This window comes from Sorex araneus, chromosome 10 (genome assembly GCF_027595985.1).
Source record: "Sorex araneus isolate mSorAra2 chromosome 10, mSorAra2.pri, whole genome shotgun sequence".
Taxonomy (NCBI): domain Eukaryota; kingdom Metazoa; phylum Chordata; class Mammalia; order Eulipotyphla; family Soricidae; genus Sorex; species Sorex araneus.
Window position 1 is genome coordinate 54,994,926 of NC_073311.1, and position 144,179 is coordinate 55,139,104.

Below are 144,179 nucleotides of genomic sequence, written 5' to 3' on the forward strand. Positions count from 1 at the left end.
CAGCTTAGTTGGTTTCCTCCTAAACTGCCCCTGGGACTCTGAATTACCAATTACCAACCATCCTCCACCTTATGAGGTAATTTTCCTTTCAACTGAGTGAAAAAGATTCAACTCTTCCCTGTCATAAAAGAAGTGTGTACAGAGGAGGAGGGACAGTGAGAGGGGGTGAGGCGTGACGGACCCTTGTGGGGAGTGGGTGGTGCAGTAGCATTGCTAGTGTAAAGCAATAATATGGGGGTTGTGAAAATCACAATATCTCAATACAAATAGGGAAAGAAGATTTCTACTGTTATAAATTATGTTTGAACACTAAAAAAATACTTATTCTTTTTTGTTCGTCTACACAGCTGTTGATTTTTAATGATGATTGCACGAAACTCATAAATTGTTGCAATTCAATGTTATTTTAATAAAAAACTATTTTGAAACCGCTTAAAAATAACATTGTCAACAGCATCAGAATGGAGATATAATCCTTTGTTAGATGAAAGAGATAAGACTTTCACGTACAATTGATTACTTCTCCTAGAGAATAAGATATTAAAGCGCAGCAAGAAGGTAAGAATAGTGACACATCTTCCAGGTAAAACACATACAGTAATCTGGAGGCTTGAGGCACAGAAAACTAGGGCACAAAATGCTTTGCATGCAGGGGGCTTGGGTTTGATCCCCACCACTGCATGTGTCCCAAGCAACAGTGAGAGTAACCCCTGAGCCCCCAAAGCAAAAAAAAAAAAAGAATCAAAGGAAAGATATCAAACATCATTTTTTTTTCAGGGAAAGGCAAATCAAAACCACAATAAGATGCCACCATATACCTGTCCTGATGGCAAGAGATTGGTCGAAGAAAGAACAGTATTACATGTAAGGCTACCAAATACTTAAAAAGCATGAAGTCAGTAAATTTTGTATTCTGCATTTTATTATAATTTTTCAAAAGTTTCATGGCTAAATCTTTCAAGACTAAACTTTGTCGAATAGTGAACTGACTAATTTGGGGGCCTCTCAAGCAATGTTCAAGGGGCTCCGGGGGCCAGTCCCAGTTAAACTCAGTCAACCAGCAGCTCAGTGCTGGGGCCAGAGTGTGCAGAGTTGCTTGGGCCCTGAGGTGTCGGGAACCATCAAGGACCACCCTGGCAGGGCTCAGGGACCTCTAGGGCCACCTCCGGTGATGCCTGGGGGCCTACAGGGCTGCACCCAGCAATGCCATGTGGTGCTGGTGGTGCTGGAGATTGAGCCCAGGCTGAACGCATATAGCTTTACCCCTTGAGTATAGCCCCAGCTCCTAAGTGTTGCCATTTTAATAGACAAAACCAAAAGTCTACTTTTTCTTACTATTTTGCTCTCTATGATTATAGGTTAACTGGTTGGATTCTTCCTGACATGTAGAGGACAATGCCAGAGGGAGTCACCCAGATTCCCTCTGGCTGTGCATTCATCTCCATGGTTATGGCACCATATAAAATTTTAATAGGTGCCTTATTCACCACTATGACATCCCGTCCACATTGCCTCACACCATTCTGTGAAAGAATGAGACTGAAGGGGCTGGAGTGATAACACAGTGGATAGCGTGTTTGCACGCAGCCGACCTGATTCCCAGCATCCCATATGGTCCCCAGAGCACGCCAGGACTAACTCCTGAGTGCATAAGCCAGGAGTGACCCCTGTGCATCGCCAGGTGTGACCAAAAATGCCAAAAAAAAAAAGAGACTGAAAGTACTTAGCCCCATAGTACTTCACGTTGTCCACTCTCCTACTCAGAAGTTTTCTGCGTAAAAGTCCAATCTTTCATTGGAAATTCAAGCATCATTTTGCAAAGCTAGAGTCCTGCAGACTGGGACATACGTTCTGAACCTGTAACTAACAACCACCCATTCTCTCTCAGAGCCAAGAATAAAATCTTAGGAAACAAGTGTCCTGAAGAGAGGCCCATTCTAATGACACTCACCTAACATCCACTTGCAGAAACTGGAACCATGGACTTTACAGTGCTCAAGTCTTAGTACCATGGAGAGATGAGACGTGGTGACAGTAGAAATTTGAAGTAGAAACAGCGATCTGGCTAATTTGGGATCCTGTGTAATCAAAGCAGGAGGCAGAAAAGGTTATGATTTTAGCAGGTTGATGGGGCTTGATTACAAAGGAGACATAAGTACAGCCAGAACCCCGGGAAACTCCTGGCGGCAGGATGTTTGGCTATTATTAGTATCAGAAGACCAGAGACATGGATAGCAGGATCACAAATGATTCATGGCCCTCAGGATTGAAGGACTGCGTGACCCACTGTGGGTGGGTGAGGAGGTGAGGGAGGAGCTTAAGCACTGCCAGAGGCAAGGGACCCTCCAGGTAAAGAGAGATGGTTAGCTACTGCCTCATTGTCGGTTGTAGAAATGAGGGCTTTCACCTTTGCCCATATGTTAAATTCACTATTATTGCTATTACTAAATATAATAAAAACTATTCATTATATTCCGTGGTCCCTTTCTCTCCTTCCTTTGTAAGAGAACATGCTTACACCAGACTGCACAAAGCAAAGACTTCTTCCCCTTATCTCTCTTGAATCTTGGTATGTCTGTGTGACCAAATTCTGACCTGTGGAATATAAACAGAAATGTTTGTGAAAGTCTAAAGGTGGGGGATCTGACTGAAACATTATGACATTCACTTGCTACATTGTTTGAGAACATTATTCCATAGAAAAGAAGACAAATGAGCTATTTAAAACTCTTAAGAAGTATTAAGACTGGTTACCAGGAAACTAGTAGTCATAGAATATTTTAGTCACAGCAAGTAGCATTTTGTACTATTGGTAAATAAGAAGCTTATAATATGTCCAATCTTTCATTGGAAATTCAAACTTACATATTTATTAATTGTGAAAGGTAGGCAAAATTAGTAAAATATGTTAAATATGGATTTTTAAACAAAAGCAAACTCAACATCAAAAAATGAGGAAAGATATGTCAGATATTTCCTCAAAAAAGACATACAGATGGTCATTAGGAATATGGAAAAGTGCTCTTAATTCTTTTACCTGGGAAATGAAACTAAAATCATAATGAAATATCACCTCACACTAAAGAGAATGATGTGCATGAGAGATATGAAACAACTAAAGTTGGTGAGGATTTGGGGAAAATGGAATTCTCATGTACTGTTGATAGAAATGTCATCTGGTTCATCCTCTGTGAAAAACAGTATGTAGACTTCTCTGAAAATTAGGAATAGAGCTCTCATCTGACCCAGAAATTCTTGGCGTCTACCCCAAATGCACAAAAACATTAGTTTGAAATGATATTTGATCCCCTTTGTATATTCCAGCGCTATTCACAATAGCCCAGATCTGGAAACAGCCCAAGTGCCTAAGGACTGATGAGTAGTTAAAGAAATTATAGTATATATACACAACAAATACTACTCAGCTACAAGAAACGACAAAACCCTGTATTTGCTGCAACTTGGATGAAACTGGAGTGGGAACTCTAACTGATCTTAGGAAACAAGTAGTGTCCTGAAGAGGGGCCCGCTCTGCTGACAGTCACCTCACATCTGAACTGCCTCTGGCACCATGTATCTCATTAATTGAGATAAATCACAAATAAATCTCAAAAGAGATCAACAAGCTGCAAACTCCAAATGATAGTTCTCCTGTGTGGAATAGAGAGAAACACACGAGGGGATAAACAATGGCCGATGGCAGCAGAAGCTGAGAGTTGGCACACAGAACTGAGTTCGCTCTGTGTGTGCAGGAGACTGAGAAGGGAACTAGAAATGGCGGTGGAGGGATACTGGGATTCTGGTTGTGGGTGTGGTATAGCAACTTTGCATTTCTGAAATATTAATATTCACCTGGTGTCTTTATTTTTGTTTGGGGGCCACACCTGCTGGTGCTCAGGGCGTACTCCTAATTCTGTCCTCAGAGATCACTCCTGGTGGTGCTCAATGGACCAAACAGGATGCTGGGGTTGAACTTGGGCAGTCTACATTCAAGGCAAGTGCCCTACCCAGTGTACTATCTCTCCAGCCCCTCTCAAGTAAAATGTGTCTTGGAGTTTTCCTAACTGGTCGATTTTCACTGGAACCCTTCGGGCCTCTAGATCTTGGTGTAATCCTCAATTCTGGAAAGTTCTTATCAATGATTTCTTTTTTTAAAATTTAATTTTATTTTTATAAGGTTCACAATGATCTATTACATTCAATATTCCAAGACCAATCCCACCACCGTTACATCTTACCTACCACCATTATTTAGAATTTTCCCAACCACCACCCAAGCCTGCCCCAATAGCAAGCCCTAAATAATTTAATAATAATAATATTTAAAGAATATTTAATTAAAAGAATATTTTGTATTGCTTATTATGACTAATTCTCTAAAAATGATCCAAAAAGATTTCTTTAGAAAAAAGTGTGTGAAGATTGTTGTATCTCATCCTGGGGCCATTGAGCCCTTTGTATGAGATTACAAACGTGTTGTTACAGGTTACGTAACATGTTGTTACACTCAGGTGTAACCATGAGTGCTAATATTTTTTTTAATTGAGATTGCTTGCCTTCTACCTTATGTTTCACCCAATTTGTGTACTCCTCATATATAACTGATATAGAGTATGAGATGTTGCTCCAGGAATTCTAAAATTTTACATAAGATGATACAACCGGAGTTAAATGTTTAACTGGATGGTGACTTTGGGGTCTGAGGCATCTCTGCAGCTTGTTGATCTCCTCCGAGATTTATTTGTGACTTATATTAGTTACTGAGTTATACGGTGTCAGAGGCAGTTTGTGGGTGTGACTGCCAGGCTCCTGGAAGAACAGGTGATGGGGAGAGGTCGCTAATCTCGATTCTCTGAGAGCCTGGAGATTTCTATCCCCTGCATACCTGAGGTTTTCAGCAGACCCACTCATGAATGAGGCTCATCTGAGCCTGTGGAGATCGGCTGTGAGCATGGCGGAGATTGAGTTCTGGTAGTTTTCAACTGCCAGGATTCTGTTAGGGCAAGTGGAGGGACTCACCCACCCTCCTCTCGGGAGCCCCAGATATGGGGTTCAGCCTGCAGTGGGGTTTGGAGGCATCTCTGCAGCTTGTTGATCTCTTTTGAGATTTATTTGAGTCTCTCAGTGGTTTCTTTAACTAAAGTTTCTTCATCACATTTGCCTTCCTGTTCTTCAGAGATTCTGAGTATTCTTATATTGTTCCTCTTGAACTCATCCCAATGAACTCATCCCGGGTATGCTGTTCATTTCTTTTTGGGCTGTTTTCTACCTTCTGCTTTTTTCTAGTGGTTTCCTGCTTCTCACATGGGAGCTCCTTAATCTTTTTGCTCAGCTTCTGTTATTCTGCTGTTCACTTTTTCTGCTTCTGTTTACTTTTTCTTTTCCATCATTACCATGTTCTTCATTTCTGTCACTTCTGACTTTAGCAGTTTTTCATTTTGACACCCATCCTTTTTGGGGCTTTGCTGAATACCTCTGTTTGTTTGAAGTCACTGAACATCCTTGTCATATTGTCACTAAAGAACTGTCTGAGGATTTACTAGAGTTTATATCTTTGGTGATATGTTTTAGCTCACTGAGCTGGGAGGGCTTCTACGTGCTTTCCCAACACATAGAACCAAAACAAACCAAAACCACTATTGTGTCCTACTGTTCTTCTGTGCTGGGGGTGAGTCTTTGTAGTTACCCACCCTCCAAGATACTGAGGGATTAAGCTGGAGGTTACTGTCTTGTCTGCTCATACTCACAGTATGATGGAGGGAATGACTGTAGCAGCGTGTGATTTGTTGAGTAGAGCTGCTACAAGTCCACTAAGCCTCGGTGCCTCAGGAGCGGTGAGGTGGGCCCTTCATACATTGCAGGGCAGGTGTGGAGGGAGGGGGGCTCTGCATCCAGTTCTCAAATAGACCCAATGATCTCAGTCTGGACTGGAGCGATAGCACAGTGGGTAGAGCGTTTGCCTTACACAAGGCCGACCTGGGTTCGATTCCTCCATCCCTCTTGGAGAGCCCGGCAAGCTACCAAGAGTATCTTGTCCGCACGGCAGAACCTGGCAAACTACCCATTGCATATTAGATATGCCAAAAACATAACAACAGGTCTCACAATGGAGACGTTACTGGTGCTCACTTGAGCTCACTTGAGCAAATCGATGATGAGCAACAGGATGACAGTGACAGTGACAGTGACCTCAGTCTGAGGCAAGTCTGGGATTCTCCAGATTCTCTTATTTCTTCTCCAGATTTCTCTTATTTCTTTCTCCAGATTTCTCTTATTTCTTCTAAAAAAGAAGATAATGAGAACCTAGGTACTACACTTCATTTCCAAATCAAGTTTGTCTTGTTTTGTTTTGGCGTGAACAAGAGAGAGGTTGGAGTACATCCATCCTTACATCCATGGGCTACTGAATCTATCGTGCATTAAGTATTCTTAGTCTCTCATGAATTATAAAAGTAGGAATGTTAATTATGTTTTAATTATCATAATCATTATCATTTTAGTACAAAGATATTAATATTAATATCTCAGCATGATCAAATTAACTTCTGGCTATTTCTGTATATTTGTATGATTAATATTGATATTTATTTATTTCGTTCAATAATTCATCACATTGATTCTATTCCTAACAAGTATGTCTTCATGATTATTATACAATTATTAGTTTAAAGATGATATTGAGTTATTAAATAAATTTTGAAAAGTTACAAATTTTATAATACGTAGGTTTTAAGTAAGTGAATAACTTGTTAAAGTTACACATAATAAATTTGAGTGATTTTTGAAAACCAATAAGAATGTTATTTACAGCTAGAAAGTCGTAGAAAGATCTGTGGGCAGTGATAGTACAGTGAGTTGGGAACTTGCCTTGCACATGGTCCACCTGGTTTGATCCTGGTATCCCATATGGTCTCCTAAGCCCCATCAGGACTAATTCCTGAGTGTTGGGTAAGCATTGCTGGGTGTGGCCCCAGAAAAACAGAAATAAAAATAAACAAACAAACAAAAAAGAGATGAAGTGACAAGTCACTTCTAGCTATGCCATCCCTAAACTGGACTTGGAAGTCTCCCTCTGCCCAGCTTCCTGCCTCTGATGTATACACAGTTTCTTTCAGTTATTCAGCAAACACTCATTTAGGAATGTTGTGAAGAGATTTCGCAGGCCTGTTTACGGTCCCTGTCAGCTGACTTTCAGATTAGGAGACTGATGCTGGTAGAGGGTTCAAACTTCACTCTAGGAATTCTCCAAATCTAGGTCCAGGGACCAGAGTCAGAAAGCCTGGAGAGAAGTTGAGGCACCGTTCCTGCCTTGAAGATGGAGGAGACCGTGTACTCAGGATCGCCAACTCTTCTCGTAGTTCCTAGCTGCCAGCCAGTGAGGAAAGAGACCAAGAAACCGAATGCTGTCGACAAGAATGAACTTGAAAGTGGGTCTCAGTTCAGCTGCACCTTGATTTTGGCCGTGTATACCTTGGGCAGACTCAATGCCGTGTCCAACTTTCTATCCCACAGAATGATGACGAGTCAATTGTATTGTTGTAAGCTGCCAAATTTGTGGTAATTTGTTACATAGCAATCAAGAAACGAAAGCAGCTACTCATTAGTGATACTTATCCTGGTCCCATTCTGGTCCCACATGTGCTCTGTCCTACAAATATAGATAATACCACAGCTGTTCAACGGGCGAATTAGGGAGCTTCGATTGAAGCCAGGCCTACTTGCCCTTGCTTTTTGCTGACACAGCAGATGAATGTGTTGGTTGCAGTTCCTTTTGTCTGCTATCTTTGCTTGAAGTCCAGTTCTGATCCCAATAATCACACCATCAAAAGCAAGTACTGAAGTGGGAAAGAGAAAGGGAATATATCTCTCCCTCCCTCCTTCCCTCTCTCCCTCCCCCTCCCTCCTCTCCCTCCCTCCCTACTTCATCCTTCCATGTCTCCCTCTGTCCCTCCCTCCTTCCTTTCCTCCCTACTTCCCTCCTTCCCTCTCTTCCTTCCTTCCTTTTTAATTTTATATATTTATTTTTGCCTTTTTGAGTACACCCAGTGATATTCAGGGGTTACTCCTGGCTCTTCACTCAGGAATTATTCCTGGCAGTGCCTGGCAGACCATAAGGGTTGCTGGGGATTGAACCTGGGTCAGCTGTGTGCAAGGCAAAAGCCCTAACCACTGTACTATCACTCTAGCCCCATTCCTTCCTTTTTTTTTTTTAATTGAATCACCATGAGAACAGTTACAAAGCTTTCAGGTTTAAGTCTCAGTCATACAATGCTCAAACACCCATCCCTTCACCAGTGCCCATGTTCCACCACCAAGAACTCCAGTATATTTCCCATCCCACCCACCCCCCGCCTGTGTGGTTGATGATTTTCACTTTACTTTCTCTTTACTTTGATTACATTTAATATTCCAACAGAAGACTCACTATTATTTGGAATTTCCCCCCAATAATCAGACCTGCCGAAAAGGCATCATTCGATAATTTGTTTTCCATTGCTGAGAATGAAGAGCATATGAGGTCATGCGGATGCAACAGTGGCCGTGCGGTTTTGGATTTCTGGTATTTTAGTAATTAAGTTTAGAGAAATTTCTGCCAGAAGTTGTGTCACTGCAAGCTCATACCTCCAGTTAGTGGGCCTTATAAGATGGCGGTCGCCACGCTGCTGCTGCCCGCAAGGAAAGGCCGAGAGAGAAAAGCCTTTTCCCTCCCGGGGCTGCATGGGGCCCGTAGCTTAGTTCACAGTCTAGAGGCATTTCTGCAAGAAGCCACTTGGTTCCAAAAGTAGTTAGTAGGCCTCCGGGATCATGGTCTTTTAGGAGCGGAGGAGCCATTTGTGTGCGGCCACTTGGGGTCTCGTCTGGGTGGACAGTGCCCATTCCTTCCTTTTTTGGGGGATTGAATTCAGGGTCTCATACATGCAAAGCATGCACTCTATCCCTGCCCCCATCACTTTGTATGTTACATTGACTGAATAAGCCACACCATTTGGTCATTGTTATTGGATTTATTCCATGACCCCTGTGATAGTTTTGCATGGCACTGTACTTACAGGCTACTGCTCAACTAAAATAATTTTCCTGGTGACCTATGTGGACACAGTGCAGCGATCTCACATCTGTGAAATGAAAGTTCAGGTGCAACAGTGGTAAAATATGGCATACACTTTAGAAGTCGTCTGGGTCCCTTACTTAATGGAGGCTGTGGCAGTCCTAGAATCCTACCTCTGATAACTCTTTTGTGTGTGAAAGAGCAAGTTTCATTACTTACCCTTCCCAATTAATGTTTTGCTGTTAATGTTTTGATGACTAGGGGTCACACACACTTGTTTGGGGTGTTCACCTGGTTGCTTGCAGTGCTTGTATACTTTAGTTGCATTGCTCACTGGAATTCATACACTTGGCTAAGGTACTTGTAGAGTTTATTTGCAGGGCTCATGGGGGCGGGGGTCACACACATCAGTTGCAGTTCTCACATACCCACTTGGTTGCGGTGTACTGGAGGATACTCATTTTGCAGTGGCACCAGGTATTAACAACCTCAGGCCCACCAGAATTACACTCAGCATGGGGTGGAGGCTAGGGGTTAGGGGTCAAACTCATGGCTTCATGCCTACAAGATAAGCGGTATATTACTGAGCTATCCTCAGGATCCAAATTTTTCTTTGTTTTTTTAGTGCTAGGGACCAAATTCAGGGCCTCAAGCATGCAAAGCACGTTCTTTATCACTGATCCACGTCACCTGCATTTAAATAATTTTAAATCAACACTAGTGTTACTGGAGACGTTACTGGTGCCCGCTCAAGCAAATTGGTGAATAAGGGAAGACAGTGCTACAGTGCTACTAGTGTTGATTTTTCTGTCACAGAATGAGTAAATCCAGATCGACTTGGTGCACTAATATTTCATGTTCCTTCCACTAGTTCCAATAATTTATTTTCCAAATGCTGCCGTAGGTCCATCAAAGTAACCTGAGTGATGCCCAAACTTCAATCTCTCAGATGTTATCTTAGAGTATTGTATGTGACTCAAGAATCTGCATTTGTGATGAGCTTTCTTGGATGTTCTTATGCTACTAATAGTTGAAAATCAATGACCGGAGGGAGTATCTGTGGTGTTTACATTTTAGAATTTAATACAAAGGCCAGAGAACAGCAAGGACGAGCCCGAGGGATGGCTCAGGGGCACCAGCTGCCTCCTTGTATATGTGAGGTACTGAGTGTGGTCTGAGGTGCTGCTCTCATGTGCTGAACATGGTCCTAGTAGCTCTGCTGTTGACCTCTGGCACTGTAATGCAGTGTGCTGTTTGCAGATATATGGGTTTTGGCACATAGCTAGGGATAAATCGGCACCCTCACTAAAGAGAGTGACCCCTGGCAAACACTGCAACTAAATATGCATGGAGCAGTAATGAGCACTGTGTAAGCACCATGGCAACCCCGGGTGAGCATGAAGACCAGAAGGCACATGAGTGATACAGCAGAAGGGAAGGGTGGGACACCAGGTGAACTAACTTTTCAGTTTAAATCTCACCCACTCATCGAAAAGGTACCCAGTAAAAAATAGCTAATAGGATGATAGCAGCAGATAAACGAGCGCTCCCAGCCAGGCTCTCCACCTCTCTGCTTCCCATCCCCAATACCCCACTCACACGAGCTGCAGAATTCTCTATCCTGTGCCTCCTTTCCTGGACATGTTCCTGGACAGAAGCAGGACAGAAGACAGAATGAGGGACGGCTCATAGGCCCGGACAGGTAGGGCTCGCATGCCTGGACAGGCAGCGGGATGAGGCAGGGCTTTATGCCTAGACAGCGATAAGGTACAGAGCACAGGGATGGCACCCACATGCATGCTGCCATGGCCAGAGACTAAGGAAAGCTGGGCAACAGAGAATCTCTGGGTCGCAGTCTGAGATAGGCCCAGTGACAAGATTTCAGACTAGGGAAAGGAGGCCCAGGAGAGAGAATGATGCAGGGACACCACCAGGCCATTGTACACTGGAGACAAGCAGATGGCCCAGGGACAGGGCTTAGGATGTCATATACTCAATTGGGCATCATGAAACATACATGGGGAAAAGGAGAGGCCTGGACCCACAGAGGGACCCAGACTCATGTGCTGAAACTGTATAATAAACTCTATTTAATCTTCCAATTAAGTATGAAAATCTTCTGATTTTGTGTGAAAATCCTTCACACAATTCTCAAGAATGCACAAGTGCAGGAAAACCCACTTTTGTATTAACGTGAACACCTTGACTAAAGGGATATTACCCCCATAGGCACACGCACGGAACTGAAGTCTGCAGCCCCGACGAGCACAGCAGTTGAGTGTGTGAACTAGTAGAAAACTGGTTCTAAAGAAGTGATGGGGAACTATCAAGACCTGCCTTAGAACAACTAATTTGAAATCTTTGTTTTGATGGACAATCTTTTCTAAATTTCAAACTCCAAAGTCTAAATTTCAGAGGAATTATATATCTGTTATCACTTCTACGAGAAATTTCATAGGTTGTGGTTTCATAGTAATATGGTGTTGGATAACATTGGGTTGTCCTTGCTTCTCCCACAGGGAGCTTAGGTTTATGGAGTTACTCCCACAATAGTGCCCCTGAGGCACACCCAATTCCATCAAGCACTATTAATCCTATATAGCTTTTCTCTTTCTTTTATGTCATTTGCATGGTTTATTTAACAATCTCCTTTTTGTAGACACAGGAAGACAGTTCATGCTATGCTTTGTAACATGGGAGTTAATTGATTCCAAAATAATGCATACTCCTGGGCATTCGTATTTACTTGGCTTAAACCTCAGTTGCCCTTAGTCCCTAGTACCCCAAAAGCAGGGTCCCGATGAAGGGACTGGATGGACCGAGGGCAAGCTATAAGCTACCCTGGCATCGAAAGGGGACAAGCTAAGCACCATAAGCATAATAAGTTAAGAGAACAGTCATGGAACAAACTCTGTCATGATTCAAAACAGAAATAACTGAATAAGGACCCTGCTGGGGTTAGGAAAGACGAACCTGGCCTGAGGACTATGGTCTGGAATATATAGCGAGATGTCCCCAGAAAGAGACAATCTTTAAGCTTAATATATCTCTTACTGTGTTCAGACAAAATGACATTGCTGGAAATACAAGAAGTAAATTTATTATGATTGTTTAAATGGATTGCTAGCTGAGAAAAGGAGAAAACAATACACCTGGATGGAATCCTGCCCTTGAGAGGATCTCCTAATAATCTGGAGTGCTGAACCCTCAGACGAGATTTTGTCCTTGAGTTAATCTCCTAAAGGAGTAGCTTTACCTCAGTTTGTTGTTATGATACTGTTAACCCCCACCTTTGTGTATCCCCACCCTTCATGGTTTCTATATAAGCATGCTGTAAGGGGAAAGAAGGGACTTTGGGACTTTGGGTCTTTGAGGTCTTTGAGGACTAGAAAGTCAATAACTAGGAGATCAGAACTGAGACTTTGGAAATTTGAGATCTTTGGGGACTAGAAGGAGGACTAGATGACAAAGATGATGGGAAATAGAGGGATTATGAGACTACTATTAGACGAGGAAGGAGATAACAAAGGGGGAGGGCTTTGAGGTCTATGAGGAGACTGGGATGATGGAACTATGACAGAGTCTATAACCAAAACTACAACTGTGCTTGCACTGCACCTTAAGGGGCGAGATCAAACTGCGCTGGGGAGGAGAGAGAAGTAAACTGTCTACCGACTAGCCTGAGGCCTGGTCCCAGTTTCTCCATTCCCCTGGTCATCCATCTGTCTCCTGTCGCCCATTGTCTGGCCTGGGGAGGTGGCTCTTGGCCACCAAAACGTCGCATCCCGTGTGTGCCTGCGTTTCTCTTTTGAAACTCACAGTCACTGTCACTGTGACTGGCATCCCATTCATCCATTTGCTTGAGTGGGCGCCAGTAACGTCTCCATTCGTCCTAGCACTGAAATTTTAGCAGCCTCTCTTTACTCATCCTTCCCAATGGTGCCGCATAGGAGGCTCTTTCAGGGTCAGGGAGATGAGACCCATCATTGTTACTGTTTTTGGCATATTGAATACACCACTGGGTGCTTGCCAGGCTCTGCTGTGAGAGCAGGATACTCTCGGTAGCTTTCCAGGTTCTCTGAGAGGGAGAACTAGACAATAACCGCTTTCTCCCAGGAGCTTTGCTTTATAGCCTCTGGATCTTGGCCGTTGATGGGATCACATGGCATGGGAAGGTGGGGGCAGTTTGTGAGTGTGACTGCCTAGCTACTGGAAAATGAGGGATCTGGGTGGAGAGGCCCAGTTCCGATCTGAGCAGGCCTGGAGATCTCAGCTCCAGGTCCCGCACACCTGGGTTCCTCTGCAGGTTCCTTCATGCATGAGGCTCATCCGAGCGTGTGGAGAGTGGCCGTGAGCATGGCTGTGGCTGGGATCTGGAGGTCTTCGGTTGTCGGGGCTCTGCTTGGGGCAGGGAAGGAAACTCAACCCACCCCCCTCTGAGGGCCCTGGTGAAGACAGGAAAGAATTTATACTTCAAAATGACTTAGCAATCTAAAGCAGTATACAGATTAAATGTAATCCCTATTAAAAATTCCATTGTCATTCTTTTGAGGTTTAGGATAAGTACTGTTGTATTCATATTCAAACCATTAATTCCTAAATAGCAAAGAAATTCTTTAAAAAAATGAAGAAGATGGAGGCATTGCATTCCTTGACTTTAAATTATGCTTTAAATGTATAGTAAATATAGTATGGTCCTTGAATAAAAGCAAACTTTCAGACCAAAGCAATAAAATTGAGAGCTTAGAAGTAAATTTACAGATGCAAGGACAGTTAATTAATGACAAATGTGCTATATGCATTAAGAATAGGAAGTAAAACCTCTGCAACAAATCGAGTTGAGGGCTGGGTAGGTAGATCAAAGGACTATGAATAGCATTTCATGTGATAGCCATGAGTTTGATCCCCAGCATGGGTTAATACCCTGAGCAACCAAGGTATATTCTAAAACCCAAATCAAACCAACCAAACAAGAAATGAGTTAGGAACACTGATAGTCACATCCCTACCCCCACCCCCACAAAAAAGAAAACGAGTCCACCTCTCCATCTCTTGAACTTGCTGTCCCATCTTACAGGTGAGAATAATCTCCAGCCTCCACCCTGACCTTCACCATATCTGCATATTTTCACAAGACAATGACTCATCAAATTTCACATTACTCAGTTTTACTTCCTATCACTGGATGAAGACAGGCATGAAAGAAAAAGAGCAGTTTCAAGCCTAATTCCTCAGAGTTCCAGAAGGGTTACCTACAAAGATTCACTCTCAGGGCATCAAGAGCACAGCAAACCAAATGGGGAAGACAGATAAAAGTCCATCAAGTTCCATGAGCGAAAATAATATCGTGGAAGGTTCTACTAGCACCAACTAATTCAGTAAATCCTCAGAAAATGACATTAGTAACAGTACTGTGAGGATGTTTGATGAGTTCAAGGAAACGATGGCACAGGTAGTCAGTAAAGCACAAGAAACTGTGAGAGTCAAAATAAAACAAGTCATAAATCACATAAATGAAAAATAAGGTAGGCAATATAAAAATTCATGAGAAGCTCTGAATATCAGAATAGTAACAGCTGAGAAAAAGATTTAGAAGCTGCAAGATGAGATGGAGAAATCCTCTAGAAAACAATATAAGATGGGGGGAGGGGAGAGAAGTCTAAAAAGAAATGAACAGCACATTTAGAAAACTATGTGATGAACTCAAGAGGAACAATATAAGAATCAAGAGTCACTAAGGGCCAAGAAGGAAGATTTGATGAAAAACCAATAGTTAAAGAAATAATAGTTAAGAATTTCCTGGAATGGGGAGTAGGGGTGAGGAGAAAGAGAGAGAGAGAGAGAGAGAGAGAGAGAGAGAGAGAGAGAGAGAGAGAGAGAGAGAGAGAGAGAGAGAGAGAGAGAGAGAGAGGAGAATGCAGAATGTTCAGGTATAGTACCAGGAGGGAAGGTATGAAAAAAGATTTACATTTACAATTGGTGGGAATGTTGCCTTGTAAATCCTCCATGAAAATAGCATAAAGAACTTTCCAAAAAACTAAAAATATAAATCCCATAGTATCTATTCCTTGGCATCTATCCAAAGAATACAAAACCATTAACTCGGAAAATAGTAGCATTATTTATAATACCCAAGATCTGGAAAAAGACTAAAAGTTCAATGACAAATAAGTAGATAAAGAATTTTGTGTTGGGGCCAGAGCAATGGTATAGTGGGTAGGATTATTGCTTTGCACACTGCAGACCCAGGTTTGTCCTGGGCATCCTATTCATCCCCTTATCCCACCAGGAGCGATCCGTGAGCACAAAATTGACTCAGAATAAGTTCTGAGCTCCACTGGGGGTGGCCTAAAAATTAAAAAATAATTGTGAGATATATACACCAGTAATGTCTCCATTGTGAGACTTGTTACTGTTTTTGGCATCTCATATACGCCATGGGTAGCTTGCCAGGCTCTGCCATGTGGGCAGGATACTCTCAGTGGTTTGCTGGGCTCTTCAAGAGGGACGGAGGAATTGAACCCGGGTGGGCCTCAAGCAAGGCAAACGCCCTACCTGCTGTGCTATCACTCCAGTCCTTACATATATGTCTACACACACACACACACACACACACACACACACACACAAATTTAAATTTAAATACCACTCAGCCATAAGAAAAGACGGATTCTTGCCTTTTATTATAACTTGGATGGAGCTAGATGGGGGGTCATACTAAGTGAAGTAAGACAGAGGGAGAAAGACAAATACCAATGATCTCACTCATGTGTGGTAAATAAAAAAAGGAAAGGGATAAATGGACAATATCCAATGATAGTAAACACTTTAATTTCTACTACAAAAATGATATTACCAAGCAGCGGGGGAAAGAGTTAAGAGATAGAGCAAAAGAAGATGAACTAGAAGAGACACAATTACAGTGGAAGAGGGAGTTTGGCACTGTGGTGGTGGTGAAGGCATGTAAATCTGTGTGTATTAAATATTAATTTGTACATATTAAACAATATAAAAGATTGATGCCAAACTTAGTGCAGCATCACTTAACCCAATCGGCACAGCACACTACAGCCCAGAACTCTTGGGCTGGAGTGATAGCACAGCGGTTAGGGTGGGCGTTTGCCTTGCACATGGTCAACCTGAGTTTGATTTCTCCATCCCTCTCGGAGAGCCCAGCAGGTGACCGAGAGTATCTTGCCTGCATGCCAGAGCCTGGCAAGCTACCTGTGGCATATTCTATATGTCAAAACAGTAACAACAAGTCTCACAGTGGAGACGTTACTGGTGCCCGCTTGAGCAAATTGATGAACAACAGAATGATAGTGCTACAGTGCTACCTATTAAATGGACTGGAGCCGACCCGAGTTCGATTCCTCCATCCCTCTCAGAGAGCCCAGCATATTACCTGGTAAGTGCTACATATTAAATACAAAACATAGATATCAATACTATGGTAACCTGTTATCTCAATTATAATATAAAAATTATATGTCTGTATTCTATATACATTCATTAACTTTATTAACTTAACTTGTATGGGTCATTAGGAGACATCTCACTTTTACTCCATTCTTCCAAACCTTTATTCTCTCAATATAGCTAAAGGGTTATGAAATCAACATCCTGTATTTAAACTATGAAAACCAGGTAACTATTACTGCTATTAAAGAAAACAGTGCCTGTGGTTATATTCCCCTTTTCTAAATATTTTCCCCGTTTATAGAAATTGCCCTAATTTTTTTCTTCTTATTTGACTTTTATCCCTCCTCTTATTTGGCTTTGATCCCTCTTCTTATTTGGCTTTGTCTCTCCATGCACTGCTTGAGGACCCTGTGGGGTGATGGCGATTGAAACTGGGTTGGGCATGTGCCAAGCAAGCACCCCCTGTTCTGTGCTGTATCTGTGGATATCATTAAAAAATTTTACACTGGTTAATGTCCAGAAAGTTGTGAAATTAGATGTTCCTGGTTCTAAGTACCCACTGTGAAAAATATATACACGCACAGAAGGATGTGTGTTCACAGGCTCTCCAGGAGGCTCTCTCGCTGCCCCCATTCAGTGCTCTCGAGCCATTGTGTATGGACCGGACCGGGATGGCTGTTGGTGATGGGCAGGCGGAGGAAGAACGAGGACCAAGCTGGTTGCTGATTAGTTGTTGTTTATTCAATCTCTTGTCTCTCCCACCTCACACATTTTTCTTTCCTAGGCCCTCATTCCTAGATCCCAGATCCCTGGATTCTGACTCTGACTTCCAGATTCTGATTCTGACCCTGCCTCTTCTTCTTCTTCTTCTTCTTCCCATTCTCTGCTTCTTCTTTCCTGTATCCTGACTCTGACCCCCATTGCTCTTACAGTCTTAATTTATATAGCAATCACGTAGGCTGATGATACAAAGGTGGGGTTGAACATTAATAAATCAACAAAGGGAGGTAAGGCCACTCCTCCAGGAGATTAACTCAAGGACAAAAATCTCACCTAAGGAGTTACTCCAGATTACTAGGAGATCCGTCAAGGCTGGGATCCTACCCATGGTGTGTTGCTTTCTTCTTTCCTCAGCTAGTAATCCACTTAAATAGTTATAGTAAATGTACTTTTAATATTTCTAGCAATGTCATCTGTATGAGTACAGTAAGAGATATATCAAACTTAAAGTTTGGTTCTTCCTAAGGACATCTCACTATATATTCCAGACCACAGACCTTAGGCCAGGTTAGTCTTCCTAACCCCAGCCAGGTGCTAATCTTGTCGTTACTTTTGGGTCATGACAGCATTTGTCCATGACCATGCTCTCAACTTATAGTCGAGTATTGTGGCACTTTGACCTGGCCCATTTTGATGCCAGGGTTGCTCACAGCTTACCCTGGGTCCATTCAGTCCTTTGTCGGGACTCTGCTTTTGGGGTACTAGGAACTAAGGGCAACTGAGTTGAGAAAGCAGATCCCATGAGTAAATATTATTTGAAAATAAGTTACAAAAGCATAATATTAACTGTTTTCCTGTATCCATACAGAAAGGACATTGCTTTAAGGTGTACTATGCAAAAGACCTCAGCATATATATATATATATATATATATGGTGGGGTTGAACATTAATATATATATGTGTATATATATATATATATATATACACATATGCCTCTCAGATAGCCCAGCAAGCTACCGAGAGTATCCCGCCTGCATGGAAGAGCCTGGCAAGCTCTGGGGTATCTGATATGCCAAATGCAGTAACAATAGCAGTATCATTCCCCTGACCCTGAAAAGAGCCTCCAATCATTGGGAAAAACAAGGAGAGGATACTAAAATCTCAGGGCTGGGATGAATGGAGATGTTACTGGTGCTCGCTTGAGTAAATTGGTGAACAACGGGATGACAGTGATACAGTGAGTGATTTGGCTTTTGTTTTTGTGTTGGGGCCACACTTGGCAATGCTCAGAGCCCATATCAGCTCTACTATGATATTAAATACAGTAGTGAGAGTGGGCAACCTTTTCTTGTGCCTGATCGTAGAGGAGAGTTTTTCTTAATTAAGTAGGATATTAGCTGTGGGTTTATATGGTTGATAACTTTAACTATATTGGGGGAAATTTTCTTATATCCCTATTTTACTGTTTTTGTTTTTAATCATAAATGAGTGTTGGATCTTTTTAAATGTTTTTTCTATATCTATTATATTATCATGGGTTTTAATATTTCCTTGTATTGATATTGCATTCTACTGACTGATTTTTGTATCTTAAACCATCCTTGCATTCCTGGCATAATTCCTATTTAGTTAAGATGTATGATCTTTGTGATGCATTGCTGAACTAAATTTGCTATTTTCTTTTTTAGTGATGTCGCTGCTTCTGGCATCAGGGTAATATTTGCCTCATAGAAACTGGTAGAGTTCTGATCTTTGACTTTCTGGAAGAGTGTGAAAAGAACTGGAAGTAAGTCTTCCTTAAAGGTTTGGTGAACCTTCACTAGTAAACCCATCTGGACCTGAACTTTTTATTTTGGGGAAGACTTTTTGTCTATTACCATTTAAATTTCCTTGATAGCAGTTGTTCTGTTCAGGTGTTCTAATTCCTCTTGGTTCAACCTTGGAAGACTATGAGAGTCCTCAGATTTATCCATTTCCTCTCAATTCTCCAATATTATGACAAATATGTTCACAGTAATTCTTGATGATACTTTGAATTTCTATGGTATCTGTTGTGTTGTCTCCCCTTTCATTTCTGATTTGGCTTACTAGGGTATTCTTTCTTTTTTTGTGAGTTTAGCTAATGGTTTTTAAGTCTTATTTATTCTTTCAAAGAACCAGGTCTTGGTTTAATTGACTTTTTTTTTTTTTGGTTTCCATTTCATTAATTTCTGCTCTAAGTTTGATTGTTTCCTTCCTTCTCCTTGCTTCGTTCCTTTTCTTCTCCTCTTTCTAGCATACTTAAACTTAGGTTATTTATTTGTGTCCTTTCTTGCTCCCTAATGAATGCTCACTGCTATGAACTTTCCTTTTAACACCACTTTTGCTGTGTCACTATGTCTTCACTCTTATTTATGTTTCCTGAAGTGTTGCCTGCCCCATGTGCTGTATGATGTCAGCTCCAGCTGCCTATGTCCTGGTTTGACAATCAGAATTTGACAATCAAGGTCACTATAATTCTTACAAGATGAAAAATTGCTGAGTTAAAGGAGATAGCAATCAACATATTTCAGACTCTGATGACTTGACTTCAATACATAAATCTGGCAAATTTCGATAGACAGAGAAGTGGTTCTAGAAACTGGATCATGGTGCTAGCAAGACTGATTTGTGTTGCAGACTCTCTCATTAGCTTAAAGAAGACTGCCTTCTTATTGCATTTTCAGAAGACTTTTTCTCTATGCACACACATACTCCTGGTGTCTTTATATTCTGAAGATAAAGATCATTGTATCACTGTCATCCCGCTGATCATCGATTTGCTCAAGCGGGTCCAGTAACGTCTCCATTCATCCTAGCCCTGAGATTTTAGCAGCTTCTCTTTACTCATCCTTCCCAATGGTGCCATATTAGAGGCTCTTCAGGGTCAGAGGAATGAGACCCATCATTGTTACTGCATTTGGCATACGAATATGTCACGAGGAGCTTGCCAGGCTCTCCCCTGTGCGGGCAGTAAACTCTCCGTAGCTTGCCAGGTTCTCCAAGAGGGAGAAGTAGGCTGTCAGATGCTTTCGGGAGCTTGGTTTTTATAGTCCCTGGATGTTGGCCGTTTATGGGATTACATGGCTTCGGGGTTAGTTTCTGTGTGTGACTGCCTAGCTACTGGAAAATGGGGAATCTGGGTGGAAGAGGCCCAGTCCTGATCTAAGCAGCCTTGGAGATCTCGGCCCCGGGTCCTGCACACCTGGGTGCCTCTGCTGGTTCCTTCATGTGTGAGGCTTGTTCGAACGAAGATTAAGATAACTTTCTTTTTATTTCTTTGGAGAGAGGGTGGTGTTACAGCCTGAAGTTTTGATCTTACTTAATCTTATTCCCTCCTTAAATTTTCTTATTTCCAACTATAGTCACATGAGTTTAGGACTTCAATATGAGGGCAGGAACAACACATCCCATTTATAATACTACTCTTCTTTTACACCCAATGACCAGCATACAGTAAAAACAAAGAGGAATAAAATGTGCCCAATGATTAAAAGGGAAAAATATTAGTCATTAGTATATAACTCACAATATTGTACAAATATAAAAAGTTTACAGAGAGCAATTGAATCTATATACAATAAAAATTAGAAAGACAGAATGCATTAAAACATGCACCAGAAAATTAGAAAATATTAGACCTATGTAGATATTTTAAAATTGAAAAGTATGTCTGAAACTTATAACTTGTCAGATAAGATGAACCTATAGAAGACAGGCTTAGAAATTAAATGACATCTCAACAAAAATAATCCAAACGAGGTCTGGGAAAATAGCTCATCCAATTGGAACACATACTTTGCATACAGAAAGCTGGGGTTCCATCCCTGGCTTTTCATGGTTCCTTGAGGACCAGGCATGACCTCCCAGGTGTGGCCTCCAAATCAAAAGCAAATAAATAAAAATTGAATGACAATGAGACAAAGAACCAGACGGGAATAATCGAGGCTATTAGGTTTCTCTCCTTTTTTGGGTCAGAGGAAGGAAGTTCCAGAATAGAACCTAGGGTTTCACATATACAAGTCAAGTGCTCTACCATTGAGCCACATCTGTGGCCCTGTTAGATATCTCTTTGCAAATATTCTCTGACCTTTACCCAATCACCTTTTTTTATTATTATATAGGGGCACTTTCAATGTCAATTTAATATTTATAATCTTTTATTATTATTATATAGGGGCACTTTCAATGTTAATTTAATATTTATAATCTTTTATTATTATATAGGGGCACTTTCAATGTCAATATTAATATTTATAATTTAATGACCGCTTATTTATTGGGGGGTGGGGAACCCAACAGTGTTTAGGGGTCACTCTCGCTGGGACTCAGGTGACCATATGAGGTGCTACGAATTTAATTTAGCTGGCTGCCAGCAAGGCAAATGTCTCAATTCCTGTATTATCTCTCTACCCCCATTTATTTTATTTTATAATTGAGAACCTATGTATTAGTGAATTATAATACACTATTTTGTTATAATGAGGCTCCATTTACCAAGCACCTACATTTTATTTTCTGGGCCAAATACTTTACAAGGCTTAGCAATTAAGTCTAATTGTGCTATTTCCTGGCCCTTACTGAGTTCACAATGAAGTCCGTCTTTTGGACAACAAAATGTATTAAATCACTGTTAGACAGCAGCTCTTCTACGAAGATGTTACTGGTTTTCCAAGTTTGGGTTAAGTGTTTCTTCTAACAGCCATTCTGTGTTTCAATTAAATAGAGAGTTTCCAGTTAAAAAATAAGCATTAACCACCATCTATTGTTTTCTTTTTCTTTCTTCTGCCATGCCACAAATTAAAACCAGGCCACTGGTGGTATAGCTGGTCAGATGTCTGCCTTGCTCACTGCCAACTTGAGTTTCATCCCTGGCATCAGGTAAGGTCCTCTGAGCAAGCTGGGAGTGATCCCTGAGGACAGAGACAGTAGTTAATCCTAAGCACCTCTGGGTGTGGCCCCAAAGCAAACATTTATTATTTAAATAAACAATAAAATCAATGTCTCAAATACATGCAGGGCAAATGTTTACCACTGCGCTGCTTTCTTATTTAAAACACTTCCTGTTTCCTATTTTGCCTGCTTTACTAACTATATAAGATTTCTTAAGAACAGGTACGTAAGATTTCTTGAGAATGTACAGGTACTTAATATAGTTCTGTAACAGTGATTGCTCAATATATATTGAATGAACAGACTAATTTAAGGGGCTTCTGGCAGTGCTTGGGAAGACCACGTGGTGCTGGAGATTGAACCTGGGCGCCCTGCATTCAAGTTTATGCTCCAGCCCTCTGAGTCAATTCCTCACCTCAAAAATTAAAAAAAAAAAGTAAACTAATATTCAAACCATACAATATTCTGTTTATTTTGCTAACGCGCATGTACATTTATTCTATCAAGTAATCCTCTTAATAAAGTAGCACAGGCATTATCAGCATTTCAGAGATGAGAAAGTGGATTAATGGTGCCAGGGCCATGCGCTGGGGTAAGGCGCTTAGCTTGCGAGCAGCCGCGACCCGCACTTCGATCCTAACACCGCAAATATGGCCCCATGAGCAATGCAGGATATGACTCCTGAATACAGAGCCAGTAGTGGCCCAAATGCTCCTCCCTGTCCTCAAAAGAGGGAGAAGGTAATAAAACACTTATTCCAAGGTGCAGTCAGGTACGCAGTGTCCATGCACGGGAGCGCAGATGCCCCAGTAATTAATGGAACACCTTCTCCGAGGGTCGCCACTGTTCTAGGCCTTCCTAGGGGAATGCTCCAGTGCTCAAATCGAGCAAAAGGGCTGCTACAACCTCCGGTGGAAAGGGTGCAAAGTGCGTGTCCTCACCCACAAGTGAGAAAAAAAAAAGAGATATTCTTCTCACCGCTGTATTAATACAAAGCATAATTTGCACATTTCAAAGGCTGTGCATCTCCACACACCGTAGCCTTTTTGTAGTGTCTTCCCCTAAGCGCTGCAACTCTCACCTACCTATCCCCTCCCGTCTCTCCTGGCTCTTGGAGGGCGGCGTTCACAAAGTGTTACTCACTGCTAGAGCACAGCTCCACTCAAAAAAAAACACACCTCGCATGGCAACTGAAAGTCACAGCGCCACCACCTCGGACTTCTCTTTTCCACGGCAGGAGGCGGGGCTAATCTCCCCTCATTCAAATAAAAAACCAAGAGATTTGCATGGGGCACAGCGAGGGCGTGAGCCGATTGGCGGAGGGCGCGGGGGGCGTGGCCCCCAGGACGCGCACGGAGCCCCGCCTCCGTAAATTTGCATAACGGCCCCGACGCGTGCAGGGGAGAAGCGGGTTTGTTTTTGAATCTGCGGAGGCGGCGGCGGTGGCGGCGGCGGCGCGGCGAGCGAAGCGCGTGAGGCTGAGGCGGCAGCGTTGGGGACGGCTGCGCGGAACGGCTGTGTAGGAAGGAACTTGGTTCCCCTCCCTCACCTCCCGCCCCAGAAGGTATATGTAAATCCCAGGGGCTGTTGGAACCACGTTTTCGTAAATTACTATTGTATCTCGGAAGAGTCCGGACCGCATTATGGCGGCTGCGGGCGCTGCGTGTGCGCCTGCGCGGTTGCGGCGCTGCGGGCGGCGCTGCATGGGAGCACGTGACCCTGCGGGGACGGGCTCTAGCTGCAGTGGTGCAGCTGGCGGGGCGGTGGCTGCGCAAGCGCAATATTCATGTTCAGGATCTAATGTTCTTGTTGGACGCCATTTGGGTTCTAGATTTAATTCTCTCCGTTCTCTCGAGGGCGGGCGATTGGCTGCCCGCAGGTGTCCGCCGTTTCCCGGGGAGACGCGTCCCCGGCCCCTGGGCGTCTGTACCGACCCGCAGTGGCTTTTCCGGAGATCTGGCTCCGAAAGCTGTTGGACTTTTATTGCGTGTCATCACGAGGGGCTCGTGTGGTTCTCGATTTTTTTTTTTTTTTGAAATTTTTGCTCTTTTCTTTTTTTCTTTTTTAGGGTGGTGCCGGGTTCGAGCGTGGGTTTGAGGAGATAAAAGATCAGCACCTAGTGGTGTTCGCGTGGAAAGTGCATTGACTTTTGAAGGGCAGACTTGCAGACTCGGTTTTAACCCTAGTTGGAACAGTTGTGAATGGATACAATGTTTACAAAATAGAAACAAGGTGTGAGTTTGGGAGAGGAAGCCGAAGGCTGGTGCATTGGAAGAAATTAAGGTTTAAAAAAAATTTTTTTTCTCCGATCTCCTGTAGAGAACTTCTTTTTTTTTTTTTGCAATTAAAAATTTCTACGCTCAGTGAAGTTTTAAATTTGTGGAGGATTTTTTTGGTCATTAAAAAATTCTGCGCTCAGTCAAGTTTTGAATTTGATTAGTTTGTGTACCTCTGCTCATACTTGCATTTCAAGTTGACATGTTTTTGAAGCTCGATAGTACTGATTCAAGTTGGGTATCTAATTTTTATTATTTTTAGTAAAATTAATTTTTTTTTTTTGCGTGTTAGGTTTTATATGCAACATAAAATGGTTGGTAAAGTTTTCTAATAATCTTTCAAGGAGCCCCCAAGTGCATTGAATTCTTTCTGGGAAAATCAAGTGGAATAATAATAAAGAAATATAGTTGATTAAAGAATAAACTGCCCCATATACGCGTGTTATCAGGTATAATTGTGTCTGCTTTCTTAAATTGGTTCTTGGTTTTAGTTTATTGAAATTAATCATAATACTAATTATTTTAGTCTAAGGTAGTGTCACTAGAAGTCTTACATAACAGACTTGGGAGAACTTTAGTAGGATTTTCACATTGTGCAAATTACTTTTTACAGGGTCAAAGCTTTGTCAATGACTTACGACAACCTCATCTATGTTTTATATATGTTCAGTTGGTATGTGATTGGTTAAGTGGCTCAGAATTGGTAGCTGTCACCTGTCAGGGCAAGTTGTGACTGCTTTTATAATCTGGGTTGGTTGGTTTAAGGACTTCTTTTGCCTACAGATGTAATTGAAAAGAATAATTTTGATTGGCAGATTTTTTTTTTTTTAAGAACTACATTCCATATGCTATAGGTTGGAATGGCAAGGAAATTATTTTTTTTCCTCAATAGAATCATAATTTGTCATTGCTAAAACCTTAAAGGTTTCAATAGAAAATGTATTTAAAGGGCAGTTGTTCATTGGTAGTATCAAAAACAAATGTGTTTTGAATATTTTTGTTTTGCCACAAAATTTGGACATACATGTAAGTACTAAGACTAATTTGCTTCAGGAATAAGTACTAAGTTATGAAGTAATTAAAAAAATTCTTTTAGATTTGTAAACTTTGACTATCATACATCTAGTTTAAGAAAATTTGATTAAGCAATAAGCTACGAAAACTTCGTAAAAGTGTTATTCAAGTATAGGATAAATATATTTAAATATTTCAGGATCTACTGTAGTCCACTTGGAAAATTAATTTGTAGCACTTAGGAATAAACTTTTAAAATTTTTGGTTATTTTTATGACTGACATTATTTACCAATTGGGCAATAAACAACAGTTTTTATTTCTTATCATAATTTCATTCCTATTCTTTTCACTTAGTGTTACATTATAGCTATTTCTTCTTTTGGTATTCTTTTAAAATGACTCAGTACTTTCATAATATATTGTAAGAATATCCCAAATTATCAAATATTTTTCAAATATATTTCCAAATGGTTGCATAACATTGTTACTTCTAAAAAGAATGTACTGACTTATTAAACCGTTCCTGTTGACTGTTTGCTATTGCCCATTTATTTTTGTAGCACTTTATAATATGTATCATAAAATTTATTATAAATAGCACTACAGTGAACATTTTTGTACATGAGTCATTACGATTTCTTTGAAATTAGTTTCAGTGGGCTTTTAAAAGTATTTAGCAAATTGATAAGCTTTGTCTTTTGAAAGTATTTTCTATGTCACCATCAATATGGTGGTTGAAAATACAAACTCTTATTCTTGCTAAATGGTCAACATTGTAATATATGCACAGCTCTTCAGTTTTTACAAATTAATTATCAGAGGTTTTTTTTTCCGCATTTTTTCTGTACTGAATGTCTTGTAACATTTCTATATACCAGCTCGCTGCTTTTTAGTATATTTTCAGTCTTTTTTTTTAACTTAAAAATCGATCATAGTTTTATTCAGAGTTTTGCATTTTTATATCGTTAGACCACTTTTTTTCTTATTTCTTCTAGGACTTTTGTATCTAAAAAATATCTGTGTGAAAGGAACTAAAGGCTTATCTTTCATTTTTTCCTGTATGCTTTAATAGGAATTATCTATGCCTTAGTAGATATTATTGTTGTTATTGTCGCTGTACTCCCAGCTTGGTGCTCGGGGGAGTGGGCCTGGGCTCAAGCAGGCTCTCCCCCCGCGGTGTTCCTTCCTGCCCTCGGAGCCATCTCTCTGGCCCTAATGGTATTTTGAAAGTATGATTTAATCTTTTGGCATTTAATTGGCATACTGTAGAAAGATAAGTTTCTGTTTTCCCCAAGTGTGTATAATTTCGTCATAGTTTTATGTTGGCTGATTTTTCTTTTATTAGACTTGTTTCTTCCTCTCTCCCCCCCACCCCCTCGCCCCACCCCCCCAGGCGGGGGTGTGGCTGTGGTTGGGCCATACCAGTGGTGATTAAGGACTTACCCTGTCTCTGCTGAGGGGTCATTCCTGGTGATGTTTTGGAGGACCATTTCCAGTGCTGGCGATTGAACTGGGGTTGGCTGCATGCAAGGCAGAGTGCCCTGACCCCTAGAGTTAAGGCGCTTTCTCAGGTCCTAGAACTGCAGCTTTTGGTGGTAACATAGTACCTGAGTTTGATCATAATTTAGGTACTTGATTTTAGATAGTTGATAGCTCAGATTTATTTACTAGGAATATTTGACCTAGGTCCATTGGTTTGTGGGGTTGTTTATAGATTTTTGAATAGTTCCGTGGATTCCTTGATGTACATTATTTTATGTCAGTGTGCACTATGCTTTTTTGGGGGAAGAAGCTATAGTTTCATTAGTTTCTCAAAATAGGAATGTGTAGCATAAAATGTAGAAGCAGCCTAGCAGTCACTGTGCTTGGGCCTGACTCATTTAGCAGCATTACACTGTTTTATTTACTCTAAAGTAAATTTATTGGAATTATGGAGGGAAATACTCATAATTCCTTTTCACAGTTTCCTTAGCTAGTATTCCCTGCTTTTGTAGTTAAAATTTAGACTCATGTGGATAAATGTTTTTGGAAGCCAATTTAAAGTGTTGTTTATAACGGCCTTAACCTATATTGGGGTGAGTTTATATCTTTATACTATTTTATTCATTAATGCACATATTTCATGTGGATCAGTAAGAAAATAGACTATTTTTGGAAGTCTAGGGAAATTTCTTTTCCCTAAGATATCATAGTAGTTTTCCTGTGCTGCTTTAGTAATGGGTTGGTGATAGGACTGCGTTTCTGCCTTTTAAAACTCACTGCCTCTCCCTCCCCTTCCCATGATGCTGGTGGTTTCATGGTTATAGGGGTTTGGAGACTGGCACATTTTTGGTGTTTGCTTTTGGTTTTGGGCCATACTCGGCTGTGCTCGAGGCTTTCTCCTGGCTCTGTGCTCAAGAATCACTCCTGGTGGGCTCCGGGAACCACACGGGGTGCTGGGGATAAACCCCCTGGACGGCTGCGTGCCAGGTTGCACCCCGCCCGCTATACCCATCATTTTTAAAGACTGGGGTGCTTATGTCTGCACTTGATGTGGTGCGCATGGAGCTCGTACTCCCTTAGTTGCAGTGCCTGCGCGTGTGTTGCCAGGGCACAGAGTGATGGTTGTGCTTTGAAGTTGCGCTTCTTAGACACACTGGCTGCAGAGCAGTCACAAGTTGGCTCTGGGGTTGCAGGCAGCAGGGCGGCTAGACACACACCGCCCACTGCTCGGGACTGTCATCGGCACACGTGGGGACCTGGGGGTTCGAATTCGGGATCAGATGCTTGCAAGGCAGGCTGTTCCTCCGGGCCTCCATTTCTGCATTGAGTCTACATGGAAACGTGCAGACAGTGTGAGCGTGAGTGGGGAAAGCAGGGTGGCACAGTGCTATATTAGAACAAACGCTTGCCTTTTTTTGCTTAAAAGTCTTTTTTTTTTTTTTATGGTGGAAATTTAGAAGGGCGTTTTTCTTTGATTCTGGAGTCATACCCCAACCGTGTTTAGGACACAACCTTGGCCCTGTGCTCGGAAACCCTGTGTGGTGTTGGGAATTGAACCAGAGTGGACTTCGTGCCATGCGAGCCTCTAAACCTCTTATGCTATCTCGACCATCCCTAAAAAAGTTATATTCTGGTCGACATGGAGCCTAATACTATAATAAATGAACAATTTCTTGTTGGCGTGCTCTCATTGTTAGAGGTGTGTATGTGTGTTGTGCCAGGGATCAAACCCAGGGCTTCAGAGATGCGAGTCCACCAAGAACATAGATGGAAATAATTGACTTTTAAATACTTTATTTCTGGGTGACACACAGCTGTGCTGGTGGGAAGAGGGATACTCCTGGCTGGGTACTCTGGGATTGCCCGTCACGCCCCATGTCGTGTTGGAGATTGTTCCTGGGAATACAGCATGGGAATTCTCTCTCCAGCCCTCAAACTCTCCCCAGCCTGTATTCATGGATACTGTGCTGCTCAGAACATGCAGAAACGGGGACGGATTGCTCTTTGAGTCAGTGATTCTCAAAGATAATGCCATACATTTTTTGTTGTTATTGTGTATTGTTGGGGAGAGGGTAGTTTGGCTTGAGGGTTGGGGCTCCTTGGACCATGAGGCGTGGGGGATTGAGTCCTGGACCTGCAAAGAAAATCTGACATAAAATTGTGACAACTGTATGGTGAAATGCTGCAGATCGTTATGGTTATATATTTTCCTTTGAAGGAGAATGAAAATAAATGTTAGTTTTCTTTATTTTGTTTTGGGGCTAAACCTGGTGGTACTCAGGGCTTACTCCTGGTAGGGCTCACTCCTGGCAGGGCTCACAGGGATGCCAGGGATCAAACCCGGGTCAGCTGAGTGCAAGGCAGACGCCCTTTCCGCTGTGTGATTGCTCCGGCTGGAGAATTTTGAGAGCGTCATATTCCTGCGTTGTGGCCGAGATTGCTATGAATGCTTATGTAGTATAATTATCCTTTCTGCTTGCCTGTGAAAACATTTAATGAAGGCTAGTTCGGAAAGAATTGAAAATTAAAATCTAAAACAGTTTATTCCAACATTTAATATATGTGGCAGTTGAGCGGATGACGTTTGAATATTCAGCTCTGCTTTCATGAGCTGTCTTTCTGGAAGAGAGACCTCTTGCGTTCCGGGTCTCTGCGCAGATCATGCGCTCCAAGGGCGAATTACATTTCTGACCCCTCAGTGTAGTACTTTTTTAACTTTTGATCTTAAAAGATGAAAGATTGTAGATAAACTTGAGTGGCAGTTGTTTATATTGCTTGTTTTAGTATCCAAATTGAGTTTGTGCATGATTTATCTTATCCAAATTATAATTTTTCTCCAGTTATAACTGTATGTAATACACATTTTCAACATGAAAATGTTTTGAGGATCTTATGATGTACTCAAAAGCATTTTAGAAAAGATGATAGTTTCAATTTTTTGTGCATAAGTAAAATGTACTAATAAGTAATAAAGGTAGCATTTTGTAGAAGACCAAATAATACCATAAGTAAGGCAATAAATATTTGTGAAGCCATATAAAGTGAGATGCAATAGGGGAGATCAGGGACATTTTAGAGGATTTGTATGTTAAGGAATGAATTACAGTATCTTAGTAAAGGGAATAATTGGTTATTAAAAAAGTTAAGATGTGAAGAAGAAAATAATATGGGGAATTCTCCGCCTGAATAAACAGCTTTTTCTGTGTGCAAGTTGTTACTGTCGTGGTGCTTTATGCCTACAAAAGGGTTTTGTTCTTGTCTGGAAGTTCTCGATTTCTCTTTTTTTGACCTTGTATCTCTTTCAAAGGCATTTCTTTCTGCCCTTATGTTTATGGTTGTTTTGTGTAGGACTTCATAAATTTCTGTAGTTAAGAATTGAATCTTACTTGAAAATGTCACGTGTTAAGGACAGTTTCTTCCTAATTAGATACACCAAAAACCACCATTAAAGCCATAAGATTGCTTTCCACAATGTTTGCCTTGTTATTCACTCTTTGCTTATCGAATATCTTTTTCATATGAAGATACAAAATAGGGAGTAAGACACTTAACTTTTCTTTCGTTTAAGATCATTACTTACAAATGTCAAGAGTCTTTATTTTTTTAATTGCATGTTCACTTAAGTACTCTCTGGATAAGTGTCAAAAGGTGTAACAGTGACTTTGCATATGAAAGATTAAAAATAGCAAATAACTCTTGGAAAAAATTCTTCAGTCTCATTTTTAAAGAAACAGAACTGGGTCTGGAGCGAGTACAGAAGTTAGGACACTTGCCTTGCGTGCACCCAAGCTGGGTTCGATCCCTGGCACCCTGTATGACCCCCTATCCCTGCGACACTGACAGGATTAATTCCTGAATGCAGAGCCCCGAGCAAGCCCTGAGCATCACTGGATGTGGCCTAGAGAGCAAACAAAACAAAACAGAACAAGAGCTGGGGAGAGAGTTGGGAGGGCTGGTATGAGGTCTCCAGGACCGCGTGGTTTCCTGGGTACTTCCATAGGACAGATGCCAGACACGGAGCTGGGAGTAGCCCCTGGGCACTGCTTGGTGCCACTCACAATCTACTCCTCCCTCACCAAGAAGAAACAGCTTTCGGGAACCAAGGACACGCCAGGGATGTAACCCAGAGCCTTACGAGCTTCTGTCCCTGGCACCCCATCCCTGCCAAGAGTGGCCCTGATGGCTCCTGAGCACTGCCTGAATTGGCTTTAGCCCTGGCACCAAGCACCGCTGCACGTGGCCCTGAGCACTGGCCAGAAACAAGGTCCTTGTTCACCTGTCAGGAAGGTGCTGAAGTACAGCGCCAGGGACCCGAGCGGTACTGGGCTGGCATGAGGTCCCGCGTACAGGCCGGGGCACTTACTCACCAGCGAGAGTCCTCTCGTTGTGTTTGCACACGTCTGGGTGTGTTGTGCCAGGGACTGTAGTCATCGGGCTGCCAGGCTCTTGGGGGAGCAGGCGGTGGCGCTGGGTTCCAGACCCAGGCTTCACACTTGCCAGGCGGGCGCTTTAGCCACTGAGCCTCCCCTGGCCCTTCTGCCAACTTACTTTCAGCGCTTTAAACGTTGGAAAGTACGAGCTAATAAATGATGAAAGAAAGGACAGAAGGAAAGGCAGAGGATTGTAACTAGTTAGGAGTACAGTAAAATGGAAAGGGTAATTTTGCTTTGAACTCTGGGCAATTAGAGACTCCCAACTGTATTCTCGATATTAAAACAACCGACCCCCTCTGCCCCTGTTAGGGTGATGCTAGTCAAGTGAGATTACCCCTGTAAAATGCTTAGCATTTATTCCCACCACCTTTTTCTTTTTTCCTTTTTGACTTCAATTGGTGAGTCAATTAGGCATGAATATTGACTAAGAGGCAGTTATGTACAGCTACGTGGAGCCCCGCAGTGCAAGGTGATATATAGAAAATGACAGTATTCTTGATTACTTGAGCTCGAATTTACATGCATTTAAAAAGTAATTCAGAATGGTAGGTTTGGTAATAACCACTCACTGGCAAGGAAAATAGACATTTTCAATGAAGCAGTTTTCTTGTAAAGGGTTGTGAGGGATTCCAGCTGGGGGCCGATTCATTAAATTAAGAGAAAAAGTATTTAAGGAATGGTAATCCTTCAAGATTGTTCAGTGCATTGTGTTTCCGGTAAGCCTCTTCACGATGGGAAAGCAGCCATTTTTCTCACATTCCTCATCTCAGTGTCTGTCAGATTTCTCCTCACAGTCCTCATCATTGCCTTCAGTCACCGGGGTTTGGAGAGCGGGTAGGTCCGCAGAAGATCATTCCTTTCTTCTTGGTTTAATTTTAGGGTGCACACTGTTCCCTGCCCTTTACCCTTTAGTTGTGGAGTTTACTGATCATGCTCACATAAATTGTTGAGATAAAGCAGAATCATTTTCTACTTTAATCCTTTCAGGGGTCAGGGCCCTGATTTTACAATATGTTTACTGGTTGTCTTAGGTTTGAATTCTTGTTTCTGTTTCAGGGCCAAACCCGGTGGTGCTAAGGGTTTACTCCTGGCTCTGGGCTCAGGGATCACTCCTGGTGGGTCTTGGGGTGCCAGGGATTGAACCCAGGCCAACTGAGTGCAAGGCAAATACCCTGCTTGCTGTACTATGATTCCACCCGCCTTGAGTTTTCATTAATATAGAAACATTTCCTTACTTTCTGGTTAACAAGATATTCGTTTGGTATAAAATTCAGAATTAACTTCTGTATAATATTTTATAAAATGTAATGGTATATATTCTTTTAAGCTTGATTATAGAGTCAGAAACCAAAAGTCATCGAATATCTCTCCCTGATAATCTTTTTAAATCTATAGTCTGTAGGACTGTAGATTATTTTGGTTCTCTGAGATGATTGCCAGTCTTGTTTTGGGCCTCTGGTGGTACTCAGGCGCTACTCCTGACTTGATGCTCAGGGGTTGCTCCCACTGGTGCTTCGGGGTGTAACCAGGGATTAAGCTCAGGTCTCCTGCATGCCATATGCTGAGCCTGTTGGGCTGTCTCCTTGTCCCCGAGAGTTCCAGGTCTGACAGTTTTTGTCAGGAAGATGTTAAATATTAGATACCCTTTATTCCTTCTAAAATTGGGGATCCATAAACTATTGAAGATACATGAAGTTGATGTCCTCGGAAGCCTTTGTAGGTATCCATATCATTTCTGCGTTTGAGATGCAGGCCCAAGCAACGTGATACTGTTTGAAAAGAAGTGTTTTTATCTAAAGATGCGCTTCCAGTGTCTGTTTCCTTTGAACACGCATATTCCCTGCTTGTCTTTCTCTCTCTCGAAGCTTTATTCACTCTGGAGCACCCTGGAGTCTTTCTTGAACACATATGTCTCCTCTTTTTCTCCCTCTCATCTAAGTGAGTTTCAGTAAAAACTAGCTTGCTTCACAGGAAAAGAAAAGAAAAGGTGTTTTAAAACAATCACGTTTCTCTTGTGATTATGAATTTGATTTATCCAATTTCTTCTGGCAGGAATGAAACCTGGGTCTTACTGATACTATAACTATATAAAATGATTTATAAGAGGTAAAGATTAAGCTCCCTTATACAATATATGGTTATTGTTCTACATAGATTTTGTTTTTTGTGCTGCCAGAGATTGAACCCACGATCTTACACGTGAGAATCAAGCACTTTATCACTAAACCACATCCCACGTTCCCCACCCCCCCAAAGTAGTTTTCAAAGAAAGACAATCTTTATGATTTACATTAAGGTAGTTCCCCCCTAGAATTCCAAGGGCATTGGATCAGGAGATATTCAAAGAAGAAAATGTTATTCTCATAACAAACAGTAGTATCAGCCACACAAGAAAACAACAAAGCTAACTCCCAGACTCAGTGAAAACTATGGTGGTTCCCATTACCATAGATTCCCATAGGAATAAGGTGGTGAGTGGGAGGCATGGGTAAGAGGGTTTTTTGGATAGTGGGATGGCACTTGAACTTTGATGAATGTGTTGACTCCTCCACATATCTCCCTGAAATTTTATAGTATAGTAAACTCATGAAAGTCCATTTTAAAAGTGGGGAAAATATTAACCGTAACTAGAGTATTTTATTTAGTCCTAGGTAATTCTGAAATAAGGTCCAGGGTTAAGTCATCTACTTACACAAAGCTATCTGTCCTGATAATAGAATCAGGGACTCTCGGATCCTAGTTTTTGATACTGTTACAACAGATGCCAGTTTAAGAAAGGGCCATCTTGTTCTCAGCATGCCTGTATCCATGAGTTTCTCGCACAATAGTAATAATAGTTCAGATTATTTGGTACATTTGTTCATTAAAGGGTCTTCTGATGTTTATTTGGAAGATTCTTTTCTTTTCTCCAGGTCTAGTGTCAACAAGGATTTTGACTTGTTTTCATTCTTTGAGTTAATTGTTTTGGTCTGACCCAGTTCTACTCTGGTGTACCACGGTATAACACTGTCATCGGTAGAATTTTACTCACTGCTGTGGACCCCACCCCCTCTCTGTTCAGGAGCCTTGGTTTTTCATGTGCTATTTCTTCTTATTGGTTTATTCTGTCTTTAGCAGAATGGGTTCTCATTTTCCTGTAGCTTTTTGAGGAAGAGTGTTTGGGAGATACAGCTTTTGAGGCCATGTGCCCCTGAAAATTATCATTCTGTAATTTTATGCTTAGTTGATAGTTTTGCTAGGTATAGAAATCTAGGTTGGAAGTCATTTTACTTAAAAAAATTTAAGGTACTGTCCCATTTTCTTGCTGTTACTGTTACAGCTGCAATCTGAAACCACTTTTAGTTCTTGTTTTCCTCCCTCAGTGGAAGCTCTAGAATCTCATACTAATCTCCATTGTTCTGAAAATTTACAGTCATTCCTGATGATAGGACATATGTTGAACCTTTGCAACCTGAATTTTTAACTTTTCAGTTCTAAAATTTTTCTCAAATGGTTTTATTGATGATAGATTTCTTTGCAGTTATGTTATTTTACTGCAAATGTTTGATTGGGTGCTATTTTCTTATATTTTTTTCCCTTCTATTTATGATTAGAACATTGTCTTTTTGTTCAGGTAGGTTTCTTTTTACAGACATCTAATTCTTGTACCAAATTATAAAATTATTTCTGTCATGATCTTGAGTTTTGTTTTTCTTTCCTTGCCTGTAATCTTCCGTGCTTGACACATGAATTAAGATGACTTATTTGTGGATATTAGGATTGTTAAGCTCCTCCAACCCCCCTCTTATTGCTTTGTGTAGTTTTTGCTTGTTTTCTAATTTTGTTATTCATATTATTATATTTTTTTAAATTGCATTTCCTATTCTATTGTGTTGTAGAAGATTGGAAAGTTGATATTAATACCCATAGTTTTCAGTGTTGAATTTCTCTGTAGTGTAATCATGGTGGGCTATTTTGCGATCCTAAGACCTTCAGGATCTGAACTTTCAGATACTTCCTAGCTTCATGTATGGAGATGATGGGCTGACTGCAGTTAGTGCTCAGCCCTCCTTGTTACTCTCTTTTTTCCCCTGCCCCCCTCCCCCCTTACTCTCTCTCTCTCTCTCTCTCTCTCTCTCTCTCTTTTGGCTTTTTGGGTCACACCCAGCTATGCTCAGAGGTTACTCCTGGCTCTGCACTCAGGAATTACTCCTGGCGGTGCTCGGGGGACCAAATGGGATGCTGGGAATCGAACCCGGGTTGGCCACGTGCAAGGCAAATGCCCTACCCGCTGTACTATTGCTCCAGCCCCTCATTTTTAACTGTGGTTCTTGTCTTGAGGTTTTTGCTAGGATTTAGGTGGGCCAGGTATTCTGGGAATGTGGTAAGAGCATCTAAAATATTGTTACTACTTCACATGCAAGCTTCACTTGTGTTTCCTTCTTTCTTTTTCTAAAGCCACATTAATCTGTTATTTTAATTTTAATTTTATTTTAATTCTTACAGGTTCCTAATTTGTTTTTTAAGTACCTATGTCTTTTGAAGTTGCTGCCATGTAAATCAGATGTAAATCAGGTTGGTTTTAACTTCTCTTCAATGACCCATAGAGTATTGTGTTTTGGAAACTGCTAATCTAATTACCAGTTATGTATTTCCCAATTTCCAAAATCTTTGTAGCCATTTTCTCCCTGTTCTTGAGTATATACACCTTAAAAAATTCTTAGTGCAATTTTCTTAGTAAGATTAAAGGGCGTATAATTAGAAGCTTTTAGTTTACCATATTTATACACTTCTAATATTTCTTTTTTAAATATATGTAATGTTGGTAAATATGTAATTGAAGTCTTAAAATATATTTCTGCCAGAAACATTTTATTTAGGCTTTATGGTATTTTAAGTGTTTAATATATACAGTTTTCCCCAGTATTGTGATGTATGATATGAAAGAATGGGTATTGAAGTTGTCACTATAATAACCTTTGGATCCTTTTTGTCATGCACAGATGTAATTTTTTTCCTTTGAAACATTTTTTTTCTTCTGGATTTCTCATCAAAGTCTGCTCTGAAGCCTCCTCTGGGGTGCTGGGGCCTGTCGACTGCTACATTATTGTCCTTGGAGTTCACGGTGCGGGACCCTGAGGACCTGGCTGGGGTCAGCACGGCTGGGGTCAGCACTGCAGCTCCGCTCCTTCTGCCCGGCAGCTTCCTCCTCGCATCCCCGCGCCCCTGCCCCGTCCCTGCCCCGCCCCTGCCCCGCCAGCTGCAGCTCAGCATGGGAGCGGCCCGCCCCTCTCAGGGCAGCAAGAGGCTGCTGGCTGCCCTCGCGCTTTGGACCTGCCAAAAGGGCACAGAGGTTTATAGTTCAACTCTTGCTCTTTTGCACTAGAGGTGAAAAGGTAACCCCTGGCAAATATTTCCACAAAGATTTGGGTTTATTTTATGGACTTTTAGTAAGTGAAATGAAAAAGAAAATGTGAAAAATGCCACTCTTTATTGAGGAAGACGTGAAATATTGGGTATTCATGGACATGTTTGGCTTACAGTTTCCAGACGTGTTTGCTTTTACATGATTGAGTTGGTTACAGAGGAAATCAATCAAAAATAAGTTTCATAAGATTTACGGCATTGCATAATCTATAGTGATAAAATATTTTGTTTAAAAATTATTATTTTTTTTGGTTTGGGGGCTACACCTGGTGGTGCTCAGGGCTTGCTTACTTCTGACTCTGTGCTCAGGAATTACTCTCCGTGGGCTGGGGGGACTGTTTGGGGTGCGGGCCATCTAACCCTGAATGGCCGGGTTCAAGGCAAGTGCCCTGTCTACTCTGCTACTGCTCTGGCCCCCATAATATAATTATTTTACCATTAATAATTTATGTTCTATAAATTTTTATAGGTTTTCCTCAGTTCAAATTTATGTACTTGTAATGCTCACATGAAATTTATATAATACTATAATGCAATGTTACTTCAATTTAAAAAAGCTGTTTACCCCACCCCCTCTGATGGTTTGAAGTGCAAAGGTTTTTAGGCTTTAAACTTTGTTAAATTATTACTCTCATTGAAAGTAACAGTTGAAATCTAAAATTTAACATTCATAAAGATAGAGAATTTCGATTTTTTTTTTAGTTTCGTGATCTAAATAAAAATACCGAGGATTAATCTTAGCTCACCATCTATTGAGCAAACATTGTTTTACACTATGAAAGAGAATGGCAAATAAAGATGTGATTTTTGACCTTGTAGAATTTAATATACAAAGATATTAAATTAATGACATGTGGAAAATAATATGATGGTTACTCCAAAGATCAGTCTTGAGAAAGTAATTGTATCACATTTGCGTGATGGGCACAGTACAAAAGGATAGTAAGGAAAGGATTTTAGTTATCAGATAATTTTGTGGGAAATGATGAATAGGATTTGTTAGGTGAACTCTGGTAGTCTCTTTGGGTTAGAGAATATGAAATATGTCAGCGAGGGGCCCGAGAGGTAGCTCAGCCGCCTGAGCAAATGCTTTACTCGGGAAGCGGGTTTGATCCTGGGCGCCTGATGGCCCCTGAGCGGAGCCCGGAATAATTGTTGAGCACCCGTGGCTCTGGCCAACGAGGTAAAACACAGAATAGCACCAGCTTCTGAGTAACGACCTTTCAATCTCCCACGCGTAATGCAGGAAACAGCTGGTGAGAAGGCCGGTAACTCTCCCCGGACCCGGCCTACTGAAGGTGGGGCCTAGCGCGCCACGTGGGCTTGCATACGTGAATGTGGGGCTTGGAAAAACAATTGTTTAAAAATAAATGTCTTTATGATTTACTCTCAGCTACTTCTTGATTCTTTTTTGTTTTTAATACTGATGTATCCAGGGTCATGTAAGAATTTCTTTTATGAAAAAGGGATCGTGGGAAAAGTTTCAGAAAACCCTGGTCAAGGGTGTGTTTTAGCTCTTGGCCCTTTTACGGAGTTGTTGAATCCCATGCTTGTTAACTGTCTCAGATTGGAGGCAAAACCTGCCCCGAAAGGTTAACGTGAGCGTTAATTGAAACGGCAAATAAAAAAATGTGTATGTTAAATGTACCTCCCTGCTCCCTTGTACGAAGGAGACAATCAGTGCAGTTATTGATTTATGTGCCCTTGGGAGTATAGAGAAAAGCCAGTAATGGATAGTTAAATAATTATAGTGGCTGGAGAGGGTTAGGACAAGAGATTCCATCTCTTGGTTTGAAATCTAAATTGGGTGAAAGGTAGCTCAGTCAATAGCATGGTAATGGTAGTGACCAGGTGGCCGGGGCTGAGAAACGGGGTGGAACATACATTAGAAGGGTGTTCAGCTGGCCCGGAAGCTTGGGGCGAGGGTAGTAGCCAGTGCGGGCTTTGTTACATAATTTAAATTTCTGTGAAACACACTAACCAGAGACTGCGTAGGAAGACTCTGCCCCGCGCTCCCCGTACTCACATTCCAGTGCTACGACATGCTTGTCTCTTTCCCACTGTACCAGTCTTGCTCTTAATAAATTTATGTCTCCCTCAGAGAATCACATTTTATTTTGAAGAATTAATGTGATGTGGATCAAGCTTCACTTTTTTTTTTTAAATCAATATAGTACTGAAAGCAGTTTTTGCACACATTACCCAGTTTGCCTCATGGACAGTAAAACTGGGTTGTGTTTTTAGTGGAAAATTTCAGACTCTACCCTAAACTGGGGGTTTCCGTCTGCCCCTCCCTCAGTTTCACAGTTACCCACGCGTGGGGTCTTTGCGCCCGCCCCCTCCCCCGGGGCGGGTTCATCCCGGCCCAGGCTTTGTTCGGTGCCTTCGTCTAGCTGTGACACCGAGGGGACCCCAGCTCGGGTTCCTTGACGGCTCGGCCCCTTCCCGGCCACGTGTGCTCACACTTGAACCCGAATCTTGGCCCTGATTCCCCCGTTGTGTTACTTTGATTCCCAATGGCATCGTAGTCGTCATTTGTATTTGCCTTCCCCCGTACCAGTGTTGGGGGGAGTGGAGGACACGAGCTCTGACGTGCCCTGCCACCAGGGCCACCCGGAGACGCCTTCGACACCCTCTGGACCGCACAGGAGAAGACACTGACTATTTCCACGGCAGAGTACATGGCTCCGGTGACTCAACCCCTCGGCCCCACGCCCCCCTAGCTGATTGGAAGACTTCTTTGCGAGACCCCGAAATGTGATTGCGCGCTAACACCCTCCTGGTAGGTGTGAGCACTTGAGGGGGCGGGTGGGGTTAGGCTCTGTAGGGGGCAATGATTAGCCGACTTCTCTCACCGGCAGGATTCAAACGACTGAATGTTCCAGGCAGTGTAGACGCAGCCGCGCGCCTGCAGGATGGAGAGGGGCGGGCTGGCGCGCGCCGGGGCAGCCGGTCCCCGGGCCCCGCGGTGGGTCCGGCTCCATCTCCGCGGCCGCCAAGACGCGGCGCGGACTCCCGACGGGCTGGGCCCGGGGCCGGGCTGCCCGGCGGCATTCCCGGGGGGCAGCTTCCCCCGCCGGCCGGCCGCCCCCGGGCCCCGCGCGCCCCCGGGCAGCGCTGCTGCACCGCCGGCTGCAGCCCGAGCCGGTTCCCGCCGGCCGCGCGGGGCGGGGCGGGGGCGGGGCCGCGCGGGCTCGGGAGCCGGCCTGGCGCGCGCGGCCCGTTCTGGAGCGCGGTGCAGCCATCTTACCGCCACGGGGCTGCAGCCCGCACGCTGCAGCGGCCCAAAATGGCCGCGCGCCTGCGCCTGCGCCGCGCCGCCGCCTAGCAGCCGGCATGCCCGCGGGAGCCCGGCCGCAGGCGTCGGCGCCCGAGGTAAGCGCCGTCCCGCCTGCCCCTCGGGAGCTTCTCGCGCCGGCGCCCCGGCGAGCGGCAGCGCGAGCGGCCGCCGGAACCTTCCCTCGAAGCCCCGGCGCTGCGCGTCCCCCGGGCGGACGGCGGGGTCAAAGGTGAAGCTCCTGCACGTGGCGCCGGCCCCGGTTGCGCCGCCGCAGGAGCGCAGTGCGCGGGCCCCGGGCGCGCCGCGGCTCCCGGCCGGGGAGCGGGGTCGTTCGAGGCTTCTGTAGGGACATGGAGCAGGGTCTGCTCTGAAGTTGAACAACAGCAACAACTTTTTTAGAGCCCTTAAAGGGCCCGGTTTGACCCGAAGTGTGAGGTTCCTCTGGGTCCCCGTCCCTTCTGGCAGGCGTGTTGGGATGGACGGCGAGAAGCTGCTCCCGAGCACTCGGTGCGGAGGCGCCGGCCCTTGCCTCGGTGCTGCCCCCTGCCTCGGTGCTGCCCCCTCTCGGCCGGCCCGCTCGCGCACGTGGGCGCTGCAGGTCGTGTTTTACCTGCCTGCGTCCCGGTTTCCAAGCTTGTCCGTCCAGTTCAGGCTTCGGGTTAGAAATAAGTCTGTATCTTCTACATCTGGACACTTCTCTCGTCGCTCATGTATCCCCGTGCAGAAAGCCCGCTCAGCTGATTCAGCGAGAGGAGATGAATCGTTGGTGCTCGCTTTTGCCATAGGTTTATCTTAACCCTAGCGGAGACATTTAAAAACTTAAGATACTTTAAAGCTACTGTAACATACTGAAGTAGAAACATTGATTGAGATAGTTTTAAGTCGACAGGAACCCAGAAAGGTGGGGAGAGTGAAATAACCTGTGTAGTATTCACATTATTTACATAATAAGTAAAATATAGCCACCTAGTATTTTCAGTAGTAGACCACTTACACTTTCCGATTACTTTTTTCCTAAAGGGTTCATTCGTGCATTTTCTAACTTTATCAGTAGGATATTATGAATATATTCTCAACTAATAGAACATAGAACAGTAAGTTTGGAACTTCTTAGATACACTAGACTTAGAAAACAATTCATATGAAGGACCTAATAGTATATAAGAGGGATATATGTAATATTTTATTGTGCACTTGGTTTATAATGCAAATTTATGACATTTACTTTTTAATTAATAAAAAGAGGAGTTAGGCTTTTATGATAAATAAAATTTTGAAACCAGGTTTTAATGTCACGGCTATTATAATCTTAGTGTTGGGATCTAGAACATTTATTTGTAGAAGAACCCTAGTTGTAAAGGGACAGGAATTGTTTGAAAGTGTTTTAGAACATACTTTCTTTTATGTTATTGATTTTGATTTTTATAAAGATAGGTTTAAGATCTATATTTATTGACTTGGCAACTCATAAGTGCTGCCTTAGCTACAAAAATAGCATTTATACTTGTTAGTTTACTTGTTTTTCCTAACTTAATCGTTGTTTAGTGGCCTGGAATTTTTGGGTGATAAGACTAGTTTCATCAACACTTTTTTCCATTAAATTACTACCTTGTACAGTTATTGGGAGGTTTTATGTGATAAAAGAATTCTCATCTGAATATGACTAACAACAGTCTTAGGATATTTTCTTCTGAAAGAGAAAAAGGAACATATTGAATACATGCTAGATACTGTGCATGGATTCTTTCGGTGGCCTTTGAATAAGGTTGTGTTCTGGAGTATAATATAGGAAAGTGAATGTTCTGTGACCTCAGCTATTCTTAATTTTATTCCCGCATTGTTTGAAAGAGCACTCACTATTTCAAATATTCCAACAGTGAAAGCCATCTTCTTTTAATGTTTCTTTCTTGTTCAGAAAAAATGGCAGTGTTGAAAGTTTTGGCCAACTTACGTTGATCTTTATTGGAAAACCTCAGGGGAGTTTAAAAATCCACTTTAATTTTTTGTTGTGGACTATAAAATTTACCTCTGATTGCACTTACTATTACATTTTCCAACACTGCTTTCTTAGGATATTGTTGGAAGTTTTTTAGTGCTTTGTTGCATTTTTTGCAACAATAGGCAAAAACTAGACGTTCCTGGGATTACTACTGAGGATTGATGACAGTTTTAATGTATTCTTTCCTACAAGGGTTTAAGAACAAATTATACTTTCTTATTGTGGTGTGTTCTGCTTTTTCTGTTTCTTATCATCTATAAAATGGGGAAAGTTTTCTGTCTATAAGCAAAAATATTCTGAGGACTAGTTTATATAATAATGTTTCTGAATTGTACAAAGAAAATACTCCAGAATTATCTGATAGGTTTATTTTCTGATAATATTATAATGCTTTTCAGTTTATTTGCTTCTCAGATGTCAGACTTTTTCAAATGTCTTTGGATCTGTGAAGTTATGGTTGAAAAATATGGAAAGTTAAAAAAAGTAGGGGACATTTCTCAAATAATTTATGCTGTGAAGCGCCAAGTGCTAAGATCATTCTAACTAATATCCCTGTCGCCACTCAGTGCTGTCATGGATGCGTGTTTGTACTGCGGGACCCCACGCTGTTACATAAATCAGCCGCGCTAAATCAGCCTTCCTTTGCTATGTACTGGGCAGGTATATTTTATCAGTAAAGCCAGTGTCGAATGCTGGCATTACAAAAATGAGAGGAGGCGGTGAACTGTCGGAGTTCTGAAGGTCTGAGTCCTCCACCTATAGTGCTGTGGTGGGAAGAGACTTTCCTTAAAGAGGTGACTTGAATCCAGAGCCTAGAGTTGTGCATGTTCTACGTAAGTGAGAGTGTTGAGGACCGTTTCTTTCCCTTTCAGGAGCCTCAAACTGGCAGCCTGCAAATCCTGTCTGTTTTTTCTAGTTAACTAGAAAAATGACTGACATTTAAAGCTGTTACGTTTCATACGAAAATCTGAAAAGTCTCAACCATCAGAAAGTAGAAAGAAGGCTGGATGGTGTTTGGAGTGCTTTTCCGCTGAGACAGCCTGCACGGACCACCCCCCACTCCCTTCAGGTGGGGCTCACACCTGGCCTCCTTCAGTGCATTCTCACTGCCAGTGTGCGGGTCATCCTTTTAAACCCCTCTCCCAGGGACTGGGGTAGGGGGGGAGGTGGTCACGGGAGAGGGAGGGAGGTGGGGTGGGAAGCAAGGGAGGGGAGGGGGGAGGGGAGTGAGCTCATTGGGCTGAGCACATGCTTTGCATACCAGAGGCCAGAGGTCAGTTCCGGGCACTGCATGGTCTCCTGAGCACCGCCAGGATTGACCCTCCAGAGCACCGAGCTGGGGTTAGCCCCCAAACCAAAATAACCCCTTGCTCCGTTAAAATCCCATCAAAATCCCTGTCTTATTTGGCAGATTGTTGGGAGCTGTTTATATTTAAGGTGTAGTTGTTGTTTTATCTAGAAGAAAGTAAGCATTAGCGAACCTAGCATTTTCTTTGGTGGGAACAAGAGCATTTGTAAAAGTTTACTCTAGAAGCTGTGGCCCCCCCTGGAACCTTTTGCATGTCCTAATTTTTATATTAGAGTGCAGTGGTGACCAGCTGAGGGTCCAGTCATTAAAAAGGATGACAGAGTTCAGACATGAAAGAACTGCTAATTAGAAACATGTAACTACATTGAAGTCTTTTTAATATGATAAATTATCAAATGTTTTCTCTGTAAAGGACATCTCTGTCAATTTGATGTTAATGCTACTGAATAACATAAACTAGTTTAAAGATATACTAGTTTACTGAGCAGGTAAATAAAATAACATTTTATGAAAAATTTTTGTCTAAGTTGGTTGAGCTGAGACATTTTAGTACTTAAATATATAGTTCTAACTAAGCGTGTTTGCTTCCCTGCCTGAAGCTAGTTTGTTGTGCCTTTGTAAATTCTTTTGGTAAAGTTTGATCTCAGCTATGTGAAGGCTACTTTGATGGTCAACAAACAGGGTAGTTGGTAACCACCGTCTCACGTAAACTCGAATCCCACGTTTTGCAAAGTGGAGCTCTGCTTACTTTCACATGCAGGGTTACACTGTAAATACCAGAGAAGTGCTCAGAGAACATCATCCACTAGTGATGGGCCCCAGGGCCTTGGGTTGTAAAGCAGGTACTCGACCACTGAGCCATGTCCCTGGCCCTGGGATTGTTACTCCTTTTTGGAAAAGGCATTTCCGGTTGGAGAGAAACGGGGAAGAGCTGTTCAGAGAGGTTAGCTTTCTCAGCAGCAGCAACTCTGGTTTTTTTACCCTTCAGACCTCCAAAAGAAAGTGGTTAAGGAGAAGGCTGAGAGGCCTTTCAAAGGAGGGTTCTAAGAAACTGCTCTGATTTTGAGGAGTGTTCTTTGTAAGAGTCTGTTGTTAGTCATGAATGTGCGCATGTGGCCATGATGAAAGCAGTGCTTGTTGACCTAGTGAATCTTGGAGTTTGAGTGGAAGAGGGAGTGTAACGCCACAGAGAAGTCTCCGGACTTGTCTCTGCCCTGCCTGAGGGCTGCTCCCTTACCCTGCTATAGCAGAAAACTGGACTGGCTGTCCAGGAGGAAGAACCCGCTGCTGACGGAGGCTCAGGGCGTGTGCGGTGGAAAGTATTGGAAGCCAGGAAACGGCGGATTTTTATTCTGCTACTGCTAGTTTGTAATTGTACAGTGTCTGAAAAATAATTGGAGTTTTGAATGCTTGTTCCTCGGCCGTTGAGTGGGGGATCTGGTTGCTGTGGATGAGTCAGTGAAGAGCATGAACTTTGGAGTCAGTGTCAAGGTGAATTTATGGGGATCCATTCGCAGAAGTTCATAGGAGAAATTAGATACATTAGTCTGAAAGTCTAATGCCCATGTCTAGTAAGTGCATATTAAGTCTTCTTAGGCATCGTTTTCAGAACCTTAGTTCTTATCTTCAAAATGAGAACCAGGCCCTGGAGGTAGCGCAGATGGTATAAAAGACCGATCCCTGGTGCCAAATGCCCACTTGAGCACTGAGGGGGATGGCACTGTTAAAAACAAAGTGGGGATGAAGTCTACCATATGGAGGTGATACTAGGATTTCAATGAGTATAACAGTGGTCTCTCCAATTACCAAGGACTCCACCTGCACTGCATTACAGAATCGACGAGAAATCTGGACTAATGGACGCGATGGGAAGGGGTGTTGTGTGTGGGGGAGGGGTGGGTTGTGTGCTTGGTTTGTCTAAAGCTTGGTGTTTAGACCTTGACGAGAAGACTGAGACTGCAGAGGGGAGCCAAACAGGAATTCTGAATTGTGCCAAGGCAGCATATTAGAATGAAAATAAAAATGGACTGTGAATTAATCTTTTCCATAAACTTCAATATTTATCATGCATCTCACTAGCTGGGTATCCTGTGGGTGGTTGATGGGGCGGGGAAGTGGGGAGAGGTGAAACAGCGGTAGAGGTGCCCGGGGACTGAGAGGGCTGGGTCTGGAGCGGGTGGGCGAGCCCCTCTGGCTGAGTGCGCAGGACTCGAAACAGGATCTGTTTTAATTCAAGGTCAGCTCAGATCACTTTATCTATTGCTAGACCTCCATGAGATAAAAACTGAAACTAAGTGCCTAAAAATCTTTATATATATATTTTAATGAATCACTAAAAATCTTTAGATCAATCTGATTAGTTTATATCAGTTGAATCAGGCAGTAAAAAAGGCTTATATTTTATATACCTTTTATTTTCACCTTTCAAGTAATTTGTTTTCATTCTATTTCATAAAATTTTGATCAGTGACTCATTGGAAATAAAATAGTTTCTTTCCCATTAAATTGAGAAACGGAGCTAGATTAGTAATTTCTATTATTGGCACTTAAGCAGGTCATAGAGAATTTGTTACGTCCTCTAATTCACTGGCAAGTGATTATTTCACTTCCTTGGTTACTGAAACAGTATCTAAAATACTCAGTATTTTCATATTTTCTGCTGAATTAAATGGTGCCTTTGATTTTCAAGTACTTTTATTCAAAGACCTAAATGCTTAAAGCAGAGAGGGAAACGCCATCTAAATAGAATTAGAACTGAAAGGAATATAATACATGATTTTCAGCCTATCCCAACTCTATTATCTGAAGGACATTTCCTCCTGGCATCCACGGATAGAACCTTCCCCGCTGGGTTGGATCCCTGACACCACATGAACACGGAGGCTCACTGGGCATAGCCCCGGAGGCCCTTCTAAGGTTGCTGGATATCTTCGCAAGTGTCCCCTCAGCCTCAGCGCTGCTGGGGTCATCCTGATGATCTGCATTCACAGGGCTTAGCCTACTCTGGCGCCCCTGAGTACCGCTTGGGAGGCCTCCCACAACCCAGAACTAACACAAAGTAGGAAAAAGCCTTTTCCTACTGAGAAGTATTTCTTTCTCAGCGTATGCTGTATGGTGACACACCTTATGTCTGTCTGTCCCATTGACACAGATCGGAAGAAGAGATTACAGTTGTTTGAGGATCTCTATTAGTGCTGATCAGAGATAATGGAGTCAACAATTAGGATTAACCACATATTAGGTCTGCACTTTCCTATGGTTTGATTAGCCTTTATCATTTCCCTAATTTAGAACCTCATTATCTTTATTGTATAACAGGGGTAATTTTAAGAGCTTGTTTTAACATGCTGAAAGTACGATAAAGGGGGAAAGGAAAATGGGGCCTGACTCAGTGGTAGAGCACTGCCTTGCTCCTATTAGGCCCTTGGTTAGATCCCTGTCTCTCTCTTTTTTTTTTTGGGGGGGGGTCACACCCAGCGATGTGCAGGGGTTACTCCTGGCTCTGCACTCAGGAATTACTCCTGGCAGTGCTCAGGGGACCATATGGGATGCTGGGAATTGAACCCGGGTCGGCTGCGTGCAAGGCAAACGCGCTACCCGCTGTGCTATCACTCCAGCCCCAGATCTCTGTCTCTTGAGGCAGGGAGGGAAAAGATTTTGGATGATCTCGAATTAGCTGGCATATTTTAATATAATTTATTTTAGGTGTGATACCAATTTCTTGAAATTTTAAAATAAAATTTAATACTCAGTAAAATAAAGGAGAAAATAGAAGTGAATATACAGAATTACTAGTAGGTCATAAAGTAAATATTAAATTTTTTCAAAAGAACTTGACTAGATAATGAATGGTCCAACACTTTTTTCTAATTAGATATGGCCAATTAGGATGTACAGGAATGCTTTGAGGTTTGGAAAAGTTCTTTTGTTGAGTAATTTCTTTTTGTCAATTTATAATCATGCCTTAGTTTTGATATTCACTGCTCTATAGTAATGTTAGTGGTAAATGTATTGAATTTTTCAACGACCATAATAGCGACACCTAAAGATGGGTTGACTCATTATTTGGTGAAATATAAAATGTCATGGTTCTAAGAGCAAAATCTGTTTTAATGACCATTTGCTATCTACCTGATTGATTAACAACATTTGAAAGATGACTGTCGAGGGACAGTTTTTAATTGATGTCGGTTTAATTTATATTTTTGACATTTGTTAAAAAATAGCTTTCATTGTCTTTATGTAATCTACTGACCATGCCACAAATAATCTAAGAATTTTTAAGTGATCTTAGAGGAAAAAATGTTTTTGGTGTGGTGGGGTAAAATTTCAATCAGATATGAATTACAGGTTGCTATTATGACCTGGATTTGAATTTCATTAGTAAATAGATAAACTAGACCTATTCTAGAACCAGTTAGTGCCTGTGGGGGAACAATGGGGGAGGGCTTCCTCTGCTGTATCCCCTTCTCTTTGGTCTTGAAGTGAGGACTGCTTTATGTAAATCGCTGTTACTGGCGCCAGCTAGCTGTAACTGCAGTCTGGCTGTGCCCGGGCAGCAGATAATATGTGTCATGGATTTTCTGTTTGGAATGTGCAAGAATTCAGCCTTTTGGACTGGAAGAACAGAGTTCATGTATTAGAATAGAAGTACTCAGGTCATTCCAGTTGTCAAGGCGTTATGGAATCGTGAGAACTTGGAAGCCTTTGAAGCTTTTAGTTCTGCATTTATAGATTTATGCCTATTGATACTACTGGGTAATCTGTGGGAGGCACTTCTCTGCACACAGTTGCTGCAGACCTAATAGTTGGCAGCATAGAAAGCAGTACAAAAGAATTGTGATTCTAGGCTTCTTCACTTGTAGCAGTCCTTTGGGAAGTGGACTTTGCGTGTTCCTTGAGCCTCATTGACATACTGTCTGACGTTTTTTTTTTTTTTTCTTGGCTTTTGTGGTTGATGGGATGATTGCTGCACAGAAACTACCCAACAGATGTGAACCACTGTTTGAAAGGAATTTTAATATGTAGCCAATCTACTGTATTTCTGTGTTCTGTTTTGTTAAAAAATAATTTATTTTAATGAATTTGAACCAGAAAAGGAATTTAGGCTCAAGGAGGCTGATCTAGAAATTCTACATTAGCGTTTAATGTTTCATACAAATGAAGTAAGTAGAAGAGACTTACAGAAGAGGAAATCCTTTTCACAGTGTCAAGCTGTGCACAGGTAAGATTTAGGTCCTTTTCTGTGACACCCTGTTCTCTCCCCACCCTCACTTCCCCAGGCCTTGCATCTATCCCTCTCACCATCGCTAAGTGATTTTTTAAAAAATTATTTTCTTTTAGTTTTAGTAGCACTAGGATTGGTAGATTGTTTAATGTTAATTTTCAGGAAATTTTAAATGCCATGTTTGGATTTTTTTTTAAAACACTGTTTTCCTGTTTAATTTTCTTCAGGTTTAGATTGAGAGGAGTTAACTGTGGACATCATATATGAATTTCCTCATGCATATACTATGTTCATAATACAATGAAATCAGTTTCAGGTCTTTTTTTCTTTATAGTTCTGTCACTGTATCTTGGTTGTAGTGACACCAACTGGTCTATGCAGAATGATGACATTTTGTAGTCTTCAGTAAATTATAAAGTTTTAATGGACATGTATGCCACTTTGAATAAATCAGCATCACAGCTTTCCCCCACAAGTGACTCATTCACATACATTAGGTGACACATATTTGTACATATAAAGGTGGTTGAGTTTTCCATTTCAACCCATATCCTTTCCACTTTCACATATTTAAATATTTTGCCATTTTAACACAGTGAATTTAAGAATCTAAAGTAAAAGTAAATATAATAAATATTGCATTGACTCTAAAAGTATTAAGTGAAGCCTAAAAATGGCAAATTATTGATCTCATTGAAATAAAAATTAAAATTTATATAAATAATTTCTATAAGTACATGAAGATTTTTATTTCTAAACGATGCAAGTATGCGAGTGTTAATATAATATAACTTAGTAGTAGTAAAATAGTAAAATAAATTAAAATATAGTACTGAGTAATGTAATAAGTGTAGTAAAATATAGTATCGAGTAATGTAATAATTGGCGGGGGATGACAGTGGGGAGGAAGGTTGAAGCAAAAAGTGGTTAGATGCTTAGCTTAGAAAAGTAAGGAGGTTATATTATTATTTGCCTCTAAGAAGTTGATAGCAGGCTCTTGCTGCAATGTAAAAGTTCATTTTTGGTGGGAATTCCAGGTCTTTCGACTGTGAAAGGAGCTAACTGGTCCCTGGGTGGGTGCCTCAGTAGGCATGGGAGCCTGGCACTCCTGGTCCTGGGGCACTGCTTCCTGTTGCCATTTGACAGCCTTCCTTGGCTTTGAAAAATTACTCTTTTAATGTATTCCGTTTAAGTGTAAGATCTGTATATTTGTCTATGTTTATTTAGATCCTGCGTGTCTTGGTGTGGACAGACATCATTGGGAACAGACATCTGGGGAATGTTTTCAGACTTGAACCACTTTTTGTGGGTTGGGCTGGGAAGGTGGTTGAGACTGACTTCATTTGTAGGTAAAGAGGTAAAGGAGTTATTAGGTAAGCGCTAATTTATTGAATGCTTGTAGAACTGGAAGTCAAGCAAAGAGTGGAAAGGGAAAGTCAGTCAAAGTAGCAGTCTTCATGTAGACAAACCTAAAGGCTTGTGAGACTGACGTGTATGTGTTTTGTAGATAAGTTTGAAGGTCCAGGAGAGTGACCCAAAAATCTCAGGGATAAAATTAGTATTTTTAAGTTCTGTATTTCTTTTAGGCAACCAGACTTATTTTTAGTAAGCTGTGTCAAATCATAAAATTGAAGTAAAATGGATCCAAGTGGTTGAGTAGTTCTGCTCTGACTTTTTACTTTTCATAGGAACCTACTGTTTGTTATTCCTGACAGGTAATTAATGGAGTTTCTGCTTCACATTTCCAATGACAGAAGGAAGTCTCTAATGTCTTAATGTTGGACATCTGCATAAATTAACACTTATTGACTTTGAAAAGAAGTTGTTTTCTTTTTTTTTTTTTCTTCTCTTTCTCTCTTCTCCAGTCCCACCCCCATCTCAGGTATCTTTTTCTGTGTCTTGACAGCTCTGCAGTTTCAAGAAAGCCTTAAAATTTGTTTTTTTTTTTCTCTAGGCCAAATATCTTCCTACTCCCAGCTATTCCTTAAGTAGCACATTGTTCTAGGTCTTGCTTAGCCTGCCCATCCCCTGTCCTGCTGTTTTTGAAAACCCCGTTTCAGGAGGCTCAGATCTAACTACTGAAAAATTGTCTGTAGTATTTGACCGACTACTTCTGTTCTGCAGTTTAATTTACGTTGGTAGTTTTGGCAACCACGTACCACTGTTGAATTTTGTTGAAGTTGTAGGTTAGTTAAAACCTCTCAGTCTCAACCCTTTTCATACATTTCATTAATGGCCTTTAATGTACTTAATTATTAGATCCGAGATAGTACCTTAGATTTGTAATGTAGTTACATTACCTCCATAATTTATAAATAGTATGCTTTCAGTTCCTTTTGCTGTATTTTTATTAAAATTATTAAGAACTAGTTTTGTCTATTGCTTACCATTTTACTGCATTTTCTTTTTTGCATAATTCCTTGCTTTAGTTGTAATTCCTTGCTTTCTTTACTAGTCTTTTGGAGTTTGTTTCTTTTCTGAACTTATATTTTATTTTATTTAAAAAAATTTATTTTTTTATTTTTTAATTTGTGAATCGCCATGAGGGTACATTAACAGATTTACACATTTTCGTACTTGTGTCTCTCTCATTCTAAACTTATATTTTAAGGTCTATGTGTTTTCTTGTACTCTGTAAATTACATATTTTAGCTGAATTTCTTAGGTGTCGTTTGTTAATACTTTTGTTGTTGTTTCACCATTGTGTTTTACTTTTTTAAAAAATGTATAAGGAGACACTTTATCTTAGTTCATTCAGCTTTATTCTTTTATGGCCAGAGATTGTGACCTTATGATTTTTTTTTCCTCTTTAACATCTCAGAAAACGTCTTTTGGAGGGCAGCGGATTTACGAAATTTTCTTTTTTCCTTACTCTTCTTTTTTTAATTTTGGGCCACACCTTGCTGTGTCCAGGGCTCACTTAAGTCCTGGCTGTGCTCAGAGGACCATAGATGGTGCTAAGTGATCAAACTTGGTTGACTGTGCACAAGGCCTTACTTGAACTAATATCTCTTTGGCCCTATTTATGAAAATTTAAAACTTTTTGTGTTAAGTGACTTGGAGCAGTATTATTTAGGTACATCACAGATATATGTGAATTGTACCTCATATTAATAGGGAGTATTTTTGATGTTCTATTACCTGATTTTAAATTCTTTTTTATATTATATTTTGTTTGCCCAGTCTTGCAGTTTCCATTCCTTAGTTATTAGCATTTGTTCTTTTTTTTTTTTTCTTTTTCTTTTTGGGTCACACTCAGCAATGCACAGGGGTCACTCCCGGCTCATGCACTCAGGAATCACCCCTGGCGGTGCTCAGGGAACCATATGGGATGCTGGGATTTGAATCCGGGTCGGCCGTGTGCAAGGCAAACGCCCTACCCGCTGTGCTATATCGCTCCAGCCCCAGTTATTAGCATTTGTATGATGTTTTATTATATGATATGCCTTCTATTTATAGTTACATGTATGTTTTTTCTTTTGTGATGACATTTTAATATAATCCTACTTGAAACCTTTTTAAATTATCTTTAGACTGATAGTTTTCTTTATTTTTTACTACATACTCCACAAATTCTAAATTCATTAATTCTCATTTTGTTAATCTAGGATTTTGCTTCCAGAATATTTATTATCTAAGGGTTGTGAGCTACCTCCAGTGGCCATCAGGGCTACTGCTGGCTCAGTGCTTGGGGTTACCCACTCTTTGCTGTACTTTGGGGACCAAGCAGCGCTGGGTATTGAACCTGGGCCTCCCACGTGTATAACATGCACTCCAGCCCTCTGACCATCCCCCCAGCTCCAGAATGTTTACTTTAAAGATTATGGATTGTCAGTTATTATAACCGGCCCATGGTTTTACTTGTTTGTGTTTGGTGGGAGGTTTGCCACTTCCCTTTCGTCTATTACCTTTATTGGATTATCTTAGCAGGGGTCTCTGTTGTCAGCCCGGGCTTTGAACTGTAGGCTTTTCTCCTGGCAATTGCTGGTTTTTCTGGCAATAGAATTCTAGTTTAACAGTAACTTTGCTGCTAAACTTTGGATATATTGTTAATCATTTGCTGTTTTAATATTTAGTATTGCTGATGACAAGTCTGATGTCAGTTTAATTTTTGTGTTTTGTAGCTAAGTTATTTTTAATTATTGGTACTTCATATTTATAAAATTTTAGATTTTAACAGTATTTTGACTGTTAATTTTTGTTTGTATTTTAATTTGATTGTTTTGGTAACCAGTAGATACTTTTTTTTTCTTTCTTTTTTTTTCCTTCTTTTTTTTTTTTGTACCAGTAGATACTTTTTAATGGTAAAATATGCTTTAACTTTAAATGTTTCTTATAGTCTCCGCTGTCGTCCTATCCCCCAGTTCTTCCTTCCTAACCCCTCCCAAAAAAACTCCTCTGGGTATGTTCCATGCCTCTTAGCTTTCCTCTTTTCCTTTTGTGTAATGTTTTGAGAGAATGCTTCTTCCTCCCCTCCCCTCCCCTCCCCTCCCCTCCCCTCCCCTCCCGCTCAGGGCTTGTGACTCTGCTTAGAGATCACTTCAGATGGGGCTGTTGTGCCAGAGCACAAGTCAGGGTAGGCCATGTGTAAGGTCAGCACAGCCTATATGTTCTGCTCAGTTTAAATTCTTCAATTTTTAAGGTTTCAGGGCTTCCCCCCCCCCCACCATATCTTCATGTTCTTCTGGGTGGAATAGAGTCAGGACTTTAGCACACTCTTTTGAACTGGCTTGTGCTCATTCTGCTGAGAATTAGCTTTTTGATTGTGAAGTCTGGCACCTAATTTTAAACTTTTCATACTTTTGTATTTGGGATTTTCTGTTTGGATAACTGTGATTCTAGTAACGGAGAGGCGTGGGGATGTGGCCTTCCTTCCACGAGATGGGGGAAAGCCAAAGCAATTGGACAGTTGGGTAAAAACGACATGAATGTGTTTTCATTGTGAAAATAAAAAGTATTAATCAAGTGTAAGTTAACAGTGTTTATATTCCGTTATCTCTCCCCTAGCGAACTTCTGTAACTGTGACACTCTTTTTCGGCTTTTAAATGTCGCTTGTTTGGAGTGGGGAGATAGTACAGGGGTGGGATCCTGGCGTGGACCCCAGGACCCTGAAGGTCTCTGAACGCTCCCAGAGCAGCACTCATGGTCCTGGGTGCCCATTTCCACCAGGTGAGAATGACAGGACCTCTGCACTTGGGATTTCCCCTCCCCCCCTCCCCAGTTACTTGCTTTCATATATAAATGTTTACAACTGCTTTTTTTTCCCTTTTTTTTGCTTTTTGGGTCCTATCCAGCGAAGCTCAGGGGTTACTCCTGGCTCTGCACTCAGGAATTACTCCTGGCAGTGCTTGGGGGACTATATGGGATGCCAGGGATTGAACCCTGGTCGGCTGCGTGCAAGGCAAACACCCTACCCACTGTGCTATCGCTCCAGTCCCTAGAACTGTATTCTTTTGTGTTTGAAATATAATGGCCTATGCATAAGGCCCTGAGTTTGACTGATGACAGCAAACCTGCCTTCCACTCTTCAAGGAAAAATAATTATAATGACATCAAAATTGGAAATGTCTGCTTTTGTGTCTACGTACTTTTATTTAATCCCCATAACATTTTTTTTTATGAGGATAAGTATTGTAATAGCCTCAGTTTCAAAGATGAGGATTTGGAAATGAGCAAAGGATAAATATTTTGGACAGGGAACTTAACTGGCAGTAATTGGCAGTATCAGTATCCACAGAGGTAGAGCATGCCTGAATTGTGCAGTCGCTTTGCTGGGTACTCTATTCTAGCTCACGAAAATGATCTGCCACTTTCTTAGTTTTTTAAAGTGTATTCAAATAAGTAACTGATCTCTTGAGGTGGTAGGAAGGTACAGGGTTGACCTCTGAGCAGAGATCCAGGAATAGCCCCTGAAGAGTGAGATGACTCTCTCACCTTTCCCAGCCCCCACCCCCACTTCCACTCCCCCAAATTGTGTTTGCCTATTACCGGGCTGCAGGAGATATCACGTTGGTGTATCTTTAGCTATCTCAGGTGTCTTTGTTGTGTCAAAATGATGCACAGCTCTTGTCTAATGTCTTTAATAATCATGAATCCCTCCACCACCACTATGTGCATTACTCAGCTGTAAATAAAAATAACCCCAGTCTGATAGATAAACATTTTTTTCTTCTTAGTTTCTCTTGCCCTGATTAGTAGCAAAGTTGAACATCTTTTCCTATGTTTGATGAATTGCCTGTTTGCTTTTCTTTTGATTGTAAGCTCATTTTATTCTCTCTTCTGTCTTTGTCTTTCTCATCCCCCACCCGCCATGTCTGGCAGTGCTTGGGGCCTGTTCCTGGCTCTGTGTACAGGGCTTATTCCTGGCAGCGCTCTGGGGACCGTGATGCAGTGCCTGAGATCAAACCCAGGTTAGCAGCATGCAAGGAAGGTGCTGTGTCTGCTTGCCTCAACTACTATCTTTCTGGGGCTTCTTTTCTGTTTTCCTTTTTTCTTTTTTCTGGTTGGTTTGTTTTTTTGGCCATACTTGGCTGTGTTCAGGGCTTACTTACTACTGCCTCTGTGCTCAGAAATCACTTCTGGTGTGTTCAGGGTATCCTATGGGATTGAACCACAGTCAGCCGTGTGCAAGGCAAGTGTCCTACCCACTATACTATCACTCCAGCTCTCCTAGGGCCAGTTCTTTGCACATTGTATTTCTTGGCTCACTTGTTATGCCATTATCATTGATGTCTTGGATCATGGCTCCTATTCTACAGTAGAATAGCTTCATAAAAAGATAAGCTCAGGAAATATAATGAATATTTGGAAATGCACAAACAAGTGATATGAAAACCGTTCACTACAGCTTGGTGTGATCTATTGCATTTATCATTATTTTTCCTGAATTTTCTCCTCTTTCCTTTCCTTTTTTTCTTTTTTTTTGAATTCTGGAGGCTCTAGGCTCAGTTAAACATTTTCTCGTGGCAGAGAGCCAGATTTCTAATAGCCCTGAACTCAGCATGTTGCTGTTGCTTAGCAACTACTTGTGAAGTCTTGTGGATATAACTGAATTATAAATAGGGTTATGAGCAGAAGTGCAATTGAAACTGAAATTGGAAAAAAGGCGTATATTCTTTTTTCCTCCACCCATTTAGGTTTGAGTGATTATGCAGTCAATTTTCAGAAATCTGGCTCATAAAAATTGGGAGTACTAACCCTATTAGGGAGCCTATAGCCCACTGTAATGTCTTTTTTGTGAGCACATTTAAAAGGATGTTTTTGATTATTAGGATTAAAGCATTTATATTAGGAGAGATGGCAGTTTAAGGAAAGTAGTGAACTTAAAATTTCCATGGCTATTCAAGTAGAAAGATAAATTATATTACTTCCTTTATTTCTCATCCAAGTTTATATCAAAATCTATTTGTTGAAATACTTTACTCTGAGGGTATATTTCTGTACTGCCAATCACTCTTTTGAAAGTTGCCCCACAGTACTGACCAATGGTACATTTGGTAGGGATAAAGCTCCCTGTAGTTCTTACTCCTCTCTAGAGCAGTGTATTTTGGAGAGAAGTTCATTGAAATTTTGTGTCAGAATCAAAAATTAAAGGATCCTTTGAGGTCTTTTGATTTTATTTCCCTTTATTCTAGATGGAAAACTTCAGACCTAAAAATGTCAAATGGTTTGTTTAAGCCCAATTCTCCTGTAATCTTTCTTTCCTGTATCAGTCTCTGTTACTGGTGTATATGTAGTGTCCTCTTTCCCCCCCTCATCTTTTATCAGTTAGCTCAATATAATTTTGTAATTTATAATTACAAGAGGTGAAACAAGCGCAACTAAGAGATATGATAGCTTAGATCTGATAAGAATACAAAATCTCTGTTTTGTAAAAGGCTCTGTAGGATGGATGGAGAAAAAGGAATGAGAGTAAGAGTTCTGTACTATAATGTTTGGAGGAACTATCCGTGCAGATTTGGTTGTAGGTAGTAAAAGAAGAAACAGCAGTAATTCTTGGTTTTGGATAATGGAACTCTGTACTTTCTTAAAATACATCATAAACTCTTGTTAATGGCTTCTGACAGCCTGGCCTATAAAATCAATCTTAAAACAGTTGTCAGAAATAGGTAGATTTTCATATGCATTGCTTGCCAGGAAAACTTTAGAGTGAGAATATAATTACGTTTCACGGGGGGAATTCTAGTCCATTTTGAGTTTTATGTTCAGGAGGTCGTGGTAGCAAAGAAGAACTTATTTCCTTAAGTTCAGTTGGAAAAGGAGTTGTCAATAGGATTATCTGAAAAGATGTGCCTAGTATAATTTTTAAAATTTTTAAATTTTTTGCTTTATTGGGTGATACTCAGGGGTTACTCCTGACTCTGCACTCAGGACTTATTCCTGGCAGTGCTTGGGGGACCATATGTGATGCCCGGGATCGAACCCTGGTCAGCCGTGTGCAAGGCAAATGCTCTTCCCGCTGTACTATTGCACCATTGCTCCATCCAGTGCCAAGTCTAATTTTAATGAGACCTTCTGAGATGGATGATTTACCAGCAATATTACCTTGCTTCAGAAAAAAAAATAAGAGATATAAACTTTTGAAGTTTTTTTCTGGATTTAGGATTCTATAATCTACTTATGTTTGTTATGAAAATTAGACCTTTTATTCAGGAGACCTTGGCTAAACAGGTTGCACCTCTCAGTGGTACTTCCCCGCCTGTGGATTCTTGATGTGTGTGCAGGGGGGTAGGTGAGAGAGGGGAAGAGAATACAAAGATAGAAAAATGTCAAATTTCTGAAACTTTCTAACCTCCTTAGGCCATTTTATTTAGTTGCTTATCTAATTGTTGACAATAAATTGCCATAATTTTTTTAGCTCCTCCTGTTCTTATTTAGTTTTATGTGCTATGAGGTAGATAACTTGCAGGCATCATGCTTTTTCTGTTCTTTTGAACTGAAAACTGGTCAATATAAGTACAATTTTAAATAAAATAATGTAACTGCTTTAGATAATACTGGAAGAAAAGCCAAAGTTTTGAAATTTACATTTGAAGTGGTATTTGAGTTAACATATCTGTGAATTACCAAATCATTTTCCCCCAGTTACCAAATATGACTCATTTGTCATTTCTCTAAGTGTAATGTGCATTTATATTGCTTTACCCTGTGACAAGAATCTTAAGTGTATTGTTTAAATAAACAATATATTCTTAAGTTCTTTGAAGATGTCAGGAACATTACAATTTGGATATCTATTTCACTTAAGTATAACATTAAAAAATACAAGACAGTAATCTAAGAGTCTTATCAATACTTAAAATATTAGTTTGCTTTTTCAAGTTTGTTTAAACTTTAAAATCTAGCTGCCTAAATGTTTAGATCAGAAGGATATATTATTTGATGGATTATTGCTCCTTTGATTTTTCTTCATCCTCAGAGGCACTCTAAAACTGCCCTTTGTTCGTATATATGTTAAAGGCAATGTTTCTAAGCTTCATTTGTAATTATAAAACATTTTAAAAAATTTTATTGAATCACTGTGAGATAGTTACAAGCTTACAATCTCACAGTGAACAAACACCCATCCCTTCACCAGTGCACATTCTCCACACCAATATCGCGGGTATACCCCCCCTTTCCCACCCTCCCCCTGCCTCCATGGCAGACAATATTCCCCATACTCTCTCTTTACTTTTGGGCATCATGGCTTGCAACACAGACACTGAGAGGTCATCATGTTTGGTCCATTATCTACTTTCGGCACACATCTCCTGTCCCGACTGATTCCTCCAGCCATCGTTTTCTTAGTGATCCCTTCTCTATTCCAATTGCCTTCTCCCCTCCGCTCATGAAGCAGGCTTCCAGCTATGGGGCAATCCCCCTGGCCCTTGTATCTACTGTCCTTGGATGTCAGCCTCATTTGATGCTGTTCTATACTCCACAAATAAGTGTAGTCCCTCTATGTCTGTCCCTCTCTTTCTCATTTCACTTAGCATGATACTCTCCATGACTATCCATTTGTAAGCAAATTTCATGACTTCATCTCTTCTAACAGCTGCATAGTATTCCATTGTGTAGATGTACCAAAGTTTCTTTAACCAGTCATCTGTTCTAGGTTACTCGGGTTGTTTCCATATTTTGGCTATTGTGAACAGTACGACAATGAACATATAGGTACGGATGTCATTTCAACTGTGCTTTTTTGCATCCTTGGGATATATTCCCAGAAGTGGTATTGCAGGGTCATATGGAAGCTCAATTTCTGGTTATTGAAGGACTGTCCATATTGTTTTCCAGAAAGACTGGACCAGTCGGCATTCCCACCAACAGTGAAGGAGCGTCCCTTTTTCCCCACATCCACACCAGCACTGGTTGCTTTTGTTCTTTTGAATGTGTGCCAGTCTCTGTGGTGTGAGATGATATCTCATTGTTGTTTTGATTTGCATCTCCTTGATGACTAGTGATGAGCATTTTTTCATGTGCCTTTTGGCCATTTGTATTTCTTTTTTGAAGAAACTTCTGTTCATTTCTTCTCACCATTTTTTGATGGGGTTGGAGGTTTTTTTCCTACACAATTCTACTACTGTCTTGTATATCCTGGGTATTAATCTCTTATCAGATGGCTATTGGTTTAATATTCTTTTCCATTCTATGGGCTCTTTCTGTATTTTGGTCACTGTTTCTTTTGAAGTGCTGAAGCTTCGTAGTTTGATGTAGTACCATTTGTTTATATTTGCTTCCACTTGCTTGGTCAGTGCTGTTTCATCCTTAAAGATGCTATTAGCTTCAATGTCATGGAGAGTTCTGCCTACATTTTCCTCTATGTACCTTATAGATTCAGAAACGCATATAATTTTCATGATTAAAATTTTTGACTGTCCTACCAAATAAGTAAACTCATTTTGTATCTTGGATAGCACAGATATCAATGAAACCATTTCACAGGTAATTTACCATTTTATTACAGCAAATTGACATAGGGTTTTTAGAAATGCGTATTGGGCCCTGGGAGCCAGTTCAAAGGGCTAGACTGAATCCTCCTGTGCTGCGGCCCTGCATTTGATTCCTGGGATCTTTCATAGTCACCTAGCACTTCCTTTCCTGGAGCTTCTCTCTCATCCCCACCTCAACAAAAATCTCTAAAAGAACATAGAACTTGTGTTTTAGTCCGTCCCATTTTTTCAATTGCTACTTGTCAATATATTCAGATTTTGTTTGTTCTGTTTTTTTTTCTTTTCTTTTTGGGCCACATCCGGCAATGCACAGGGGTCACTCCTGTCTCTGCACTCAGGAATTACCCCTGGTGGTGCTCAAGGGACCATATGGGATGCTGGGAATTGAACCCAGTTTGGCTGCGTGCAAAGCAAACGCCCTACCCGCTGTGCTATCGCTCCAGCCCCTGTATATCCAGATTTTAATGTCAGCAGCTATACATTGTTTGAAAATAAAACTTTTTGAATTGGGTATTTATTTTAAACTAGCCCTAATTTTGTGTAACTACTCCGTTTATACATTATACTCCGATTATCCATTGTTTTTCATCTTTAGGAATTAAAATCTACTTGTGTACATTTTGTAATATACAAAGAAACATTTATATTAAATATTAATACAAATTGATGAAAATGTCACCTTTAACATCCATTATAGGTAAAATTGAAAAGTCAGAATTGAGTATGTACAGGTTATTTTTTACGTGCTTAACTTTTACTTGACATGAACAATACTATTTTTTAATTGCTCAATTATTTTAGTTAGAAAAAATAAACTGAGTGCCTACTGTATGAAAGACACTGTTGGAACAAATTTGTTTTTACAGTGAATAAGACATATATAATCCCAGCTAAAGTAAGAGATCTATTTTGATTAGTTATTTAATCTTTGTGTTTCAATGTATAGTACACAGTCTTGTTCATAGCTCATATTCCCAAGTAATTGCATGGAAAAGGTGCTACTAAAAATGTCCTTTTGGGCAGGAAGAGAGTACAGTGGGTAAGACACTTGATCTCACATGGGGCATTCTCTGATTTGATCCTCAGTACCTCACAGGGTCCCCTGAGCAGTGCTGGGTGTTACCCTAAAACACAGCCAAACAAATGAAAAATGTACTGCTACTTAGATTTTGAAAGATTTTATATAGCCTTGAATGAATTAGAGCTGATTGAAGTACCCAATTCTCCTGAAAACTGAGAAATGTTATTAAGTATTTATGTGTACACATATGTAAATTTTTCTCATGTAAATAACTCAGTATGGACAATGGTGTATACCTTGAAAGTGTCCCATTTATTTTGCTTAACGGTCATATTTCTTTGTTACCTAGTAAGAAATAGTGCCAAGTTCATGTTTGAGATGATGAAATGAAAGGCACATATTTTTACTCTAAGAAAATAATGTGTTTTTGCTGGTAGTTTTGCTATTATATTCACATCTATTCTAGGATTCATACTAGTACATTGTTTCTATATTTAGACTGTTGCCAGGCAGATTTAAAATTTTTTCTCTTATGGTTACCCAGTTTTTTGCTCTCTGATTGGTTACATAAGCCTGCTTGCTTTAGCCAACCACAGTGACTATGTAAATTTTATTCTGTTTCTGTTGCTGTGAGAGAACTGATAAGATGGCTGCAGAGGTCTCCCCTTGGGGTTTCTTTATTATTTTAAAGGAAATTTCCATTATTATGTTAACAAGCAAAAGTAGATTGCTTTCAAATGGTATTTTATTTTTCGAAATAGAAAAATAAAACTAAACAAGCTTTATATGACTTGAAAAAGTACCTCCCTTGTGTCAGATTTGATTAATTTTTTTTATGGTGCTATGTATTGGACTCTTTCAAGAGCCAGCATTATGAGTGATGGGATATTTGTTACTTTTTGTTACTGAGCAACTTGACTCCCCAAAGAAAGCTTGCCTTTTCTGTGTGAAAACTGCTCTTTGTGAGAATGCCTACATTTTGGTTTACAAGTCAGTAGAAAATATTACAGATAACTACCATTGCCTCCTACAAGAATACTTAGCTGTTTCGTTTTAGAAGTATTCCAATGTTACCTACATGTATATATCACATTTTTAGTCAATATTTGTAAGTTTTAACCTATGCTTCAGGTACTGTCCTATATTCTACTGTTAATATATTATAAACTGTCATATATAATAATGCTTATAAATGATCATATAATAATATAATATGAAGCAGCTCATTATGCAGAAATATTTATTTTTTCTTATTAAATGATCTCCTTTTGGGATCAGCATATTGTTACAACAAGCATTGTACACTTAAAAGTATAATACATCTACTTCTCATTAAACAGTATATAGGTCCAGAAAGATGATATAGTGGGTACCTGAGCCTAGCTGAGTTGTGACCTCCAAACAAACAAAATACATAAATATAGATATTAAAACCCTTTTAATAAAGTCGTTTATAGTATTGCTGGAAAGATACATTTAAAAATGATGTCAAAGCAGTGAATAGTGGTAAGAGACAATTTAGGGAATGAATTTTTGATAAAATGAGTCAAAGCTACATGTAACTTCAGGAAATTCATTGTCTTTATTTTTTTTTCCCCTTAAGTCTGTGGACTATACTGGCAGTGCTCAGGTGCTACTCCTAGCTCTGTGCTCAGGGATCACTGCCGGTGGTACTTGGGGGACCATAGGCAGTTTGGGGATTTGAACCAAGGTCAGTTGCACAAAGATAAGAGCCTTAACCCCTGGGCTATATTTCTGGCCCCAAATAAATCTCATTTTAAAACATTCATCACTTAGCATTAATTATCTATATGGTCTTCTGGTTATGGTGCTGTTAGAAGAGAATTCATCATTCAAGACTTTCTAGTTCTTTTATTTTAAAATAGTAAATTGTATTTCTTATGCATAGAATTCTAAATATTTTATATACGTGAACTACTCATTTGTGCCATGATTAGTGTTTTTTTTTAATTGACAGAATTTGTTCTTTTATTATTAATAAAAGATCTTGTACCATTTAGGTCACAAATGGTCTTGTACCACTTAGGTCACGTGAACTGTAGCTGGTTTGTCTAAGGTCAGCACGTACTGAGAACAAGGCTGCTATTGTTTTATGTGGTTTGTATTTTTCACTAGCATCATTCGAGATATGCCTATTGACCCAGCTATGTCACTCCTAAAGTAGGAACCATCACACAGTGCTCGTAGTACTGAGTTGTTTTATTCATGTTGGAAGTGTGAACTCAGTAAAGGGAAGTTAGATTAAAAAATGGAAATTGAAGTGATACAGCTCTTTTAGAATTTGTCTAGCAGGTTTTTCCAGTTCCTACTGGAAATGGGGGGGCATGAAAATGGAACTATTTTACTGTAATTCTATTGTTACTTTAAAAATAGGTTTATGAGCTATAGCTCACTTGCTCTGTAATTCGTTGATGTAAAGTATAGAGCTTGCTGGGTGTTTTTGAAGGGGGGGTCACACTTGGCGATGCTCAGGGCTGACGCTTGGCTCTGTACTCGGATCACTCCTGGCTACTGGGGGGGCCATATGGGATGCTGGGGTTCGAACCCAAATCGGCCATGTGTAAGGCAAACACCCTACCTTATCCCTTCGGCCCTTTTTTTTTTTTTTTTAACATTCAGAATTGTGTAGCCACCAGACAATTAGTGAACTTTTGTATCACCTTTACCAAATATTCTATGTTCTTTAGCAGCCACTCTCAGCTCCTCTCTACCCCTGGCTCTCGGTAACTGTTAATCTGCTTTTTGTTTTTACATTTGCCTTTTCTTGATACATACTGTCACTGTAGCACCGTCATCCTGTTCATAGAATCCAGCAGGCACCAGTAACGTCTCTATTGTGAGACTTGTTAGTGTTTTTGGCATATCAAATACATACAAATGAAATTACTCAGTATGTGGCTTTTTTTATGGTAGGCTTCCTTCACTCAGCAAGATTTCAAGGCTCATTTTTGTGCTAACATTTATTAATACTTGATTATTGGGGACAAATTAGGTTCCAGTCGATAAATACACATTTACTTTATCTTTTCATCAGTTGCTGGATGTTTGTATTATTTTCAGGTTTGGGGTTTTGAGATCATTCTGTGAGTCGTCCTTGTTTTATCACGGACATATGTTTTAATTTCTTCTGGACATACACCTAACAGTGGAATTACTGAAGTTCTTATGTTTAATATGTTGAGAAGCTGCTAAGCTGTTTTCCAAAGCAGTTTTTCACCTTGACAGTCTCATCAGCCTTCTCTGAGAAGCCCAAATCCATCCATCCTTCCTTCCTTCCTTCCTTCCTTCCTTCCTTCCTTCCTTCCTTCCTTCCTTCCTTCCTTCCTTCCTTCCTTCCTTCCTTCCTTCCTTCCTTCCTTCCTCCCTCCCTCCCTCCCTCCCTCCCTTTCTCTCTCTCTCTCTTCTCTCTCTCTCTTTCTCTCTCTCTTTCTCTCTTTCTCTCTTCCTTCCTTCCTTCCTTCCTTCCTTCCTTCCTTCCTTCCTTCCTTCCTTTCTTTCTTTCTTTCTTTCTTTCTTTCTTTCTTTCTTTCTTTCTTTCTTTCTTTCTTTCTTTCTTTCTTTCTTTCTTTCTTTCTTTCTTTCTTTCTTTCTTTCTTTCTTGTGGTCATGGGCAGGGTGTTAATACAAGGGAATAGCACTTGCTTTCCTGCAGCCTACTAACCTTTGTGTGTCTGTGTGGGTGTACCTGGTCCTGTCTGGCACTGTGGTACTGGGCCCCATGTCTGGGTGCGCTTCCCTACTTGACGCCCACCTGATCTTGGGAGAAAGTCCAGAGAGCATGTGCAGAGAGAGAGGGAGGGAAGAAGGGTGGGAGGGAGGAGAGAGTAGAGAAGGAGGGGGGTATGGGTGGGGCAGAGGGTACCTGCTGCCAAATCCCACCCCCAGCCATCCCATTCTTCGTTCTGATTGGCTCCCTGCTCCATGGGAAACAAAGTGACCTGGCACCCCACACCCCACAGAAAGAAAATAACTGTTAGCTCCTGCTGTGTCTGTATCAGGAGGTAATAGGTTCCCAAGGCATTGGGCCTGCCAGTTTCCTCAAATGGAGTAGCTGGGATTTTGAGAGGGATTGCCTTGATGAAATTGATAGATCAGTTTTGAAATTACGGATATTTATTTTGAATTTAGTTTTTTGTGTGTGGGGCACAGTGCTTAGGCCTTGCTCCTGGCTCAGGGGAACATACAGGGTGTTGGGGATTGAACCTGGTCAGCCCGTACAAGGCCCGCGCCCCACCCGCTGTACTGTTGCTCCAACCCCGTAGTTTTTTTTTTTGATTCAGAAATATGGTATGCCCTTCTGTTTACTTTGGTCTGTTTTAGTTTCGTCATTTTTTTTTTAAAGTTTTAGAATATTGTTTTATATGTATTTTTGTTAACCACCCGCTGTACTATTGCTCCAACCCCACATTTTGAGTTTTTTGGTTCAGAATATGGTATATCCTTCTGTTTACTTTGGTCTGTTTTAGTTTCTTCATTTTTTTTTAAAGTTTTAGAATATTAAGTTTTATACATATCTTTGTTAAAATTTTATGCAATTGTAAGTGAATTTTAAAAAAATTTTAGGTTATGCTGGGAAATGTGTGGGAATACAATAGATTTAAAAATTGATCTTGCAGTTTGCAGTCTTTTAAGCCCATTTACTAGATCTGAGAATTTTTAGTGTTTTCCCCATGATTTTTTGTATTTAAGACCTGATCTGCAAATAGTTTTGTTTTGTTTACAGTTTAGTGACCTTTATCTTCTGCCCAACTGCTCTCCTAGATACTTTAGTAAATGCTGAAGAGAGGGGTAAGAGCAGACATTTTGTCTTGTTTCTCCTAGAGCTAAAGCTTTTTTTATTATTAAGTATGTTGTTAGCTGTGACCTTTTCCTAAATTTACCCTTTGTTGGGTTGAGGAGATCATCTTCTAGTGTGTTGAGTGACTTTTATTATTTACTAAGATGATGCACAGATAAATTGCTTTTTAAAAGATAATGAAATAGCTAGGAACCTGCTAGTTACATTCCTCAGTTAATGTGAATGTATATATACATCCAGTGTCTACATGCTGGGAAAATTAGAAGCATACTCTCAGATTTCTGCTGTGTGCACGGTCATTACAGTTTGTATTATATGACTTCTTCATTTCCAAAGGAGTAGAGAAGAAAATTGTGGCAAATGCCACATAGTTTATTGCGTTAGCATTCTGATAGCTGGCTTATTTTCTCAGAGGGTATAATTTGATTAAGTGAATCCTAAAATAGAATTTTCTGAATCACTTAAACTAGTCTTAAATTGCCTGTGTAGGAGAATGAGCTCCAGAATACACTTGGAGAAGAATTTTTAATTTAGTTTTTTTTCCTCTCCTGTAGACTATCTAAGAATTTCCCAAGTCATAGCAATGAGTGTAACAAGTTAGTACCTATCATTGTGGTTTTTTGTAATTAAAGTTTCAAGAGTATGATTTGCTCCTGCAAAGGAGGAATCCTGGGAGATTTTAGGATTTCCTGTAAAGGAGTTGTTGGTAAAACTAACTTCCTGTTTGCTTTGTTATTTTTAAGAAGTAAGGTAGATAGTACTGCTTTCCACATTTTGATACCCTAGCTACTAACGGAGGACACAAGGGGTTGTTTGTTGAAGTGTCATGTTATGATCAGGTTGTATTTTACTGAGTTTGTCTAGTGACATAAGGATCAGGTTTCACCGACAGTTATTGTATAATTGAGTAAGATTTAGCGCAATGGAATTGAAGAATTGGAAACTTTGGGGGAGTTGTGTATCCTTAAATATGGCTAGTGATTTGTGAGTGACAAATTTGCAGTTTCTGGAAAATATTTGTGGGATTTTTAATAGGCGTCTTTGAAAATAGTAGCTATGTAGAATTAGTTACTGACACCGATAACAAGATACCTAATATTTAAAATAAAAATTATAAAGTCTCTATACTAAATTTGAGTATATGGGTTAGAAGTAGATGAAACTATATTGAAAGGTTGCCAGTATCATTAATAGGCAGTACACATAGCAGATTATTGTATTTATTAACGGCTATTAATCATTATACTAATGCAGAAATCTCAAGTAAGATTCAAAACAAGGTAAATACAGCTCTCAATTTAGAATTGAGACTTCTTGAAAAGTCCAATAGCAATTTTTAATTGTTAACGAGAGGCAAGGCATCTTCAGAATAAAGTTGTTTTAGAGTATACCACTAAAATAATTCGCCTATTTACCAGACTCATTTAAATAAAAATGATTTTAGAATCCCCATTACGGATGTTATACTAATAACAATATATTTTAATGACGTGGCTTATATTTGCAGTTTCCTTTTATTTTTAAAGCATACTTCATAGGGGATCCGTATTGTGAATCTAGTGTTTGTATGTGTAGGCATTTTGAACCAATCCTGGTTTTGTAGTTAAGGCTGTTCTTGCAAAACAGTTCTACAGGCGCTTGTTTATTTGATTAAAAAAAAAACAACTATCATTGAAACAGTGTTTGGGGTTATTTTATGAATGTGTTTTATTTTATTCCCAGCGCTTAGATTCTTGGTAGAACACTTGCCCTCATCTGCTTCCCTTGTTGCTGGGCAGGGTTAGTGATACTGATGTCTGATTGGTTTTAGGCAAATCCGGATTTGAACCAATCAGATGGTGAATTTCATTTCTCTTACAGGACTGAAACATTGAGACTGCTGCTGATTTATTTTCCCTTTGGGGAGATTATATAAACTAAGTATGGCTGCAGCAAACTCCCTCTTAGGTATGTTTGAAAAATTACAGGGTTCATCTGTAACTTAAGGAGAGGGGGAAAAAAGGGTTTATTTTTAAACTTGTTTACTTAAAAAAAATCTGTTAGGTAATGAGTATAAGAAGAATATATTTTGATGACAGACTATTGTTTCTTATAATTTTATGCTTAAGGAACTATATAGCATAAGAAAAATTTCCCTTCAGTTTACAGTGATACTGTATGATCCACAGCATTGCTTTATTGCATCAAGAGGGGAGAGCTCACATTAACCTTTTGTAACCTGCCATGAAATGCAGTTAAGGAGAAAAAGATGTAGTAATCTTTCTTATAACACAATATAGGTTATCAAGAATCACACATTTACATTTTTTTTAGATAAAGTAATTCATTAATGCAGTAGACAGCAAATACTTTGTAATGCTATCTATCCAAAGTAAATCTTTAAGTCCAAAATACTATTAATTTTTTGAATCATAAATATCCTAACAGTGATTAATGGGTGTGAAAATATATATTTTGACTAGATTTTTGGTTATGAAAATTTTATAACCTTGAAGATTTATGGGTCTTTTAAAGGAAATTGACACTTAAATTTTGCAGATTATAACCTATTGTGTAGATAAGTATGTTCTTGTGTATTGTTAGTATTTGACTCATTGTCCAGCAAAAAAAATTTCTGGAACATGGCATGGACATTTAAGCGTCAAAGTAGCATATAAATGAGCATTTTATTGATATATGTGCTATTTTTAATACTTACTATGTGGAATTAGAATTTTACATAATTGTGTTCTAGATTACTTGTTATCAGACAAAGAACCTCACTGAAGTAATGCGGATCCAGGTTTTAACTGTGTTTCTCTGACCTTATTGTCTGTCTCCTGTTGCTGGGCAGGAATCAGAATGCTGGTCTCTGATTGGCTGGGCCTGTGAGCTGTGCTTGAACAGCCACTTAAATTCTTGAGCTTTTTGAGCAGGCAGATTGTAGGCTAAGACATTACAGCTTTTGGTAATTCTTCCCTTTTGTTGTCTCATAGCTATGATCTCTTTGCTAGAAAGAAAAGTGAAAGGAGTGGGTGGGTAGAAGGGGATTGAAGCAGAGAAGAAAATAATGTTTTCTCTTAAAGAAGAAGAGGCTCAATGAGCTCAAGTTATAAATTATTTACCAAAATTTTGAAAAAAATTTTCCCAGCCATAGAGACTTATTTGCAGGTAACACATCCTTCTTGACTATTTAAATATAAATTCCTTTGGTAAAGGTGTGACCCTTGTTAGTATTGAAAATTTTACAAGTGGTGGTATTTCCTCAGAATTTTTGTATCTGAATATTTAGGGACTTAACATTTTGAACTACTTATTAACAGTAATCTTCAGGAGAAAGTATTTCATCATGTTTTACAGATTTACTTGTAGATGTAGCAGTCATCTGCTGTGAAATATAAATGCTTTTTCCTGTAAAAATGAATTATGGTCATGAGAGAGCTTAATGATCCTAGTGTTGCCTTCTAAAAAAATAGTATTTCTTTGGTAGAATAGTTTCGTAAATGGCATCTCAGGTCCAGATGACAATACTTGAACTAATATTTAAAACGTTTTGTTTCCTAATAGAGCCATGAAAGGAGATGTGTGTGGAGGTAATGCACCCACCTCTTAATGCGGATCTTTCTTAAGTATGTTTTGCTTATGTAAAACAGATTTTAAAAAACTTAATGCTGATTGGTTTGCACAGATATGGCTGAACCAGTTTGAACTGGTTGTACATGCTTCCTTATTGCTTTGTCTGTTTTTCGTTATACTTAGAACCCGTGGAGGATCTGGTGAATGGCTGTAGTGTGCTCCCTTGTGGGTGTAGATGGTAGTTATTTGGAAATTCTTTGTACGGTACTTTAGTATTACTGCATTGAATGATTCTACTGGTAAATTTATTAATTGAAATGACTTGCTTGGATTTTCTTATTAAATGGTATTTGATGGCATTTTAACATAAAACATGATGTTTGCATGTACTCTGCTGTAATTCATAAAACACCAAAAGTATTAAGAGGAATTTCATATTCTCTGTTTTATGCCTAAAGACTTTCTGAACATATCAATATAATCTTATTAATTGCTTACTATGTTTTAAGAGTTTAATGTTGAGAATCTCATTTAATCATCAGCATAGCACTTATGGCAGGTACTGATAATCCTGTTTTGAAGCTAGCTGCAAATAAGCGCCCTCTTGTCACATAGTAAGTTCATAGGAAAACTAGAATTTGAGCCCATGTGTCTGTCTGCAAATTCATGGCGTTAGATTGCTAAAGATTATGAACATATTCTTGTATTTAACTGCTAGTATACCTGTTCATAAAACACCTGAAAACTGTTAATATGAGGTGAAAGTTTAAATGAATTGCATCTAAATACTTAATATTTAAGGGTGACCTATATTCTGTTGTTATAACTTTTCTTCTTTTATAAGTTTGGAGTCAGCAAGAAAAAGTGAATAGGGATTTGTATTATAATTTCTTTGTAGAAAAAAATTTTAATCATGAATTTGAAATCTGTAGTGGTGGGGGTAGGGGAAATCTTTAGTTTAAATTTTAGTTTACAATTAGTAAGACCATTAGAGTAGGGCCTGTGATAATTTTTCATTTAAGTTTTGGTTTAGATAAGAGCCTAAGTTTTATTTATAGTTTTACTCAGTTCTTTTCTGTAAATTAAAGATCTGAGAAATGTAATTGTTTTCAAGGGAGAGAAAGTGGAATGTTCCAGTCTAAAAGTACTTACTAAGAAGTAAGTACTTAGAACCACCCAGTGGTAGTTCCTCCACCTCTGTTGGCCTCTGCCAAATTGGTGGGGCCATTACTTCAACCAAAGGAACGGTGAAACTGCAGGACTATACCTGTAACTGAACAAGTTGGGTTTTTTATTTGTTGCAGTGAGGGAAGAATCACTAATGTGAGGAAACAAATCAAAGTGTTCTTCTGAGCCTCAGAGAAGTTCTCAGATGTGAAATGTATTTTCTTCAGATAAAGCAAGTGTGTCTTGATGCCGATAATGGCGATTATAAGAACATGCAAATATAAAGCACCATTCATTCCTGCTACCTGTAGACCTACTGTTCAATGGACTACGGTAGTCAGGTGGCATTATATTTTCTCAAATCTTTTCTTTTGTTTGCCATATTGCACTGATCTGACATTAATATAGAAATGGTGATGTTGTCTTAGTTCTGATCTTACAGCAGCTATTAAATGCAATATCTGTAGTTCCCTTGGCAGATAGCCTTTATTAGATTTAGTTGTTTATTTTAGCTTTCTGAGTCAGTGTTAAATTTTGTCAAATGAGTAAGATAATATATATTGTTTTTTGTTTTTGTGGTAAATGACATTGCTTGGATTTTTTTCCGCCTTTCAATAACAGAACTTTATTCTCTCATAGTTGAGGTAGACACTCAGCATCAAGATTTTAGTATCTGGCAGGAGAGATAATACAGTAGTAGGGCGTTTGCATTGCACATGACCTACTGGGTTTGATCCCTGGCATTTCATATGGTCTATTAAGTACCACCAGGAGTGATTCTTGAGTGAAGAGCCAGGAGTAAGCCCTGAGCATGGCCAGGTGTGGCCCCTAAACAAACAACAACCCCCCCAATTTTTTTTGGCAGGGCCATGCCAAGAAATGATTTCTGCCAGATTGTGCTTACTGATAAGGCTTATGGTAGTCTCCCTGTGTATTTATGCTAAGATGTCTCCTTTTGTTTGAGGACATCAGTCTTAGTAGTTTGGACTCACCCTAATGGCTTTATTTTAAGTTGGTTGCTCTTGCAAAGGCACTATACAATATATATGAACTTTCTGAAGTTTTGGGGTACAGTCTCTAGTGTATTTTCACCAAATGAACAGAGCTTTTGTTTGGATCTCACTCACAATTTACTTAAAATTACAAAATCAGCCCTTTTTTTTTTAAAGGTTTCTTTTCTAGTTTTTGGAGTTGTTTTGGTTTGGCTGCCACACTAAAGAAGAGTTCATGGGTTGCTTGGGAGCTTGGGACATGGGGCGAGGGTGTCTTCATACGGTCAACAGTCTGAATCATTTCTCCAGCCTGCCTTAAAAAAAAATGTACCTCGCATGGTCATATTGTATTATTATTATTATTATTATTATTATTATTATTATTATTATTATTGCTTTTTGGGTCACATCCGGCGATGCTCAGGGGTTACTCCTGGCTTTGCACTCAGGAATTGCTCCTGACGGTGCTCAGGGGACCATATGGGATGCTGGGATTTGAACCCAGGTTGGCTTTGTGCAAGGCAAACGCCTTACCCGCCATGTTATCATTCCAGCCCCATATTGTATTATCTTTTTGAGAAATATAACTCAGTTGAAAAAATCCAGATGTAAATTACAAGAAATTTGAGCACAACATACACATTAAAACGTAAGATGCAGCTAAAGCAGTGCTTAGAGGAAAATTGATAGTGTTGTGCCTACATTATAAAAGAAGAAAGATAGAAAATTAATGATTAATGTTTTCCAAAGTAGTTGTACCATTTTATAGTTCCAGTAGTATTGTGGGAGAGCCTAAATACCCATGAGTTGCCAGTACTCATTATTTTCTTTTAATCTGTTTGAGGTATTTGAAGTGGTACTATTGTGTGATTTTTGATTTGCATTTCCTTAGTTACTAATGATGTTGAGTATCTTTTCATGTTGAATGCTCATTGGCCCAGTGTCAAAGAAATTCATTCATGACCTTTGCCCATTTTTTTAAATATAGTTGCATTTTTCCTTCTTTACTCAAATAGTTTATATTTTCTAGATGCAGGTTGCTTCTCAGATATTTTATTAGCAAATATATATGCCTTGTAGAGATTTTCTATTTTTTTAACTTGATGATATCTTACTAATTTGTTTATAATTTTATTGATCTAGATATGCCTGCTAGATGATATTATAATTATACATTATAATTATAATTATACATTATAAATGTAATCTTTCCTTACAGGTTCCTTGTCATTTACTTGTCTCTATAGCTTTTTCTGATTCCTCTTTCACTTGTGTTTGTTTATTTACTGGTCTTTCACAAAGTGGTGCTCAGGAGGCCCAGGGGCCTCACTTCTGTTTCTCAATCAGGCCAGATGGGCTGGCAGTTGATTGCGAGGGCCTGAGCATGTGGTGCTGCTGGGGACCTGTGGTCTGGGGATTCTCCAGGCCACCCTGGCAGTGCTGATCTTCAGGACTGCAGCTGGTGGGTACTTGTGGGGGGCCATGCGGTTTTGGGAACTGAACAGAGCCTGGGCTGGGCCATGCTCACTGACCACTATATTATTTTCTGATCCATCCCCAATCTCTGTTATTAGTAAGACATAATTTTTTATTTCCTATTTATTTTCTTGCTACGTCTACATCTAGTTTTGGGGAAATGGTCACATATCTTTTTTAGACTCTGAATGCATTAGACTAGTAAGAATGAGAGCTAGAAATCAGTCACTTGCTCCTCACTATTTCCTGGTAACTTATCTTTTATATATTGACCTATTTTATATTATGTAAACCCAATAAATATGAAAATGAATGCATGGCAAGTGTTACTTTGCTCTGCATATTATCATCTTAAAATTGCATAAAGTGCTGCTTTGTTATATGATCAGTCTCAAGTCTATAATAAGGTGGTTTCTGTTTCAATTAGTAAATTCTCTCTCTTTTTTTTACAGAATCAAAATGGACAGTATAGAAGAACCTCAGAAAAAAGTTTTTAAAGCTCGTAAAACAATGAGAGTGAGTGATCGTCAGCAACTTGAAGTAGTATATAAGGTCAAAGAAGAGCTGTTGAAAACTGATGTCAAGCTGTTAAATGGTAACCATGAAAATGGAGATTTGAACCCAACCTCACCTTTGGAAAATACGGATTATGTTAATGACAAGGAAGAGGTGAATGGCATTGAAGAGCTTTGCTTTGACTCTGAAAAAAATAAATCAGAATGGAAAGAAACACCTTGCACCTTAAATATTAATGTAAAAACCAAGCAGGATGATGATTTAAATTGTGAACCTTTGTCTCCTATTAGTAAAACTCCCGAATCAGCCTCTCAACTGACTGTTGAATCAAGTTCTGGTGATCCGTCCCCCGGTGATTTGGCTGCCAGAGATCCAGCCTCCAGAGAGCCTGGCACCGCTGATCTGGCGCCTGGCGATGCAGCCTCTGGAGATCTGGCCCCCGAAGTATTAGCTTCTGGCAATGCCGCCCCTGGTGATCCTGTCGGTGGTGAGTCTGACTCTGGCGGTTCTGCGTCTGGTGAATCAGTCTCTGGTGAGCCTGTGTCTGGTGAAAAAATCTCCAGTGAGCAGGTTACCAGTGAACTGGTCCCCAGGGAATCCGGTTCTGCCGAACCAGCCTCCAGCGATCCCGTGCCTGACAGTTCGGCCTCTGGTGATCGGGCCTCTCAAGGACTTCCCTCCAGTGACCCATCCTCTAGTGATGTGACCTCCGGGGATTTGGCCTCGGCGGATTTGTCTTCTAGGGAGCCAGTGTGTGGGGAGCAGGGCTCTGGGGAGCCAGCTTCTGACGAGCCAGCGACTTCTGATGAGGGAACTCCCGAATCCGCCTTGGAGAGCACCTTTGAATCAAGTTCCGTAGCAGCTTGTGAACCGGCCCCCGAACAGGACAGCGCAGCGCCTAACAGCAATAACGAAGATGATGTTCTTGAACAAGAGACGGATGATGAGAAGTTAGACGAAGTCTTTTCATTGGATGAAAAAAACAAAGCCGATGGTAACATCGATGCCGATGAGGAAACGCTAGACACAGATGACACAATTATTTGTTCCGATCTGTCTCCTGAAAATGAGAAGAAGGTAGATGAAGAGTCTGTTGTCAAACCTGTCCTTGGAGACGAGGCTATATCTAGCAGCATGGAAGTTGACCAAAATGAAAAGAATGAAGAGGAAAATTCTACAGACATAACAGAATCTGCACGTGAAGATGTTGCAAAAGGTGATAAAAGTGAGAGTATCTTAGAAAGCGCGGACTCCATGGAGACGGATGAGATCATTCCGATACTGGAAAAGCTTGCCCCCGCTGAAGATGAGCTTACTTGCTTTTCTAAAACTTCTCTCCTTCCAATTGATGAGACAAACCCAGATTTGGAAGAGAAGATGGAGAGTTCTTTTGGTTCACCGTCTAAACAAGAAAGCAGTGAGAGTTTGCCTAAGGAAGCCTTTTTGGTTCTTTCTGATGAAGAAGATATTTCAGGAGAAAAAGATGAGCCTGAAGTTATATCACAAAATGAGACGTGCTCCCCAGGTTAGCCTATATTTTTTCATTTTAAAGATTTTTCATGAGTTTCAATAAAATGCTTAAACGTTGTCATAAAGTTATAAATTTCTTTTAGTTTCAGAAAATGTTGAGAGTGGTGGTGACAAGAGGGATCTCCTAACTTCATAGATTCTGAACTTCCCAGAATTCAGAATTACAGTTTCTGTTCTGTGTCCTGCCTTGAGTAAGTGCTAGGAAGGAAGATAAAATAAGTAGAAAATATGCTCCCCACTGTACAGGGACTAAGGAGTCTAGGTTAGAGATAAGATGATTGGGCCAAAACAATGGTTTAGTCACAGTGCTGACTAAATATTTGTGGTTAAAAATTATTGTTAATACATGAAAAGTGTATCGTGGAGAACGTTGGTTATGAGACTAAGGCATTTTGATACAGTGGGGAGCCATCAAATTATTTTAAGCGGAGGAGAATAATATATGATAGCTTAAATTTCATTTTCTTCTGGGGCCTCCAGTGGCTCTTGGAGGGGTCCTCTTGACTCTGCTGGGGGGGAAGGGTATTTCTCCCAGTGATGCTCAGAGATCATGTGACGGGGGGAGGGGGACTATACCTGGGTGTTCCAAATGCAGAGCCATGCACTTAGCTGTTGAGCTGTCTCCGAGAACAGTTGAAAGTTCTCCAGCCCCAGATCTTTTATTTTGGAAAGGCAGTAGGTAGGCTCTTTATATACTTTTATATAAGTAAATATATATATATGTTATATATATATTTATATATATGTTTTATATATATGTTAGGAGTTTTATATATATGTAGTACTGTCGCCCTGTTGCTCATCGATTTGCTTGAGTGGGCACCAGTAACATCTCCATTGTGAGACTTGTTACTGTTTCTGGCATATCAAATATGCCACGGGTAGCTTGCCAGGTTATATATGTATAAAACTTTAAAAAAAGTTTTCTGTGGTGCTGGGAATTAAATGCACAGGCTCAAATATGCAAGACTTTGAGCTTTATCCACCTCTTTAAAAAGTAATGAGAAATTCACTCCTTCAGTTAGTATTCATATAGTGATATTGGGCAAGTCCTTAAACGTATATTTTGATACTCCATATGAGAAAGTCATAATGAATATATCTTATTTAATTAGTTTATACATTTTACTTTGTGCCACAATTTTGATCCTGGAGATAAACTCTCTACACAGTGCTGTTAAATGCAGAGAGAGAGATGAATATTAAACCTTCTACATTGAAAATTCAAAGTTGTCCTTATTTTTCTAAGTTTATTTTTATTAAAACACCATGATGTATAAAGTTATTCACAGTACAGTTTGGGGTATATAATATTCCAACATCAGTCACATCACCAGTGTGCCTGTCCCTCCACTGGTGCCCTCTGCTCCCCCCCGCAGCCTGCATCCCTAGTCAGCACATAACAAAGTTATTTCACATTGTTTGCTCCCCCAAAACTTAAATAAATGGCAAATGAAATTGATGGAAAAGAAATCAATAAAAGTCAAATTCTGATGATTGGATATTAACTTGCATGAATAAATTCAAATAATTTAATTCCGATATAATATTGCTATTCTCATTTGCATAAAAAGCTGTTAAGCAAATTTGTCTTAAGTGTAGCAGTTACGGTAGGTATGGGCAGGAGCAAAAATGGAAAAGACAGAAAGCAGATAGAAAGGCATTGCATATCAGAACGGAAAAAGAAGCCTTACAGCTGTACATGAACAGGTCCGAGAACACTGTCACGTGACGTGTGAAGAGACAGGCTGCTTAAGAGGCTCCGGAAGGTCAAGCTTGCTTTTCTTTCTGAGGAAGTTCAGACTAATTTGAGCACCTGTCACGCGCTCGAGATCTCGGGCTGATTCTCTCGGGCTGGTTCATCTCTGCCCTTGCAGGACCAGGTTTGAAGTCAGGTTCACAAGGTCAGCATGTTTTTTCCTTCTCCTCTTTCCTCTTTGTCATTGAATCTTTTTTTTTTTTTTTTTTTTTTTTTTTTTTTTGCGTTTTTGGGTCACGCCCAGCGATGCTCAGGGGTTACTCCTGGCTTTGCACTCAGGAATTACTCCTGGCAGTGCTTGGGGGACCATATGGGATGCCGGGGATCGAACCTGGGTCGGCCGCGTGCAAGGCAAACGCCCTACCCGCTGTGCTATCGCTCCGGCCCCCGTAATTGAATCTTGATTTTCGTCTTTCCAGCCTCTTTCCCAGTTGTTCCCTGTGATGCTCATGTTGGTGGGGGCACAGGCAGCCCTGGTGGCTCCTCCCTGCTGTGGCAGTGCTCCAGGGGCCCATTTGGGTCCAGGGGTCAACCCCAGGGCCTTGACTCTGCGAGGCTGGTGTTTCACCCCTTGGGTCCTATCCGTGGCTCCTACCCCCCACCTTTTTCTTCTATACTTGAATCATTGACTCCAGGTTCTTTGGCTCTCGGAAGATAGAAACTCACGTGAGGACAGAGAACTTTTCCCAGACAGCATTTGTTGGGGACAGGGACTGCTGCGGAGCGTGAGCCGGCCTCCCTGGGCGGGTGGAGGCGGTGAAAGGATGATGGACAGCGCAGGGTAACCGTACGTCCTCGCTCCCGCCGCAGTGTGTGTTGTCCGGTCCCGTGTGACTACCCCTTATCACACTTGCCAAGCACTTTTTCTCTAGCTCCTTAAAAAATATTTTTTTAAACAATATTTTTGGGAAGAAAAATATTTTAAGGGTAAACCCGATTTTATCATAAATTATTAGTTTCTTTCCAGATTGTTTGTGTTCCACATAAAAATTTTTTGGGTTTTTTTTTTTTCCTGCCCATCAGATTTTTAAGGTAAGGAACATAAATGCTAATGAGGTTAATTGCATGGGAATAGCTTCAGAAGGTTTCTGCTTTCGCTTTAGGTTTAATGATAGAATTGCCACTTGAGGTTTCCTGATGGTGTTGTCGCGTACAGTTGCTCTACCCATTGGTGTTCTGTTGTTACCTGCCATTCGCATTTCACCATTACTTTCTTTGTGGGACCTCTTTGCCCTTTACATGAGTTTAGATGTTGTAGAACTCTGTGTATCAGAATGCTGTTTGTCCAGGTAGGATGGAAGAGAAGTATTTCATGACCTGGAGGTCATTTGTGATTTTTGACAAGGGGCAGTGGAATTGTAAAACCTGAGATTGGATTTTAAGGGAGAATGGAAAAATTGGGGGCAATAAAATGGAACTTTCTTTTTCTCTGAGTTTTATTTTGAAAAGGAGCATTAAAGTAATGAAGGTGTTAATTGGGAAATTACTGATTTGAGTAATACTTAAAATTTTTTTTAGAAAAGTCACATTAACAAAAATGGCCCATTTTTCTGATTATGTGTCAGGCGTGTTCCTGTGTAGGCCATTCACGAGAGACGGGTTGGTGCAGCCAAAAGCAGGTGATAAGCTTGTCTTCCAAACCCAGCTTCCTCCACGGTTGGGCCAGAGGTTTGTGTAGGACTGGCCGGGAAAGGAAGTCAGGTCCCGAGCGAGTCTCAGAGCGAGAGACTCTCAGTTGGTGCCAGTAGCTAATCCCCAGGGAGTGAGGGTCAGGTCTTTGTAAAGTTTGAGACGACTTGGTTAAACAACATCTGTCTCTAGGGTCTGCGTGAACGTGCAGACCTTATAGAACCTTTCCAGAGGGCTTGGTGTCCCCCCCCCCCTTCTGTAACAATGCATGGAAATGTCTTTAGAGTGGGAGACAGGGACAAGGCCAAGGCCGAGTGAGAGGGTGTAACAAGTACTGATGGAGAGAACAAGATAGAGTCTGTAGTGCTAGCTTATATGAGGTTAGGAGTTTTATGTTTGCTAGACATTTGTATTTTATCTACGAATCTAATCTCTGGCAGGGACTGAAAAACTGGCCCATAGACTGTTTTTGTCAGTAAAATTTTATTTGAACATAACCACACACATACACACATCTTTTAAAATCACTGTTTTTTTTATATATATATAAATATATTTATTGAATCACTGTGAGAACAGTTGTCTGTTTTAAGGTTTCGGGTTTAAGTCTCAGTCGTATAATCATGAAACACCCATCCCTTCACCAGTGCACATTTTCCACCACCAGAAATCCCAGTATACAACCCATCCCACACCCTCCCCCCACCTGTGTGGCACATAATTTCCACGTTACTCTCTCTCTACTTTGATTACGTTCAATATGTCGACACCAGACCCACCATTATTATTTGGGATTTCCACTTAACACTCAGACCTGCCGAAAAGGCGACATTAGACAGTTTGTTTTCTATTGCTGATTATGAGTAGTATATGATGTAAATTGCGGCCGTGCGATTTTGGAATTCTGAAATTTTAGTAATTAAATCTGGAGGGATTTCTGCCAAAAGTCGCTGGGTTCCGGGATTCGCTTGTGTGTCTCTGGGATCATGGCCATTAAGCAGCTTGATCAGTAGCAGTAGTTTGTGGGCGGTGACTGGGGGTCTCCTTGGGGTGGGGGAGGACAAGGGCCGGCTCTACCCTCATCCCGTGAGGCCCCGCATGTCTCATCACTGCTGGCCCATTCCTGACTGTCCAGTGGCCTCTGGAAGATGGTGGCCAACTATGTATTTTTTTAATCATTGATTTTTCAACAGAAAAAGTTAAGCACGGAAAGGAAAGAGACCCCATGTTATACAAAACTGAGAAAAAAAAAAAGAGGTTCATCAGTCCCTGATATAAAGCAGCCGTTTTGCATTTAGGCACTGTGATGTGATTGACAGTAACGTTTTGAAAAGAAGGGTGGCTTCTCCACACCCACTGCGAGAGTCCTAGCATCCCTCTAACAGTGGAGGATACCCATCCAGACTCCCACACCCACTGCGAGAGTCCTAGCATCCCTCTAACAGTGGAGGATACCCATCCAGACTCCCACACCCACTTCGAGAGTCCTAGCATCCCTCTAACAGTGGAGGATACCCATCCAGACTCGCACACCCACTGCGAGAGTCCTAGCATCCCTCTAACAGTGGAGGATACCCATCCAGACTCCCACACGCCTCGTCTCCCGAAGCCTGCCTTAGTGAATTCATTTCTCTAGACAGACGCTCAGGGTCTCTGTCATTGGCCATGACTACGTTCTTTTATACTCCACATATGAGAGACTTTGGTATTTGTCCTTCTCCCTTTGATTCACTTTACTCAGCATAACATCCTCTAGTTCTGTCCAGGTTACCACAAATGACAGGATTTCATCTTCTGAGTGATGTTCCATTTTGTATATACCACAGTTTTCCTTATCCACTCATCTCTTCTTGGCATTTGGATTGCTTCCAGATCTTGGCTGCTGTGAGTGGTATTACAGCAGCCATTTTAACCAAATTTTCATGGACTGAAGTTCTATAATGTGTCACTCTGAAAATGGAAAACTGACTCCCTAGTGTAAATTTTGTTTGCTTATCTTCAACAACACACTTTTTCAATATTTCATTGGGTCAGAAAAAGTAAGTGGTAGAGTAGTGATCAAACATTTACTTTGTCTCAGCTCTTTCCCAAAAGTTTCAGGGTCACCTACTATTGAAAATGTGCTTCCCTTGCTTTTAGTGCATTTTCAAGTCTGGTTGAAATAGTACCATATAGAAATTGTATATGAACATATGCTAGTGAGGCAGCCTTCAAGACCAGAAAAATGAAAGCAGAAAAAATACCTGCAAGTACATTGTATTACTAAAAAAAAAAAATAGGTAAGATTTTGGACACGTTTCAGTAATAAACTACTTGAAAATTTATATAAAAGATGTCTCTGTGTGGGCCTTTGATTATTTTTAAAATTTTATTTTTATGAAGTTGTTCACAGCAGTTCACTATTTTCAAGATTCAAACACCAACCCAACCGCTATTGCACCTTCCCACCACTGTTAAGAGGAAAGTATGTGAAGATTGTTTCATTTCATTCTGGAGCCTTTAAATCCCTATATAAGAGATTAGTAACATGTTTGTTAAACCCCATCAAACGTTGTGTGCGACTCTTGGTATATTAGTGCTGTAGAGCACGAGAGGTCGCTTCAGGGACTCTGAAATCTAGAATGCGATCATAGAGCAGATTCACTCATGGGTAGGGAAGGCCTACATTGCTGTCTTCCAGGAGCTTTATTTCTGAGTCTCTGGATCTTGGCTGTTGATGAAATTATATGGTGCCAGGGGCAGTTTGTGGGTGTGACTGCCAAGCTACTGGTAAACTTGGGAGCTGGGGGGAGGAGGCCCAATCCCACTCCAAGTGGGCTTGGAGATCTCAGTCACAGGTCCCCCATACTTGGGTTTTTCTGCGGGTTCCCTCATGAGTGAGGCTCGCCCAGTCTGTGGAGAGTGGCCTTGAGTATGGTGGTGATTGGGTTCTGGAGGTTTTCATTGCCGGGGTTCTGCTGCGGCGGGGAGGGAAACTCAACCCAGCCCCCTCTGAGTTGCCCCAGTGAAGACAGATTGGCTATTAGGGACATCTAAGGGCTTTTGATTGTTCTGGAGGGAAATCATCTCAGATTCCCTAAAGTTTTGTAGAAGAGACACACACAAAAGGAAAGAAAGAGTCTTGCCTTTGGGCTGGAGAGATGATGATGCAGGGGCTAAGGTGCTTGCCTTGCACATGGCCAAACCTGGTTTGATCCTCAGCACCACGAAGGTCCCCTGAGCACAAGAATAGGAGTAAGCGCAGATGTAAGCCAGGTGTAAACTGAAAACAAAAGAGAAGTGCTGTAGTCCTTGTCAATAATTTTTTTTTAAGTCCAGAATTCTTTACATTAAATAAAATTTGAGGATTAATATGAATGGTTCTGAAATCCCAGAAAGAATTTTGAGAATTGAAGTTGAGAATTCAGCCATATCTTCTAAACATATCTGGAAGCCAATAGGAATTGGGTGATAGAGGAAGTTACTGAGTTTCGACTCAGTAATCTCAATCTCAGCTCCCTGCACTAGTGAGAGGAAAAGGAACTAACGTGCAGGAAAGAGGCAGGCCCACGCTGGTCAGTTTGCTCTGCTGTGTTTGGATGATCTGACTTGTGTAGAAACTATCGTTAACACATAACAGATTTGTTTTGGATGGTATGATGATTCACTGAAGACATGTAAACTTTCTTCCAAACAACCTAATTACTCGTGTGTCTCTGGAAATTATGGGGACTAGGAAACTCAGGAGTCACATCCCTCGGTATTAAAATTGGGGAGATTTGGAAGCTTATTGTTTAGAAAAAATGCCTTGTCGTGAGTTTATAATTGATAAAGTAGCAAAATGTATTTTAATTATATTGAGACTGGGATTGAAGGATGAGATCTTAAAACCATTTCTAATGAGGTGCCAAGGATGTGACTCAACCAAAGAATATTTGTTTGTGTAAGGCCCAGGGTTCAGTTCTAGTACTACCAAAACCTGGAATCTAAAACAAATACGCAAACATTTCTGTTGACCCACAGGGTGGTAAATGAAAAGCTAACCTCCTAATATTCATTAATTTTAGACTTTAAAAAATGTTTTAGTAATTTTCATGATGTATTAGGTTTTTTTCTTTTAAATATATACTTTTATGGCTTTTTCTTCAGAACCTGCCATGTGTAAGGCAAGCATCTTAACCCCCTGTACTGTCTCTCTGCTTCCTTTTATTATAGCTTTTTAGTTTTATCTTGGGGTGAAAATGTTGTGAACGCCTTGGGTCATTTTGATTCTGGCCTTTTTTTTTTTTTAACACATTAAGGTTGCTTAAAAATTTTCAGTCTTGAATTACACTTCCAGGTCTGTGGAATTAAAGTCCTGGTGTTTAGAGAATAAATGTCATATCAGCATTTTTATCTAGTGCTCTATGCCTTGTGATTGCTCATTAATTTTGATTGTAGAGTGATGAAATCTAACAAGCCATTGGGAGCAGGTTGCAGTGAGAACTTTCCTGTTCCTTTTTGTATGAACTATGCCAAACCATTAAAATAACTTCATGATTCAACCTCCTTGGCCAAAGTATGAGGTGTGTTGAATTTGCCAGTCACTGTCGCTGTCATCCCATTGCTCATCGATTTGTTCGAGCGGGCACCAGTAATGTCTCTCATTGAGAGACTTATTGTTACTGTTTTTGGCATATCCAATACGCATGGGTAGCTTGCCAGACTCTGCCTTGCGGGCTTGATACTCTCAGTAGCTTGCCGGGCTCTCCGAGAGGGGCGGAGGAATCAACACAGGTCGGCCAAGTGAAAGGCGAATGCCCAACCGCTGTGCTATCGATTCAGCCCGAATTTGCCAGTAGTTTGTAATTTTTTAAATTGTTGCGACCACTCTTTTTCAGTTTTAATCGTGACTCTAAAGGACTCTTTAGAGCTTTACAATAGATTTTGCATTTTATTTGTCTCTTAGAAATAGAAAATGATTGAAAATTCATTGTTATAAAATCTATACTGTTGGGGATGGAGAGATTGTCCAATACGTGCCCTAACCTTAATGGGGCATTCTCATGTGGTGGGGGCGAGGAGGGGGTGAATTTTATCCTCAGAGCACTGTTGAAATGATCCCTGAGCACAGAGCCAGGAGTAAGTTCTGAGCACTGCCTGGTGTGCCCCCAAGACCTAAACAAATAATAAAACGAAGGCGATGCTGTTAACTTCGCTTTTCCATGTAAAGAGATTCTTGTGAATTGGCTGGCCATTCATGTTTACTAGTTCATGTTCCATTTTTATATCAAGTTGCACACTTCAAACCTTGATTTTGCAAAAAAAAATGATTAGTTTGATGGTTATATAAAAAGTCCGTTACAATGAGCTTTTATGAATTCTGATATGTTTTCCGTCTCGTTTTATTTTAGTAGAAGTAGAAAGTAATGAAAAAGACAGCTGCAAACCTGAGGAAGAAGAGCAAGCAGTACAGGAAGATGAAAGACCTTCAGAGAAAAGTAAGCATGTACAAATAAACTGTATTTTTTTTTAAACTGTATTTTTTTTAAGATACAGTTATTCATTGTTTGTTTTTTAGACAGTGGAGTTTACTTTTTTTCATGAGATGACTAAAGCTTTGCAACTTAAGTAGGTCACAGTTAAGTGATTATGTTGATGACTAATCCAAGGATCTTTGAAAGTAATTATAGTTTTATTACTTTTAATTTTGATGGTACTATAAGAGTTAAGCTTACTGTTTAGTAAGATGCCATCTGAAGGTCTTGAAAGAAATTGTCTTAGATATGTAGAGCATGGTGTTTAAAAGGGCTTTGTCAGCGGGTAGGGCTTTGCCTTGCACGCGGCCGACCCGGGTTCGATCCCCGGCATCCCATATGGTCCCCCAAGCACCGTCAGGAGTAATTCCTGAGTGCAGAGCCAGGAGTAACCCCTGAGCATCGCTGGGTGTGACCCAAAAAGCAAAAAAAAAATTAAATAAATAAAATAAAATAAAAGGGCTTTGTCAGGGGTGATAGGAGTGATCGGAAGTGTATGTCTCAATATACTCAGAGTTTTTATGCTGCACGGGAAGAGAAACTATTGGGAGTAGAAAACTAGATACAGTTATAACTGGATTCAATGTCATGAACGTTTTTAGTGTTAAATGTCATGAATGTTGCCAGTATTTTGTGGTAGAAATTTGGATCTTTGTTTATTTTTTTTTTTTTACCACATTTACTTATTTCTGTCTCTGAGCTACACCCGCGGTGCAGCTGCCTCATCATGGGTGTTGGTTCCTGGCGGTGCTTGGGGCACCTTGTGCTGGAGATTGAGGCCTGGAGTCCCTGGACACAGACCAGATGCTCCCGCCTTTTGTGAGCCGTCTTCCCCCACCCAATTGGACTCCTTGATAAATATTATTATTCATGAATATTGTTATTTTTAACTATTTGAGACTTGCTTAAAATATGCTAGAGTAACTATTACTATTTTCCTAAGACTGATGATTTATTGCGAATTTTCCTCGATTTATCAAGGAAATGACTTACTAAGGAGGAACAGATAGAGAAAGCTATACACAGAAATCTGGGGCATAAGAGTGAATATTGCTTTTTGAGAGAAAATCCATGTGTGCTATAGATACAGAGCTGAAGGAGCGACTATGAGGCGATTTCTCATCTTGTATTCTTACCGCTAGTACATATTGTTAGTCCATTCTCCAGCCTATTGTAAGATGTTAAGGATTGATGTTCTGTGTTCTCATGTTCACATTTTCTATATATAATTATATATAAATTATATATAAAATATATAATTGCTAATGGCTATCAATATGAACTCTGCACTCAGGGATCACTCCTGGTAGTGCTCAGGGGACTGCATTTGGGGCTGGGGTTTACTTAGACGCAGATGTGCAAGGCAAGTGCCCAGCCCCATTTGTCACTGTCACTGTCATCCCATTGCTCATCAGTTTGCTCAAGCAGCACCAGTGACATCTCCATGTGAGACTTGCTGTTGTTACCGTTAGGAATAACCAATCACGAAATCCCCATTAATTGTCAATTTCTTGAGCGGGCTCAGTAACTTCTCCATTCATCCTTTGCCTGAGATCTTAGAAGTCTCTCTCGACTCGGCCCTCCCAGCGATGTCGCACTCACTGGAGGCTCTTTCAGGGTCAGGGGAATGAGATCCAGCTTGCTACTGGCTTTAGCATATGAGTACACCATGGGAAGCTTGCAAGGCTGTCCCATGTGGGCAGGAAACTCTCAGAATATTGCCAGTTTTTCCCAGAGGGAGAGGTAGGCTACAAGATATTGTTCGGCCACTTTGTGGCCACACGCTTCTGGGAGCTGGCTTTTAAGTCTCTGGATGTTGGCCATTGATGGGATTACACACACCTGGGTTCCTCTTCCAGTACCTTCATGCGTGAGGCCTGTTTGAACGTGTGGAGAGGGGCCTTGAGCATGGCTGTAGCTAGGTTCTGGTGGTCTTCGGCCACCGGGAGCTCTGCTCGGGGTAGGGAGGGAAGCTGGAGCCCATCCCCTCCGAGGGGCCTCAGGGAAGACAGCCAGGTGTGCGGGCAAGAGACTCTCTATTAGGAAGTTCTTATGTAACCAATTGAACATCATTTTGAATTGAAAGCTAAATGCTGCCTATCAGCTTTCCTTTTTGCTTTTTTATTTTGGTTTTGAGGTCACACCTTGCAATGCTCAGTGCTTAGTTCTGACTTCGGGATCACTCCTGCTTGTCCTTGGGGCACTTTATGGTGTACTGGGGATCAAACTGGGGTCAGGCAAGTACAAGGCATGTCTTATTTTTCTGATTTCAAAAACAAGTTTATAAAATGACTGATGTGTTATTGTGCAAGCTAAAAATAGTGTTGTATTAAAGATGGAGACTAGTCATTAAGGTCTGTAAACAACTTAATGTTCATTATGTTTTTTGTTTTTAGGTGAGTTTTCCAGAAGAAAACGTTCTAAGTCAGAGGATATGGACAATGTACAGTCCAAACGTCGGCGATATATGGATGAAGAATATGAGGCAGAATTTCAGGTTAAGATTACAGCCAAAGGAGATATTAACCAGAAGCTCCAAAAGGTATTTTAGATGATAAATTAAGAACATGTTAACGAGCTGGAGAGATAGTACAGTAGTTAATGTGTTTATCTTGCATGTGACTTACTCCTAGTTTGATCCCTGGTTCCCTCAGCACTGCTAGAAGTGACCCCTTAGCCCTAAACCAGGAGTAGCCCCTAAACACTACAGGGAATGACCCCAAAACAAAACCAAAAACCCTCACAAAAGTTAAAATCATGTTAAAGAGCTTTAATGTGGCTTAGTAGAAGAGCATTAGCTTAAAAATCTCTTCTGACTAACATTTCCTAAAGCTTATTTTTTAGATACGTTGGTTTGATCAAAATGGAGGCGAGATACTGCGTTCTTTTTACTTTAGTAACAAAACTTTATTTCCAATTTTTTTTAATTTGTTTATTTATTATTTTATCACCATGTGGAAAGTTACAAAGTTTTCAGGTTTATGTCTCAGTTATACAATATTCAAACACCATCCCTTCACCAGTGCCCATATTCCAACACCAAAAATCTCCAGTATACCCCCCGCCCCTGCCTCCCACCCCCAACTGTATAACTGATGAATTTCACTTCATTTTCTCTTCACCTTGATTACGTTCCATATTGCAAAACAAAACTCACTATTGTTGTTGGAGTTTCCCCCCAAGAAAGACAGCCCTACTAAGGAAGCATTTGATAATTGGTTTTCCATTAAAAGATTGTATGTTTTCGGTTTTTAGAAAAGGTCGCGAGGCCGCTATTGCGGCCGCGCGGTTCAGATGTGTCCCAGTCCCACGAGCCGGAGCCGTGTTAGTTGCTGCTCTCCAACTTTTTTTTTTTTTTTCGATATTTGAACTTACTCTACTGGAAACATTAACGTCTTGTATGTTGACATTTTAATCCTTAAAATAATTGATTCTGTGGTTCTAGGTCCCTGTATTTGAAATTCTGTATTATGTATTTTAGGCTTTGGAAATTGCCTCTGACATATATTTAACTTGATAGAAATAACAAAAATATTAATGCTTTCAAAATGTGTTTACAAATGTTTATAATACAGGCTATTAAAGAGAACAGTATGAAATGATTTAATGAAATAATCTCGGTTTAGATCACTTTTATTATAATACAAATAACCACACTAGAGAAAGGAACAATAAAGCAATGAAAAGTAGTATTTTTCTGTTTATTTTTGTGATACGGAGATGATAGTTATTAGTAAGCCTGTCTTGTAAAGCTGTTGCAAGTAGGAAGCTAGGTGTGTGAAAGGGTTTTGAAGAGTTCTGTGTGCACTGAGGTGGCGTAGGGCAGTGTTAGGGACGGCCCCTCGGCTGGGATGGTGCCTCTTGTTTGTTGTGAGGACTCGATGAGAGGAACATGGAGATGCGAGTAGGCATTTAGAAATGTTCTCTTGGAATTTCACATAGCTGCGAGATATTTGTTGTCTTATAAAAATACCATCTGTGGCCAAGTGCAGATTTTAAAAACTGGTTCTTTTGTTTTTCTTTTTAAAAATCATGCCAAAAGGGCATGTCAGAGTAAAAACAGAAAAAAACAACCCTTTCAGTAGCTTCAGTATAGAGAAGTCGGAGTGTTTCAGGATATAGCACAGTGTTATGGATAATAGCATGCTTTTAAATTAAACTAGTTAATACATTGTTACTATCTTATTAAGAATGTTTACTTTTGCAACTTGCTGAAATCTTAATATTTTTTTAGGTTGTACAGTGGTTGCTAGAAGAAAAATTATGTGCCCTACAGTGTGCTGTATTTGACAAGACTTTGGCAGAATTAAAAACACGAGTGGAAAAGATTGAATGTAACAAGAGGCATAAAACAGTTCTCACTGAACTTCAGGTTTGTACATTAACTTGAATTGTATACCATACGCTCTCATTTTTATAACTGAAAAAAGTGTTTGTAGTTGACCAGTACATTTGACATCTAAGGTTTAGAAATAAGAGAATCCTCTGTTAGTTTTTTAGGAGATGCCATAAAATGTACCATAAACTGGGTGTCTTACACAAAAGAAACCTAATGTCTTATACTTCTGGAAGCAGCAAGTACAAGAGCAAGGTGTTTGCAGGATTGGTTAATTCTGGGGTCTATGAGGAAGAATCTGTTCCTGTGAGTCCTCTTTGTCAGGAGTCACTGGCATTCCCTGATGACCCCTATAGAAGCTTCCCACTGATAGACCCTGCTCTCATTTTTACTTGGCGCTGTGTTGATCCTCGATAACAAGACACTCCAGTACTGCTGGGAAGACAAGTAATAAAATAAATTGAAAAAAGTAAAATGTAAACAGCTATTGTTTAATTATGAGATTTTAAATTATGGCAGATTTTAATAAAGGTTTTTAATAGTTTCTTAGGCTAATAACAGGAAAGAAATGGCTGTTCTTTGATAGTTTGATTTCCTTTTTATAATATGGAATGGCTGGTGACAGTATCTTAATTTAGACTTTCTCTGCTGATGTTATTTTGGCAGCCAGGGGAAGAGGACTCTGATAGTACTTGCGACGTGCTACTCTCAGCAATACTTAGCTACTGGGCTGGAGGGTTCAGTGTTGGGGTCTTGTGATCTTGGGACCCAACAGGGCCATACCTGGGGGTTTCCAGGGGCCTCCATAATGCCCGAGTGCTGAGGGGTAGTGGTGTATGTGTTGTCAGGGATTGAACAGGGAGGGAATTTTGCATATGCAAGTAAAGTGCTCCAGTTCTTTGAGCTGTGTCTCTGACCAGTCATTGAATTTTCAAGTGATAGAAATATGTTTCAGTAGAGCAGAGCGGAATGATACAAACGGAATTCCCTCTGTACATTCTCTCGCACTAGGAAGTCTAACCTCTAAACCTAGAGGTAATCACTTTACCCTTTTGATATTTATTAATTTTCCACAAACATAACATAAAAAGATGTTAGAATTTACAGAATTCTTGTTATGTTTTCAGAGTAAAGAAAAGATGAGGCATTCTTAGCTAATTAGGTTACAAAAAATACCTTCCCGATAGTCTTCTTAAAAATTACTAAAATTAGGGGCTGGAGCGATAGCACAGCAGGTAGGGCATTTGCCTTGCATGCATGCGGCTGACCTGGTTCGATTCTCAGCATCCCATATGGCCCCCCTGAGCACTGCCAGGGGTAATTCCTGAGTGCAGAGCCAGGAGTGACCCCTGTGCATCATCAGGTGTGACCCAAAAAGCAAAAAACAAAAACAAACAAAAAAACCCCAAAATTACTAAAATTACTGAAATACTTTATTTACAAAAAACTCCGTCATAAAAATATTCACTTAACTCTATGTCCTTGAGTATTTTGTAGAAAGATAATATGCAATGTTCTGAGGAAAACCTTCATCTTAACCATCAAAGGTGATTGCTTCTCAGTGAGTTCTTGGACCTTATCCAGTGAATTATTAAACTTTGTAAGGTTTAGGATCTTTTTTAAGAAGTGATTATTTTCTGTAAGGAAACTTTGAAAGTAAATAGTAATAATTTTCTTTTCATGGTGATCATATATTCCATAAAATTAATTTTAATGAGGCTCTTCCTTAGGCAGGCCTCATTAACAAACCCAGAAATATATCACTCTTTAAAAAACTTTTAATTAAAAAAAAATCATGTTGAACACTTGTATTTAATTGATAGTTGAGTTTTCATTTCAGACACCAGTCCTGCCACCAGTGTCAGCTTCTGTCCACCTCGGTTCCCAGACTCCATTCCTCCTAACGCCGCCTGCCTCCTTGACAGGCACTTGACAATATTTGGTGTTTGCAGCTAAGATCTCACGTTATCAGAGTTGTGGAGTCTGTACTTTGGGTGTATAGCTACACTGGTAATACTACACATTACCAGTGTAGCTGATGACTCCCTCCTGTTCACCCCCTTACTTCCCTTCCACAGTTTCTTCTTTCCCCCCCTTGATTTCTTTTCTTCTTTGCCCTTCTCCCTAAACTCTTAAGGTCAAGGGTGATTTAGGCATCCTCATCCCCCTTATTACATGTTCTCACCCAGTTATTGCATATATCACAGATAAGTGAGATTATCCTGTTTAAGTTTGTCAATCTTGAAAATACATTTTACATAAAATGAAAGCAGCAGAATAAAGGCATTTGAATATCACTCCTGTGACTTAAAGATTTAAAGGATGGGGCAGAAAGAAAATACAGTGGGTAGGGCAAATGCCTCACATGCAGCATTGCCTTCCATGTGGCTGATGTGGGTTTGAGCCCCAGCATCCCATATGGTCCCCTGAGCACCACCAGGAGTGATTCCTGAGTGCAGAGCCTGGAGTAATCAACCCTGAGCATTGGTGGATGTGGCACAAATACCTCTTTTTTTTTTTTTTAAAGGAAATACAAAGACATTTTTGATTTTTTAAATTTTCTGCCTATTTTAGAATTTTCTGTGATTATATATTGAGATTAAATATGCAATCAGGCAACTTACATAAGCAGTATAGCACTGTAGCACTGTCATCCCGTTGTTCATCGATTTGCTGGAGCGGCCACCAATAACATCTCCATTGTGAGACTTGTTACTGTTTTTGGCAAATCGAATACCCCACGGGTAGTTTGCCAGGCTTTGCTGTGTGGGTGGGATATTCTTGGTAGCTTGCCGGGCTCTCCTAGAGGGACAGAGGAATCGAACCCGGGTTGGCCGAGTGTAAGGCAAATGCCCTACCCACTGTGCTATCACTCCAGTCCTATATAAGCAGTAAAAATTATTAATAAAGTAATTTCACTGGCATGTTGACCCTAGCAATATATATATATTTTGTTTACATTAGTGGTTAGTAATACAAAATTACTTCTCACGGTAATATTATATGAGCACTCATGCATACTACAATTGAAGATGTAAATTAACAAAATATTTCTGAAGAGCATTTAGAAGAGAGCCTTTAAAATATACTTTTCAAGAATTCTACCTCTGACTGTAGCCTAAGGAAATAATCTGTAAGAAAAGTTACTGGTTATAATTTTCTGCATTTTCCAAATTACGATTTTTAGTCAGCTTGCCATACATGATTTTTATTGTTAGCCATCATAATATCTATGGGATTATTGGTTAGTGTCCCCAAGTTTCATTTTAATACCATGTTGTCTCTTGGGCTAGAGTGATAGCACAGCTGTAGGGCATTCGCCTTGCACGTGGTCGACCTGTGTTTGATTCCTCTGTCCCTACCAAGAGTATCCTGCCCGCACGGCAGAGCCTGGCAAGGTACCCGTGTTGTATTTGATATGCCAAAAACAGTAACAATAAGTCTCACAATGAAATGTTACTGATGCCCGCTTGAGCAAATCGATGAGCACGGGGTGACTGTGACTGTGACCGTGTTGTCTCTTAATTTCATTTTTTTCTGTTTTTTTTTTCCCCCCCTTAGGCCAAGATTGCCAGGTTAACTAAACGCTTTGGAGCAGCCAAAGAAGATCTGAAGAAAAGACAGGAAGTAAGAGTTTTTATCATCTTACATAACTAATATTTAGCTTTAAGTGGGAAATGTAAGAAATGCTGAATTGCGCGGAAGCTCTTCCTTTACTGCCAGTCAAATGTTTTCAAGTCTTTTGTATATTTACCTAGAAATGAAATTGCTGGATTATATAATAACATTTCACTATTTGTGTGAGTAGCCTCCAACATACAACTGTCTGTAGATACCATTTCAGGTACATTCACACCTGCAGGGTACAAGACTTACTCTGATTTTGCCATGTTGTTTCCAGTGAATGGCATTTTGTTTTATGGTGCTCTTCCTAATGGAGTAGGATATTTCATGTGGTCTTGCTTTGCATTTCTCTAATTAATATTTTGAGCATACTTACATATGTTTATGGATCATTGTGCATATCTTCTTGGGAGAAACACTTACTCAGGTCTCTGGGCCATTTCTTTCTTCCTTTTTTTAAAAAATATTTTCCACTTTATATAAACACCACGGTTTGCAAAGTTGTTCATGGTGCGTTTATTACAGGCATTCAGTATTCCAGCACCAATCCCAGCTCCAGTGTGACCTTCCTCTGCCACTGTCCCCATTTCCCCAGCATAAGCCCTTGAAACCTGCCCCCTCAACAGGCCCCAAATAGTTTATTTTATATTGCTCTTTACCACTAAATGACTAGTACAGTTATCAAAACATCCTTCAGTAAAAGAAAATATGCCACTATGGGGACACGAAGTCCTTGACTGAGGGTTTACTAAGCTGTTGTTGCAAGTTAAACCTTCTGTGTTAATGCTTTTATTGAAATTAGTTGGCTTCTATGTTACTTTCCTATCTGATTTGTTCTCCTCCCATGGGATGTCAGTATTGTTGAATTTGGAGATGTCAGCACACTTTCAGAAAAATCCAGACTCTTTGGGGCCAGAGCAGTAAGTAGTACAGTGGGCAGGGTGCTTGCCTTCTATGCAGGGGACCCAGATTTAATCCCCTGGCATTTCTTACAGTCCCCTGAGCACTGCCAGGAGTAGTTCCTGAGTGCAGAGTCTGGAGTAATTCCCAAGAATTGCTTGGTGTGGCCCCCAAACCAAGAAGAATCCAAACAAAAATAAAGGAAAAAACATCTAGAATATTTAACTGGACAGTGAGTTTTACATGGCTGCAGTTGTGGGATATGCATGGGGCTGCCGGGGCTTCCAGAAATACGGTGGGCCGGGGACGTTGCCTGCCCCCACTGCTAGAAGATCCCAGAGTTCTGAGCCAAAAACCCACCCAGTGTACCTGAAAATTTTTGGCACTGCATATGTTCCCCTCAGGCCCTGAGTGATCCCTGAGCTTAGAGCCAGGAGTAATCCCTGAGCATCCCTCCCCCAAAAAAAACCCGAAAAAGGAAAAAGGAAGAAAGAATATAGCAAAGGATGGCTTTTGGGAGAATTATCTCTCCCAATAGTTTCTCCAAGTTGTTTTGGCCTGGAGTTCTCTGCATACGTAAGTGTTTATCTGGATGTTTTCACAGGGAAAAAAGCCTTCTTCTCACCATGCTTCGAGTCTTTTATACTTGAAAATAAGTATTTTTAAAATAATTGAAAATGTTCAAGAAATATAAATTTCCAAGCCATTTAAAGGTCTAACTTTAAAATATTTTTTTATGTTGGGTTTATTTTACCTTGGTGTTTTTCTCTCACAGAACCCACCTAACCCACCTGTATCACCAGTCAAGTCTGTAATTGATGCTAACAGCAATAACAATGTGCCCTACAGGTGAGTCTTGTAAGCAGTCTGTCATTTTTAAAATAACAGAAATAGGCTCTGATTTTATCTTGCAGGAATGTTAGCCATTGTATTTATGTAGAGATAAGTAATGTACTAGATTATATATTTCCATCTTTTTTCCCTTTATTCTAATTATCAGTGCATATTGGTTTTATGTCACAACACTTCTTTGGTCATTGCAAGTTTCTTTTACTTTTGTACTAAAAAAAAAACCTTTCAGTTGGTTGAGCACTGCTCTCTTTCAGGAGTGATTCAAGTTTACAGATACTAGGACCTACACTCACTTTTCAGATGAAAGTTCCGTAACACTTCGGCTGTGAGAGGAGATGCTTCCCTAATCTGGAAGACCGCAGCATCCTCACAGCTGGGCCTCAGCTCTCCCTCCGTGCACGCACTTTGAGCTTAGTGCTACAATGCCTGTCTGTCCATGCATTTGCCTGCTGAACCAGCTGCTTTCTCTGTTCATAAGTTGATGTTCTCGAGAATGGCATATCCCTTGACTCTCTATGTGTATATATATTTTCTAGAAATTCTGGCACAGTGAGACAGATGCTGGAGTCCAAAAGAAACATTAGTGAGAGTGTACCTTCATCCTTTCAAACCCCTGTGAATACAGGTAATATTCTGTAATACTAAGATGCAGATCCATAGTCATTGAAAGCTTTGGTTCTCCTATATTTATACTCTTTGAGGTGTGACTGGTCCTAAGAGCAATGCATTGACTTAAAATTGAATCCTAACAGAATTTTATTTAAAAAACATCAGGATCACAGATATGGACGAAGAAATTCTCACCACTGTAATGGTTCTCAAACTTTCTGGTCTCCATATCCTTGTGTACCATGTATATGGGCCATGTGGGTGCCAGGGATCAAACCCAAATAAGGACGTGTGCAGCGCAAACATCCTCGCAGCTGTACTATGGCTCCAGCCCTATCCTTGTATAATCTTAAAAGACCATTAATTAAGAACCCCAGTGAGCTGCTGTTCATGTGTGGCTTCTGTTAATAATTACAGTGGGAATTAAAGCTAATTTTGATGTTTATTCATATAAGACAATAGCAAACATGTGTTGCACTTATTTCATGTTTTTTTTCCGCTCAGTACCAGGAACTGAAATTAAGACATCACACATGTGAGAAATGTGCTCTGCTCTGGGTCGAGGCAGTGACTCTAAATTACATGCTTTAATGAAAAATAACTGCAAACTCGAAAAAGTCCATGGGAAAGTGTTGATTATGTTACATCTTTACAGGTTACCCTTTAAAGGTTTATTTTTGAGCTTCCCACAGTGTTCAGAGCTGCTACTCCTTGCTCTGTGTTCCGGGTTGCAGTGCTCAGTGGCCCTGGAGTGTGGGGTCAGCTCCAGGCCCCTCACATGCAGAGCGTGCACTCAGCTTGTTCGGTTGCCTCTTTTGCCCTATAACTTATTTTTTTACTTAAAATATTAATACTGCTGAAGATGGCTGGTTGCACATATCTATCTTAAACCTCTAGTTATTTTTTTTTTCTGTGAGGTATGGGAAAGGAATTCCTCCTGAGGACAGATATCTGATGGATAATCTGCCTTGATATAGTCAAACGATAGTTTCTCAAAGGTACTTTAATAGCAGAATATAAAACCCATTCAGTGGAATTTTATAATTTTTCATTAAAATCCATTTATTTTTCGATATGTCTTTCACTGATTCACTGATTATTTGGAAAACATTCACTGTTAACCTAAAATTTCAAAAGGTTCATAAATTTCAACAGTAATTTTTTTTTTTTAACATCACATTTATTTCACTATTGGGTCTTCAGAAATCCTAAGATTGGGAAACTTGATGTTTTAGCTGATAAATATTTCTCCCAAAGTTGAAGTTTTTGCTTTATTTCATTGGCCAGGGAGATAGTATAATAGTGGGTAGGGACTTGCCTTACATACAGCCACTCCAGTTTCGGTTTCTGGCACAGCACACGATCCTTCAGTCTCTGCCAGGAGTGAGCCCCGAGCATAGTCACCACGTAGCTAAACCAAACAGCAGCAACTAAAGTCTTGAAAAAAGCTTGTCAGTGTGTGACTTAAGTAGTAAGTAGCCAACAAGGGTTCATAAACCAGCCTTCTCACGCTGGCATGTAGTAGTAACGTTTTATGGGTTATTACTGTTGTTACAAAGTTGATCATTTTTAACTGCTTTCTCAAGAACTTTCTGCTTTCTCAAGAACTTTTCTCAAGAAAAGTTCTTTTCTCAAGAACTTTTTTTTTTCCTTTTGGGTCACACCCAGTGATGCACAGGGATTACTCCTGGCTCTGTACTCAGGAATTACTCCTAGTGGTGCTGGGGCGGCCATATGGGATGCCGGGGATTGAACCCGGGTCTGCTGAGTGCAAGGCAAACACCCTACCCACTGTGCTATTGCACCGGCCCCTCAAGAACATTATTTAGTGAAACATTGATTTTTTTTCTTGTGAGCCTGTGGTGGTAAAGAATGTAGTAGATAATTTGGTATCCACCTTGAATTTTATACCGATACAAATAATTAAATCACCGTTAGTTTTGTTCCATTATCATCAGTGGCTGCATGGTAACAAGAACTGAAATGTCTTATCATCATGAACATTTTATAACTGCAGACTCCCAAACTAGGTCTCGGTAGTTGTCCCTCAGAACTACACTGGGGGAGCTGTTAGCGTGTCCGTGATGTTGGAAAGACACATCAGTCTAAAGTCAGTGTGTGGGACTTGGTCACATCCAGCCTTTGTGCATGGCAGTAAGCATGAGGGAGCCAAAATTACCAGGGAACTTCAGTGATGGCACTTACTTTTTTCCTGCTCATCTGTGTTTGTTCCCCTTTTTTCTTAATTAATTTCCCATTCTCACTCTGTTCTTTTCCATATTATATCATGTTTATAGTGTATCCATCCTGTTCCTCTCAGGGCGTTCAATAAAGTTGGGCCATAGACATATAATTTCATCTGGTCTAAATGATGAAATAGGACCAGGTTATCCTGGTTATTCATGATACATATTATTTATTTGAGCCCATCAGCATTTACAATGTTTTAAGTGTAATTTCAAAAGTATTTGTACAGTTTTACATAGCTTTTAGTTTTTTTCCCGGTTACTCTGAGGTGATTATAATAATACTCAGAGACTGCTTTGCTACTGAAGTAGCAGTATCTGCACATTCCATAATGTACCACACAGATGTTAAAAAAAAAAACTTCCTTTTCTACAGATTTAATTGTAGAATTTCCAGAATTTAAATTTGGAGGGGTTTTCTTATGAAGGACATTACTGTTGATCAGGTGTAACGTTAAGTGTGTAGGTGTTCCATTCGCTGATACATGAAGGCAGCCTTTTGAACTGATAGTGTTTTCTTTTCTTTCTGTAGTATCGTCAACCAATATGGTCACTCCTCCAGCAGCTGCCAGTAGCCAGCCGAAACTGCAGACGCCAGTAACTTCAGGTTCTCTGACAGCAGCTTCAGTTCTTCCTGCGCCCAACACAGCTACAGTAGTTGCCTCTACTCAGGTGCCTAGTGGAAACCCCCAGCCTACAATCTCCTTGCAGTCTTTGCCAGTGATCTTGCACGTACCTGTGGCGGTGTCCTCCCAGCCTCAGCTCCTGCAGAGTCATCCAGGGACATTAGTGACCAATCAGCCATCTGGCAACGTTGAATTCATTTCTGTACAGAGCCCACCTGCCGTGAGTGGTCTGACCAAAAATCAGGTGTCCTTGCCGTCCTTGCCAAACCCCATGAAACCGAGCACCGTTTCTTCTGTGTCCAGTCCCAGTATTCAGAGGAACTCTCCAGCCAGTGCTGCTTCGCTGGGCACGACCCTTGCCGTACAGGCTGTTTCAACAGCACACTCCATCGTGCAAGCCACAAGGACTTCCTTACCCACGGTGGGCCCTTCAGGACTCTACAGTCCGTCCAATAACCGAGGGCCCATCCAGATGAAAATTCCAATTTCTGCTTTTAGTACGTCATCTCCTGCAGAACAGAGCAGCAGCACCACGTCAAGGATTGGTAAGTCATCGCTGTAGACTGGATCATAGACATGCACATGTTAATGACCTGTAGTGACACTTGCCTGCAGCTGCCATCAGTGGACTAAAGGATGAGAGAATTTATGAGAGATTAGTCTTAATAATTTTATCTTATTAGAGAAGTAATGTCAAAATAAGATTTGAGTGTTTCAGAAGTGAATATTACATACCTTTTTGTAGTTGAAAATTTTAATTTAGGTTGTATACTATGGATTATGACTTATTTTAATAATGTTTCCCAGAAATATTGAATAGAAAAAATAGATCTTAAAGGATCTTATTGGCTAATGAGTGTTTATAAGAGGAAAATTAGAAATCTTACTTCACCTATTTGAAAAAATTATCACCTACATCTTCACATGGAATAGTTTTTAAAAAATTAAAACTTATCTGTTATAAACTGTTTTATCTTCTTTGTTTTCTACATGAGATATACAGTTTTGAGATTTTTTTACTTGTGTATAAAGTCTGTAAAGGTCTTTGTTGTCTTTTTTTTTTTTTTTTTTTTTTGCTTTTTTGGGTCACACCCAGCGAAGCTCAGGGGTTACTCCTGGCTTTGCACTCAGGAATTACTCCTGGCGGTGCTTGGGGGACCACATGGGATGCCGGGGATCGAACCCGGGCAAGGCGCATGCAAGGCGAACACCCTACCCGCTGTGCTATCTCTCCGGCTCATTGTTCCCTTTGAAAGCGTACGTTTTGTCTGCTTTTTAAACTTTTTGTTCTATATGACTTCTTGTTGATCCCCACTGCCTTTGAACATAAAAATGGGCAGGCTGTGTCGGGAAATCAGTAATGTGTTTATCTTAATGGGTAACTATAAAATGTAAGGAACAGCTTCCAGAGTACAGCTTCCTGTTAGGAATATTATATATAAGCCTTGCCTTTTAAAAATGTCACATGTCGTCAGTGAGCTACTACAGCCATCTGAGTCTGTATGGTGCTCACCTTTAATATTGGACTGAAATGTGTGTCAGGTATTATCATACACATTGTTTTATGTGATGTTGGAATTTTTCCTCCGTGAAATTTTGAGCCCAAGTTGCTATTCGTGATCACAAGATATTCTTAAATACAGACCTTTACCTGAATGGTCATAGCCTGAAAAGAAATAATTTTTTGTCTGGGGGTCACATCCAGTGGAGTTTAAGCATACTGATGGCTGAGTGCTGGGAATTGTCCTGGAGTGCCCTGGGGACCGTGGGGTAGAGGGGCTCAGCCCCAGGCCTCCTGCATTCAGCTCATGAGCTGCAGCCCGCTGATCCTCCTCTTTGGTCCCAGAAATAATTGACTTACTAAATTATTGTTCCGTATTATGAATGGCACTATTTTCTATATACTTAGAAGTAGCAGAATTTTAATTTTTAAATTTTGTTCTTGTAAAAACTCTATGAACATTTGGGATTGGAGTATAGTTCAGCAGCTAGGTGTTTGCCTTGTTTCCATTCCCTGCATCCCATATGGTCCCCTAAGCCCCGCCAGGAGTGATTCCCGAGTAAGCCCCGGGTATGGCCTCAGAACAAAAGCAGGCAAAAAAATTCTCTGAGTATTTATTGACACATAACATGTATCTGTAAAATTTACCTTGTTTATGATCTCTGGTCATGGTGTTAGTCTGTATTTAATTATTTGACTCTTATTTTTGTATTTGAAATAGTCTTGAAATCATTATTAGTATTTAAAAACAATTAGAATTTAAAAACAAGTGCTATTCGTGTTTAAAAACAAAATTAACTACTTCTGTTATATTAGGCTTTTAACACTTGACACATGTAAATTACTTAAAAGATCTTCATTTTATCTAGATTACTTGCCTACATTTAAAAGAAAATTGTGAAAGACCAACTGTGTGTTGTTCAAGTATTAACTAGAATAAGCTTCTGTGAGGGGTCAGATGGATAGTACAGTAGCTGGGGTGCTTGCCTTGCACCTGGCTGAACCAGGTTCAGTCCCTGCGGGGAGAGATCCCTAAGCACAGAGTCAGGAATAAGTCAGGTGTGGCCCAAACACAAAACAGACAAAAAAGAGTAAAATCTTGTGAGGCCGTATGTTCTTTGATTATGCATTAATTCAGGGTAGTCCTAAGTCCCGTTAAGATAGGCATCTAGCTGGTTTGTCTTCTTAAAACCTAAGTTAAAGCTAGATAACCTTTATAGGTAGATTTGAGATGAAAGTTTAATATATCGTTCATGTGATAAACTTGTTACACAATTTAAAACTTTATAAATCCTACACTTAGGTTGTTATCCACTTAATATATCATAAAACCGAACTGGATGCATTTATATTTTCTTTATTGTATAGCTCCAAAAGTATATTTTCTATTTATAGTAGAATAAATATGTAACAGACTAATCTGAAATTTAGGATTCAGATCATAACTAATTTATTAATTTCTGAAAAATTGAATAGCTATATTATTCTAAAATCCTGCATACCTGTATTATTGTAAAAATGTACAAAACAATTCCTGTTCTCACTAGGTTCACAGTCACACTGGGAACTTGAGTATTAAGTCAGTAATTAATTATAAATATTCTGAGTGTTAAGAACATGCAGGTTTGTGTAAAAGATTATGAGAGATCTAGAAAAGTGTGAGATAATGAATGTGAAAATGGTGAGAAATAAAGTTACTAGGTTTTTTGCAGAGAGCATGTATGTTTGTGACATTCATGAACATTGATATAGTGAGGGCAGTGCTTTGGAGAGGATAAAAAGGAGATAAATCATAGGCAACCCTCACAGATGTGAGAGATGATATATATGAAAATCATTTAAAATTTTTTCATTCCATTCACTTTTGTATAATTATCATGCACTTATAGAGGAGTGGCAGTTAGAACAGTCTTAACTGGCTCTCCTGCGAAACTCCCTTGTGACTGGTAAAATGAAGGGCTCTTGTAAGAAAATTAAGGTTGTGTGTTTGTAGAAGATAAGTGTTTCTTACAATTTTTGATTTTATGTACTTAACCGTTTTTATGGACAAATTCTCAACTTAGTTTTATAAGTCATCCAAAGTGGAAAAAATTAAAACAAGAAACAATGAATATTGCATTGAGAATCAAGCAGTCCCTAGTAAAAGGGACACAGGCAGGAAGCAATATTTCCAGTATGAGAAGATGGTTCTTAGTGGACTTTGACTCTCAAATGTTGAATTAGTTTTTTATTAAGTAGTTTTAAGTAATACACTTTTTATATAAAAATAACTAAGCTACAAAGAGATAGTACAGTGGGTAGGTTGCTTGCCTTGTATGCTGAAGCCAACCTGGATTCAGTCTCTGGCATCCTGTATCGTCCCCTGAACACTGCTGGGAGTAACCACTGAGGATTGGTGGGTGTGCCCCCCCCCAAAAAAAACCTCCCAAAATCAAGATAATTTAAGTGGAATAGGGAAAAATGAAAAGGGCCGCCTGTTTGCTTCTTTAACTGTCTTAATGTGTAGATGTATATTTTAATTTACTTCTGATGTGCAGTTACATATCTCTATGGATATATGTAGTTCTATATAGTTTAATTTTTCAAAAGTGTGTTTGCATACACACATTTTACTACACACACACACACACACACACACACACACATATTTCACCTATGTGTGGGTCAGGCCTAGGCTGGGTACATGCCCTAAGTGCTATCCTATCTTCTGACCTCAAGCAGTATTATTTGACCAAGGATTTTTACAGAATTTAAGAATGAAATTAAAATGAAAATAAGAGCTTTAGAAAGCTCTTATTAATTAATTTAATGACCACATTATCACGGAGGAAGAACTCAACAGTGACTTTAGTAGACTTGAGGATATAAAATTTCTTAAGAAAGAAAAGTATACTCAGCTTATTCTCCTCTTGTTCTGGAAGTAACTTTCATGTAGGTTACTAGTGAAAAATTAATAGTGTGGACTGAAAGATGAGTACAGAATAAACATCTGTGACTGAATGACTGATACAATGCTTGGTTATTTTCCCAGAACCACTGTTTTTAATGAGTATTACATTTTTGCGATATAAAATTACTTTTCCTCTGAAAGCATAAAGTGTGGACATACTTCATTTTATTTAACAAGTTGCTTACGGTAGGACGTTTAAACTATGCACATCTTAAATTATTTCCCTAAGATATTTTTGAGGATAGATTTAAAATTTCCTGGTCTGTAAACATGTGACGTTTTTGTCTCTATTGTGAAATTTGCAGCTTTTAAAGATTTATAACAGTGGCTTATGACAGTTTTTGTCTATGAGAAACTCACTTGAATTGTGTATGTGAACCAGCTAACCCTTTCACATGATTTTTTGTTTTTTGACTTCTCAGAAAACCAGACAAGCAAAACAGTAGATTCTTCCGTTAATAAGAAAGCAGCTGATAGCACGTCGCAGGTAGGACTTCCCTTCTGTTCCAGAGTTGTCATCATCCTCATCCTGCTGATCGTCGAATTTCTCAAGCGGTCTCAGTAACATCTCCATTTGTCCTAGCCCTGAGATTTTAGAAGCCTCTCTTTAAAGAGGGGCTTCTATTCCAAAGTAAAATTCTCATTACAATTACAGTAGATTTCTATTTCTTTGCTACAGTAAATGTTCTTCTAAATCTGGTTTTTACAGCTACCCCAGTATTTTCAAGCAATTTCCATATGGTATTTGATGATAAATCTAGAGGGATTTTTTTTCTGTGTAATAATTCTCTTAAAAAATTGGTTCATTGTATTAACTAACTCCATGGATTGCATATTTATCAGTGTAGATCTTTGCTTTGCTATACTGTGAAGATAATCGTTATCTGCTCAGTTTCTTCCTGACCCATCTCTGTTGGGAGGTCTCGCAGGTTTTCTCACTCTTGTTCTCCCTTCTCCACACACTCGCTGAGGAATCAGTTTTTCACAGCTGATCAGAAATAACTGGAAAGAAAATCCTGGTATTTCTAAGTAGCTTATTAGCGTTTTTCCAGTCTAGGTATTTTTTATTTAAAATTTAATCACCCAGAAATTCTGTCAATTGATTTTTTTTTTCTATAACAATTTTACTTTTACTAATTACTTTGGCTGTAATTGACATCAAGAGTTACTAGATTGTTGGAGGGCTGGAGCACTAGTAAAGTGGGTAGGCATTTGCCTTGCATGCCGCCGACCTGGTTCGATCCCCAGAATCCCATATAGTCCCCCAAGCACCACCAGGAATAATTCCTCAGCGCAGAGCCAGAGCCAGGAGTAACCTCTGAGTTATTAAAATGAGCATATTAGTAACTTTATTCCATCATTTAAAAATGGTAGATCTTGTGTTGTTAAAACTTGGGGCTGGAGCGATAGTATAGCGGGTAGGGCGTTTGCCTTGCACGCAGCCAACTTGGGTTCAATTCCCAGCATCCCATATGGTCCCCTAAGCACCACCAGGAGTAATTCCTGAGTGCAAAGCCAGGAGTAACCCCTGTGCATCTCGGGGTGTGACCCAAAGAGAAAAAAACAAAAAAAATTCATTAATACCATAGCCACTAGTTTCTTATAGCCATTCAAATTTAAAATATTTTAACTACTAATTTTAAGTCTTGTATCATTAAAATTAGAAAATTACCTCTGTTACAGTAGCTTCATTTCAAGGCTTAGCAGTTTCTTAGACTAGTTGACCACCATGTGTTTGGGGGGAGATAATGAAATATTTACATCATTGCCAAAGCTTTATTGAACAGTTTATCAGCAGTGTGTATACTATAATGTATATTAACAGTAGAAACATGGAAATAAAATTGATTCATTGGTCAGGGGTATACTTAGTGACGGAATATTTGGTGACCCATAGTTTTATATCAGAAAAATTCAAATAAAATTTGCTTCTTATGTCTTAGAAAAGCTAAAACATCTTTTATTGCTCCACACTTTATGGGGTTTTAGAATTTAAATTATTTTACCTTGTACTGTGTAGCTGTCATAGTTGATGAAACACATTGTACCAATCAATCCAAAGGACACCTGAAACAGTAACTGCATCAACAGCAAGGAGATAGTGCAGTCAAATAGTAATAACTTGCAAAGGATATCTCATTCAGCTTAGAGGCAGAGGAATTCAATATCAGAGGTTAGGCGGATAACCTGATTCAGAAACGCCTGCTCAAAATAACAGTTTCAGCTTTGAATGTATGTCAGTTATATGAATACAGTAAGTACAGACATAATCATATATAGCATGGACATGAATAAAATGTTAGTAATATAGCATAACATAAATATAATGGAGTTACATGAACTATTAAAGAATTGTAAATCCATGTTTTGCAGGACCTAAATAATTTATTTTGTATTGCTTGTTATGAATAATCAGCAAAAAATAATCCAAAAACGTTTCCTTAGAGGAAAGTGAATGAAGATTGTTGTATTTTATCCTGGAGCCATTAAGCCCTTGTATAAGAGATTACAAACATGTTGTTAAAGGTTGAGTCGTGCTTATATATATAAATATATTGCTTATATATATTTATTTATTTTTCTTCCAAGATTAGTTGCCTTCTACTTTACACCCCATCAAATGTGGTGTATTACTCTTGGTATATCAGTGGTGTCTAGTATGAGATGTCGTGCAGCCACAAACACAGCTGTGCACTCCAGGAATTAAAAAAATTTTAAATAACGGTTATAGAGCAGAGGGTAACTGAATGGTGACTTTAGGGTCCAGAGGCATCTCTGTGGTGTGTCACTCTGGGTTGCTTTCTTCTGAGAGATTTATTTCTGAGTCTCTGGATCAGGGCCATTAACGAGCTTATATGACAACAGAGCAGTCTGTGGGCATGACTCCCACAGGCTAGACAGGGAGATGGGGTGAGGGGAGGTCACCCATTCTCGACTCCATGTGATCCTGGAGATTTGAGTCACAGGTCTGGCAGACCTGGGTTTTTCATCAGATTCACTCATAGGTTACACTTCTCCGAGGCTTCTGGAAATCCGCCGTAAGCATGGCAGAGATTCATTTGTGGAGGTTTTCGACTGCAGGGTCTCTGTCGGGTGGGGAACTCACTCACCCACCTCTGGGTTGCCCTGAATGAGACAGCCTGGTGCTGGGTCTGGGGACATCTCTACGGTGCTCTCTCAGTCTTTTGAAGAGCCTGGTTATTTATGAATATATTATTTCTCTCCCTCCCCCCTTTTTTTGAATTGAATCACCGTTAGAACAGTTACAGAGTTTTCCAATTTAAGTCTTGGTCATACAATGATCAAACACCCATCCCTTCACCAGTGCATATTTTCCACCACCAAGAACCCGAGTATACCCCCATCCCACTCCTCCCCCTGCCTGTGTGGCAGATGACTTCCACTCCACTTTTTGACAGAAGACCCACCATTATTATTTGGAATAATTCAGTATTTTGACAGAAGACCCACCATTATTATTTGGAATTTACCCCCAACAATCAGACCTGTTGAAAAGGCATCATAAGAGGGGCTGGAGCAATAGCACAGCGGGTAGGGCATTTGCCTTGCACGCGGCCGACCTGGGTTCGATTCCCAGCATCCCATATGGTCCCCTGAGCACCGCCAGGAGTAATTCCTGAGTGCAGAGCCAGGAGTAACCCCTGTGCATCGCCAGGTGTGACCCAAAAAGCAAAAAAAAAAAAAAAAAAAAAAAAAAGGCATCATAAGATAATTTGTTTTCTATTGGTGATTCTGGAGAGTATATGATGATTTTGGAATTCTGATATTTTAGTAATAAGTCTGGAGGGATTTCTGCCAAAAGCTGTTGGGTTCCGGGATTGGTTTGTCTGCCTCTGGGCTCATGGCCATTCAGAAGCCAGGAGCTGTTGGTGGGCGGCAACTCGGGGCCTCGTCAGGGCAGGGAGAGGGGCCGGTTCCACCTTGCATCCCTTGAGGCTCCGCATGTCACATCACTGCAGTTTCATACCTGGCTGTCCAGTAGGCTCTGAAAAGGTGGCAGCCACTGTGCCTCCAGGGAGAAAGGGCAGAAGGGACAAACACCTTTCCCCACCCAGGGTGGCACGGAGTCGTAGTTTAATGCTCAGTCCAGATGCATTTCTGCCAAAAGCCGCAGGGTTCTGAGATTGGTTTGTGTGTCTCTGGGCTCATGGCCATTCTGGAGTCAGGAGCTGTTCGTGGGTGGCAACTCGGGGCCTCATTGGCCTACCCCCCCCCCCCTTCTTGTTGTTGTTATGTGATTTAAAAATTTTTTTAATTACATTTTTGATGGTTTCAGATAGTGTTGAAGTTGGTCAGATTAGATGTTAATTGACATTAACTCACAACCAATCATTTTTAAAAAAATGATTTGAGGTCATTTTGTGTAATGTAATTCTAGGTATTTGGCATTTTTATGAACACTTAATCGGGCCTTATAGACTAGGTTAGTTATTTTGGCTATTAAAAAGTGAATGGTTTTTGTGTCTAATCGTTTAAAGCGCCAGGTCATGTTAATAAGCTCTCTTCAGTTGACAACTTAGTTTTAAAAATAACTTACAAAAGTTTTTTAGTGAAGTTACTTCATTTTTCACTGTTTTCGTTTTACACAATAGATATTTAGCTCAGGAGTAATTCTGCCACTCTGTCCAAGGAAATCCATTTAGGGGTACAGATGGACTAGGCTACGTACCTTATTTTCCTGCAGTGTCGCTTTCTGTCTGCCAGAGTTTCCTTTGCAAAATGCAGGTGTTTTGTTTTCCAGAGTGGAAAAGCCTCTAGCAGTGATTCGGGTGGTGTCATTGATCTCACAATGGATGATGAAGAGAGTGGAGCGTCACAAGGTACTGAAATAAAGGCACTTGCATTAAGGAATACTTCGGTGCCATTTTCCCTCCTAATCCCATGTAATCAATGATAAGAGGTCTCCAGCATTATGATTAATATATTTGTGGGTCCTTGTAAAATGAGCGGTGTTTGTGTTCCAATTTAAAAAAATAAAAATAACTTTAGGGATGTAGTAGTATAGTGTTTGCATTCTGGTTTAAAAAAAAACAACTTTAGGGATATAGTAGTATAGCACTTGCCCCCAGTTTTTGAGACCTCAGTTTAAGGCCCAGCACCGCAATAAATGATAGTAAAATGGAAAGAATACCTGGAGTATAAGAAGTGCTAGAGAACATGAGCAGTCAGAATAACATTTAGCTTAGCTTAAATGGCACTATTTCCCTTGTGGTCCTGCATTAACTCTGTCTGATTTTGCTCTTTCAGTAATCATAATGCCTTCCTTTTACCTGAACAGAGCCTAAGAAGCTGAGTCATGCCCCAGTGTCCACCATGAATTCTTCTCAGCCTGTGTCTCGACCGCTGCAGCCCATCCAGCCAGCCCCACCTCTTCAGCCATCAGGGGTGCCGACAAGTGGACCTTCCCAGACAACCATACACTTGTTGCCCACTGGTAAAGTCTGCTGAGCCATTGAGCTGCAACTCTGTTGATGCCCACAGTGAAGGATGCAACACCCATTGAGTGGAAAGATAAGACAGGAAGTGAAGCGTAGTTCCGCTCTTATGTTCTTAGTTTTGATTGGCCTGACACAGCTATCAGGAGACAGACATATTTTACAGGCTACCTCTAGACGCTGTGAATTGGACTCTGAGTGTGAAGCCGAAGGAAGATTATCAGGACAGTTTGTTGTCTTTATAAAATAACCCAGTGCTTACAGATGATCTGAAAATTGCTACTATAAAAAGCACTTTTTCCATTAAGGAAAACATTGAGTTCACCCTTGATGTTAGCCAGAAAAGTCAAGATAAGTCACCAGATTTAGATGTTTTAGGGAGAACTATCCTACATACGTGTGCATTATCGATAATAAAATGGGAAATAAAAAGATGAAGAGCAAACTGCTATTGATATACTCCCTTCCCTTTAAGAGGCTGACACTGAAAGTTACAGTCTGTAAACACTGAGCATTCTTTAGTAAAGAAACCCTTTTCATCCTTGTTGGAGCCAGCATTCACTCCCAGATTGGTTTTATTATAGGATTTATTTTTCCATATGAAAGTAGCTTTTAATTTTATAGTTAACCATATTTATAAGATGATTCTCTTTGCAGAGTTATTAATAAGAAACTGTTAACTCCTATAATCATTGTTGTAGTTTCATGTTTCCAGTGAACATTTAGGACTCATTTTTTAGATCTGTATTAATATTCCTTAAAGCGATATTTTTTAAATGGATGTTTTATTGCTTTGAATTAGAGATTGTTTCACTGAGGGAAGCGCCGTTTGCAGCAGTCAGCCGGATCTTTGAGCCCTGGGTTATAGTTCTCGTTTGACTTATATCCATTGATAGGAAGCCAGGGAGACTGAGATGTCTAGTCTGCTAAGAGCTTCATAGCAGAGTGAAGAGGGAAACTTTGCTTTAAAAGGCTGTCCTCAGGCCTACGCATTGTTTTTCTGCACATGCTTACTTGCTGGTCAGTGTGGAGTGGGCAGGCCTGCACCACGGCCAGCTGCTCTTTCCTGCCCAGTGCCTTGCTAGAGCTCTGAGGGCTGGCCCTCTAATTCTCCTTGGATAAGATTACGGAAGGGGATTCTCGTTCCGATTTCTTTTCTTTATATAGGTTTTGTGCAAAGTTAGTTACGTTTAGCAGAGAATGTACTGCATTAACCTATTTTCCTTTTCTGCGTCAGCTCCAACTACCGTGAATGTAACACATCGCCCAGCAACTCAGGTGACCACCAGACTCCCTGTTCCAAGAGCTCCTGCCAACCACCAGGTGGTTTATACAACGCTGCCGGCGCCATCGGCCCAGGCTCCCCTGCGCGGGGGAGCGGTTATGCAGGCGCCTGCGGTGCGGCAGGTCAATCCCCCAAATAGTAAGAGGCTCTTTCTTGTCTCCGGTATCATTTCTGTGGAGTTGGAGTGATGGGTGGTGACATTTGAGTTAGCAAAAAGTGCTTGCAGTATCATTAAAACTATTAATTCATTTTTCTTATGTGAAAAAAATGAAAGGGACAGTTGAGGTTCCAGAGCAGGCATATGCCCCGTACGCGGCCAGTCCGGGTCCGGTCCCCAGCACCCCATAAGGTCCCCAAGCCCTGAGTGCAGAGCCGGGAATAAGTTCCAAACACCACTGGGTATGGCCCAAACATTTCAAAGAAAAAAAGAAGACAGAGAATTTGTGGTCCGTGTGCTGTCTGCAGGTCAGCTCTAGTAATGGCCTATATCATCACAGAACACCCTTTTTGACCTTGGTCTGCATTCTGCTGGGTTAAGTTAACTTGCTCGTTAAGGCAGTGGGAACGGTCAGTTGGGACTTAGTTTAGGTGGTGGAAATAATGATACAATTGAGACTTGAGTTGATGAAAGTGCTTTTCTGGTTGTTAATTTCATATAACATTTATTGCTTTATCATGTGCAGATGATGCTTTGGTTGTTTTTGCTCTTGTAGGGCACAAATCGTTTTCCTTTCGTATTTTAAAGACCTTGCTTTACTGCCTTCAAATGTTGAGTCAGTCTTGGCCAGGTTTAGAATCGAATTCTGACTTTGTTTCTTGTTGCACAGGTGTCACAGTTCGAGTGCCTCAAGCAACTACGTACGTTGTCAACAATGGCCTGACCCTGGGCTCAGCAGGACCTCAGCTCACCGTGCATCACCGGCCACCCCAAGTGCATACTGTAAGCTCAGGGAGTTCTCAGGCGCACACTGGCAAAATGACTCTGTTTCAGACTTTTGTCTTTAAGCTTCTTTTATCAAAAGGAAACAGCAGTTCTTCTGTTTTTAACAACAGAATTATTTTATGGAAATAAATTTTATATTATTACGAACTAACTGAAAAATAGGATTCTTCCACCCCGGAGAGCCCGGCAAGCTATGAGAGTATCTTGCCCGCACGGCAGAGCCTGGCAAGCTCCCTGTGGCATATTCGATATGCCAAAAACAGTAACAGCAAGTCTCACAATGGAGACGTTACTAGTGCCTGCTCAAGCAAATCGATGAGCAACGGGATGACAGTGACAGTGATATGAACTAACGTTCTTGGGATGATGATCATTGAAGATTGCTGAGTTTGGGGGTGTGTTTTGTTTTGGAGAAATACCCAGTGGTGCTGGGTTTCCGGGCCTGACTCTTCCTGACCCATTGCTCATGGGACTGTCTGGTGCTGGGGGTCGAACCCAGGCTCTCCTGCTCTCCCCTCTGAGCTGTTTATTCACTTGGGCCAGTATCATTGACTTTTGCTTGTGGCCCTGTAGACTGTGTAGGAGAGCTCACAGGTGAGACAGGTGAAGTGGAAGGATAGAAGAGTGGGACCACAGAGGTGGCATACATGTTAGAGTGTATGTAGCATGTGTCTGAACCCAGTTTGGGCCCTGGCACAACTTGATTTCCCCAAGTGTGGCCATGGAGGCCCCAGGCACGGTGGTCCCGTGGCCCTGAGCACTGCCCCTTCGGCCTGGCCTTCAGATGGCTACTCTGTTTAAAATGGACTTAGTTTTGCTGGTAGTTGCCTCGGGCCCCTGAGCACTGCTTCAGAGGCCCTCAAAGGAATAAAAAAAATAGTATTTTATTTTTAATTATTTATTTATAATTTTTGTTTTGGTTTTTGGGTCACACCTGGCGATGCACAGGGGTTACTCCTGGCTCATGCACTCAGGAATTACCCCTGGCGGTGCTCGGGGGGGACCATATGGGATGCTGGGACTCGAACCTGGGTCTGCAGCATGCAAGGCAAACGCCCTCCCTGCTGTGCTATCACCCCAGCCCCAAGAATAGTATTTTAGAAGTGTTTTGTGTGCACTTTGTTTCCCTCAAAACCTTATTGTCTATGCTTTATTGCCATCACTTTTTTAAAAAATAATTCATTATTACTGGGACTCATTTGTTAAGAGTCAGTAAAAAACAAGGATTTGTCTCTGATTTAGCCTCTGAAACAATTCATCGCATCCTGTGACGTGACTTTAAGTACTTGGTTCGTGCGTACCAAGTAACATGTAAATGGATGTGCGTAACATGTGCGTAACATGTAAATGGATGTGCAAGCTTTGTGAGGGAGAGCAGATGAGGAAGAGGCTGATAACCACTTTTTTTTTTTAAGCATTCATAATAATGCTCAGCAGCCACTGAGCACTTCCTTTGTGCCAGGCACGCTTCACATACTCGGTCCTCATACTGGAATCCTTCAGGTAGCCTTGCTCTCTTTTTTATTATAGATAGGGCACAGTCATAACCATGGCCTAAGGTCAAACCCATCTTTCCAGCTTATGAGCCTATGCCTAACTTTTTATTGTCCCATTATTATGAAAAAATTTCAGATGGCTACTCTATTTAAAATGCATTGGAGTGTTCTAGGATTTAAAGTGCTCTCTGCAAGATAAATTACAGATAAGGCACTCTTGCGTGTTTTGCACATATTGCCTAATATAATTCTTAAGACCTTATGAGGATTACTTTTCCTTTGATAGAAAAAGGGTAATATGTCGCAGCGATGTTACTCAGTGTCATTTCCCAAAATCTGTCAGGGACAGAATCACTTTAGAACTCAGCCCTGCAGAGTGGTTTTTAGAGCACTTTGATCTGGCCCTGTTAGGGTAGAGGGCAAGTGCTCCGTTACTATTGCTTGCAGCTAAGGAAAAAATATTTCATTCTAAATTACTTCAAAAATATATCTCAAAAGTCTTTGACTTTACATTAAAGTTCTATAATTATAATCTGATTATCCATCCTAGTACTTCCCTGATGGTTTTTTTGGCCACACTAAGTGGTCCTTAAGACTTCCTCCAGGGACCACTCCCGGCAGCGCACAGAGACAGTGAGGGACCCCTGGAGCAGGCAGGAAGGTGCCCTACCTGCTGCACCATCTCTCTGGCCCTGCCCCATGCCCCTCTCCCACCCCCACCCCCACCCCCACCAGAGCTTTTGTGTTTCAGGGGCCATGCCTAACTGCGAAGGGCTCATTCCTAGTTCTGAGCTCAGGGATCACCCCTGGCAGTGCTTGGGGGACCATCTGGGGTGCCAGGGATTGAACCCTGCTTGGCCCTGCGCGAGGCCAGCGCCCTACCTGCCGTGCTATTGCTCCGGCCTCCACCAGAGCTTTTTTAAAAAAGGGGGTTTTAAGTGTGTTGTCTTGTAGCTTCATGACTCGGAGGTGAGACCTTTCAGATTTTTGTTTTGTTTGCAGAGCTCAGGATGACGGTGCTCAGGAGCCCTTCTCCCTGCCCCTGCTCGAGGGTCGCCCTCGGGAGCGGAAGGCACCGTGTGGTGTCAGGGCTCGATCCCCGGGCTCCAGCATGCAGGGTCTGCACTCCAGCCTTTTGAGCTATCTCCCGCTCCTCAGATTTTATTTTCGTGTAATTAAAAATGTTTTTAGGTGAAAATTTTCACACAGGCATATAAAAGTAGACTGTTTCACCACTTAACCCTTTTACATAGTTGTCAGCACAGAGTCCTTTTTATTTCCTCTGTGGGCCTGCCCACTTGCAGCCCCTGTTACACTGGACTGTTTGAAGCAAACTCCTGATGCCATATTACTGAATCTATATACAACGTTGATAAAGATCTCTGCCGCAGTTGCAGAGATTAAACAATAACTCCGAAGTTTTAGCTTGTTTGGGATAAAAGTTAGAGTTTCAGTAACCAGAAGGGAGAAGCCATTGAAGTTGCTGTTACAGCTTCTTAAATTCCTGCCTTCCCTGCACTCGGTTCATGACTTCAGCTGTCTCCTCTTAGGTCTCAGTGAGATTTTATTTTGTGCTACTAAGTGGTTAAGTCATTTCAGGAAAGAGCAATTTTGAGAGCGGGAAAAACAGCAACATGGGCCAATGTTAAGTCCACCTTAGTTTCACATGCCTTTTTTTTCCCCCTTTTTTTAATCCACACTGGGCGATGCTCAGGGCTTACTCATGGCTCTGCACTCAGGAACACTCTCGTGGGCTTCAGGAGCCATCTGAGGTGCCGGTAATTGAACTCAAGGTGGCTGTGTGCAAGGCAAGCACCTAGCACTATGCTGTCTCTTCAGCCTCCAGCTTTGGGTGTTTTAAAATTTTATATTTCTTTCCTCCTAGCTTAACTTTAACTTTTAAACTCTGGATTGTACCTTTTTTATGGCATTAAATTTCTAGAAAATACAATTACGGGGCTGGAGCGATAGCACAGCGGGTAAGGCGTTTGCCTTGCACGCGGCCGACCCAGGTTCGAATCCCAGCATCCCATATGGTCCCCTGAGCACCGCCAGGAGTAACTCCTGAGTGCAGAGCCAGGAGTAACCCCTGTGCATTGCTGGGTGTGTCCCAAAAAGCAAAAAAAAAAAAAAAAAGAAAATACAATTACAATTACATTTATGAATTTGAACTTTTTTACAATTACATTTATGAATTTGAACTGTATATCTTCTGAGATTATTCAGGATAATCTTTTTAGGTTCTTAATATGTGCAGCTTAATATGGGTACTAAGGTTTGAGGAGGCATGCAGATTGAAGAGTTATTAGCCAGAGAATTGCAGGGTTAAGGGCGCTGCCCTTGCATGCAGCTGATCTATAGGTGCTGCATAGGGTCTCCTGAGCACTGCTAGAAAGGGTCCTTGGGCGCAGTCAGGAGTAAGCTCTGAGCACAGCTGGTGTGACCCTAAGTGTTCTCATTAACCGTTACTGAAGTATCTAGTTAGTGTGATGAATTATTTAATGAAATGCACAGTCAAGCGCAGTTTTGCCAATGAAGTTCAGTTAAATACTTCTATCTAAAGTCACTGAGCTGGGATAGTTCACGTGAATAAAAAGATGACTCTTAAGACTATTTTCTAGATTTTGCTTTCATGCTTTTAAAAATTATCATCTAAACTTAATCTTAATCCCCACAATAACCAGTGCTGGTCAGATGAATTTGACTTCTGTGTTTAGTGTCTATGCTTTTTCATCATCTGGCTTTTACTCATCCCTCTGAGTATTTTTTCTTCCATACAGACCCTGTTTCTAAGTAAATATTTGTTTTGCCTGTGAATCTTCTAACTTTGCTATTTTCATGCTTTACCCATTGGTAAAGCTGTTCCCTGCATTTCCAAATGCTGTCTTTTATGCTCACTTTTTTTTTTAACTTAGTTAAAATTTTTTTTTATTTATTGAATCACCGTGAAAAGAGTTACAGAGCTTTCGGGTTTAAGTCTCAGTCATACAATGATCAAACACCATCCCTTCATCAGTGCACATTTTCCGCCACCAAGGACCCCAGTATACCCTCCATCCCACCCCTTTCCCTGCCTGTGTGGCAGATGATTTCCGATTTACTCTGTCTCTCTACTTTGATTACTTATATTCAGTATTTTGACAAAAGACCCACCATTATTATTTGGAATTTTTCCCCCAACATTCAGACCTGCCGAATATACATAATAAGATAATTTGTTTTCTATTGCTGATTATGAAGAGCATATGATGGATTGCGGCCACGCGATTTTGGAATTCTGATATTTTAGTAATTAAGTCTGGAGGGATTTCTGCCCAAAGCCGCTGGGTTCCGAGATCAGTTTGTGTGCCTCTGGGATCATGGCCGTTAAGGAGCTTGATAAGTAGCCAGAGGAGCCGTTCGTGGGCGGCATCTCTGCATCTCCTTGGGGCGGGGGAGAAGGGCTGGTTCCTAGGCTCACTTTTATTTTATTTTTATTTTTATTTTTTTTAATTTTTTATTTTTTTAAATTTTTAATTAATGAATCACCATGAGGGTACAGTTACAGATTTATTTATTTTTATTTTATTTTTTTTATTATTTTTTTAAAATTTTATTTTATTAAATTACCGTGTGGAAGATTACAATGCTTTCGGGCTTAGGTCTCAGTTATACAATGCTGAAACAACCATCCCTTCACCAGTGCCCATATACCACCACCAAAAAAAAAACCCACACAGTACACCTCCCATCCCGCCCCTAGGCTCACTTTTAAATGGCGCCTTTGTTGTGTAGGCTGACAAATAGCAATACACTGTACACGTTTTATACATTTAGTTCGTATTTCAGTACACAATTAGCATTTAATGAACTGCTGTAAGAAAGGTTGGGAATGTAGTTCACTTCTTTTGTTTGTTCAGTTTCTGGGAGCCAACTCACGTGCACACACATGTAGTCAGTACAGGAGAAGGAAGAATATGCTGTTGTCTTGACATGGGAAAACACTCGACAAATGCAAGTATAAGGGGTGCTCAGATTTCCTGTGAGACTTGCAGTATTGTTAAAGTATACCAGTGGGGATTTGGAGCATAGAGTCGAACGTTATTTTGTTAGAAGTGGATGATCATTTTAGTTTCTGTCAAGATGATGTTCTGGCAACCAGGGCTTTTATTTCACAAGGGAAACTTCTGTTTTAGATCTAGGAAGTAGAGGAGTAATCTCAGCCAACCCTGTCAGATTTGCTGTGATATTTGGTATTTCCCAGTAAGATGTTTGTTTCTGTATAACGGTGAGGAGATTGTGAGTCTCAACCCCTGCTCTTGTCTCGCTAGGAGCCGCCCCGCCCCGTGCACCCAGCACCCTTACCGGAAGCCCCGCAGCCACAGCGCCTGCCCCCAGAAGCTGCCAGCACGTCTCTGCCTCAGAAGCCACACTTGAAGTTAGCGCGCGTCCAGAGTCAGAATGGCATTGTCCTGTCCTGGAGTGTCCTAGAGGTGGATCGCAGCTGTGCCACCGTGGATAGCTACCATCTCTATGCTTACCACGAGGAACCCAGTGCCACTGTGCCCTCGCAATGGAAAAAGATCGGGGAGGTAAAGGCACTCCCCTTGCCCATGGCATGCACTCTCACCCAGTTTGTATCTGGCAGCAAATACTACTTTGCCGTACGAGCCAAGGATATTTATGGACGTTTTGGACCTTTCTGTGATCCTCAGTCAACAGACGTGATCTCCTCTTCCCAGAGCAGTTAAACCCTGGAGCCTTCCTTCCTCTTTCCGAAGTTCCATTTTGGGGTCTTGTTTTAATCTTGTGCATGATGCTCATTGTAAATCCACATTGTGCAAGATTTCTTGGACAGATGTATATATACACTACATTTGTTTATAATCAGAAGTAAAATAAACTCTGCCCATAAAGCAAGAATCTCTTCCTGGACAATTCAAGCTTCAAGGTTTTAAGATGTAAATGTGCACCTTGCTTTAGTTTTGAGGTTAAGGAATACGTGTGGGTGTTTGTGTGTGTTCTTCCCTATTTATATGTCTATTGCAGTGGAATCTTCCATTTTCATTCTCAAGTTTACCTCTCTTCCAGTATGAAGTAAGTAGATGATCAAAGGGTCTGAGTGAGGTATATAACTGGCCTGATTCTGTTAGTAAGGAATCTGTCTGTAGGTTCAGAGTGATCTAAACTGAATTTAAACAAAACCCAAAGAAATAAAGTTAAAATTATCTCATAGTTTAAATAGTTAATTTGAACACAGGAAAGGATCTTTTCATCTTTTCTTTTGTCTCTTCTGGGTTGTTAGGTTTAAAAAAAAAAAAGATCTTTCACAGCCCTTCCTTTTCCTAATCTGGCTTTTACATTTATTTTGTGCCTTAAAGATTAACCACAAATATAAGCAGGGCCATTTGCCCATTGTTGTTTACTCTTCCCTTTCAGCCTTTCACCTTTGTCTGTCCTTCCTCTTCCCCCAAATCGAGCACACTCCCCTCAAGGGGATTTAAACCAAGGCTTTTATATATGTGTATATATATCCATCACTACATTTCATTCCAAAATCATGACTTGCTATTTTATTCTAACAATATAAATACTTTTATTTTTGGTCACTATTTTAAATTAGCTGTGTGTAAAGTAGACCAAGATAAGACCATATTGTGTAAGAAAACTTTCCTTCACACATATTTTAGTATCTATATTGCACACTGTGTTAGGTTAGGAAAGCAGTTCTGCTTTGTCACCCAGAGCATTCTTTTCAAAGGAAGCAAGGAGTAAAATTCACAAAATATAGTGAGCTAACTTATCAAAGGGAAAGCTTCATTTCCTCTATTCTTATTTCATTCTTCCTGTTTAACCTTTTAACTTTGTTTCTCTGGTGCCAAGTTTTCTCTGATTTACCCTAGGTAGAATTTACCCTTTGGGTAGAATGTGCTTTCTGGGGTCATGTTGTATGGCAATTAGATAAAACTTTGTATGCATCTCTGTTCCAAATTTAACTGAGGTCTTGGAGTACCAGTGATACAGGTGTCTGGTGGTTGTTTGAGAGTGAATAGACTCGGTCAGGGCAGCTGGGGTGTGTATATATATGCACGTGTGCATAATCCCATCACTACATGCTGGGTGACTGTGGTTGGGAATGTTTAAAGGTGTTCATGGAGTTTGTGAAATAGCTTTTCAGATCTTCTTCCCTTAACCATATTTGAATTCTTTTTCCTGCCTTCTCAAAATAAATTAGGACTTAATTTCTCCTGGAATTGCAGGAGGAAGCTATCCCTTCTGTTCATGCTGCTTTGTTTGCAACTTTGATGGCTTGAAATACAAAGCGTTTGAGTGATCAAGACACTTTGTGGAGAGACTTTCAGTGGTCAGAGTACTCTTACTTTAGGCGTGAAGTTTCACTGATGCTAAAGAAAGCTTGTGGATTGCCAAAATGTCAAGGCTCCCACCAAATCTTCTTTTCACTCTCAGAAAACGAGACCCCAGAGAATTAAACTATTTAGGCATCAAATTTGCCAGCCATGTAGATGTTACTTATTCCAGGACTAATGATGGGAAAGAAATTGCCAATGTCACGCCAATGAAAATTTCGAAAAGGAGCAGCTGCTGCTCCTCCAGCTGTGTGAGCACTGTCCGGACGGCCTGTGTGAGCGGTCAGTGTACACTGTGTGTTTCTCATCCTTGGCGACAGAGAAGAGAGCCCGCCCGCGGTTGAGATTGTTCTTCGTTACGATCATGTGATAACAATTTGTTTACCTAGCCTGAGGGATTCCCTTGATGAGCATTTTTACTTATATTCACTGGTCTTTTTTTTTCTTTCAAAGCTTCAGAGCATTATTTAATCAGGTGAAGAAAGCCCAATAGCGCGAATATAGTTTATTATTTTAACCTAAATTGTGTTTTCTGTTAAAAGAAAAATTCTCAACTTGTAAATTTCCAAATAAGTTTATTACTGCAAAATAAGACTGTGTTCCAGATGGTGGAAGGAAGGTACAAAGAGAGGTTGTATGATTATTTGAGGGGGGAAAAAATAGAAGATGACGTCCTTGAATTAACTGCCATAAGAGGCAGCATCTCTAGTGGAGCTTACTGGAAGGTGAAGCTAGAACTCTAGGCTTTTATTTGGGGGCAGGTTTTCATGTTGATGAGCACTTGGTTATTTTCAGTCTGTTTCTTTGGGAAGAAAGAATGGAGACTCAAACTAGTAATAGTGACTGATGTAGACTTGTTCATAGCAGTTCACACTCCGCGGTACCTTTTTTATTTGAGGCACCTTTTCACAAAGTATTAAAATAAGCTTGCATTGGGGAATGCAAGCGTGTTACATTTTTAGCCTGACAATATTTGTATTGCCTTCTTGGAAATCTGGGAAACTTCTGATATTTCACCCTGAAATGCAGGATATTGTGTGGCATTTGAAGGTAACGATGATGTTGGTTACTCTCTACTTTGCACTTTGTCAGAGTAATTTCACCCTGTTTTAAGCGTGAGTAAGCCTCTTCTAAAAATTATGTTCTTGCCAGTAAATTTATAAATTACATGCAAAGATAACATCTGATGTTAACTGTTAACTTTTTGAGGTTACTGTTTCCCTCGGTTTCTCTGGACTCACTTTTTTAAAAATACGCAGAATGCTGTGTACTGTTTAACATAGTAGACCTTTATGAGAGACGCAAAGAGTGATAATGTTTAAAGTGAATATTGGGATACCGTTTGCCTCAGAGTGGTGTTCCCCACTCTCCCTGTCCCCATTGCCAGACAAGAAATGAAAGGTTTGATTTTTTTTTTTTTCTAATGACCTAAAGCAAGGAATTTACGATTTTAGGTACATCTTTCTGCAGAACTCCTGGAGCCAGCCGCGCCCTACGGTTCTCTTATTGTATTGAATAAGTGTTGATTTAGTTTTCGTTGTTTGCTTTTTTGGCTTATGTTCTTTAAATGATCATTTATGCAGCAAGGTGAGTGTTACTATTTGCATGATATGCATTTATCTTGTTCCACAAATTTTCCAGTACTGTACAAGAATAACAAAATATGCCTGTGGAATCTATCACTTTGATACACTGTGATCTTAGCACAGTAGAGTAATGCAAAAACCTTACAAGTGTTTTCCCAACCTTCCTTCCTGGGCTGTTTCGGTATGCTAGAATTTGTTTATCATTGACTAATCATTGGATTGTTTTATTCTAATTTCCAGAGAACCATGTTCCAGTATTAGATTATTACATGTAACTATCTAAAAACCAATGTATGATTCTGCTGTCCTTTCCACTTAATTGAGCAAACAGTCCCCAAATCCTCCACAAATGCCCAAGCCCCTTTTATACTTTGGGACAAAAAAAAAAAAGCAATTCTCAATTCTCACGAGGTATTTTACTAGTGTGTCAGACTTAACTAATTCTCGAAACTTACTCCCCTTGAGCCAGCCAGCAGTGGGGAAAGAAAGGACAATATAAACACATGTTCTGTCTTAAAATACCTTCTTTTTTTTTTTTGTAGTCAGTTAAGTATGCATCATTTATATTTAAATGCTGTCTTTTTTAAAGGTTTTATTTGTAAATAAGGTAACTGGGCAATCAGAAACCTTTTGGGGAATCTTGGCTTTAGTATTTTATCAGCCATTTAAAAATTAAATATAAAAATAAATCCTTTGTGGGAAACTTGCATCCTGATTTTTCTTTCTTGCAGTTGAAAGTGTAAATAATAAGACAATGTAAGACCTAATGTCTAATATAAAGTGGGCTATCGCAAGTTGCCCTATTTTTATTAGGTTTTGAAGGTTTTGTGGTTATTTTCTTTTTTTAAATGTACGGTAGAGTGGTGTCTGTATAAGTGTTAACTGTAGTGGGATTTTGTCCAACAGGCCTGAAATTTATACTTTGAAATAAACTACTGGGTTTGTAACATTCTGTGTGCTTTTCGATTCATTCTGATGATTCCTAGCCCGGGTTGGTTGCTGGTCTGTGCAGTGACTTGGCGCCACCATCACACAGGCGGCTCATCCACTGTTCACTTTGGAAAAAGGTGTTCGGGGACTCGGTCGCTGTCTTGATTTTACCTAATGAAACACCTTAGGTGGTAGACCAGGAGGGTGGTGACTCAACGGGTGCCTCTTGGTGAGTAGAAAAGCTCCTGCTGCATTGCTCTGGAGGTTCCATGAGAAGGCAGCACCCCGCCTAGTCCATCCAGATGAAGGGGGGTGGGGCAGCGCCGGCGAGGAGCGGCCCCATCTTAGGTACCCCAGGCAAGAACACTGGGCTACCCAGCCCTGTCTGGGAGCCTGGGGCTGGGATCGTGTGTCCACGTGGCCGGGGAGCCACTTCCACCTTTCGGCTGTGTGAGTGCGTGCGACAGAGGTTTGTCTTAGTCTCCACTGACAGAGGACACACGTGACAAACTGCAGAGTCAAGCATGGGGAGGACCGCAGCTGAATTCAATAGATTTTATTAGGTTAATTTTAAGGAAAAACATAGCTAAAATAGTGCCTTTGGTATCTTATTTTATCCTATTCTTCCCCGCATCGCCCGCCTTCTTTTTATCTTGTTACAAAGTGGGTTTCACGGTGATGAAATCAAAGTCGAAGCTCTCTGGCATGCCCCTGTGGAGCGTTTTGTTGAACGGGTCCCAGCGAAACACAGGGAGGCCGCCCTGGACCGTGGGCCCACTGATGGCGTAGGCCGTGAACTTGGCTGCAAGGTAGATATCTGCCACCTGAAAGAATCACGCAGAGCTTAGAAACCAGGGGGTGGGGGAATGGCTTAATTTCCACAAGTTTTGGTTGTTCTTTTTTTTTTCCCTTGCTCTTGTTAAGTTCATGTTACCCTTTTAAAACTAAATGTAAGCATGTACATGTTCTATATTAAATGTGCGATTCTGTATCCATTTAACATTCAAATATGAATAGAATCAAGCAGTATAGCCTAAAGTGTGTCGAGTAAGATTACTTATATTCACAATGGGAGCTCTAATTTTTAAAAATATTTAAAAAAATTTTTAGATAGTGCAGGAGGTAAGATTCTTGCCTTGACTATAACCAACATCATGGTTCTTCAAAACACCTAGGGACTGGATTGCTCCAGATCTTAACCTCAGGGTAAAAGAAAAATTCTCTAAACTTCTGATTTTTCCCACTTTCAAAATGACATGAGAAAAATGATATTTTAAAACTAATTTATCTTTCAACAAACTTCTGATGAAAAATTAGAGGGCTCTTTAGAAGAAAATAAAATTTGGCAGACTGAAGCTTGGGTTGAATTTACACAAGCAGCTAGGCAACAGAAATAATGTATATTTTGGGATGATTACACACTTGGCACATTTCATAGACTGCCTACAAACACCATTAGAAAAGAAGCACAGGCACCCATGAATTACTAATTCTCTGACACTTCAGATGCAGGAATTTGATCTTTATGATTTGCACATTGAACTGGAACTCAGGACTACTCTAAAGAGTAGGTTGACAAAGCGTAGAGGTTAACAAGAAAACATGGAACCCTCAGCCTTGAGCACTTATAACACCCAGTAGAAGTGTATAGGTAGAACTGTAACAACTACCTTTCTGAAAAATAAAAAAAGGCCCGTGTTTGTAGTGTTTGCTGATGTCTGTGGTGTAAACACTCCCACCAGGGCTGATTTCAAGATACAACCATGATGTCAACTGACTTCTCACCACCACTGCAAACCATTCATTATCCAGATGATGAGGCACATGAATGCATTTATCAGTTCTAACGTGGCAAAAAGACCATCAGAGCTTTGAGCATCTGGTCCGATACTTTGCAAAATTCAATCCCTGTTTAATGTGAAATGACTCGACTCTCAACATGTGCTTCTGGACTTTGACCCAGTCTGGTCAACTGATCAACCCGATCACCACCCTCCTCTCCCTCCTCCTCCTCCTCGCCAGGTACATATGCAAATAGGTACCTCTGTAAACTGTACAGATACTGGATGTCTAGTTTTCACAACAACCTAATCTGTGGAGGTAAGTGCTCGCACCCCCATCTTGTATTGGCAGGAAACAGTCATTGCAAGACCCGTGATTTACTCTTCAGTTGGCAGAGCAAGGGATTGAAGTTCGACAATGGAATCAACCGCCAGCATGAGAAAGGACTGATGTCTGGGCGGTCTCTGGGCAGAGACTTGATTCTGCTTTATGCTACAAGATCCTTTACAGCACTCTCTTGGAACAGGCCTGGGGACGGGGGTGGGGGGGTGGGGGGGTGGGGGGGTAGGGGGGTGCATGGAAATGAAATTCTAAAGCCAAGAGCACATTACCTTCGTGTCATAGCAACCTCCAGGGCTTGGGTTGTGCGAGGCCAGGTCCTCCCGGCAGCAGATGGTGTTGCAGGGATCGCCTTTACTATACGGATCCTTCTTATAATCTAGGAAACAGTCATGGCAACAGTGAGTCCTGGCTAATCGGCGGCACTTCACGTGAAGTGGAGAGGAGAGAATGGAGGCTCCACTGGCGGCCTCCTGCTCCATCCGCTCTCAAGAATTTGCACAGTGGAGTGGGTGGAAGGGAATAAGAGATAAGTGTAAACAGATCCTCCCCCACACCCAATAAAACAAATGAAGGTTTACATCATTAGCAAAAACAAGCATTTCTGAATGTTGTTTCTGTTTCATTAGCAGGTATTGTCCTTGTTGGGAGCCCTGTGTAGGTGAGAGATGTGTCCTGTGTGGGTTATTTTCTATTGTACATACAGTTTTTCCAACTTGGAAAAAAAATGTGAAATGTGTACAATCTTCCCTAGGGCTTTATAAAGGGGGAAACATATCCTTATGGTTTATAGGTAACTTACGAACTTATTACATAAAATTCTGTCTAGTCCGTCCGTGGACTTGGTCATGGACTTTTCAGAAAGGCGCTTTGAGGACCGTGGGAAATGTACTACATACTGTTGTATCGCATGATGTGTTTCATGGACTCCATGTCGGTCACTTGCCCCTGGTCGCGCCGGAAGATTTTGGCTCTGGAGGACAGATCGTAGGAGTAATCTGTTCCCAGCTTCTTGACTAACATCGGGTAGCCGCTCCAGTTGTAGATATTTTCATGGAAAGGAATGTTGTAGGAGGGCCAATATCCTGATTCGGAAGGAAAGGGGTTGGGGGAGGGGCATTGACAGGGACGGAGGCAGAAGAGGGAGGAAATATATTACTTTAAAATTGATGAAAGTTGGGGCTGGAGTGATATAGCACAGTGGATAGGGCGTTTGCCTTGCACACGGCTGACCCAGGTTCGATTCCCAGCATCCCATATGGTCCCCTGAGCACTGCCAGGAGTAATTCCTGAGTACAAAGACGAGTAACCCCTGTGCATCACTGGATATGACCCAAAAAGCAAAAGAATAAAAAATAAATTTGATGAAAGTGCACAGTGATAAAATACTAGGATACAGAAAATAAGGCCTTTTTCTGCACCTCAAAAGAAACAAGGACTTAAATACAAAGACAGTCTACAGAATGGGAAATGATATTCACCCAATACCCATCTGATAAGGGCTTGATATCAAGAATATACAAGGCACTGGTTGAACTCCACAAGAAAAAAACATCCAACCCCATCAGAAAATAGGGTGATGAAATGAACAGAAACTTTCTCAAAGAAGATATCCGAATGACCAAAAAGCACATGAAAAAATGCTCTTCGTCACTAATCATCAGGGAGATGTAGGTCAAAACAACAATGAGATATCATCTCACACCACAGAGACTGGCCCACATCCAAAAGAACAAAAGCAACCGGTGCTGGTGCAGATGTGGGGAGAAAGAGACTTTCCTTCACTGCTGGTGAGAATGCCGACTGATTCAGCCCTTTTGGAAAACATTGTGGGTAATTGTCAAAAAATTAGAAATTGAGCTCCCATTTGACCCAGCAATACCACTTCTGGGAATATATCCTGGAGAGGCAAAAAAGTATAGTAGAAATGACATCTGCACTTGTATGTTCATTGCTGCACTGTTTACAATAACCAAAATCTGGGGAAAAAAAACGAGTGCCCAAGAACAGATGACTGGTTAAAGAAACGTTGGTACATCTACACAATGGAATACTATGCAGCTGTTAGAAAAGATGAAGTCATGAAATTTGCATACAAGTGGATTAACTTTCATATTAAGTGAAATGAGTCGTAAAGAGAGGGATAGACATAGAAAGACTGCACTCATCTGTGGAATATAAAGTAACAGAATAGGAGACTAACACCCAAGAGTAATAGAGATAAGGACCAGGAGGTTTACCCCATGACTTGGAAGCCGGCCTCACATGTTGGGGGAAAAGACAGCTCAGATAGAGAAGGGTACACCAAGTAAAGGGTGTTTGGAGGACCTGCTCAGATTGGGAGATGTGTGCCGAATGTAGACTATAGATCAAACACAATGGCTGCTCAATGCCTTTACTGCAAACCACAACCCCCCCAAAGGTGGGGTGAGGGGCTTGGGGGTGGAAGGGATGGTGGAAAATGGGCACCTGTGGAGGGATGGGTACTCGATCATTGTATGTCTGAAATGCAAGCACGAACGTTTGTAAGTCTATTGCTGTACCTCACAGTGATTCACAAAAAATTAAAAATTAAAAAAGAAAGTCAAAGAAAAGGTTTCAATGCAAGTGGTGACAATCGAATCTGCTGGTGTCTAGATTTCCACTAGGGGAAGAAGTATACAAAAGTTATTTGTTTTTTCACTCAAAATTCTTAAAGCAATGTATTAACCTTATATCACTGTATCACTGTCATCCTGTTGCTCACTGATTTGCTCGAGTGGGCACCAGTAACGCCTCCACTGTGAGACTTGCTGTTACTGTTTTTGGCTTATCGAATATGCCACGGGGAACTTGCCAGGCTCTGCTGTCCGGGCGAGATACTCTCGGTAGCTTGCCAGGCTCTCCGAGAGGGATGAAGGAATTGAACTTGGGTTGGCCGCGTGCAAGGCAAGCACCCTACCTGCTGTGCTATAAGTTAATTAGAAATATAAGTAAAAAACTATATCCAGGAAAGAGTATTTCTGTATTGAGTATTTCTACTCTTTAACTGCTAAGTATCTGGCAAGCTCTGTTTCTGTCTTTGGCTTAGTCCTCGGTATATATTTTTTATGGTTCCAAAAACAAGATTGTATTGAACAGTTGAATCAACCTTATATATAGGAAAATAACCTTATTATATAGGAGAGCAAAAGGAAACAGGACAAATGGTGTGGGAGGTTGGGTGGGGTGGGGGTGGGGCTCAGTTAGTGGCCCTGGGGGCAGAATACCCAAAAGGTTGCACGATGTGGCTTAAGAGGCAGTGCCAGGCGCTCATGGCTCAGAGTAAGAGCACTGTGCCAGGAATCTACAAACCTCAACTGAGGCTCTGGGCTAAAGAACTGCATCTTAGTGCTTTAAAAAAATGAAGTGGGGCCGGAGCGATAGTACAGTGGGTAGGGTGCTTGCCTTGCATGAAGCCGACCCGGGTTCGATCCCCGGCATCCAAAGTGGTCACCCGAACACCACCAAGAGTAATCCCTCAGTGCAAAGCCAGGAGTAACCCTTGAATATCACCAGGTATGACCCAAAGGGGTTCAAAGGACTACTGGGTCACTTTACCTCTGGAGGCCTGAGTTTGCATGCCTGGGAGATCCTGGCACCACCCGGTCCCCCAAGCAGATGGGAGTCCATGGGGTTGACCCCCAAATAATAAATTAAAAATAAATAGGGTTGGAGAATCCATTTGCAGGGGACTGGAGTTGCTCTTGAAGGTTCTCGCAGGTCTGTTTAACTGCTTTGAGTCTGCTCATTGATCGAGGCACACCATTAGTCAAATCCCCAGTGTTTCAAGGCCACACACAGATTCAATTAGTTCCTAAGTACCAAATTCGGGACTCTAACCAAACCAACATGTGAGGAGTAGCGCAGGTCACAGTGACCAGGGATTATGGGACAGCCCTGGGACAGCTGCTACTCAGGGGGTTCCCACCCTTTGGTCTTCTCTTGGCCCTTGATTGCTTTCTTCCTTTGACTCTTTGGTTCCCGACCCTGGGCGGAGATGCAACGAGACAGCATGGGACTCACAGGCTGCGGTCACACTAAGTGCCACAGTATTTCTAGAAGACCGCCTAGACTTAGAGCCTCGTTCTGCGATTACCTGACAATTTTCTAGGCCTCTCTGGGCCTCAGTTTTTCACTTAGGTAATGTAAATAACGATGACTGGAAGGATCATTGTGAACACTAAATGTGTTTAGACAAGGAGCGTGTACCACATGTGTCTCATACTTGGTATGTATTAACTGATTATTTCCCTGTGCACAGCTCTCATAAAAAAATTAAAATGACTTTTGTGGGGAGGGGGTGGGGGGGGTTTTGGCCACACCTGTTGGTTTTTAGGGCTTACTCCTGGCTCAGTGCTCAGGGATCACTCTTGGTGGTGCTGGGGGGTGGGTCACGTGCCACGCTAGAGGTCAAAGCTGGGCAGGCCACATCCAAGCCTTACCCCCATACTATCTCTGGCTCCAAATGGCTTTTTTAATTTCTGATTTTCACAAAGCTTCATGATCTACCAAACATTCAAAGTCGAGGATCTTATTAAATCTCACAACCCGTGGATTTCAGTGTTCAGATCCCTCCACAGAAAGGCAGACACAGGCCCAGACAGCTCAGAAAGTCTTTCTGCTGGTCTGGGAGCTTGTGGCTCAGAGGGAGAGACTCGGCCTTCCACGTATGAGATCCAGGATTTGATCCCTAGCATCACCCCAAAAATAAAACTACATGGAGCCTCTCTCAGGGGAGCACAGTGTACCCCAGCACGCAGAGGTTCATAGACCACTTCTTTTAAATGGCTACATGATGTTTCTCACTGTGATTTGCTAAATCACATACTTTCACAGTAAAATGGGGGCAGGACCAGTTATCTGGAAGTATGTTATGATCACGTGACAAGAGACTATAAAGCAAAGGCCCAGAAGAGTCTGTATATGGTGAGTACTCGGTGAAGTTAACTCCGGTCTTGGGCACAGAACACTGGTCATTGGCCTCAGCTATTTTCAGTCCCAGGGTCGTTTTCTTCACAGGATCTAGGAGTAAGGTTGCAACGAGCCTTGAACTTCACTGCATACTCCAAGGCAGGCAAATGCCAAAGATCTTGGAGACCAGGTGCACCCAGAGTCCCCTTTGGGGGACGCGATATTCTTGGCCTCCTCACAGGAGACACATGCACCAGCTTTAAGGTCACAAGCTCGTGTTAGCCGAGTGACCCAGCCTAATGATTTGACTTGTTGGGTGGATCTTTTTCTATGAAAAGGAGGGAGTTTGGAGGCTGGTACCCGCTGTGCTATCGCTCCAGCCCCCAACCTGCCTCCTTTTTGGTAGGGCGTTTGCCTTATATGCAGCCGACCCGGGTTCGATTCCCAGCATCCCATATGTTCCCCTGAGCACCGCCAGGAGTAATTCCTGGGCCAGGAGTAAGCCCTGTGCATTGCCAGGCGTGACACCAAAAAAAAAAAAAAAAAAAAAAAGAAAAGGAGGCAGGTTGGCGGCTCCAATACTACTTGGGAGTCTCTGGTTTGCTGAGACTCATCCTTCCGCCCTTCCTGGGTCCTCAGGAGCCCCATGCATCCCAAGGCCCGAGAGGCTGCCCCTGCATCTGTGCTTTTCTGGTCCTTAAGCCAGAATCACATCCCTACAAATGTTTGCTAAATTGAACAAAAGCTCTACCTGGGAACGCACGGGAAACAGTAACCATAGACCCGGGAGAAAGCCCAGCTCGGCCCAGCATGCACACGGCACCTATGCTCTCCACAAGGTTTGGCTTATTGCCCTAAATTTTCTTATTCTTCCCCAGTTTAATGAGCAATGACATTTCCACCTTTTCTTCCACACTCTACCCAGTCCCACAATCACACTGTACATCTTTCCTACCATGAACCACACACCAGTGCACACACACTGCCCCATCACCCAAGGCACACTGTCCATCACAGAGCTGTACACATCCCTGTAGATGTACGCCTGCAGACACGCACACACGCCACACAGACTCTTGGCATCAAGAGGTACCTTTCCGTAGCACAGCAGTTTGTTCAGAAAATTCTACAAACGTCGGGATTTGCTCCACAACATACAGGGTGCCTTTACCAAGGCTGGACTTCAGCTTTATCTTCTTCAGGTCCAGGACCATGTACTGGTTGTTATAGGTGCCTGAAACAGTGGGGAAGAGAAGGCAGAGTGGGGAGATGGCTTTATTGTTTGGCTTGCTCAAGAGCAAGACATCCAAAAAAAAAAAAATGGGGGCTGGAGTGATAGCATAGCGGGTAGGGCGTTTGCCTTGCACGCGGCCGACCCGGGTTCAAATCCCAGCATCCCATATGGTCCCCTGAGCACCGCCAGGAGTAATTCCTGAGTTCAGAGCCAGGAGTAACCCCTGTGCATTGCCAGGTGTGACCCAAAAACCAAAAAAAAGAGAGCAAGACATGCGTATACTGCAAAGGCCCCGAATTGAGTCTACAGGCCACTTACCAGAGTTGTACTTGGAAAAGATAGTTGCCCACTCCTTGCCACCATTTGCCATCATATTGGCCACACGAACTCTCTGCCAGGCCAGGAGAGACTGGGGCACCACATACTTCAGTAAGGTTTTATTGTACACGCTGTTTGTGGTCTGTAGCAGTATCAAGCCGCTGCTAAGAATGTAAAAGTCATCCAGAGATTCCAAAAACCCTGCAGAAAAGACACGGATACGGATACGTTAGCACGCATCTGCCCAGAACCTGGAACAGTGGTTAACTGCACACTGCCCCACGTCTACGAAGTCTGCGGCAAAGCATACTGACAGTTCTCAGCAAGATCTGATGCAGCCTTGCGTGGAGCTGATGGACTCAGCCCTGAGCAATTCCTTGATGGCTGTGTGCAAAGATCTCCACTCCAGAGTCTCCACTAGAATGCTGGTTTATTTGGAGTGACAAACATGTATCAAAAAAGGAAATACAGCACAAGGATTAAGGCGCTGGCCTCACATGCGTCTGACCCCTTTACTCCATATAGTTGCCTAAGCACCACCAGGGGTGACCCCTGAACATGGCTAAGTGTGGTCCTAAACAATAGCAGCAACATAAAAGAACAATTCCAGTTTCCTAAAGCGATCATCTGAGAACTCAGCTGGCGAGGATTCCGAAGAATCCCATCGGAGTGTAAGACTCTGGGTGCCTGTACTTCTTCTCTTACTACGTTTCTTTGTTTTCCGAATTTTAAATAGAGTCGACTTAATTTTTCTAAACAGGGGAAAAAAGCATCCACAAAACTGAACACAGTTTTTTACGTCGCCTGGAGATGCTCTCCTTTTGCTAAGGGTCAAGGCGCGACAGACACGGGGCATGCTGTGAAACCAGTCTTCTCTGAAGGCTTGTGTGGTGCTTTCTCGTGCTGTTGAGGCAGAGGCCAGGGGACAGCTGGGTCTCACAGTGAAAGACCAGGAAAGGCAGCATCAGGCACTAGCCAGAGGAACCATCGCACTAAGGAAGCAGAGTAGATCCTGGAGGGAGAGCTGGAAGGAGCCACGAAAACGAACTTCTCTGAGGCATCACAAACCGTCAGCATTTTCACTCCACTCTTTGCTCTTCTGGTTCCCTCCTCGTACTACCATTCCCCTAAACACGGGTATGTAGCACCCATGTTACATACAAGAAATAGCCAAGGAACTGTGGGTTAAATGCTTGGGGATGTTCTTTTATCATTCCCCTCCTTTCCCTTCTCCATTTTTTCCCCCCATTTTTCTTGGTGGCATTAGTGATGGTTGTGATTACTGGAAGTCGTGCATGTTTGGGTGTGGTGCTTGCTCTGGTCCCATACTGGGTGACCGGAGTGAGCAGTGCTCACTGGGGGGTCCGTGCGGGATCACTGTGCATGCATAGGTGCTCGCCATGGGTCCTGCCCTCTGCCCTGTGCTGCGCATACACAGTTTGGCTGCAGTGGCCGCTGGCTTCGGCGCCCGTCATTGAGGTGCACCCAAGGTGTCCTACTGTTATCCAGGATTGCACCCAGAGCTGTGTCAAAGGTCCAACTCCCAGCTCCTGTGCTCACAAGGGAGGCACTGTGCAACTGAAGTATCCCTAAACCGGGGGTGTCTTTATTACCCCAAAACATCGCAGAAACAAAGACTTTTCTACTAACACGGAAGCCCCACTTGTCTGAAAATCCCCTCATTGCACTGTGCATGCCACACTCTGCGCAGCATCCCTGCAAAAGCCAGACGGGGCTCAGAGCGGAGACAGGGGTCCACGAGACCAGCCCACCAGCTCCCTAGAGAGCTGGGCGAGAATGCTGGGCCCGGGGCCAGCCCAGTGCTCTGGCCTAAGTCTGCACCCAATGTTCAACTTCCAGGGTTCCACCTCTCGGGCTTCTGGATGGCAGGGAGAGGGAAATCTGCAGCAAGGGCCCCTGGAACTGAGTCTGGAAGCTTGTGCAAGTGCTGACTGTGCAGAAAACAGAGCGCCCCATGGAGAAAGAATAACCAGACAAGAAATAACCAGACCGGTAGAGAAGAGATGGGATGGAAGAGACTGATCTTTCACGGGACGGGGGCCAAGGACCGACCAGAGTAGAGCTAGCTCATCCTTGTTCGTGCAGTAAACAGGGTTTCTATTTCTACTCGATACTGGGTAGGCCAGGGGAGGTGGGCTCAAATCAAGGGTTATTTGATGAATAAGTTAAGACACTGAAGCCTGTGCCAGGAGTCAGATGGTGCCTGTTCGTTCCCTGCATCACCATGGATGCATCTGGCAACCCTCATTTCTGCTCTCGGTCCGGTGGTCCCTCTCCCAGTCAGTAACTTGGGACCAAGTGCTGCTCTTCAGCAATAAGCGATCTGTGTCAACTCCAGGACCTTCCGGTGCAGGGAAGCTACCCCATAGTTCAGTCGCATCCTGAGCCTTCACAAAGTGGGGGGCTGCACGCTCGGGGCTATGTGACTTGGGGAGTAGACGGCACTCGGGCATGAATGTTAGTGGCGCCCTCTCTGAGCACAGGAAGAGAAGCCTGAGAGCCTCTTGTGGGGTGTTGTTAAGACTTTTACCCCTTTCTCCGCGTGGCCTGGGGCCACTGGCCAGTGTCCAAACCACAGCACCATCTGTGGCGCCCTTGAGCCACTTGGGTGGAGAGACCCAGTCGGCGGATTCCTGGCTGATGAGCGTGTTCGGACACCAGAGGGCAGACAATGCATCCGTGTCAGCCAGTGAGTGCCGACAGGTAAGGTGCTGTCTTTTGCAGGGCTAGACGGTGTATTACAGGTGAAGCTAAGTAGACCACCAGTGTTACGGAACAAAGGGATAGCTTGTGCTATACTCCAGCCAGGGAGATGAGGTCTGTAGGTTCAGAAAAAGGAAGATGGGTCAGCGGCAGGACAAAGTCCTGCAACAGGGCACAGTGATGGCGACACATGTTCTACACATGTTCTTTGCCTCTGTAGGATTCTGCTGTTGTTCTTTACTGTCATTACAATTTAGGAAGGCAGGCCGTGTAAGAGTCGACTTTCCCGGGAAAACGCACACACGTTCTTTGCCTCTGTAGGATTCTACTGTTGCTCTTTATCGTCATTAGCAAGTTAGGAAGGCAGACCACCTTAGGTCCGACTTTCCTGGGAAAACACACACATCAGTAGGAAAGGCAGCCTGCAAATACCAGGAATAATGCGCCACAGTAAAGATCTGGTCGAATCGCATTAAGAAAACCTTGACAGTTAATAAGCCATCGTTCAAGCTCCAAAAAATTAATAGCCACTTAGTTCACAAAAATAAACACAGCCTAGGAGACTTCAGGCCATTTAGACATACTGCTTGCTGAGTACAAACTCAGAAAAATTTAGACTTCTTATGGAATGTATCCAAGGTGTGCCCATTTGCACACTGCATGCACTAGCCGCTCCGAACACCAGACACACTCCTCCTTTCCAGGAGCGGAGAATCAGCATGATTCTCAGTGGAGAACCAGCTCGGGGTCGGTGGTGCTGACAGGACTGGCGAAAGGGCTGGGCAGCATTTCTTCCTCCCTCCCCCTAGCCAGCTTCGCTGCTACAGGGCATTAACCCGCAAGAGGTGTTGGCTGTTTCCCCACCCCTTACATCCGGGCTGGATTAGAAACCTGATCCAGCCAGAGCTAGTTCTTGCAAGAGAACCCACTTGTTCTTGCAAGCTTCCACCCACTCTCTTGAAAGCCGGTGGCTGCTGTCAACAGGCCTGATGAGAGTGTAGACCATCACCTTGGTGTACACTCAAGTGTAGACCATCACCTTGGCTAAGACCAGCTGCTGGTGGCCGACCCCTACTAGGAAAGATGGTCTTTCCCAGACCTGTAGCAGCACCCCAGGGCAACTGTGATGGCAAAGGCACAAACGATCACAACGTGTTTCCAGTCCCCGAGGCGGGAGAGGGGGTTACGCTCCATGGAGCAGCAGCAATCCAGTTCCATGGTATACTTCTGCTTTTGAAATACTTGGCTGCCATTTGACTTGAACACAGACAAGGTTAGGACATCCTGGGAACTCTTCTTTCCTTTTCCCTTTATAAAGTAATACCATTGCATAGCACTCGGTCTTCCTGCTCAGCTCCTTCCCACTGCTGAAGTGGGTCTGTGTGGGTCTCGGACCTGTACAAAGCACCACTGATGGCCCGTCAATAAACAAGGCTTTAGCCTCTCCCATAGTCCCAGCACTCTGCCAGCGTTCCCAGCCCAGAGACTCTGTAGTAGAACTCCCTCAGCCACTGTTTACAGGTGACACAGGTCACACTGCCTGCTGCCCCTCTGCTGGGCCAGTCCTTGTAGACAAGAGCCCTTGTCTCTGCCACCCTGGGCCCTAAGGTTGCTCTCTGCAGCTGGAGGGTTTCCACTGCCCTACCAGGGAGGCCTGTGGGATCACTGTCCCCCCAGCTCCTGAGACCCAGCACTCATTCTTTGTGTCTCCTCTGCTCTAGATTCATCCTCCCACCCTCTGACAGGGTGTTTATTTGCCTCTCCTTGGTAGCGGGTGCTACCAAGCAATCTCCGCTTTTCCTTCCAAAGATTCTTCTTCAGGGCTGGAGTGATAGCACAGTGAGTAGGGCATTTGCCTCTACGCAGCTGACCTGGGTTCAATCCCCGGCACCCCATATGGTCCCCCAAGCACCGCTAGGAGTAATTCCTGAGTGCAGAGCCAGGGAGTAACCCCTGAGCATCACTGGATGTGACCCAAAAAGGAAAAAAAAATCTACTCCAAAGATTCTTCTTCAGCCAAGCAAGTATGTATGGATCATATTCTGCTTAATCCTGCTATAGGAACTGAGCAACAAGAGATTCATACTCTTACTCATTCATGGATATACAGCCCATGCTGAGAGCTTAAATTCCCGGCTATGGCCCACCGCAAGGACTGAACAGGATTCTTAAGGGTTAGATAGAGAAGGTGGGCTTATATTTAGTTAACGTTCTTCTATTATCATCCACATAAAAATGAAGTACGTTTCACACTAATTATGTACTTTATTATATTATTCATGTGTTCATCGTTCCATTCCATTCCATTTCTATCTCTTGGCTCATGAGGCTTATCAGGGCAGGAACTCCAACACCAAGAAAAGAAACTGACACCCAGGAGGTGCTCAAGAAATAACTCAAATATCTGAAAAAAAAAGAAAAGAAGAAGAAGACAGTGGGGACTAACTTCTACTAGGAAACAGTGCCTGGCTTTCACAGAAGCAGGGAACCTAATTTCTTCCCAGGGCCACTTGGGCATCTATAACATTGTTCAAAGATCAAACAGTTCAGGCAGGGCGGAGTGGGGTGGTGGCGGTGGTTGTGAGCTGTTGACGAAGCCACACATTCCTTCATGGAATAGGCCAGACCACAGGATTTCATAGAACCTTCCAGGACCTGGTTTAGAAGGATCTAAATCCTTCTAAAGCAGTTTAGGCTGCGTTAGGAGGATCTCCAATGAGGCACAAAAGAGTAGAGTAGGTTGAGGTGCTTGCCTTGCATGCAGCTACCCCTAATTTGACCTCTGGCACTACATATCTTGAGCCTTGCCATGAGTGATCCCTGAGCACAGAACCAGGATTAAGCCCTGAGCATCATTGGATGTAGCCCCCCAAACAAACAAAATTACATCACCAAAAAAAGTGCTTCAATGATCTGGGTTTTGTTGTTGTTGGGGGCCATACTTGGTGATGCTCAGGGGTTACTCCTGATTCTACACTCATGAGTTACTCCTGGCAGTACTGGGTTACTCTTGACTCCACACTCAGAACTACTCCTGGCAGTGCTGAGGGGGGATCATCTAGGATGCCAGGGATTGAACTGGGTCGGCTGCCTATGAGGAAATATGCCCTACCCGCTGTACCATCTCTCCAGCCCCTCGATGCTGTTTTACAAATACTTAGCTATGAAAGTTACTCAGTAGCCTTGGGGATAAGCCTGAGGCTGACAGCACAGGCCTTCTCCATTCTAACCCATGCCTGGCAGATGTGGTGGAAGCAACAGGGCATCAGGCCAATGGCGACAACACAACACACAGTGGGACCAAGTGCCGGGGAGACGAGTGAGTCACCGAGAGCGGCGCCTTTCGACAGGGTGGAGATGGGCAAAGCCCTCTGACTAGCTCATCAACAAGGGATGGAATATCAGGTGGGATTTCTGGAAAGACAAAAGTGAGGAAACTTCCTGGCTTCAGTGGGAAAAGATGATCAGGACAGGCGGGTCCTGCCCCGAGTCATCTGTGTCCCAACATGAAGCCAGCAGGAGAGGAGAAGCCAAGGAAGGATGGTGAGAAGCAGAGACAAAGTGTCAGAGTTCCACATGCAATCCCAAGCAAAAGGTTCCCAGTTTCTACTAACGCTCCTTGTTCGAACTCACTTCTGCTTTTTTTTTTTTTTTTTGCTTTTTGGGTCATACCTGGCGATACACAGAGGTTACTCCTCGCTTTGCACTCAGGAATTACCCCTTGCAGTGCTCAGGGGACCATATGGGATGCTGGGAATCAAACCCGGGGCGACCGCATGCAAGGCAAATGCCCTACTCGCTGTGCTATTGCTCCAGCCCCCAAGCTTTTTTGCTTTTCAGGTCACACCCAGTGATGCACAGGGGTTACTCCTGGCTCTGCTTTCAGAAATCACTCCTGATGGTGCTGGGGGACCATATGGGATGCTGGGAATCAAACCCCGGTCGGCCGTGTGCAAGGCAAACACCCTACCCGCTGTGCTATCATTCCAGCCCCTCACTTCTGCTTTTTAAAAGAACACACAAATTTTGGTATCAATTAGCTTGTGTATTGTTTGCCTATATTTCAGTGCAACCATATGATCTGTAAGTATCATAAAAATGGCAGCAGAAAATTAATATAAGTATTGACAATTTATTACAAACGTTTACACCAGGCATGAACTAGGTAGTAGATTATCACCTATGAAATACAGTTGAATTATTGATGATGAAGGAGCCATCACTGCATTTGCCCAGGGACTTAAGACAATTCTTCTCTCTTCCTGTGCTCCCACTTCCACGTATTTTAACTTCAAAATGCAAAGCAGGTTGAACCAAGTCTTTGCCCAAACTGGCTCTACCAGAGTGCTGGGCACAGATGCCCCAGCCCGTAGCAGCCAGACCAGAATTCCTCAGGATGTACCACTTTGAACCTGTGATTTTAGCAAGACCCACAGGAAGTTTTTAAGTTAAGGGGGTCCGTGTCTGCGGTGGGGAGGCAATGGGATGCTGGAGATGTAGGAACACCTGCGTACCTGGGAAAACATACAAAGGGGAATCCTGGCAGCTGAGTTTACAGATCATTAAACCCAAAGCTGCGGCCTCACAGGGATCATCATGACTGGAATCCTCAATTAAAACGCTTTGAATTGGTTCCAGCTGTTGTTCCCACGCAAGCACCCCACCCACCTTGCATGACGGGAAACCCTCGGAGCTCAGGGCTCCTTGACTTTTAACTCTTTAGCTTAATGTAAACTGAACTGTATATATTTGGGGTGGGGGAAACCATAACAATAACTAAGCCAGGGTACTTTTAATTTGATATGTTATGTTTGAGCCCCAGATCCTGAGTGAGAGTAATCAAGAATGCTTTTCTTTGAGAAATATAGATACCGTGGTCTCCTTGTGTTAGGCTTTGAACAATAAATGACCTAATACACATCAGATGTTTGCCATAATATCATCACAGTGTTAGGCATAAGGGTTTGTTTTTCTTTTAATTTTAGAGAGAATTAGCAGAAGCACCTAATTAAAACTTGGGTGTTCCATCATTCCCATGGAATTAGACACTCATCATGCCTCTCAGAGTCAAAGTGGCAACAAAGGATTAGCTTTAAGGCTCAACTCCTGGGTTGAACACATTGGTTTGCATCAGCAACGCCTTGGTACCAGTTCCTGAACACCTTGGACTCCTGCTTTCAAATAAAGAATGCAGAACGGGGGCTGTATGGGGCCATGGCAAAGAGGCTGATTTTGGCCAGCCTCCCCATCGCCCACACCCAACGCCCTTCTTCTTCAAGTTCCCACCATTTGAATGGAAGAGGGTCAAAATCTGCCCGTCAGTCTTCTTTCCTGCCCTTTCTCCTTTTTATTCTTCCTTCCTACCTTTCCTCGGGATAACAGGGGTTTGGACCACACCCAGAAGTGCTCACGGCTTCCTCCTGGCTCTCAACTCAGCGGTCACTCTTGGCAGTGCTCAGGGGACCATGTGTGGTGCCGGGGATTGAACTGGAGTCAGCAGCATGCAAGGCAAGTGTATGATCTCTCCCGCCCTACTTCTGTCCCTCCTTTTCCCCTATCTTCACAATTTATGAATGAATATTTATTCTAGGTTGCAAGGCTTTGTACTATTCCTGGGGACATGGACAGTCTGTGGAAAGAGGGCCCTAACGATGCAACTTCTGGCAGATATCTCTCTGGACTTAGTTACTAAAATACTAAATTACAGAAACCCAAAACTGAGAGGCCGCTAAGTGTGGTCACTCGACCTCATACTTCTTCATCCTCAGCAATGGAAAACAAATTATCTAATGCTTCCTTTTCAGCAGGTCTGACTTTAGGGGAGAGACTCTCCAAACAATAATAGTGAGTTTTGTTGAAATATTGTATGCAATCAAAGTGAAAGTAAAGTGAAATTTATTAGTTACACAGGCGGGGGGGGGGCTTAGGGTGGGGGGGCTAGGGGCGTGGGGGGGTTTGGGGTGTGAGGGGGCAGGGTGGAGCTATACTGGGATTCTTGGTGGTGGAATATGAGCACTGGTGAAGGGATGGGTATTCGAGCATTGTATAACTGAGATTTAAACCTGAAAACTTTGTAACTTTGTAGCTTTCCACAATAAAAAATTAAAAAAAAATCACTAAAAAAAATAAAAGAAAAAAAAAAAAAGAAAGAGGGCCCTGTAGAAATACAGGGAAAGCTGAGGAGGAGCAGCTTACTTGTCTGAAGGTTAGCATCCAGGAGGAGCTCTTTATGATACCTTTCATTTTGTAAAATGTATTTAAAGGCAAAGAAAATGCTCATCTAAATGTGTGTACTCCAGGAATGGCAATACCCAGAATTTGGATGATTTCTCCCACAAATAATATCCAAATACAATGTTTATAACAATGACAGATGCTAGGAAGTAATCAGCACAGGAGCAGACTAAATTCTGGTACCATCAGTTAAGAATGAGTCTGTGTCCTCCACATTTGCATCCACTCATCTGCTCCTACTCCCAACTGAGCACCCTTAAATAATAATCTCAAATTTGGGGGGCACAAAAGAATATAGTAAGAGAGGAACCAAGAAGCAAAACATGAAATAATGAAAACAAAGAGCAAAATGAAGACCTAAGTCTAAATAATAAGCATCAATATAATATACAAATATTAGTATGTAAATGTAAATGGACCAAGTATTCACACCAAATGTCAGAGAAACTCAGGCTTGGGTTTTAAAAATAAGACTTAGGAGCATCTACAAGAGGCATGCATTAGGTACAAAAAATTGGATTAAATACAAAGAAATTGTGTCCAAGAAAAGGGTTGAGGAGATCATTCAGAACTCCCGTGGAACCCAGAACATGAGATTTAGATAATTCTGGCATAACTAATAGTATTTTTTGGTAATATAAAATTTTTATATTATTGAGGAATATAGTGTGCGAATTCTTATTGTCCTATTTTCTGCATCCTTTGGAAAATTCTTATGTATTATGCCTTAAGAATTCTGGCTAGAAATAGGAGCAAACAAAGTCAAAATGAGCTACAGTAATTTAGCAGTAATTTCTGACATTTTGTTCACTTCCTGAAGATGGATATCAAGCCTTCATCAGTATATCGACTGACCATCTACTGAGCATGATGTGTCTGAGTTGTCTGGATTACTGCATTAGCCATCTAAATGTTCTGTGGGCAGCCTCTTTTTATCTTCTTCCTCTCATGGGCCAGACAATTACAAAATGCAAATCCATTAATGTCACTTCCACTTACCACTTTAATGATCTTACATTGCCCTTCACTCCCTCTCTCTGGCCTTCACACATTTTCTTGCCTACGGACCTTTATACAGGCTGTTTATTCCTCATGGAACATTCATCCACTCCATTATCCCCTCTGGCCTAGCTAATTTAACCTTGTCATGGGTGTCTCGATTTAAATTTTACTCTTAGAAATTACATCAATATCCTTAAACCAGCATGCCACATTATCACAGAAATCAAACTTGATCTTCATTTTTTTAATTTGCCTTTATTTTTTCATTGGCATGCAAATTTAATTAGAGTAAGGATCGTATTCATCCTACTCACCATTATAAATACTTCAAATGCTTTGTCTAGCATAAATATTTACAGAAGACTAGGGCTGTATTCAATGGTACAGTATATGCTTTGCATAAAGGAATCAATCTCTGGTTGTAATCCGCAGAACAAAAAAGAAAAGAAAAGAAAAGAAAAGAAAAGAAAAAGTGGTCCCTCAGACCTGGCACACAGCTCAGCGTGAGAGAATATGCCTCACTAAGACAGAGGTTCCATCCCTTGCGCCCCTTTCAAAAAATTAACAGAAAATTGTGGACAAAAATATAATGATCCCTACAAAGCAGCAAAACAAGAATGGGAGCCTCATTTGATGGCTAAGAAAGTGGAGGCATACCAGAGCAAATGAGCGGGAATTCCTATGTTATGGAAAGATTTAATAACTGTTCAACCTCTACCATTTCTTTTTTTTGAAATGTCACAAAAAATGCCATTGTGTGTAAAAGCCATGGGACTACTGTGTTTGTCCCAACATCATCTTAATGGTTGCTTCCGCAGAACTGGGCAGGAAGGCAGTGAGGGGATATGACGGGGAAAGTACTCGAGAAGCTTTCTGTGGTCTGTGTCTTTGGTATGGCTGTGTTGAACCACCCAGTTATTAACACCTTTAACATAGGCCTTAGTCCAAGTCACGTGGCTGCCATGATTTGCTGTATCTGTTCTGATTCAACAATTGGAGGTTTCACACGCTGGGGGAAAGTCATCCCAGATAGAGAAGGGAACACCAAGTAAAATGGGATTGGAAATCCAGAGCAGGGAGGGAGATGCACGCTGAAAGTAGACTAGAGACTGTACATAATGACCACTCAATACCCCTATTGCAAACCACGATACCCAAAAGGAGAGAGAGAGAACAAATTGGAATGCTCTGCCATGGAGGCAGAGTGGGGTGGGGGGGATGGGATAGGGGGGTGAGAGGGATACTGGGTTCATAAGTGGTGGAGAATGGACACTGGTGGAGGGATGGGCTCTCGAACATTGCATGAGGGTAAAACAAGCACGAAAATGTGTGAATCTGTAACTGTACCCTCACTGTGACTCACTAATTTAAAAAGCAATAAATTATTAAAAAAACAATTGGAGGTTTATGGTTAGGAAACCACAGGTGGTGCTAGGCATTAACTTAGATCAGACACATGCATGGTGAGCACCCTAACCCCTGTACTAGCTCTCTGGCACCTGACTCAGCAATTATTAGTATCCTTGTTTCTTTAAACAACAACAACAACAAACTCACCAGGTCCTGGTTCCTTAAGGAAAAAACTAATACCAAACTAATGCCTGGCCTACTCAATCTACCTTTGATGGTCCTTCTCCGTCAAAGAAAAACAGCACCCGGTTTTGTTCTGGGACCAACAGTTCTTATGATCCATTACATAATGATGACTTGATGAACATGACAAAGCTTGGTTCATACCATCAATGCAGCAGATCCTTTAAAATTTGTACTTTGTACTACAAGTGAGAGATCTTCATGGTTTTCATATCTGCTATTGAGCACAGAGTTGTCTGGCTTGAGAAAACTGGCAATGTACATGGACAACTGGCTTTTGAAAAGAACATCTTGAGGTTGAGAGGTTTTTCCAAACGGACCAATTTGCAAAGGGCCATATTGAAAAAGGTTCACAGGGTCCTTTGAGCCAGAAAATCCCTCTATATCTTGGTCCTTTCACTACCTTTGGGGTCCGGGACTATAATGGCTACAGAAGAGCATTTCAGAATAACGCTGCTAACATTGAATCGCTTGCATTTTATCAAAAATAAAAGGAGGAGAATGTTTGCCTAGTTTCAATCTCTTTTCCTTAAATTTCAGCCTAGAGAATAAGGATGAATCAAAGAGCAATCAAATTCAGAGAGGAGTCCCCAATCCCCCCAATGCTGAAACAATTGAGCAAACTGGGCAACAATGAAATCGCAGTGATCAGGTCACAAAGACAAAGCAACAGTGGTAACAACCCTGGTGTGAAGCATGTGACCTCACACTGAGCAGTAATGCGAGCAAGGACAGTCTCTGACGAAGATGGAAAGGTGGGTAGAGCTGCCCTGTAAGTCACAAGTATGGCCTTTTTTTGGATGGGGATATGCCCAAGTGGTGTTCAGAGGACCCAGGGACCACCCTGGAGATTCTTAGTCAATCGGACCGAGAGTTGCCTGTGAGGGTCTGATTCCTTAAGCCCGATGCATGGGCTTTGCAGCCCCAGGGGATTGCTCCAGAGCCATCCAGGTAGAGCTTGGGGACCTGCTGGGCTAAACCCAGTCATGCTGTGCTGGGGTGCCGGAGGTGCAGGGGATTGAACCGGGGTTGGATGCAGGCTAACATTTCCAACTCCCTGTCCCAATGTATCACTTTTTAATTTGGTGGTGGTAGGGGGCACTTCAGGCAGTGCTCAAGGCTTACTCCTGACTCTGTGCTCAGGGATCACCAGGGACCAGATGGGGCTCTGAGGATCGAATCTAGGTCAGCCACACGCAAGGCAAGTGCCCTACCCACCACAGGGCTCTACTCTCTCTCTTGCCGCGTCATACACCATTTCATAAGCGCAAAGATGCACACCTGGCTTTCCTAGTGGGCTCTGATGCTTGGCAAGAATTGGTCCCTGGGTTTTGCCTGTGACACTTCCGGAAGTTGTTGCTAACCTGCATCCAAGGTGGGCAATTCCATGGAGCAGCATGCCTTGTGGGATGGACTCACACAGTGAGGTCTGATTTCTCAACCCACATTTCTTTGTGGGGAAGGATCTGGAGACGCTAATGTCCACACTGCTGACAGCAGTCAGCAGGACCTCAGCACCTGGCCCCCTCTCAATGGGTCACATGACAGTTGCCATGGTTTCCACTTGGGTCACGTGACAGCAGCCATGCTTTCCACGTCTGTGTTTCCCTCACCGTTGTGGCAGATTCACACCATCTGCCTGTCTCCTGCAGGCTCAGAGTTTGGAAGCCCTACGCCACGGTCCCAGCCAGCTCCACATGCTCAAGTTTGAGTCGTCTGGCTCATCTCACGTGCCAACCTCTCTTACTGACTTCCACAGATCTCCCTCGTGGTGTGTGTGTGCGTGTACGCTGCCGCAGCATACACGGGATCCAGCAACAGTATTATTATCTGTATTGACCTGACTGCTTTAGTATCATGGTTTTTAAGCTCAGACGTTTGTTCATCTGTTCACTCGGGATCTGAGTGAGTACGAGATGCAGCGCTCTGGCTAGAGGGTCTCCAAGCTGTGACACATAAGACAAGCAGTCTGCGGAGGAGACAGGTAGTGGGGTGGTTTTTGCTGATTTTTGCTTCCGTGGCAGGCTCTAGGGAAGTCACTTGTACTTAATACTCAACTGGCATTGGGTGAAGTGAAATTCTGGCAAGCCCATTAACTTAGTTTTTGGCATTTTATTAAATTAAAGCATTAGCCCTCTCTTCCTTCAAAAGGCTACCTTTAGGGGCCCGGGGATATGGCGTTGTGGTAGAGCACCCTCCTTCATGCTTGTTCCATCCACAGCACTGCCCCACGTCACTGGGGGGTGGACCACGACCAAATGCAGGAACCCCAGATCCTGTAACAAGCACACCCCCACAAAGCCAAATGCAACAAAGAAGGAAATCATCGTCAAAAAGCACGCTAAAAATAATTTTCCTCTTCATGCGTACTAACCACTGAACATTCCTCTCCTGTTTCAGTGACTCTGAGATCACTGTCAGGGTAGAATTCAGAGTCCGGAGCTGTTCCTCTGGGTTTACTGACCTGGGTAACTGCTAAAGGAGAGGCGGGCACTGCTGGTCTCCGGGTCACTGATGTTGAAGTCCCAATGTTTATATATCCTGAGCATGGCTGCGTATGTGTACCAGCTTGAGTGAGCAAAATAGACATTTTCAAATCCAGGAAGCACCTAGGGCCAGAATTCATAATCAGTGATGGAGAGGTCAATAGCCACTAAGCCACATCCCTGGGCCCCTACAAGTGACTTTCTGAGGGAAGAGAATGCCAATATTTTGATGTAATAAAATGGCAATAACGGTTGATTGAGGAATCAAGTCCATTCAAGTATTTCTTGTCCTATTTATTACTGGCAAGTAGGGACAAGGAATCCAGTACTTATTTTCAATAGATATAAAACAGACTCTTCCCAAATAGACCTTTCTAGAAGGTGGGCGTGGCAGAACACAGGGAGCATGGACGAGGGAACAGAGATTGTTTCTTGTCCCCCCCCAGCTCCTCCATCAGTCCCTGCCAGTTCTTCTGTGACCAAGGACGGTGCCATGATCTACCGGAGAGCACAAGGGTGAGACGATGCCACCATCCTTGGCGACATACAGATCAAAGTCCGCGTGGTCCAGACAGGTGAAAGGGAAAGGCTAACGCGTGCACCTCACCTTAATCAGAGCAGAGCAATGTCCCATGTCCCATCTCTTAAAAACCTTCGGACCGGAGTTCTTTGTGGGAAAGAGGGAGGGGATCAGGTCCAGTAGGTCTCCGACACCGTTCAGAAACAGAATCTGGAACATGGTCATGGGCTGGGGAACACAAAGACGGCACTGAATGTCAAGCCAAACACTCAGATTTCCTTTCCAAGTTTCCGGGGGGCCAGGGTCCGGGGGTGGGGGGCTCGGGGTGGGGGAAGGGGTGCAGTGGGGCATTAAATTCTAGTTTTTGTGGAATGGTCTCTCGTGTAACAGCTGGACTAGGTTTGGAGATAGCTTATAAAGTCATTTTTACCGGACAGTTTCTAACGTTTTCTTACGGACTGTTTAGCGCGAGAATGTGGTGCTGTCGGAGTCGGCGGTGCCGGGGACCCCCGTGCAGGCGGGGCCTGTGCATGCAGGGCCTCAGGCGTCGTGGTACGGGCGCCCACCTCCGAGCTATCTACCCCAATGCAATTCTAGTGATATTTTGAGTCAAATACTAATTCTTTGAGTCAAATACTAATTTTCTCCCCCCTCTTCCTTTTTTTTTTTCTTTTTGGGTCACACCCGGCGATGCACAGGGGTTACTCCTGGTTCTACACTCAGGAATTACTCCTGGCGGTGCTCAGGGGACCATATGGGATGCTGGTATTCGAACCAACGTCGGCCGCGTGCAAGGCAAACGCCCTACCCGCTTGCTATCGCTCCAGCCCCCCTCTTCCTTTTAAGCACTTGCTGTCGTGCTCGAGGTTCTCACAATTTGGTGCTTGGAGGCTGCTCCTCCTGGCAGTGCTCGGGCGAACCGCACGGTGCTGGGGAGTAAGCCTGGACATCCTCCATGCAAAGGTGCACTGCAGCCCAGTGTGCTATTTCTCCAGCCTGCTGGAGCTCAGGGATTCTTTCTAGAGGGAGGAAGGCCGTGCACTGTGAGAGCACACACACTAGATTCCGACAGTGTCTCCCAGTCTGGGCCACCACACCTAACTCCAGGCATTGCCAAAATAACCTCTGGGGGGAAATCACCCCTTGTGGAGAACCAGTGCTTTATAGTAAGGACTTTCCACTAAGGGGCTCTGCGTTCTGGTTATGTTAATGAATTCAACAGCATTAACCCTGGAGCAACTATCAGGCTTGCACATGAACTAGTGCTAACTAAAGAGTTGATCCAATGCCCAGGGGAAAGTGACTACAAGTTGGTTTTGAGAGAGAGATAAGACAGACACAAATGACACTTTCACCAAAGCCAAAACCAAAATCAACCAACCCCCAAACCAAGAAAAAAACATCGAAGCAGAAAAGGCAAGCACATTCTTCATATATTCTCTTTGTTTTTCATTTTGAATTAAAAACATTAACTCGGGGCTGGAGTGATAGCACAGCGGGTAGGGTGTTTGCCTTGCACGCAGCCGACCCAGGTTCGAATCCCAGCACCCCATATGGTCCCCTGAGCACCGCCAGGAGTAATTCCTGAGTGCATGAGCCAGGAGTAACCCCTGTGCATTGCTGGGTGTGACCCAAAAAGCAAAAAAAAAATAAATAAATAAAAATAAAATAAAAACATTAACTCAAGATGAATATTATTCAAGATTTTCAAAATTATAATCGTCTCTAAATGAATTGTCTTCTATTCCTGTTTATATTTTGTTTTGCTTTGTTTGGGGGCCATGCCTGACAGTGCTCAGGAATCACTCCTGGCAGGGCTCAAGAAACCTTATGTGGTGCTGGGGTCTGAACCTGGGTCTGTCCCGGGCACTATCTGGCCCCTCTACTTCTCTTTTCTATCTG

The 144,179-nt window shown here is 41.5% G+C and overlaps 2 protein-coding genes and 1 non-coding gene across 6 annotated transcripts in view; 2 read left to right on the forward strand and 1 right to left on the reverse strand.

Moving 5' to 3' along the window:
* The first annotated feature begins 23,502 nt into the window (after positions 1-23,502).
* ATF7IP (activating transcription factor 7 interacting protein) lies at positions 23,503-119,130 on the forward strand. 3 transcript variants are annotated; one of them, XM_012933401.2, is made up of 15 exons: positions 23,503-23,668; positions 72,950-74,538; positions 83,307-83,390; positions 85,823-85,968; positions 87,661-87,798; positions 91,324-91,389; positions 93,062-93,135; positions 93,675-93,763; positions 96,526-97,164; positions 101,493-101,557; positions 105,833-105,911; positions 106,370-106,525; positions 107,764-107,949; positions 108,639-108,751; positions 114,561-119,130. In XM_012933401.2, exons 2-15 carry the CDS (start codon positions 72,957-72,959, stop codon positions 114,978-114,980), a joined length of 3,837 nt encoding a protein of 1,278 aa, XP_012788855.2. In that variant the 5' UTR covers positions 23,503-23,668; positions 72,950-72,956; the 3' UTR covers positions 114,981-119,130. The 3 variants fall into 3 exon arrangements, with proteins under 3 accessions (XP_012788855.2, XP_004611360.2, XP_054974037.1); XM_004611303.2 differs by having other exon boundaries at positions 23,504-23,668; positions 83,304-83,390; XM_055118062.1 differs by lacking the exon at positions 23,503-23,668 and adding an exon at positions 67,178-67,254 and having other exon boundaries at positions 83,304-83,390.
* On the forward strand, positions 62,768-62,826 carry LOC129399203 (U7 small nuclear RNA). The gene has a single exon (XR_008626984.1). It is a non-coding gene; the product is annotated as a U7 small nuclear RNA (small nuclear RNA).
* Positions 119,131-119,654: 524 nt separating the features above from the next.
* Positions 119,655-144,179, reverse strand: part of PLBD1 (phospholipase B domain containing 1) — a 58,848-nt gene continuing 34,323 nt past the window's right edge. For both annotated transcript variants that reach the window (XM_055118225.1, XM_004611302.2), the window contains exons 5-11: positions 142,365-142,505; positions 141,736-141,880; positions 127,719-127,919; positions 127,260-127,400; positions 122,134-122,319; positions 121,507-121,613; positions 119,655-119,937 (exon numbers count right to left, since the gene is read on the reverse strand). In XM_055118225.1, coding sequence (XP_054974200.1) covers positions 119,770-119,937; positions 121,507-121,613; positions 122,134-122,319; positions 127,260-127,400; positions 127,719-127,919; positions 141,736-141,880; positions 142,365-142,505 — 1,089 coding nt within the window. In that variant the 3' untranslated portion in view covers positions 119,655-119,769. The remainder of the gene's footprint in view (positions 119,938-121,506; positions 121,614-122,133; positions 122,320-127,259; positions 127,401-127,718; positions 127,920-141,735; positions 141,881-142,364; positions 142,506-144,179) is intronic.

Bases quoted from the DNA above. Each gene is read 5' to 3' on its own strand.
- ATF7IP (XM_004611303.2), top strand. From the start codon at position 72,957: ATGGACAGTATAGAAGAACCTCAGAAAAAAGTTTTTAAAGCTCGTAAA. The intron at 93,764-96,525 runs GTAATATTCTGT...TTCTTTCTGTAG, and splicing joins TCAAACCCCTGTGAATACAG to TATCGTCAACCAATATGGTC. The intron at 101,558-105,832 runs GTAGGACTTCCC...TTTGTTTTCCAG, and splicing joins CAGCTGATAGCACGTCGCAG to AGTGGAAAAGCCTCTAGCAG.